Below are 109,313 nucleotides of genomic sequence, written 5' to 3' on the forward strand. Positions count from 1 at the left end.
GGGAAGTAAGTGCCTCAGAAACGAAGAACCAGAGGGACCAACTGCCACAGACTGCCATAGGAAAAAGGAAAAGAGAAAGCTCAGCAGGTTGAAGGGAGGGCATTACCCTACTTCCTTTTATTTCTGGTGTTAGAAAAAGGGAGGTGGATATTTTTGGCGTGCAGTACTTGCGTAGAGAAAATCTAGGGCATCTCCAGATTGAAGACCCCACTCAAGAATCTGAAGAGAAGTGGCTCATGGCCAGTCACATTGTACACACAGGCCCAACGGGCCACTGTGGAAACAAGGTAGTGGGTCTGACCACAGCGACCTCAAATGCGAGCAAGTAGGGAACGCACGGCGGAGGTGGGGCGGGGTGACGCCGACGGTCTGAGCTCTGATTGGCTGGTGGCTCTCGTCGCCTGGTGCCATTTGTTGTTGAAGCTGCGCACCTGACGCAGTCGACGGCGTCCTGCACGTGCAGCCGTTTAAGCGGCGTCAGCGCCTGCGAGGACCCTGGGAGAGCAAGCCGCGGAGAGGTGAGTGCTCTGGCGCCTCCCTTCTCTGTGTGGGCCTCTGCCTGTCGCCTTGGACTTCCCGGTAGTGGGAGTTTGGGGTAGACAAAGAATAGATGGGACAGGTGGGGCTTGGGGCGGTCCTATGGGGCTTTTCCTTTTCCTGCCGGAAAGGGAACGCCGGAAGGGCTCAAGGCCTACAGAGGAGGCACAGGTTTTTGTGGGGCTTTTTTGTTTGTTTGTTTGTTTTGTTTTGTTTTGTTTTGTTTTTGCCCAGTGCCTGTGTGGCTTTTCTCTTAACGAGAATGTCAGCGGTAACTTCTGTGTACACACGCTCCTCAGAGTACTGGTTGACCACTGTTGGAAGGATAACCCATGTCTCCTACCCCGCCAGACTTAAAGGCGTTGGCCCCAGCTCTTCTCTCTTCCATTAAACTATCAAAGATTTCAAACTTTACAAAGATGTGTGAAGAGGGAATCTTTGAGGAGTAGTTGAAATTTTCCCCTTGCCCTTAATACCAATAAGCTGTTGGGGGGGAAGGCAACGGTGAACAGGTTTGGGGGAAAACCCTAAGCTAGATTGCTAGAATGATTAAGTTCAACTCATTTTTAAAGGTAAAAAAATGGGTATAAGGTAAGAAACAAAACTTCCCTCGTTTTGGAAACACTTTTGAGGAAGGTCAGCAGCTAGTTAAGTAGTTTCAGGAGGTGTATGTGAAATTATGGTAGTTTATGGTTTTAGATATATGATTCTGATCTAACAGGCCAAATATGCATGTGGTGTTGGTTTGTTTTTTGTTTTTGTTTTTATTTTTAAAGATAAAAATAGAACTGGAGGCCACCATGGGAGATGAAGATTGGGAAGCAGAAATAATCAAACCTCATATGTCTTCCTATGTTCCTGTTTTCGAGAAGGTAGTAACATTGAAAGTTTGTGATGATTAAATGCTATAGATTTTATCGAAGTTGAAAAATCACTGTGGTGGGAAAGTTATAAATCACAGTCTGTTTCAGTATGCTGTGCTTATCTCCATCTGATAGTTATTAACTGTCTTAGGGACAGCGAGGAAGAGGCACTCTAACCCTCAAATGAAGTAAAATATGTAATTTGATAATTAAAATAAATGTAATATTATTTACAATTTAAATGTCAATGATTTAGGATGTACTGTGGGTGGAAGCAGGCTGGTACAACTGTGGTTGAGTATGTCTGAGAGACACTTGAATTGAAAATTGAAAAATAGAATTTGGTGTTGGGTGATACTTTGAATTTTTAAAACTGGTTCCATACGTTATCTCTCAAGATAAGAATGTTAGGCTGATTGAGATGACATCAGCCCCTTGCTCTTCAAATGTGCTAATCTTCAGATCTTTTTCCTTAGTGGCATTTGGAGAGTTACATTGTAATTCACAAGAAGAGGCCTTGGAGTAGGTTTTTGGGTTTCAGTTCTGACTTGAAAATTGACTTAAAAAATTCTATTTTAGAAGTTAATGTATATGTATGTATTATATATTATGTATATATTTAGAAGTTAAAATATATTTTTTTAAAGATTTTATTTATTTATTTGACAGACAGAGAGATCACAAGTAGGCAGAGAGGCAGGCAGAGAGAGAGAGAGGAGGAAGCAGGCTCTCTGCTCAGCAGAGAGCCCGATGTGGGGCTCGATCCCAGGACCCCAGGATCATGACCTGAGCAGAAGGCAGAGGCCTTAACCCACTGAGCCACCCAGGCGCCCCAAGAAGTTAAAATATTTTAAGGGATTGTTTTTGCGTAAGTGTAATCTACTTGAAATGTCTCCAAAAACTGATTTTCTTTTCTTTCTTTTAGAGTTTCTAGTTTATGTTTATGCATTATGTTGATCAATTTTGATAAACACTGTATTTCAAGTGATGTCTTAGTGGAAGTTCTTATATCACACAAAAATATAAAATACATACTTTATTTGTTTTACCTGGATTTGATCTGTGTGTAAAATTTATTTCAAAATACTCAAGATAATAATATGATTTTTAACATTTTTCATTTTTTGGAACTTATTTAGAAATGACATATTTTATGTGTGTGTGTTTTTTTTAATGGTCCACTGCCTATCATAAAAATTCTATTACAGTATTGGGAAAAGAAGAGAAAAAAATCACTTAACAGTCTTAGCACAGACACTCTTATAAATTTTTAGTAAAGTTAATTCTTTTTTCCCCCAGTGATAGTACATAGTAGTATTTTTTTTAGATTATATTCCTTTTTTCTTTTAAAGATTTTATTTATTTGACAGAGATCACAAGTAGGCAGAGAGGCAGACAGAGAGAGAGGAAAGGAATCAGGCTCCCCACTGAACAGGGTGCAGATGTGGGGCTTAATCCCAGGACCCTGGGGTCATGACCTGAGCCGAAGGCAGAGGCTTTAACCCACTGAGCCACGCAGGCGCCCACATAGTAGTAGTTTTGATTCCAGCTTTTTCACTCTTTGGCACTAACTATTCCATATTACTACTAATTTCCTAGAAATAATTTCTTATGGTTGCATAATATTATTTCATGGAATGGCTCTACCATAATATAATTGATTTTCTGTTGGTGGGAGTTTAAGATGTTAGCTTTCCACTGTAATGTTGTCATGAATATCTACATTTTAATTTAGGAGTATTATTTTTTGTTTTAATTCAGGAGTACTTTTTTTCAGAAACAGAATTACTCGGTCAAAATGTATTTTATGGTTCTTTTTACCCCTGGTTCTCAATAGGTTTGTTATATTACAAAGTTTGATTCACAGATACAGACTTTTTCATTTGAACTTTAATAATCACCTAGTATTTATTTCTTCTTAGTCTGAGATTTTTGTCTTCATTATGTATTCTTCAAATAGTACACTAGACTGTAATATGTTGTGCATGTTTATTGCGTGGGATGTCTGAAATTGGGGATGGTTGGCTGTCAGAGCTGTCAGTTTACCTTTTTGAAGTAGTTTTGCTATTTAGTAACCGACCTTGTTTCTTAATGTTAAGAATACTAAATAGAGTGTTAATGCTAATTTTACCTTATGGTTCTTAATACATTTGTGTGGGGCCAATTTGTAAATTTTTTGCATTGTCTGCAAACTTAAATCCTGGTGCTGGTTGAACAGTTAGTTATCTGGCCTAGTTGACTTGAAGGAACATGATGCAGTCAGTGGCTTTGTCTGTCTGCCTTGGTTGAAAAAAAAAAAGTGCAGAAAGTGAGGATGAATACGTGATATGTATGTGTGGGAGAGATCTGAGGTCTTCTATTCAACCCGGTTTCATTTAAAGGTACCATTTTGATTGGCTGTTCTGAATATCTATTTTAAGAGACAGCTGAGATTTTGTTTTTTTTAAAAATTTGTCTTGGCTCCTCAACTGTCTTGGATTGATATTTTAGAGAATATCTGATCAGCCTTGGATTGATATTTTAGAGAATATCTGATCAGCCTTTCCTGACTACTTTTCAGTTTTTTTTTTTTGAGACTTAATAGTTACCCATGCTTATGTAATTTTGAACTAATAGGCCACTGTTCTGATAGCTGTTGGAACTTCCTAAATACAGATTTTGAAGATGGTATACCACCTGGGTGTGGAACAGTGCAAAATGTGAGATTAAAAAATATTTGCTAATCTAGTAATGATGTAGTCCATACATCTCAGTTGTTAGGCAGTTGCACACTGCAAGCAAGTTTGTTGGGATGAGTGTTGGAATGGATGAATATGGTGAATAATAGTATACTGTATTTGCTTACTAGCTGTGTAATGAATTCTTCTTAATAGATGACCATGAGAGAAAGTCTCTACAGTGATTTCTTCTGTCTCATTATCTGCCTTTTTGGTGGCACACTTCAGAAGGCAAATACTCTTGTGATTAAAGCAAACATAGCTTGAGATAACTGGTCCACCCACAATTAAAAAATTTTTTTTTTAAGTAGGCTCCATGCCCAGCGTGGAGCTCAGTGCAGAGCTTGAACTCACAACCCTGAGATCAAGACCTCAGCCGATATCAAGAATCAGACACTTAACTGACTGAGACACTCAGGTGCCCCCACAATTATAATTTTATTAAGCAGTACTAGCAACGTTTATAATAATTGTCTAGATAAGAAAATAAAATTCAAGGCTTCTTTGTTCCCATTCACACTATGGTTCTGAAGTAGCAGGAAAAAATGTGGCTCTTGGACATCACTGAATTGGCAGAACTGAGGAAGCTGAAATGCTAGAGCCTGAGAGACTGTAAACAGTTTCTGCTTATAATCATCACTGAGATATGGGAGGATATTGTGTGTCCTATTAGAAAACAGGGAAATTCTTGTTTGTTGCTAAATACATGTAACTTGTGGACACCAGTCAAAATGGTCATCCAAATAAAAGTCCAGGTGTCAAGCTTGAAGGAAAGATCTCTAACTCATCTTTAAAATCTAAATAATGGAGGGCGCTTGGGTGGCTCAGTCATCAAGCATCTGCCTTTGGCTCAGGTCATGATCCTAGGGACCTGGAATTGAGACCCACACTGGGCTCCCTGCTCAGCAGGAAGCCTGCGTCTCCCTCTCCCACTTCTGCTGTTTGTGTCCCCCCTCTCGGTGTTTCTCTTTCTGTCAAATAAATCTTTAAAAAAATTAAATAGTGGACCTGTGGACCTGAGAATATAGTGATAGAAAGGTATGAGAAGGCTGAGGAGAATGGCAGAGATGTTGGTAAAGTAGGTCTGGAAGATAGAGGAAACTGAATCCTTTTGAAGAAGTTCAGCAGCTTACAGCCATTAGTTTCTAGTCAGCTTATCAAGATTGCCTGATTCCAGAGAGAAGGTGAAACTAGAGAGCCTTTTGTTTTCTGTGTTTCTCTGACTATACTCTGTCCTCATTTGGTCTAGGTTTCTCTCATAGTATGGGGTAGATGATTTCACTCTGCGTTTTGATTGTTAAAAGTTTTTGTTTGGGGAAATAACTTTTATTTGGAAAATGTTATCACATACAGAAATTAGGGCCTAGATTGTGAGCTCTTAGAGTAGTCACATTTGTTCCTAGCTTTGGTAGTTACCTCTAAATTTTGAGGTTTTTTGCTCTTTCTTGTGTGACGTGCTAGTTCTCTTGAACTTTGGGTATGTGTGTGATATCTGAGACTCGGGAGTTGGAGTTCTTCAGCCCTGGAAGTGCTGAAGTAGCTGCTGTAATTTTAGAAGTTGTCATATACCAATTGCTGAAGAAAGGGAAAAAAGACCAGACTTCAGCTTGGGTTGGGAACGGGGCTGACCTAGCTAGGACTGATCAGTCAGAAGAAGGGATATAGAATAATATTTTCTGTATTTTGGGACTTTAATTTATGTGTCAAACCAAAGAAGGAGACATGCTTTGTCTGAAATTAAAATTTTTTTCCCCAAGATTTCATTCACCTATTTGACAGAGAGATCACAAGTTGGCAGAGAAGCAGGCAGAATGAGAGGGAGAAGCAGGCTCCCCACCAAGCAGAGAGCCCGATGTGGGGCTTGAGCCCAGGGCCCTGAGATCATGACCTGAGCCGAAGGCAGAGTATTAGCCCACTGAGCCATCCAGATGCCCCTGAAATTTAAATTTTAAAATTTTTATGAAGCACACTATTTGGCACAACCCTGTCTGATCTGTTTATTTGGACAACCTATGTCAGCTTTATTTGACATGGAACCTAGAATAGGAAATGAAATCTTGGTATTCTATATAAATTGATACAGTACTCTGTTGCATTTGAGGGGATTCTGGCTATAAAATGAAAGAAATATTTGCTAAGGACTTTAGGGGTCTGGGGGAAGAAAACATGGAGCTATCTGCATTGGACCCCATATTGGAAAGGGAAGAGGCATCTTCAGGGTTCACAAACTGTCCAGCTGTGAACTTATTGATTTGGGTATTTGAACTTATTCATTTGGGTATCAGAACTGACAAGTTTTTGAGATCAAAACCTTATTGCATTAAAAAAACAAAATAAAAGCTTACCATGTTGATGGAAGTATTCACTGGCTTAAAAACATAAAAAGACCTAAAAAATGTGATATTTTAGAAGTGAAAATACTGAATACATACAAAGTTAAAAGAAATGTGTTCACCAAAATGCAAATGGATTATTTGCAGCTGCATATGAGAACCCTATGTGTAAAACATTTTGAAAATTCTAAATTGGCTTATTTGAATCATCCAGTGAAATTTTATTGAGCCCTATTAGGTGTTGGGGATAGTGGCGCACCTGATAGATAAATTGCATAACAAGGTATTAGTTTCCCAAGGTCAGAAGTTAGAAATCTAGGTATCATCAGGGCTGTCTTCCTTCTGCAGGTTCTAGGAGAGAATCCATAGCCTCCTCCAGCATTCTGGTAGTAATAGGCATTTTCTGGTTTGTGGCTACATCTCTTTCTGCTCCATCTTCATGGCTGCCTGTGTGTGTGTGTCTCTTAACTGTTTTTGTCTCTCATAAGGACATTTGTGGTGACATTTAGAGCCTATACAGACGATCCAGAGCAATCTCATTTCAAAGTCTAATGTTTAATTACCTTTACAACAGCTCTTTTTCCAAATAAAGTAACATTTACAAGTTTCAGGGTTTATTACTTAATGTCTTTAGGTAGCCATTTTTCAGCCCACTACAGATAGTATGGCTAAGTACAGTGAGATAAGACAAGAGTGGTAGAAAATGAACTCACAGAGGGAAAGGAGACCTAAGGTAATTGTGGACTTAAGAGTTAATAAGATTTGCTTGACTGGGTATGGGGAGTGAAAGAGCGTAATCAAGGATGATGGCTAGGTTTTAAAATTTTATTTATTTATTTTATGGAAGTATAGTTGAAACAATGTTTCATTAGCTTCAGGTATACAATAATGATTTGACAAGTCTGTATGTTAGGATGTGCTCATACTAGAGTAGCTACCATCTGTAACCATATAATAGCATTACAAGACCATTGAGTATATTCCCCGTGCTGTACCATAGATTTTAAAATTTAAGCAACTAGATGGATGATGGTGCCATTAGCCGAAATGGAGAATCTATGAAAGATGCACAGCTTTTCTTTTTTTTTTTTGTGCCCCAGCATCTTATTTTCATTTATTTATTTATTTATTTTTATTATGTTCATTTATCCAACTGATGTACAAGCTTTGGAGGGGTCAAAACAAAGAATGTTGTGATTGTTGTGTTGACTATGAAAGTGTAAGTAAAGATACCAGTCAGTAGGTTATATGAATTTGTTGCCTAGAAGAGGGATCAGAGCTATATATATAAATTTGGTAATTATCTGCATAATAATGGGATTTAAAGCTGTGAGATTGGGTAGAGTTGCATAGTGTAAAACAGACTTAAAGGGATTTACCCTGGGTACTCCCAACTTGAGTGGCTCCAAGGAAAAATGGGATATAAGAAAGTGGACAGAGCAGCTGTAGACATTTTACTTTAAGAGAGGCAGAGAAATGGTACAGTAGCTAAAGGGAATATGAAATTTATTTTTAAAAATATCCTCAAGGTTATGAGAAAGGTTAGGAATTTTTTTATGATGTTTTATTTCAAAATTTGCCTTGGGGGTGCCTGGGTGGCTCAGTGGGTTAAAGCCTCTGTCTTCGGCTCAGGTCATGATCCCAGGGTCCTGGGATCGAGCTCCGTATCAGGCTCTCTGTTCCTCAGAGAGCCTGCTTTCTCCTCTCTCTCTGCCTGCCTCTGCCTACTTGTGATCTCTGTCTGTTGAATAAATAAATAAAAAACCTTTTAAGAAAAAAAAAATTTTGCCTCGGAATTTCTGAATTCTGTGTATGTGGAATACTAAATTCCACAGCTTGAAGATCACCTAATCCTAATAGTTTTTAAGTTCTTGAATGCAGAAGTGTCTCATTACCCTTATTAGCTTTATCACACTTAAACCAGCCCTTGTTTGGATTTTCTTCATCCAATAATACTTTGACCACTAAAAATTTTTTTAAAAGTCTTCAGAATATCACTTTAAAGAGGGAAAAGTGGATCACTCTTCTTAATGTTTTATTTATTTAAAAACATTTTTTTTAAAACATGCTGTGTCTTGTGTTCTGACTTTCCAGTTCATCACAGTCAGGTTCTTAAAAGCCTAATTATCTCATGGGATATTTGTTTTAATGTCTATGGTAATTATAAATTGCAACTTTTTGCTGTAGTAATTACCAAAAGCCCAAGGCATTTTAACTATGATGTATTGCCTTTCTGTTCTTAATAACTCAGAAAATAATTGGATGACTCTTGAGCTTTATAATAGTAGTTTTTAAAGTTATTCAGTGTCTTCTGTAGAGGAAATTTTAGAAAATAAGTATGACTAGTGCACTACCTCTAGCTTTTGGTTTATTTAAAGGAATTCATTTGAAGAAATGTGACTATTCTAATATAATCAGTTATTAATTAAGATATCACCTGTAAGTTTTAGGTCAACTTTCATTTTTAAATTATTGAGTTCTGCATTTCATTTGCAAGAATTTGAGAATTGCGTTCTGTAAGTTTTGTTGTAAGTAGAGAAAGCTTATGTGAGGTTAACGTAAGGAGTCAGTTAATGACGATAAGGACAGCCTAGGCATTACAAGTGAGAAGAAAGTTACACAAGGTGTTGTTAACACAAAGATACACTGAAAATGTTGGAATATTCCCACATTAATTTGACATTTAGGCATTGAATTAATAACAGAAGTTGAATTTTCTGAGCCCAACAGAAATGCAAATATACCACTACAAATGTAATATATATGCATTAATAGCGAATACATTTTTTGGAGACTAAAGTAGGGAAAATATTTGAGAGCATCAACAAAAGTCTTCAACTGTTGCTGTGACAAGTTTGATTGAAATTAACTTGAATATTCTGAAGCTGACATGAACCACTTCTTTGTATTTACACTGTACTTGCAATGTATATATATAGGTGTATTGTCTTTAGTGCCTCAGTGATGTGTTGTTTTCTTTATTTTAGAGTGAACTCCTTTTTAAAAACCATGAACACATAAATTTATTTCCCTTTATATAAACACAATGGAAGTTTAAAAAAAAAAGATTTTATTGATTTATGTGAGATGGCGTGTGCACTCAAGGACAAGTGCAGGGAATTGTCAGAAGGAGAGGGAGCAGCAGACTCTGCCAAGTGGGGAGCCCAGTGTGGGACTCAGTCGCAGGACCTTGAGACTTTGAGATGATCTGAGCTGAAGGCAGACATTTAACTGAGCCACCTAGGTGCCCCAACACAATTGAAATATTTTCTGTTTTTGTTTTTAAATATTTTATTTTTACTTATTTATTTGAGAGAGAGAGACACATAGTGACAGAGATAATGAGAGAGAGCACAAGCTGAGAGGAGAGGGAGAAGCAGGTTTCTGCTGAGCGCAATATGGGGCTTGATACCAGGACCCTAGGATCATGACCTGAGCCGAAGGTAGACACTTAACTGACTGAGCCACCCAAGTTTTAGCAATAAAACAGCTGAGGTTTTAGCAATAAAATCCTGTAGTACTGTGCTGTTACCTATTGCTCTCCTTCTCCACTATACTTTATTCTGTGAGGTGTTGTTGAGTAAAATGTAAAATACTGAAGCTTAAAAAATATATTGGCAGGCATTAATTTATTCATGTGTTACTTTGGTCAGATTTTATTTATATAATAATAATGATTATTATACTTTCCAAGTATATGGGTGGATAAACTTTTTTTTTAATTTTTTTATTTTTTATAAACATATATTTTTATCCCCAGGTCTGTGAATCAGCAGGTTTACACACTTCACAGCATTCACCAAAGCACATACCCTCCCCAATGTCCATAATCCCACCCCCTTCTCCCAAACCCCCTCCCCCCAGCAACCCTCAGTTTGTTTTGTGAGATTAAGAGTCACTTATGGTTTGTCTCCCTCCCAATCCCATCTTGTTTCATTTATTCTTCTCCTACCCACTTAAGCTCCCATGTTGCATCACCACTTTAAGTCAGATGTTGGCAGACTCTTCCCATAAAGGGCTAGATGGTAAATATTTTAAACTTTGCAGGCTTAATGATCTCTGTTGTAACTTGGTTATTGTGGTGGGAAAGCAGCCATAGAGATATCTAGATGAACAAGGGTGACTATGTTCCAATAAAATTACATGAAAACTGGTGGGTCACCAGATTTGCCTCATGAATGTAGTTTGCTAATCACTGTTTTAAGTGATAATATGCTATGCATTCAGGGCACCTGGGTGACTCAGTCATTAATCATCTGCCTTCTGCTCAGGTCAAGATCCCAGGGTCCTGGGATGGGGCAGCATTGGGCTCCCTGCTCAGCGGAAAGAATGTTTCTCCATTTGCTACTCCCTCTGCCACTCCCCCTGCTTGTGTTCCTTTTCTCCGTGTCTTTCTCTGTCAAATAAATAAATAAGTTATTCAAAAAAACATGCTATAAATTCAGTGTTAAAGTGAAGTCTTGGAATAATTAATAAAGTAACAAGTGACCCGGAAATCTGATACTCTGCTTTGTTTTGTTTGGAACAATGCCTGGTTATTAAAGTTTTCTAGTATTTATGGTGGTGCATTTTTATTTTCAAAATAGAAAATGAGTTTTTTCTTCCTTGTTACAGGATAGGTATTCTTCTGGAGCAAATGGAGACACTTTTAACAGGACTCCAGCTTCATCATCAGGTATGTGTTAAGGCAAAAAGATGGGACCCTTTTGAAGTTAAGGGCTTCATCTAGTGAATAAAGAGCAGATTAGTAGACATCTTGTAAAGAGTGTTAAATTTCTGTGAGAATTTATTGTTTGGATGTTTTAGGATGAGGGCCACTTTTAACTGGAGGAAGAGAGAAAAGAGACAGTGTAGTGCTATGGATCATTATTTGATTTTGTGGGTGTCCTATAGAACATTACCCAAACTGGAAGTTGCATATTTGGCTTTCAGACTGCTAGAGAATCGTCAGGATTCCTGAAATAAGGGAGTAGGAGGTGGAACTACTAGGGTTTGTTTGTTTGTTCGTTCTTTCTTTCTCCAGTGTAAATATTAAACAACACACTACTGTACAAGCAATGGGCTGAATAAGAAATCCACCAGCAAATCAAAGAGTGGCTCAAAACAAAATAAAATGAAAATACAGCATTCCAAAACCCACGGGATGCAGCAAAAGCTGATGTTAGAGTGAAATTTTCACTATAAATGCTGTATTAAGAAAAAAGTTTGGGACACCTGGATGGCTCAGTCATTTAAGTGTCTGAGGCTTGGTTTTGGCTCAGGTCATGATCTCAGGGTCATGAGACTGAGCCCTGCTGAGCATGAAGCCTGGTTGAGACCACCTCCTGTCCCCTGCCCCCAGCTCTCATGAATGTGTTCTTTAGCTGAAAAAACTACATCAAAAACTAATGATGTACTATATGTTGGCTAGTTGAATTTAAATTAAAAATAAATAAAAGGGATAATATTCATAATCATGATAAACCCTCAAAAAATAAGTAAATGAATAAAATCTAAAAATAAAAAATTCAAATAAACAACATTACACTACAAAGAACTAGAAAAAGAAGAAAGAAAAAACTAAACTGAAATTTAGTAGAAGAGGGAAATAACAAAGAAAAATTATAAATAAATAAAAAAGAGACCAGAATAAACAATAACATAACACTGAAAGTAATGACCGATTAAAAAGAAAAAAGCCCCGAAATTGGCAACGTTTTAACTACATTAATTAAGAAAACAAAGAAGACTCAAAACCAAAATGAGGAATGAAAGAGAATACAATATAACAGATAACCACAGAAATACATAGTATGATAACAGATTACTATAAACAGTTAACTACTAACAAATCAGATAACTTAGGAAAACAAAACAGATAATTCCTAAAAAACACATAAGTTACCAGGATTGAATCATGAATCTTAAATCCAAGAAATAGGATATTTTCTTACACCAATAAGAAGAATGAAAGTTCACCGGCCCAGAAAAGCCCAAGACCAAATGGTTTCATTGGTGAATTCTAGCAAACATTGAAAAAAAATGAAGGACACTCTTTATTGAAATTTTACAAATAATATAAAGACAGTACTGCTTTACATGAAGCCAGTACTGCTCTGATGCCAAAGCAGGATGAAAATAAGAACAAAAAAGTCTAGTTTGTCTGATAGAAGTTTTGCTACTCTTTCTTTTGACATCCATTTGTGTGATAAATATTCTCTATCCCTTCACTTTCAATCTGTAGGTATCTTTAGGTCTGAAATCGGTCTCATGTAGGCTCTAAGGTTGTTGAAGCAAATTGCAATAGAGGGAGGTTGTTAGGATTATACCTATTTCTGCTAGTCCTGTGATAACGTCAGGATATCATGCATTTCTTTGGGATCTGAAAACTAATTTTAAAAAGGTTGGAAAAGAATAAGAGGAACAAGTTGAGATAATGGAGCCACTGTTTTTTCCCCCACCACTTATTTCTAGCTGGGTTGCCTAAATGTTTTATAGATTTGTTGGGGATGGGAAGGGCACAAGTGGTAGGACTTGGGTTAAGAAGTTAAACTCACAGCAGTAGTCTTCATTTTGTTGAAATCCAAAGTTGGCTGAAGTGCTATTTCTTTCTTTCTTTATTTTTTTTTTAAAGATTTTATTTATTTACTTAACAGACAAAAATCACAAGTAGGCCGAGAGACAGGCAGAGAGAGAGGGGAGACAGGTTCCCTGCTGAGCAGAGAGCCTGATGCTCTCAATCCCAGGACCCTGAGATCATGACCTGAGCCGAAGGCAGAGGCTTAACCCACTGAGCCACCCAGGCGCCCCTGAAGTGTTATTTCTACTGTATCTTTTCCGGTTTTACTGTGGTAAAATATATGTAACATAAGGTTTACCACTTTCACCATTTTTAAGTGTACATTTCAGTGGCATTGCTGTGCAACCATCACCATCATCCACTTCTAGAACTTTTTCATCTTCCTAAACTGAAACTTCATTCCCATTAAACAGTAACTCCCCAGTCCCTCCTCTCCTCAGTTCCTGGCAACCACTATTCTACTTTCTGTTGCATCTCAATTACTATGAATTTACTGAGTCTCTGGATTTGTGTAACTACCACTTTTAATTTTACTGTAGTGCAAGAGAGAGAGCCCAGTGGCACCAGGTAGTTATATCGTTTCTTTTATCAAAACTTAGTGGAAGAGGTAAAACGTTTTAGAGTCAAGGTAGCTACCAGGTCACTGAAGCCTGTCTTAAAGTGAAAAACCCTGTGGAAAGATAGATTATAAAATGTGAAAGAGAATTTGAGAGCAAGAGTTCATCAGGTTAAAGCAAATTTTATTCCCCTGTTCACCTTCAGTTCAAAATAATTATCTTGATAGCAGTTAAGTTTAGAAGAGATGATTTTGCTATTGTCAAGAAGCTTTTATCTTTCATAAACATTTAAAAGTACTGGTTTAATATAGAATTCAGATTGTGGAAAGTTGATGAAATTGCTGCCTGCTGAAACCCCAGCAAAAGTCTAACTTTGCATGTAGTGAAAAGAATTGCCATGAGTACCCCAATGTTCATAACAGAAGTGGCCACAATCGTCAAAATGTGGCAAGAGCCAAGATGCCCTTCAACAGGTGAATGGATAAAGAAGATATGGTCCATATATACAATGGAATATTACACCTCCTTCAGAAAGGATGAATACCCAACATCGTGTCCACATGGATGGGAGTGGGGGAGATTATGCAGAGTGAAATAAGTCAAGCAGAGAAAATCAGTTATCATATGGTTTCACTTACTTGTGGAGCATAAGGTATAACATGGAGGACATTAGGAGAAAGAAAGGAAAAATGAATTGGGGGAAATCGGAGGTGGAGTTGAAGCATGAGAGGCTGTGGCCTCTGAGAAGCAAACTGAGGGACTTGGAAGGGAAGTGGGTGAGATGATGGGTAAGCTTAGTGGTGCATATTAAGGAGGGCTCATATTGTATGGAGCACTGTGTGTGGTATATAAACAATGAATCTTGGAACACTGAAAAATAAAATTTTTTAAAAAGGCTAACTTTGTTTCAGTTCTCTGAACCACATGCATGTATGTGTACTTGGAATAGCCAAAAAAGACAAATAGGTAAAAGTAATTGTCTATTTGCATAGATTATTGTGTAATCAGGAGAAACCTTGTTCTTTGAGGTATTGAAAGCCAGTTTTTGTAAAGGAAATAAAGTTTAGGTCTGTAGTATATCCAAAGCACACAACATTGTTTTGTGGTGAAATCTTCAAGCAACTAGATTGAAATAGCCACCAACCGAAAGCCAGGACTTGTTTTAGCATTAGATCTCTGAATGTTTAGGCAAATGAAATTAAATTAGGTAATGAAAAATGTCCAGAAGGAGCTAATCAGGCAATTTGCAGGTACTTTTGTAGCTCTTTTTAAATTAAAAATTTTTTTTTCATAGAAAATCCTTTGTTTTTTAAATTAGAGAAATGCATATCAGGCTAATGAATGTATCTAAGCCAATCCCTAAGTATGCATTTGGAAGAAAAAAACAACTTAAATTGCAGACTTGTTCAAAAGAGAGAAAATGATGTGAGGTTTTGGCCCCCAGATTAAGGCGTTATTGGGAGTTTGTTGATTCTGATGTTTTAGATTTTTGCATATGTTCCTACATTAATAATTGTATTCCAGTGGCTATCATATACATGTTCTTAAAAGTTTTTTATTGAAATATAGTTGACATTTAGTGTTACATTAGTTTCATGGGTACAATATAGTGATGCCACAAGTTTATACATGATGCTGTGTTCACAAGTATAGCTACCATCTGTCACCATACAATGCTATTGCAGTACCATTGACTATATTCTCTAAGCTTTTTTTCCTGTGATTTATTCATTCTATAACTGGAAGCCTGTACACATTCCTTTGTATCGGAAGTACCTGTCTTGCTTTTCCTTTGCTTACCTACCCTTCAACACCCTTTTCATAATCTTAAATGGAATCTTGTTATACTGCGTCTTGCTTTTACTTAATGATAGTCGTAAAACCCCTCCTAAGTCAACTGGGTACAATCTCATTCTTGCAAAATTCAGTGGAAAAAATTCATGTTACCTGGTTTTAAAATGTCACATCATAAGTTCACAGCTTACAGTTGAAAATGTTTAGTTCCCTTTCTCATTCATCATTTGACTTAGTACAGGAGTATTTAGCCTCTTCCCTTCCCCCAGCAACCTCCCTCATACTTCTTCCCTTCCTATTCTCATAGCTACACTTTTTGCTTAAAGATCCGAATTCGTATTCTATATCAGCATGACTGTATATGTATCATTCACATTTGAGCCATGCAATATATTATGATTACATTTCTTTTATTATTCACTCTTCTGTTTTGGTTTTATTACACTTACTACCTCATTTTGTTTACTTGTTACTTGGTTTTGTGTATTGCTAATTCACTCACAGAACTCCCTGCCAGAAGCACAGATACCCAGTCATCTAGTTTCTAAAAAATATATTGATCTTTCAGCTTTATTTTTTTAAAAGCCTCATCTTTAATTCCTCTATCCATCCTTCCAGTATAGACTTGCTGCTCTTTAGGCTGTCATCCTAAAAATTAATAACTTTACCTCTTTTCTGTATCATGTTCCATTTTGCATGGATCCCGTTTTGTTTATTTATTTATTTTTTCATCTCCTCACTTGAGTTGAGTCTGTTTTCCTTCATCTTCAGAAAGGCCAGTTAGGTAATAAATATGAGATATTACAAATGTCTTTACCTTCATGCTTAATTAATTAAGAGTAAAGTTTTAAGTTGGAAATAATTTCCCCTAAAAACTTTATACTGCTTTATTATACATGAAATTCTAATGAAGCTTGAGAAGTTTGATAATCTGAGTTCTGGTCACTAGTATATGATTCTTTTTCTAAACTCTTCCAAAGTTCTAGGATCTTCATTTTCTGAATATTGAAAATTTAATGATTATGAACTGGATGTGGACTTTCTAATTATCGAGCAAGATGCTTAGTGGGCCTGTTAGGTCTGAAATTCATGTTCTCTACTCCTAAGAAATTTCCTTGTTTTATTTTATTCTCTGAGGATTATTAAAATTTCATTTGAAGGTGTTCTTCTGTTGCTTTTATTGTTCCTTAGGGATTTTTCTTTCCTGTGTTTGTCTTAGCCTCTTTGATTTTTTTCATTGTTTATTGCTTTAATTTTCGGAAGTTGAAGGTAGAGAAAAATTGGAGAACATGATAGCAAGTATCCTAGTATTTGCCACCATAACATTTTCTTCAGATTTCCTTTTAATGAAATATGACAGATGAAACTCAAGTGCTATTTGGTTTCTCTTCAATATTGTTCTTATACTCAGTCCTATTCTCTCTTCCAAGAAGCAAACATTATGACACACATAGTAACTTTTTAGTTCATGCTTTTAATTCTTAAATACACATAAGTATCTATAAGTAAGTATTATTTTGTCTTTTATGCACAATGCTTTATTATACTATAGCTTGCATTTTTCATTTAACACTATGAGATCTTTCCATGTTGAAATACACAGAAATGATTTATTTTAATTTTGTGTCATATCCCATTTTCTAAATATGTCATTTAGTCATTCTCTTATCCATTAACCATTTGTTTTCAGTACTCTGAACTGTCCAGATTCTTTGCTTGTATTTTTACTGGATCACTTGTCTTTCATCTCTGGGATTTCTTTACAGAAAAAATTGATTAATTGATTGATCAATTGATTAATTGAAAATTGATTAATTGTTGACTATATTAGGTTACAAATACCTCCTTCTTGTGTATGTTTTGTCTATTTATGCTCATATTTTACATAAATTTTCAGTTTCAATGCAAATATATCAGTATGTCTTTTTTCCATTTTCTAATGTTTATTGCTTTTTTAAAGGTATCATATACAAAATGCATTTGGAGAAAAACTGCAAGTTCAAAAGAGTATAAAGAGGGCGCCTGGGTGGCTCAGTGGGTTAAGCTGCTGCCTTCGGCTCAGGTCATGATCTCAGGGTCCTGGGATCGAGTCCCACATCGGGCTCTCTGCTCAGCAGGGAGCCTGCTTCCTCCTCTCTCTCTCTGCCTGCCTCTCTGCCTACTTGTAATCTCTCTCTGTCAAATAAATAAATAAAATCTTTAAAAAAAAAAAGTATAAAGAAAAAAATAAAACTTCCCTACAATCTTCCCTACAATCTTCCATACAATCTCAGCCCCAAATAGTGGCTGAGAGCCACTATTTTTTAAAATTAACATATAATGTATTATTTGCTTAAGGGCTACAGGTCTGTGAATCATCAGTCTTACACAATTCACAGCACTCACCATAGCATATACCTTCCCCAATGCCCGTATTCCTTGTCATTTTGCTTACTGTGTTTCAAGAAAGTTTTCTAAATCTAGGTTGCAAAAATACTCTAAATTTTCTTCAAAAGGCTTATGTTTTACTTGTCATGTTTAGATTTTAAATTTATCTGGAATGTAGTTTTGTGGTATATAGTGGTGATCTTCCTTAATGTTTTCTTCCAAATCAAAAAGTCAGTTGTCCCAACACTGCTTTTGAAGGTCTCTATATTAGTTTATTAATGCCGCTATAACAGAGTACCACAACTGGGTGATACTTATTTATTTTATTTATTTAAAGATTTTATTTATTTGTTTGACAGAGAGCAGGAGCAGGAACACACAAGCAGGGGGAGTGGGAGAGGGAAAAGTAGTCTTTTCAGAGAGCAGGGAGCCTGACGTGAGGCTGGATCCCAGGACCCTGGGACCATGACCTGAGAGGAAAGCAGATGGTTAACAACTGAGACACCCAGGCACCCCCACAACTGGGTGATTTAAAACAATAAAAATTTATTCCCTTAAGTCTGAATTCAAGGTGTCAGCAGAGCCATGCTATCTCTGAAGCCTCTAGGAGAGAATCTGTTCCATGCCTTTCTCTTAGCTTCTGGCAATGGCTGTTGATCCCTGGCATTTCTTGACTTAAAACTGCATGACTCCAGCATTTGTCTTCACTGTAAAAGGTGTTCACCCTTTTGTATGTCTGGGTCTCAGTGTCTCTTCTTAAAAGATACCAGTCATATTAAGATTACCCTATTCCAGTGATGTCATCTTAACCAATTACATCTGCATTAACCTTTGTCTAAATAAAGTCTCATTCTGAAGTTGCAGAAAGGACATGAATTTTGAGGAGACACTATTCAACCCAGTACACTTGGCATCTGGGTTCTCGTTCAGTTTCCAGTGCTCTTTGTGTCTAACCGTGCACAAAATAGTACTGCATTAATTCTGTGGGCTTCTAATAAGTTTTATTATCTGCTAGTACAAGTCTCCTTTCTTTTCTTTTTTTTTTTTTTTTTAAAGATTTATTTATTTGACAGAGAGAAATCACAAGTAGAGAGGCAGCCAGAGAGAGAGAGAGAGGGAAGCAGGCTCCCTGCTGAGCAGAGAGCCCGATGCGGGACTCGATCCCAGGATCCTGAGATCATGACCTGAGCCGAAGGCAGCGGCTTAATCCACTGAGCCACCCAGGCGCCCCGTACAAGTCTCCTTTCATTCTTTTTGAAGAATTGTATTTTTGACCTTTATTTTTCCATATGGAATTGAGAATCTGTTTACTTAAATTCACAAAAATCTTACTCCCATTTTCATAAAACTGCAGTAGATTTGTACATTAACGTGGATGTCTTTATAGTATCCTTACTACATTTTGTCTTTACATCTATAAGCCCAGTTATCTCCTGGGCCTATATCTCATTTATTTATAGTTTCTTCATAAAGCTGTTGAATATCTTTAGACTTTTTAATACTAGGAATTACGTTTTCTTGGTTGAGGCTATTAATGCTATTTCAAAATTACCAACCTCATCATTTTGTTTAGTAATGAGGAAAAATGCTCAATATGAAAGTTTATAACATATGAAAAAACATAATAAATGGCCATTCCCTCTAAACCTCGATCACAACAAAACATTGGATAATTAAAGAATGTGTACTCTGCTTAGGTTTTCATATCCTATTCTATTCTTTCCAACGTGTCTTCCATCCTTCTTAAACTCAACTCAAACTATAATACTTTAGTGGCTCAATTGTCGTACTTAAGCCTCTGCCATACGTTATTTACTCAGCATCTTAAATCTTTTAAAATGCTTTTTCTGGACTCAGTAACTGTGATGTAAAATTGGCTGAGCTATAACACCCATCGTAGGCACCAGACCAGTTTCTTGCCTTTCCCTTCTCCATCCTTGCCATGTTTGGGCACCCCGGTCCAGGCTGGGCCCCCAGTGAATCAACATGGTTCACATTTGGTTTGTTCAAGAGTGCTGTCTGTGGCTCCATCCAGGGTCCATATCTTACACTTGGGGACTAGCGTGACCTGTAGACATAGCTCCACCCATTCTCTGCCCCCAACAAGGGCCCTGGATGGGTGTCTGCCAGAGTGGAGTCCCAAAGATCCTGAATCTGGGCTTCTGCATGGGAAGCCTTACTTACTGGAGCCAGTTCAAGCATGGCCCTTTGCTGTCCCACCTGGCCTTGGCCTAGTCTGTGTCTTTTATATGGGTGGTTTTTTCCAAAAGTCTGGTGATACTTGTGTGTCTTTTTGTATTTAGAGTGGAACATTAAAAATGCCAATGAGAAATCAACTTTATGTGCATGGACACATCTTGTTGGCTGATTGACTCTATTATGGATTGTTTGGTCCAGGAAGTTTTCTTGGGCACAGAAGTTTCCGTAGAGAGGAATCAGCTAGTGTTTGTTTAGAGGATTTAAGTTTTTAAAACTGTTTTCTGTGTCATTGTGCTGTTATGTTCTTCCCTCTTACTTAATTCATTGTATTGCACAGACCTTATGCTACCTTTGCTGATTTTTTCATTATACATTTTTGAATGATTTGAATTATTCCTAGACCCAGATATTAATGTGAGGGAGTGTCAGGGATTTCTTACTCTGTTTTTTTCCCCAGAGGAACTATTCTTTTTTATGTGTGTGTTTTAAAATGTTTTGTGTGCCTGTTTTTTCTATGCATCTATTTTTGACTTAGAAAAATGTAATAGAGCTAAGGATCTTATTCTTTTCCACCCCCTGCTGCATTTAAAATCTCTTTGTAATTGATAATTGATGTCATTATTTCTTAATACTGCAAGGTATTTCATACACGTTATCATCAAGTTTTATTTACCTCCCTATTCCCATGATGGACACTGAGAAGACCTCCTATTACCCTCCGCCACCACAAGGATGAACATTTCTACACTATTCACTTATTAGGCTATAGTGAGAATGTCTTTAGGTAATGGACTCAGGAAAGGAATTACAAGGTCATGGGTGTATGTGTACTTAATTTGACTAAGTATTTAATACTTGCTTTCTGGAATAACTATACCAGTCTATACTCCCATCAGTTGGACATGAAGGTTTTTATGTCTCCATTGATATTTGGTATTTTAATTTTAGCCATTCTGTTGGCTATAAAGTAAAATCTCATTTTTTTTTTAAGATTTTGTCTATTTATTTATTTGACAGACAGAGATCACAAGTAGGCAGAGAGGCAGGCAGAGAGAGAAGAGGAAGCAGGCTCTCTGCCGAGCAGAGAGCCCGATGTGGGGCTCCATCCCAGGACTCTGGGACCATTACCTGAGCCGAAGGTAGAGGCCACAACCCACTGAGCCACCCAGGCACCCCTAAAATCTCATTTTAAACATATATTTATCTTATTATTATTTATTATTAAGAGCTTAACTCTCCTTTATATGCTTGTTACTGTTTTAGGTTTCCATTTCTGTAAGTTGCCTCTTCATATTTTTAGTCTATTTTTGTATTTTGCATGTTCTGTTTCTCTTGTTGATTGACAGGCAGTCCTCCTATACTTTAGATATTATGCTTCTGATAGTGAATATCTCCTTCCATTCTGTATCTGTCTTTCTCCATGATGTCCCTTACTGATCAAAAATTTTATTATGAAGTACTTGAAAGAATATTTTTTTCTTTGCTTTCTGATTTGCTTTTGTAGTTTTATTTAAACTCTTCCTTACCCCTATGTCAGAAGTAACCATCTATGTTATAGAGTTTTACCTTTCACATTTAGCTTTTAATCATCTAAATCTGTTTGTTTAAAAAAAAAAAAAAACATGGTATCCATAATTATTTGAGTGCCAAATCAGAACGTAGTGCATGCAATATGAGTGTACATCCAGGGCTCACAAAAAAGAATCTTTGACATTTGGGTTTTTCTGGTCACCGCAGGTCATGAGTCTTTAGCAGTAACAGTGAAGTTTTCTTTTTTTTTTTTTTAATTGTGGTAAAATAATATAAAATTTACCAATTTAACCATTTTTTTAATTAAAAAAATTTTTTTAATGATTTTATTTATTTATTTGACAGACAGAGGTCATAGGTAGGCCGAGAGGCAGGCAGAGAGAGAAGAGGAAGCAGGCCCCCCACTGAGCAGAGAACCTGATGCGGGGCTCAATCCCAGGACCCTGGAGTCATGACCTGAGCTGAAGGCAGAGGCTTTAACCCACTGAGCCACCCAGGTGCCCCTAAATCAAAAATTTTTTTAATAAGACTTCATTTTTTTTTAGAGCAGTTTTAGGCTCATAGCAAAATTGAGAAGACATAGAGATTTCCCATATGTCCTTATTCCATGCCTGCATAGACTCCCCCATTATCAACATTCCCAGCCAGAGTGGTACATTTGTTGGAATTGATGAATCTACAGTGACACATTATAATCACCCAAAGTCCATTGTTAGGGCTCACTCTAACAGGTTTGGATGAGTGTATCCATCATTATGGTACCAAAAATGAATTTTCACTGCCCTAAAAATCCCCTGTGTTCTGCCTGTTCATCTCTCCTCTTCTTTCCCCTAGCAACCAATAATGTTTTTACTGTCTACATTGTTTTACCTTTTCTAGAATGTCATATAGTTGGAATCTTGTTGTATGCAGGCTTTTCAAATTGGGTTCTTTCACTTAGTAATGTGCATTTAAGTTTCCTTTGTGTCTTTCCATGGCTTGATAGCTCAGTTTTGTTTTGTTTTGTTTTTTTAAGATGTTATTTATCCATTTGAGAGAGAGAGAGTGAGAGAAAGTATGAGAGGGGAGAAGGTCAGGGGGAGAAGCAGACTGTCCATGGAGCTGGAAGCCGAATGCAGAACTCGATCCCAGGACTCCGGGATCGTGACCTGAGCTGGAGGCAGTTGTTTAACCAACTGAGCCATAGGTGCCCAGTTTTTCTTTTTTTTTTTTTTTAAGCAGTGAATAATGTGCTGTTGTCTGGATATAACACAGTTTTTAATTCATTTACCTATTGAAAGACATCTTGGCTGCCTCCAAGTTCTGGTGATTAGAAATAAAACTGCTAGAAACACATCTGTGTGCAGGTTTTTGTGTGAATATAAGTTTTCATCTCCTTTGGGTCAATACCAAGGAACATGCTTGCTGGATGATATGATAGGAGTAGGTTTACTTTTGTAAATGTACATGTAAATGTACATTCCCATCAGAAATAAGTAAGGATTTCTGTTATACATTCTTGCTAGTATTCTGTATTGTCAAGTGTTATGAATTTTGGCCATTCAGAAAGTTGTCTAGTGGTACCTTATTGTTTTAATTTGCATTTCTCTGTTGTGTCTTTTTTTTTTTTTAAAGATTTTATTTATTTGACAGAGATCACAAGTAGGCAGAGAGGCAGGCAGAGAGAGAGAGAGAGAGGAGGAAGCAGGCTCCCCGCCGAGCGGAGAGCCCGACGCAGGACTCGATCCCAGGACCCTGAGATCATGACCTGAGCCGAAGGCAGCGGCTTAACCCACTGAGCCACCCAGGCGCCCCTCTCTGTTGTGTCTTTTAAAGCTTTGGACCCATTTTTAAATTAGGTTTGTTTTCTTATTGTTGAGTTTTAAGAGTTCCTTGTATGTTCAGGTTAATAGTCCTTTATAGGATGTGTTTTATGCAAATATTTTCTCCTGGGGTGTGGCTTGTTTTCTCATTCTTTTGACATTGCCTTTTGCAGAGCAGAAGCTTTTTGTTTTGTTTTGTTTTGTTTTTTTAAGATTCTATTTATTTACTTATTTGAGAGAGAGAGCATGCAAGAGCAATGGGAGGAGCAGAGGAAGGACAGGCAGACTCCATGCTGAAAGTGGAGCTTGATACTGGGCTGGATAAAACTGCCCTGAAATAATGACCTGGGCTGAAATAAAAAATCAGTTGCCTAACTGACTGAGCCACCAGGTGCTCCCCCCAACCCTGGTTTTTTTTATTATTATTTTTTAAGATTTTAGCAGAGCAGAAGTTTTTAACTTCAGTGAAGTTTAGCTAATCAATTATTTATTTAATAGATCATGCATTTGGTGTTCATCTAAAAAGTTATCTCCATAAGCAAAGTCACCTAGGTTTTCTACTTTGTTATCTTCCAGGAGTTTTGTAGTTTTGCATGTACATTTAGATTTGTGATCCATTTTGAGCTAATTTTTGTGAAGGGTGTAAGGTTGGTTCTAGGCTCTTTAATCCCCCCTCGTGTGGATGTTTAGTTCTAGCACCATTTTTTGAAAAGACTGTGTTTGCTCTGTTGTATTGCCTTTGCTACTTTGTCGAAGATCAGTTGACCATATTTATATGGGTATTTCTTGGTTCTTCAGTCTGTTTTATTGATTATTCTTTTGTTAATACTACACTGCCTTGATCACTATAGCTTTGTAATAGTATTGAAGTTGCATAGTGTCAGTCATCCAACTTTGTTCTTCTCCTTCAATATTGGCTATTCTAGGTATAGAATGTAAACTCTCCACATAAACTTTAGAATCTGTTGTTCACTATCTACAGAATAACTTGCTAGGATTTTGATTGGGTTAGCATTGAATCTAGACATCAATTGGGAAAGAATTGACATCTTGACAATAAAGAGTTTTCCTGTCTATGAATGTGAAATATCTTTCCATTTATTTAATTCTTGGATTTGTACCTGAGAGTTTTATAGTATCCTCATATAGATCGTCTATATATTTTATATATTTATATCCACCTGTTTCATTTTTTTGAGTGTTAATATAAATGGTAATATGTTTTTATTTTCAAAGTCAATTTATGTTACTGATATACAAGAAAACAGCTGATTTTATATATTAATTTGGTATCCTGGATCTTTGTTATAACTGCGTATTAGTTCCAGGAGTTTTTTGTCATTATTTTGGATTTTCTACATAGACGATCAAGTCATTTGTGAAACAAGACAGTTTTATTTCTTCTCTCCCAATATGTGTTCCCTTCATTTTCTTTTCTGGCCTTATTACTTTAGCTACACTTGTAGTATGATATTGAAAAGGGTGATGAAAGGGCACATCTTTGACTTGTACTTGATTTTAGTTGAAAAACTTTGAGTTTCTCACTATTAAATATGATATTAGCTGTGGGTTTTTTGTAGATTGTCTTTATCAAGTTGAATACATTTTCCCTGTTTAACCATTTAAAAAAAAGATTTATTTATTTTTAGAGCAGACTTGCATGCAAGCAGTGGGGAGGGGCAGAGGGAGAGGGAGAAAAAGAATCTGAAGCAGACTCCCAGTGGAGCTGGATACAGGGCTTGATTTTATGATCCTGAGATCAAGACCTGAGCAGAAATCAAGAGTCAGCTACTCAATTGAGCCACTGAACCATTCTTTGAATCCATTCTTTTGAATCTGATGTAAAATACAGGTCCCATTTTTCCCTGCATAAAGTAACCCAGTTTTCCCAGCACCATCTGTTAAATATTTTCTTTTCTTTATTGATATGTGATGAAAATTTCATCTCACAAAATTTTGTTCTCTCTCTTTTTTTTTTTTTTTGTCTTAAAGCAATGGATAAAACCTACCATTCACTAAATAGGAAGTTTCTTTCCATTTCTGCTCAAATACTAGTTTTGTTTAGAAAAGGCACTTGAGGGGTGCCTGGGTGGCTCAATTGGTTAAGTGTCCCACTCTTGGTTTGGGCTAAGGTCATGATCTCAGGGTTATGAGACTGAGCCCCATGTCAGGCTTTGTGCTCAGTGGAGAGCCTGCTTGAGAGTCTCTCTCTCTCTCTCTCCCTGACTTCTCCTTTTGCCGCTCCTCTTCTTTGTCTCAATTAAAAAAGAAAAAAAAGGACAGTTGAATGTTAACAAATGCCTTTTTTTTTTTTTTTGAAATACTGACTTTTCTTGTCTCCTTTAAATCTTTTAGTGTAGTGATATAAGTAGAATTCTTTAAACTTGAACTAACTTTGTGTTCCTAGGATAAACCCTGAATAGCTGTTTTATTGCAGTATTCAGTGAAATGAAATGCTTTGTTTAGCCCCCCTTTTTTAAAGGAGACAGATCTTTTTTTCTCCCTGTCTCTTTTTGTTTTTTAGAAAGGACGTGTACAAGCAGGGGTGGGATGATGAGACGCAGAGGGAGAGGGTGAGACAAAATCTCAAGCAGGCTTCTCACTCAGTGCTGAGCCCAGTCTCACGACCCTGAGATCATGATCTGAGCTGAAATCAAGAGTGAGATGCTTAATTGGCAGAGCCAACCAGACTCCCCTATTTAGCACTTTTATTTACTTTTTTATTTAAAAAAATTTTTTTTTTTTAAATTTGAGTATAGTTGACACACAGTGTGACAGTGTACAATGTAGTGATTCAACAACTCTACACTATGCTGTGCCCAGCATGGGTGTTATTTAGCACTTTTAAACTAAGAAAGATTGCCCTCTTTTTTTTTTTTTCCTTGTGTTGTCCTAATTCAATTTTGGTTTTATGCCTTTCATCTTTTTTAAAAAATAAGCTCTAGAACATGGAAATTACCTATTACAAGTTTAGTTGCCTTTGTCCGTATATGAGTCTAGGCCAGATTCTTCTTTTTTTAGAAAGAAAAAAACTTTTTTTGCACCATAGTGTACACACACACATTCAGTATTTTTAAGTAAGATATAAATCATAAATGTATAGCTCACTGAATTTGAACAATCGGAATACACCAAATCAGGAAACAAAACATTAGTGGAACTCTAAAAACCCCTGTATGTCTTCCTTTAAGGCACTATCACTCTGACTAGGAGTAACTGCTCTTCTAATTTCTAGAAATCTAGATTAATTTTTCCTATAAATAGGAATCATACAAAATGAAACTATACATTATATTCCCTTGTATTCAAGCTTCTCTCCATGTTATTAGAAGTAGTTATAGGTTATTTATGGGTATATAGTATTCCAGCTGTACCATAAGTTGTATTAATGGGCATGTGGGTAGTTTTCCTATTTTGAACATTTCTGTTATGCATATTTTTCTGGTATGTCTTTTGGTGGATGTAAGAATCCACTTGAAATGTGGTTGACAGACAAGTAGCATCAATGTCACCTGTGAATTTCTTAGAAATGCAGAGTCTAGGGGTGCCTGGGTGGCTCATTTGGTTGAGCATGAGTTTGGCTCAGGTCATGATCTTAGATTCATGGGATAGAGCCCTTTGCCCGCCTTCCTTGATCAGTGGGGAGTCTGCTTCTCCCTCTCCCTCTGCCCCGCCCCCCCCACTTGTGTGGGCTTTCCCACTCTCAAATGAGGAAAAAAAAAAAAAAAAAAAAAAAAGAACTGCAGACTCTAATGGTCTACCCAGAACTCTGCTGGATTACAGTCTACATTTTAATAAGATTCCCAGGCAATTTTTTTGCACATTACTTTCATAATTACATTATCTGTTTGGAAGACTGAACACTGATGATTTATAAATGTTTAGTCTTTGAGTTACTTGGGATAATGAAGGGGATTAGACATTAGGAAACGGGGAGCCCTAAATACTGAGAAGTAGTTTCAGAACTTTTTGCCAACAAGTCTTTATCATTCCTTACCCTTTTTACCTTGGGTTAAGCAGATTACTTTGGAGGCAAGTTGTAAGATTACAGGAGGACTAGAGCTCATAGTGAAGTCCCATAGTCCTTTGTTCTTTTGCTTGGTGGTTAAATATGTGGGTTTCTTTTAAGTTATTCAAGATTTGCTCCTCCTTCCTGGATCTGGTCCAAATGTGATTATATGTGGAATGTATTCTTTGGTCATTTAGTGGGAATTGCTTTCATTAATTTCATTTTAAATGGAGTTTCATTTTATTTCTTTTGATAGGCTTCAGAGCACTAAAGAACAATATCTGTATTTTATTATTTATTAGTATCATGGACTTCTTTACCAATATTTTTCTTACTGTGTATTTATTATAATGGGGATTGAACTGATAAAACTCAGTGATGGCATATCTTTAAATTCATGAAAGTGAGAGCAGCAAGCCCTATAATGAATTAAAAAAATTAAAGAAAGTAATTGCCTATTTCCTCTTAACTATATGCTAATAGCAAAGAAGAAAGGATGGGTTAATTCTTTATTAGACCCTTCTATTTTTGGACCATCATATTTAGATTCTACCTTGTGCTTTTTAAAATTTTTACATGCTATTTTCTGTAAGCCCTAAAAATATTTGTATCTGTCCTCTGTTTTTACTTTTCAAATTTGAATGACTAATAGGGTGTTTTCCAAAATTATTTTCAACTTGTCCTCTACCATCTGGAGATGGCAAGGTGCCTCTCACAGTTTTACTGTACAGAATGTGTACACGTCTTCAATAAGTAGGTCTTTAAGTCTGATAATTGAGTTCAAATTGAAGTCCAGTCTTCATGCTGGCTGGGTGACCTTGGTGAAGTTGGCTAGGTTCTCTAAACTATTTGTTTTCTCATTTTTAAAATGAGGATAATACCTTTTATGTTTAAGTGTTAAATAAGCTAGTTAATACATATAAAGGTCTAACATAGCATAGTGCCTGGTATTTATGGTCCTCAAGGGATAATTTTCTTGTGCACATCTGATAACAATTACCTATCTTGAATTTGACTACTTGTTTCAGTTGTCAATTAATTTTACTTTGACAGTAATAAACTACGTGAATCTTAAGTTTTTCTTTTTGGGTGTTAGCATACTCTCTCTGTTTTTCTTTTTTTCTGTCTGCTTTTAGTTCCAGTAATTTAAATTATTTTTGGAATGGCTATAGTTGAGGATAGTTTTGAGATGGAAATCCTGCCTTCTAGACGTAGCACCTGCAGATTGTGTTATTTTGTGATTTTTACTTCATTTCATTTTTTTCTAAAAGCAATTGGCAACACCTATCCTGATTCCCAACAGGGTTGTTATAAGGATAAAGATCAAATGAGGTGATGCATATAAAGTTATTTTGTAAAGAATTTGTAAAGAATGCTTTTGCAGGGTGCCTGGGTGGCTCAGTGGGTTAAGCCGCTGCCTTCGGCTCAGGTCATGATCTCAGGGTCCTGGGATCGAGTCCCGCATCAGGCTCTCTGCTCGGCAGTGAGCCTGCTTCCTCCTCTCTCTCTCTCTCTCTGCCTGCCTCTCTGCCTACTTGTGATCTCTCTGTGTCAAATAAATAAATAAAATCTTTAAAAAAAAGTATATGTAAGAATGCTTTTGCAGAAGGAGACAGTACTTTGTATTGTTTGATTAGATCTGTTGCACTTTATTTTATTTTGTCAAACAAGTCCTGTAACTGTTGGGGAAAGAAAATATATATAATGAGAATTTGCTTTTCTTTCCAGACATGGTTGGAAATTTATTAAAATGGCGAAGCCATATAGGAATATAACCATATCAGGTTTTCATTCGCAATACCAAGTGTGGTTAAGGCTTGTGTGATACAGCATCATAGGCATTTTAGTTAAGCAGTTACAGTGCTTACAAAGCTTTCATACTTTGTGACCCTTTCTTTACCAATAGGCATAATACAGTATAGCTTGTACATATTTAATTATGTTTGCTTGACTTGAGTGAGGTTTCAGAACACAAGATTCCATGTTCTTACTAGGAAATCATTTTTTTTAAGATTTAAAAAAAAATTTATTTGACAGAAAGAGATCACAAGTAGGCATAGAGGCAGGCAGAGGGAGAGGGAGAAGCAGGCTCTTCACTGAGCAGAGAGCCCAATGCAGGCTCAATCCCAGGACCCTGAGATATTGACTCGAGCTGAAGGCAGAGGCCCAACACACTGAGCCACCCAGGCTCCCCATTATTAGGAAATCATCTATCCTTTTGCCTCCCCCACACTTATTTCTATGGTAATTTTAATTTTTGGCCTTCCATCTTAGTAATTGGGTTTTTGTCAAAGAATTTGGGAGAAGTATGAATCTAGATACTATAGTAACCAAATGGACATGTATCATGTGGATCTTAAGTGCAACATGGGTTAGATGAAGAGTTACTTGAAATTAGAGCAGTTGAAGAGAGAGAGAAAAAAATCAGTAGTGGTGAAATAATATAAATGTTAAAAGAGAAGAAATCCTGGGAAGCATATATAGGGATTTCAATTAATTGAGTAAAGGGTATTTTAGTTTGTTACTTGAAGGTAAAACAATTCCTGTTGACTCTTAAGAGCTTGCAATGTCTTAAATATGTTACTTTCTTATGTATTTGAGTATCCATGTTGCCAGCCAGTTGTTTTGGTCTATTTATAATTGTACTCTCTCGTATGAATATACTACACATATGCAATATATATAATATTACATAATAAAATATAGAGCACAATATATGTGATACTGTCTTGTGCAACTATGCCACATATTTTTATTCACTTTTTGATATATGTTTGAGTTGTTTCCCTTTTGCTAGTATTAGCAGAGCTGCATGAATGTCACTTTGTTTGCTAAGTATATGTTTTTTTCTTTTTTTTTTTTTAAATGATTTTATTTATTTATTTGACAGAGGGAGAGCACAAATGGGCAAGTGGCAGGCAGAGGGAGAGGGAGAAGCAGGCTTCCTGCTGAGCACGGAGCCTCATGCTAAGTCCTAGAACCCTGGAATCATAACCTGAGCTAAAGGCAGACACTTAACCTACTGAGCCATCCAGGCACCCCTAAGTGTATGTTTTTAAGTCATAAATCGTGTTGGGTTATTTCATGTATTTTTTATCTATGGAGATAGTTTTTTTTTCTTTTTGATATGTTAATGTTATAAATTACCTTTTTAAGATGTTGTGATGTTAAAATACCTTTGCATTCCGGACTTAACCTCATTGGTCATAATGTTTTATCTATTTAATTTTTGATTGGGTTTGTTTTGCTAATAACTGTTATGGAGACTTTACATCCACTTTTGATTAAGAGATATTTTCTTCAATCCTTGACATGTTGAAGTCAGGTTGACTTGGTGGAATGAATTGGGGAATAATTCCTCTTTCTGTTTCCTGGGAGGGTTATATGTCATTGAAATGATTCGTTCTTTGAGAGTTTGATAGAATCCATGTGTAAAACTATATCTAGGCTTGATGCAGAGATATAAGTACTGATTTAGTTTCTTTATGACAATTAATGTACTTTCAAATATATTCTTTCAGAGCTAGGATCAAGATCTAGTTTGTAGCTTCATTATAGTATATGATTTGGGCTTGTTTCCTTATGTTCTTAGCTGTTTTTGGTATTAGCAAACTTAAAACTGTTTTGCAGCTAGTCATATGTTGAAAAAACTATCTCCTTCCTTTGATTCACATTTTGTTTTATTGAGTGAGGTTTAGTCACCCTTTATTTTTCTCTTGGAGAACTTCCTTAGGTAGGCTACTAGACTAGGCTATTTGTCTTTCTTACCAATTTATAGAATTCTTCCTTTGTCATGGGAGGTGGTACATTGAAAAGGTTAAAAGTTTGTGTACCAGCAAGGTACTTATTTTGACTTGTTTCAAATTGTTACTTGATTTAGAAATGGATGATGGACCTTCTCGAAGAGATCATTTCATGAGAAGCGGATTTGCCTCTGGGAGGAGTATGGGAAACAGAGGTAAATATCTTTGTCTTTCCTTAATCTTATCAATTTGAATGATGGAAAGAATAGAGACTGTTATGACTGTTTAGTGCAAAGCTATATTTGTTATATTGCACTGCACAGTAGACTTTGAAATAATGAGTATCATTTTTTCAATTAGCAATTCTCTTTTTGCTTTTTCCTTTCCTGGGATAGTAGTTTCAAATAGTTAAATTGATAAAATAGATGGGTTAAATAGATTGGTTAAAAATAGTTGCTTTACAGACCTACTTCTTAATATTGATTATTGATATTCAGTAACTGGCATAAAAGGAATGTTTGTAAAGGCTTCAGAGATCTGGGTGAGAAGGATCTCTTTTTGAAGTTTTTACTTCTCAAGAAAAGGCAGTATGGAAGCATTTCTTTTAGTTTATTAGTATTACCAGGTTTTTTCCCCAAACTTGGAACTTCTTATTTTTAGAACAACCAGTACTTGATTTGACAGATAATGATATAGCGAAATACCTTCCTATAGTCCATTTTTTAATTTAATAATAAAATACTGAAAGTATTTTGCTTTATGTTTTACTATAGTGCCATAAAATATTAGAACCACCAGTTCATTTAAAAATACATATAGTCATTTATTTCTTTAATAGGAAGTATAATTTAAGGCTAATTGGTAGTTTTAAGTACATGTAACACTTAATCTTGAATTCATTAGATGTTAATTGGAAGATTTTACTTCTAGGTATTTTTATTCATTGGAGACAATAAAGGTTGATGTGTAGTATTTCCTTTGATACTTGGAAAACTTAATTTCTTGTTTAGACTCAGTTAACACAGATGTGGATCTATAGATGCATGTGTTTTTTAAGATTTTATTTATTTGAGAGAGAAGGAGCAAGAGCAAGTGGGTTCACAGGAGCAGGGCCAGTGGCAGAGAGGGGGAGAAACAGACTCCCTGCTGAGCAAGGAATCTCACATGGGGCTCCATCTCAAAACCCTGAGATCATGACCTGAGCTGAAGTCAAGAGTGGGATATTTAACCTAGTGAGCCACCCAGGCCCTGAGAAATGTTTTAAATTAATTAGCAATATTTTAATTTTCAAATTCAGAGCGTATATTCATAGATCTTGTTAAAGTTTTACATGAATTGAAGATGCTTTTTTCTTCTTTTTTTTTTTTAAATGAAGTGTAGTTGACACACAATGTTACATTAGTTTCAGCTATATGGCATAGCTTTTGCACAACTCTATAGATTATGTTGTGCTCACCACAAATGTAGCTACCATCTGTCACCATACAACATTATTAACAACACTAATGACTATATTTTCTTTACTGTATCTTTTATCTGTGTGATTTATTCATTCTGTAACTGGAAGCCTGTATCTCCGAATAAAGGGTTTTTAAAATGAAAAAATCATCACTGAAACAGATTTTACGACACATTGTTAATCCCATATGTGTTATGTTGAAAAACACATTAAATTTCTGATCAAAACTCTTGGTTGAATGTTGATACTTTAAAAAGTTATCATTGTACTATATATAATCTTGGAAATTCATAGACCCATGAATGTAACTCCCTTCCATTATTGTTAATGTAATTTTTAGTTTCAATCTGATATTTTTTCTCAGAGCTTTCATAGCTAGTAGTTTATTTTTGAAATTAACTCTTAATTCTTAAAATGTAATATTAATCACTTTTCATGTTCTGTGAACTGTGATCTAAATAGTTTAAACTTCTTGAATCTCACACACCTTTAGAACTTGATGAAAATATGAGATAATTGCTGATACACAGTTTTGCACATGGTTTTAGGAGCTTTGCATATCATTTTACTGCCTTGTACTAGGATATTATTCCGTTAGATAAGACACAATTTATGAAGACCACAAGATAATGCTTTAATTTTTTCTAGTGATAGTTTAAAGTGGTAGTTTATGTCATTTTGACTGTCTTTTGTTCCATTTTTTTGTTTTAAATAGCCATGCTTCTTGCCATACCAACTCTGCTCTCAAAATTCTTAACTCTAGTGGTAGAGAAACACATGGAAAGAAATAGAGTGTGCTGTGGGAATGTGGAAGAAGGATTGATTGTGATTGGAGGTCTGAAAGACTTCATAGAGGAGATAGCCTTTCTGGGGTTTTGAAGAGTGAAAAGAATTTTGATAGGAAAGTAGGGAATGCTATGCTTAAGGAACAGTGTAGGAATGTAGAAAATATTAGAAGTTCACAGTGTGGAATATGGGAAGTTGTTTGGTGTGAATTAAAGTGTTAGGTGCTCAGTGTTGTGTAGTTGGAGGTAAAGCTCACAAGGATAACATGAGGAAAGTCCCTGGAGGGGTGGAGATGTGACTAAGGGAGTGGTAATTGCAGCTTTTATTTTTTTATTATATAGTTCCATCCTAAACTGAGTTTTAAAAGTGGAAAGATTAAGAGAACTTTAAATGCTAACAAAATGAGTAAGTAATAAGTAATTAAAAAACAGGACAAGAGTATGAAATTTTCAATAGCAGGACTTTGATACTGGTGCATTAATAGCTGGCTCTATTCAGGGTGAGGTTTCAATATACAGAACATCACAGAGTTGAATTTCCTGATAACAGGTCACTAGTAAAATAAAAACGAGTAGAAAGCTGTATTTCACCAATAGTATGTTTATGTTTTTATGTTGGTATTATAATTCAAGAATTTTTATTTTTAAAATTCAAGAATGTTTAAATAGAAGTTGCAGGAGATTTTATCTTTTTAAGTTCCTGTCCTTCTTTATCCCCCATCCTTGGATGTCTCTTTATGTCAGAGATTCATTCTTTCATTTAAAATTTTTATTTTTGGGCGCCTGGGTGGCTCAGTGGGTTAAGCCGCTGCCTTCAGTTCAGGTCATGATCTCAGGGTCCTGGGATCGAGTCCCGCATCGGGCTCTCTGCTCAGCAGGGAGCCTGCTTCCTCCTCTCTCTCTCTCTCTCTCTCTCTGCCTGCCTCTCTGCCTGCTTGTGATCTCTCTCTGTCAAATAAATAAAATCATTAAAAAATAAATAAATAAATAAAATTTTTGTTTTTAAGTAATCTCTACACTGAGCACAGGGCTTGAATTTACCACCCTGAGATCAAGAATTGCATGCTCTGGGGCACTTGGGTGGCTCAGTGGGTTAAGCCTCTGCCTTCGGCTCAGGTCATGGTCTCAGGGTCCTGGGATAGAGCCCTGCATCAAGCTCTCTGCTCAGCAGGGAGCTTGCTTCCTCCTCTCTCTCTGTCTGCCTCTCTGCCTACTTGTGATCTCTCTCTGTCAAATAAATAAATAAATCTTTAAAAAAAAAAAAAAAAGAATTGTGTGCTCTACCAGCTGAGCCAGTCAGGTGCCCTCCCCCCGACTTTTTATTTATTTATTTATTTTTAAGTATTTTATTTATTTATTTGTCAGCGAGAGATCACAAGTAGGCAGAGAGGCAGACAGAGAGAGAGAGGAGGAGCCAGGCTCCCCGCCAGGCAGGGAGCCCAGTGCGGGGCTCAATCCCAGGATGCTGGGATCACGACCTGAGCTGAAGGCAGATGCTTAACCCACTGAGCCACCAGGTGCCCCATCTCCCCCGACTTTTTAAAAGATTTTATTTTTAAGTAATCCCAAAGATTTGTTTAATACCTAGATATTGATGACACAATCAATTTTATGTTTTAAAGAGTTTTAACTCTATCTGAACATTTTCAGATGCTGGCGAATCTAATAAAAGAGAGAATACATCCACAATGGGTGGTTTTGGAGTTGGAAAGAGTTTTGGAAACAGAGGTAAACTGCTTATGGTATCTTAGAATTATAGTTTGAGTGAACCCTAGTTTATTTCTGTACTCAAGGCTCCCTTGCCCTGGGCTCTCCAACAAGAGATCCATCTTCTATACTTCCAAAGGTAAATTTGAATCTCCACCTTGTTGACCAAAGAACCAGTAGAAGCTTTGAAGTTCTTTTTTTCTTTAAAAACTGTGTATCAGAACTGGAACAGAATTTAAGATCAAGACCAGTATTGTGTAGGTTGAAGACTTCCGAAGCATTTTGGAAACCCAGCAGTCAAGAAGGTTAGAATGGAGGGAAGGTGCAGTCGTGGTGGACAGTGGAGAGAATATAATCCTTTTCTGAACCAACTTGAAAGATTGCAAATTCTGAAATGAACTAAATAACTCAAAACTTAAGTTTCATGGTATAAAACTCTTTCTGTACAGATTGTGTTTATTTTGAAATGATGTATCTTTTCAAGGAAAATCCTTTTTTTCATCTAATCATATATTGAGGCTACTGGGCACTTACTTTTGTTTCATAATTGTGTATTAAATTTCTCTGCTAAAAAGGGATGTTATATTTTTTGAACCTGAGATACTAAGTGACTTTATGTATATATTCTGCATATAAATTTAACATTTCAGATACTAATTGATTAGTCTGTATTGCCAGGATTTAATATATTTAATATTTTATAATTTAGCTTAAATACTGATCAACAGCCATATTACAGTGACCTTTAATTTTAATGGATATTAATCCCTGAATATCTTTGCACTAAAGACAATTTTATTAAGATTCACTATTTTAAAATTTTGTGAATTATTATTGATGAATGCTTTTAAAATTAATTTTAGTGATGTATCTGTATGCTCTACACACAAATCTAGATATAGGTTTTTATTATATGAGAAATTTCAAAGCAAAGCTATATGAAAGATAAAAAATTTTATAAACAAAAAATGTTGGAATAATTTCCTTATTACTGAAATGGGAAAAATTATTGGATATTGGATTATAATTTAGTTACATTGTCCTCTGGCAGTTGAAGAGTTTGAGTTAATATATAAGGTTTTAAAAACTTGGATCTTGGGACACCTGGGTGGCTAAGTTGGTTGGACGACTGCCTTCGGCTCAGGTCATGATCCTGGAGTTCCTGGATCGAGTCCTGCATTGGGCTCCCAGCTCCAAGGGGAGTCTGCTTTTCCCTCTGACCCTCTCCTTGCTCATGCTCTCTCTCACTGTCTCTTTCTCAAATAAATAAATAAAAACTTGGATCTTTTGAATAGGAAGTATATAGTGCTTATGTTGATATATACTGCTTTTCTGACCATCTATATATATGTGATATCTGAGGTAGTATAACACTGATTGGACCTTTTACCTTAGTTAATTGACACAGGCAGAAGTCAGAATGCAACTTGTGTGAGTTTTCATTCAGTATATGTATATATAGCCCTGTGTGGTTTATTTTATTTTAAGGGGGTATCAGAGCTGGTAATCCCTTTGGTTTTTGTTTGATTTACCACAGAGGTGCAGGTAATTGTTTTCATGAATTTGCAAGTTTAATTTTCTATTTCGTATAGGTTTTTCAAATAACAAGTTTGAAGAAGGTGATAGCTCTGATTTCTGGAGAGGTAAGTTCAGTGTTTTGTAGAGGCCTTTTAAAATTTAATGTTCGGTGTACATGCTAAAGAGAAACTAAGATTAAGTGTCATAGTCTTTTTCAGTTCTAATTTATTTGAACCCAGTTTGATAAAGCACCTGTTTCCAGAGTTGTAACCAAGAGCTCAGACATCCTAGTTTGACCTTGATCTATGAGGTACAACTTTTGAATGTTTGCTACCTTGAGAAAAAATGGATAAAGGAAAGAACATACCAAGAATCAAAACTCCCATGTCCATATATACATGCAGTTTGAGACATGCAGGTCCCTATTCAGACAAATATAATTCTTGACAGTGGAAAAAGATTCATGAGAATGTGGATGAGTGCCAAAATCAAGATATTTCTGTCCGGGTACTGACAAACTGGTTTGGAGGAATTCAGAGGATGATGAGAATAGAGTAATGTTACCAGAATATAGATTACAATAATTAATAATGCTTTCCTAGAAGAAACTGATGAAGCAGATTTGGGTGAGGCCTTGGAACCTGTATTTAAAAAGCATTCCTGGTGACTCTGATGGTTTTTGTTTGATAATCACTTATCTGTGGAGTCTTTTTTATGAGAGTTAGAGGGTAGGGGCAGAGGGAAAGAGAGAGAGAGAATCTTAGGCAGGCTCCATGCCCAGTGCAGAGCCCACTCAGGGCTACGTCTCAGAACCCTGAGATCATGACCTAAGCTGAAATCAAGAATTGGATGCTTAACAAACAAAGCCACCGAGGTGCCCTTATCTGTGGAATCTTTGGAGTTGCAGACTTTGTTTCCTGTCCTTGCTCTGTGACCCCCTAGTTGAATGACTTAGAGCTAGTTGCTTAGTTTCTCATAGCCACAGTTTGCTATTCTGCAGAATGGAGGACATCCCTGTTATAGGTGGTTAGGCAGACTTAATGAAAATATGCATGAAATTAAGAAATTTAATATCGGACACATTCATGGTAAACAGTAAATGCCATCTATCTTCATTAAATATTTGAGTCTTAGTTTCATTGCACTCTTAACAGTGATTCTAAAAATCAAAACCAAGCCTAGACTGATCACCTTAAAACCCTTTGGAATTGTGGGTACAGGTCTCTGAATTAGATGGAGTTTTAATATATCTAATAAAACTGTTCCCTAAGTTATTTTCAGTCTCATTCTCCCTGATTTTCTATGCTTTTTTTCATTTAATTCAAATGAAAATATATGTAACATAGGACAAATACTTAACAGAAGAAAAAAAGACCATTTTTATTATTTTCCATTTCTATTTTACCTAATCTCCCTTTTTAAAACCAGTTAAGGGATGCCTGTGTGGCTTAGTCAGTTGGGCCACTGCCCTTGGCTCAGGTCATGATCCCAGCGTCCTGGGATCGAGTCCGGCATCGGGCTTCTTGCTCAGCAGGGAGCCTGCTTCTCTCTCTGCCTCTACCTGACACTCTACCTGCTTGTGTGTGCTCTCTCTGACAAATAAACAAATAAAATCTTAAAAAAAAAAAAAAGAATATTCAAGATCGTTTTCGCTTTGCCAAGACCTGCTTTCCCAGTTGACTCTTATCAGTGGTAGATGAGAGCACTTTTGAGCACAAATTCTAGTTTCCATGGCACCTGAGAGAACTTCCCTCCAAAATGGTTTGCTTTATTGGCAAGCCCAGGAACAGATTTTGATACCATGATAGAAGATTTTATTCTGTACACAAATTGCATCTTTTGTGGTTGTTATTTTCCCTGCAGTCTAGTTTCCTCCATCTGGTATAGTTAGTGATAAGGACCATTCATTTTGGATTTGGACACCCTAGATTTGAGACCCAGAGTCTCCTCTTCTCAGTTGTATTACCTTGAAAAGGCATATTTAACATCTGTATTTCATTTTCTCTATTTATAAAAGAGGATAATGCCCTCATCACAAGGTTTTTGTGAAAATTTAAAAAGTCAGTACATATTATATTACTCCTTTAGAACAGTGCTAGACCATGCTGAATTCTATGTGTGTTATCACTATTCATTATTAATAATTTCATGTAATATATTTATATGAATATATATTATATATCTAATATATTTATTACTATATGTTTAACATATCAATTAATATATCATATTTATGTTTTTAAATATTTATACTTCATACATGTTATATATATTTTACATACTTTCTGTAATTAATTTTTATGTAATAATATAATATGGTTGTAGCTGATCTTTGGATAATATCTCTTTTTTGTTGGTGCTTGGCTTTATTTCCTAACTCTACAGATTTTTTTCAATAACTATATTTTGAAATAAGACTCATTACAAGTTAAAAAATAGAAAAATAGTACAGAGGGTTTCCATTGCCCCTCTCCAAATGTAGCTGTACTTATCACCCAACTTCTCCCAATATCATTAGGCCATTTTAATTCCCAGTGTGGTCAAAATATAGGTTTGTTTTAGGGAAATAACTGGACAAAGTTAATGGGAGACCTCTTTGTCCTTATCAGGTCTCAATTAATTTATAGCTTTTTCTTACATAAGGCAGTAAATGTTAGTTGTCCTCATTATTCCAGGGCTGGCCAAGTTTCTTTTCAAAATTCTTTCCTTCCTATTAAGCTCACTTGTAGTATTAAATCCTGCTTCCTGAAAAGTTGTCTTGATATTAAATGAATTGGAATATTTGGTAGTTATTGACTTCATTTCAGTAGGAGCCTGCAATAAGAGCTCTGGGTTAGTTGCTGAATAGATTAGTACTTTTGTACAGGAACTTAACTCAAAGCTTTTAAGCAGTCTAGCCCTTGATGTCATTACTATGACTTAAAGTTCTCAAATTTTAAACATTTAATGACATGTACAAAGGTCTCTTGAAATCATTTCTGTATTTCCCAAATGTGGCTTTGTTGGAATCTTCTAGAAAGCTTGAAGTTATTACTTCAAGTCATATTAGTAACATTTTTAAATTTTGAAAAATTATTCATTTGTTGCTCTCTATACTTTCAAGATAAACATCTCTGGGAGTAGATTCTAGGGCTGGATTGATTGATTGATTGATTGGTTGATGTAATTTTTTTCTAGGAATTTATTTATTTTTATTTTTTTTTTTTAAGTATAGATTTTTTTTTTTTAAGATTTTATTAATTTATTTGACAGAGAGAAAGATCACAAGTAGGCAGAGAGTCAGGCAGAGAGAGAGGAGGAAGCAGGCTCCCTCTGAGCAAAGAGCCCGATGCGGGGCTCGATCCCAGGACACTGAGATCATGACCTGAGCCGAAGGCAGCGGCTTAATCCACTGAGCCACCCAGGCGCCCCTCTAGGAATTTATTTTTAACAAACCTTCCAGCTAATTCTTAGGCAGCCTTCAGTGTAGTGATTTGCATTCCACTGTTGAGAAACTGATGATGTTACTTGATAACATCCTTAAAAACAGAAAAGCCAAGATATCCCCCAATTGTTTCATTAGGATGATTGGGGGGAAATTTGCATATGTTTAAAAAACCCACTAATGTTTGAGATAGAGTAAGAAAGGCAAATTACAGGAATATTGACAGTATTATAAAAAGAATAGTCATGTATTTTTTTTTTTTTTTTTTTTTTTTTTTAAAGATTTTATTTATTTATTTGACAGAGAGAAATCACAAGTAGATGGAGAGGCAGGCAGAGAGAGAGAGAGGGAAGCAGGCTCTCCGCTGAGCAGAGAGCCTGATGCGGGACTCGATCCCAGGACTCTGAGATCATGACCTGAGCCGAAGGCAGCGGCTTAACCCACTGAGCCACCCAGGCGCCCTAGTCATGTATTTCTAGTGGCTGATAGCCTACATTTATTTCTACTTGACTACTTTAATAGTTTAGATATTTCTGAGACCATTTTTATTCATACCAATATTGATGAAATTCTAATTGTTTGGCCTGTATGTAGCACTTGAGAAATAAGTGAATTCTCAATTATACACTTAACATTGGACATTTAGGTATGTTAAATGATTTGTATAGGGATTTGACTAAATAATGTCTTTATATTTCTGTTGCTAAAATTATTTGAAGACTTAAAATGTCCATATTTTAACTTAAAAATACTCATTTTTCTCACTACTTTATCCTGCGATAGTGCTATTCTTTAGATATTAAAACTTTAAAGTTAATTATTTAGATGCTATTCACATGTTAAATTTTTATTCAAGAATCTAATAATGACTGTGAAGATAATCAAACACGGAGCAGAGGGTTTTCCAAGAGAGGCGGTAAGACCACATTTTAGAATGATTTGTACTTAGGCTTTCTAATGTCACTGGAATTTTTTTCCCCTGAAGATCTCCAGAATGTGTTATAAAGTACAGAATAGGGACTGTGAGTTCTGGTCAGTCACAATATCTATGAACTGGGATGTCTTTGTCTCTGAATAGAATATTTGGATATGTCAGAGAGTGAAAAAATTGTGGATGACTTTTTGTTAAGGTCTGGCAGTGCTCTAACCATACTGTGCTAATCCCGCCTCTAATAAAGTTGAGATTAGGTGGTATAAATATTACCTTACTTAATTCTTGGTAACCTATGGGTAGACATGTTAAAATAGCAACAGTAAAACCCACGAAAAACATAATGAACTTATAAAATTGTTAACAATGTGCAAATCTGTTTATAAGAGTTTATTCTTAGGAACCATATGATAATCAGATACATCAGTGTTTTTACTGTGATTTGGGAACATAATTTTCTTTTAGCATTAGAAAGTTAGCCCATTGAATGCCAGGCCCTTCCTAGTGCAATTAGGACTTGTGGGGACTTCACTATAGCAATGTTAAGGCTGCGAGGTGGGGAGGAATTTGGTGGTGAAGGAGGTTTTGCTATTTGTCTCATAAATTGAAGTTTTTGGTTTTTTTAATGATAATTGCAGGGGGACATGTAATGATGGGGAGGAAATTTAGCTATAAGAAAAAGCCAGACTCATCCTCTAGAATTGCTCCCCCCACTTAATAAGCAAATTTTAACACTAATGTTCTTAAAACATTGCTCTTAGTTTTAAATTTTTGGTTGTTTTCTGCAGAACAGTGAATATCTTCCTCAGTATTTTCTTTAAATTAATCTAATTCATACTTAATTGAGGCAGTCAAAAGCCAGTTGCTGCTCTATGTGCTTGATCCTGTCTTATTTGCTAATACAGGGTGACTAGCAGGGAAACAGTCATTTTTGCATATCCCTGATTGCTATTCTCTTTAGTTGTATACATTTGAAGATAGGAAATTTGCACATGGTGGTCAATAACAGACATGCATGCATAAATATAAGCATATTTAAGTTTATATTAAAATGTAACTTGATACAGCACCAGACATGTGCATATGTTGTACCTGTATAGCTCAGTGATTTTTCACTAACGGAACACACCTGGGTTTACTGTGTTCACAAGCATCCAGATCAAGAAATAGAAATTATTGGCACCTCTAGAAGTCCCTTTTATGCTCATTTTCTTTTGCTGACAGCCCTCCCATCCCATGGTTAACTTCTAATTTGATTTTTAGCAGCATGGGTTAATTTTCTTTTTGTACTTGGAAGCATGCAATATACTCTTTTGTGTCCATCTTCTGCTTAATATGTTTGTGAGATGCATTCATAATGTTGGTTGCAGTTGTAGATTATTACCTTTGCTTGTATAGACTCTTTGGTTCTACTCTTATGCTAATGATGTTCTTTGGATGTCTTCCAGCTTTAGGCTATTTTGAAGCTGTTGCTGTGGACATTCTTTGGTGTTATCGATATATATTCTGAAGTAGAATTGATGCCTCATAGATTTTGTATATTTTTTGCTTTAATAGCTCTTGTGAAATGTTTTCAAGATAGATATACTAAGGTATAACTCCTACATCCTCACCAACATCTTGTACTTTCTTTTTATTTGAGTTTAAACATTCTGCTGAGTGTGTGGTGGTCTATCTTACTGTGGTTTTAATATGTCTTTCCTTGATGGACTAATGACATGTCCAGTGCTTCATAAGTTTACTGGATATTTGTACATCATCTTTTGTATAGTGCTGATTCCATTCTTTTGCCATCTTTTCTATTGGGTGTCTATTTTTACCTTTTCATTGGTGAATGATTTAAAACTTATAGAAAATTTGCAAAAACTTATAGAAAATTTGCAAAAATTTGTAAAAGTAACTCCTGGATAACATTTATATTGGGAGTCTCTTTGCTTACTTTAAAGTCATGAAGATAAACTTTTGTGTTTTTCCTTTAAAATTTTATCTTTTCAGTGTGCACTTTCATACTGTAATTCATCTGGGCTTTTTTTTTTTTTTTTTTTGTATATGATGTAAGATAGGGATCATGGTACATTTTTTCCCCATAAGGGTATCCAGTTGATCCCTTATCAATTACTAAAAGACTTTTCCAGTCCTACCAGGCCTTCTTTGTCCTAAACAGATGACAATGTGTGTATGGAACTGTCCCTGGACATGGTTCCTTTCCATTGGTCAGTTTCTATATTTTTGCACCTTTGCTATATAGCCTAATTACTGCAATTTCATAATAGATCCTAATATCTGGTAGTGTAAGTCTTCCATGTTTATTGTTCTTTAGTATTACCTCAGTTATTTTTAGTTCTTTGCATTTGCATGTGATTTTTAGAATTGGTTGATCAATTTTTTGGAAAAAACCTAATGGCATATTTTGGGGATTCCATTTATTTTGAGGAGAATGACCATTTTTACAATATTGAGCCTTTCAGTCCATGAAGATCCCTGTTTAAGTAGGTCTTTAGTTTTTCCTAGCTATGTTTTGCAGTTTTCACTGGAGAATCATTACACATCTTTATTTATATTAACATTTGATACTTTGGGTTTTTTGTATTTGATATTTTGTGATGCATTTTTTAAAATTTTTTATTTTTTATAAACATGTATTTTTATCCACAGGTTTACACACTTCACAGCACTCACCAAAGCACATACCCTCCCCAATGTCCATAACCCCACCCCCCTTCTCCCTACCCCCTCCCCCCAGCAACCCTCAGTTTGTTTTGTGAGATTAAGAGTCACCTATGGTTTGTCTCCCTCCCAATCCCATCTTGTTTCATTGATTCTTCTCCTACCCACTTAAGCCCCCATGTTACACCACTTCCTCATATCAGGGAGATCATACGATAGTTGTCTTTCTCTGCTTGACTTATTTCGCTAAGCATGATACGCTCTAGTTCCATCCATGTTGTCGCAAATGGCAAGATTTCCTTTCTTTTGATGGCTGCATAGTATTCCATTGTGTATATATACCACATCTTCTTGATCCATTCATCTGTTGATGGACATCTAGGTTCTTTCCATAGTTTGGCTATTGTGGACATTGCTGCTATAAACATTCGGGTGCACTTGCCCCTTTGGATCACTACGTTTGTATCTTTAGGGTAAATACCCAGTAGTGCAATTGCTGGGACATAGGGCAGTTCTATTTTCAACATTTTGAGGAACCTCCATGCTGTTTTCCAGAGTGGTTGCACCAGCTTGCATTCCCACCAACAGTGTAGGAGGGTTCTCCTTTCTCCGCATCCTCGCCAGCATCTGTCATTTCCTGACTTGTTGATTTTAGCCATTCTGACTGGTGTGAGGTGATATCTCATTGTGGTTTTGATTTCTATTTCCCTGATGCCGAGTGATATGGAGCACTTTTTCATGTGTCTGTTGGCCATCTGGATGTCTTCTTTGCGGAAATGTCTGTTCATGTCCTCTGCCCATTTCTTGATTGGATTATTTGTTCTTTGGGTGTTGAGTTTGCTAAGTTCTTTATAGATTTTGGATACTAGTCCTTTATCTGATATGTCTTTTGCAAATATCTTCTCCCATTCTGTCAGTTGTCTTTTGATTTTGTTAACTGTTTCCTTTGCTGTGCAAAAGCTTTTGATCTTGATGAAATCCCAATAGTTGATTTTTGTCCTTGCTTCCCTTGCCTTTGGCGATGTTCCTAGGAAGATGTTGCTGCGGCTGAGGTGGAAGAGGTTGCTGCCTGTGTTCTCCTCAAGGATTTTGATGGATTCCTTTCTCACATTGAGGTCCTTCATCCATTTTGAGTCTATTTTTGTGTGTGGTGTAAGGAAATGGTCCAATTTCATTTTTCTGCATGTGGCTGTCCAATTTTCCCAACACCATTTATTGAAGAGGCTCTCTTTTTTCCATTGGACATTCTTTCCTGCTTTGTCGAGATTAGTTGACCATAGAGTTGAGGGTCTATTTCTGGGCTCTCTATTCTGTTCCATTGATCTACGTGTCTGTTTTTGTGCCAGTACCATGCTGTCTTGATGATGACAGCTTTGTAATAGAGCTTGAAGTCCGGAATTGTGATGCCACCAACTTTGGCTTTCTTTTTCAATATCCCTTTGGCTATTCGAGGTCTTTTCTGGTTCCATATAAATTTTAACTACTTGTTCCATTTCTGTGATGCATTTTTAAAAGATTTTATTTACTTATTTGACACAGAGATCACAAATAGGCAGAGATGCAGGAAGAGGGAATGGGAGAAGCAGGCTTCCCACTGAGCAGAGAGAGCCCAATGTGGGTCTCGATCCCAGGACCCTGGGATCATGACCTGAGCTGAAGGCAGACACTTAACGACTGAGCCACCCAGGCACCCTTGCATATGTTTTTTATTTATCTAATGCTCCATACAACATAGATTTCACCATTTTTGAGAATGTACTTGAGTAGTTTTAAATATATTCACTGTATTGTATGCCCGTCATCACTATTTAATTCCTGAATATTTTCTTTGTCTCTTCCCTGCCAAACCCATTTCTTTCTTATCTCCATCCTTTGGCAACCATTAATCGACCTTCTGTAGCTATGGATTTGCTGATTCTGGACACTTCATATAAGTGGAATTATGTAATATGTGGTATTTTGTGTGTTCTTTCACAGTTTGAGCATGTTGTAGTATGTGATGGTACTTAATTATTTGTAATGGCTGAGTAATATTTCCCTGTGTAACTATATCACATTCTGTTTGTTCATCAGTTGATTGATTATTGGGTTGTTTCTACTTTGGGGATATTATGACTAATACTGCTATCAACCTTTGCGTATAAGTTTTATGTGAACATATGTTTTAATTTTTCTGGTGCATATACCTATGAGTAAAACTGCCAAATTGTTTTCCACAGCAATTGCACGAATTTATCTTCCTTCTAGCAATGAATGAGTGTCCTGGTTTCTCTGTATCTTTACCAATCTTTGTTATTGTGTGTCTTCTTGGTGGTTGTGATCCTTGAGGGTGTAAAATGGTATCTCATTGTTGCTTTGGGTTTCCTGATGGCTGTTATGTTGAACAGCTTTTCCTATGTGTGTTGGCTATTTGTGTATCTTTTTTTGGAGAAAGATCTATATAAATCATTGGCTTATTTAAAAAACTGCAGGTTTTTTTTAATTGTTTAAAGAATTCTTCATGTCTTGGTACATGGGCCATTGGATAGACAATTTGCAGATATATTATCTTTTCTTTGTATTGCCTTTTAATTTTCTTGATGGAGTCCTCTGAAGCACAGAATTTTAAAAATTTTGTTGCTGTCTGGTTTATCTGTTTTTTAATTTCTTGTTTGTGCTTTTGGTGTCATATCTAGAAAACTTTTGCCTATTAAAAGCCATTCAGATGTTCACCTGTTTCCTTCTAATAATTTTATTCTGCTTTTTGATCCATTCTGAGTTCATTTTTATATATGGTGTGAGGGAAGGCCCCAATATAATTCTTTTGCATGTGAATATCTAGTCTTTGCACCATTTGTTCTTGTTTTATTATTGATAGGGTAGAGGTGTAAATCTCTTTAAATTTGTCCTGCTGGGAGTTAGTTAAGATTCTTGGATGTGCAAATTTATATTTTTCATCAAATTTGAGAAATTTTCTACTCTTTTTTTGTGACAAAATAACTATGTCATAAAATTTGCCATTTTAATTACATTTAACTGTAAAATTAAGTGACATTAAGTACATTTACTGTATTATGCAATTGTCACCACTTTCCATTTCCAAAATTGAAAGCAGAAATCTATATCCATTATATAGTACTTCTCCTTATCTTCTCCCCCTGAATTCCTGGTAAACCCTATTCTATATTCTCTTTGAATTTGCCTCTATTGTAGATATTTCAATCAAGTGGAATCATACAACATTGACCCTTTTGTGTCTGCCTTAGTTCACTTACCATAATGGTTTCAGTGTTCATGTTGTAATGTGATCTGAACAAAGTACATTTCTTTTATAGCTGAATCCATTGTATGTATAATACCACATTTTATCCATTCATCTGTTGATGAACATTTGGGTTTTTACTTACTTTGGTTATTGTGAATAATGCTTCTATGAACATTCATATGTATTTATCTGTTTGAGTCCTTACATCTTTTGAATATATGTCTAGAAGTGGAATTGCCAGGAGATGGGACTGAAGTAAGTTGAAATATGCCACAGAGTTCACTGTTCTCTGGGTTAAAAAAAAAATTCTCTGGGTTTCCACAAGTTTGATTAATTTTCATTTTAGAAAATGTTAATTCTGACAATTTTTGTGCATTTTTTTTGGAGGAGCAGAATTTGGAGTTTCTTGCTTTGCCATTTTCGCTGATGTCAGTGATCCATATCATTTAAAAATTTTCATTTTGTTTGCTAGTATATAGAAATACAATTGAATTTTATATATTGAAGGTTGAGTTACCTCGCTAAATTTATGGTAAGTACTTTTTTAAATGAAGAAAAGATGTTCATGTTTCTTTTACACAAAGATAAAAATGATTTATAAACTTACTCCTTTCTGAAGATCGTTAGCAGACATCTTTAAAAGGCTGCAAGAGATTGTCAGCTGTCCCTTATGAAATGCAAAATTCATGGAAGGACAAATGTCACCTTTAAAAATATATTAATGTTATTTTATGAAAAGTGACATTTAAAGTGGTAAATTCTGAAATATTTCAAGAACACAGAAAAGCACAGAATATTCTATTACAAACACTTGTATACCACTACCTGAATTTAACAGGAGCATTTTTTCATGTATACTTCAAATATTAAAAAAAAATTACATAGTTGTTAAGAGGACCCATCTTTCCTTTGTGTTTTATATATCCTTTTTCCCCAGAGGTAAGTTTTTTAAACATTGGTGTGTAGCGTATACTTCTTATTCATACTTTTATAAAAGTTTATTATACCTATCTTTTTGTGATTTTTAAAAAAAATTTATTTTTAAGTAATCTCTACACCCATTGGGGGGCTTAGACTTAAAACTCTGAGGTCAAGAGTTGCATGCTCTACTGACTCAACCAGCCAGGCACACCCATCTCCCTCCCCTTTTTTGTGACTTTTTTTTCTCCCATGTTTTTAAGATTTAGATATTGAAAGTACAGTTCTAGTTCATTCATTTTAACTTTCATAGTGTTTTACTTAACCTTTTAACCTATTTATTTAAAAACAAATTATTTTTAACACCATGTAGGATATGTAGAGTTTCTGAGTTTCTGTAGAAAATCATTCAGACTTTTATTTCTGTATAACTTCCATGATCTTTTTACCTCCAGTTATTCTCCTTATATAACTAGAAATTGGCATGAGCTATGGGGAAAAAAAGAGCATGTTCATTTAAATGTTTGTGTTTCTCCTCTGTATGGAATTATTAAGCTGTAGATACTGGAGGTACTGAGTCATTTTGTAGTCATTTGCTCACTAGAGAAGCTAGTTTTGAAAAGGAACCAAACAATTTACAGAAAGCAGTAGTGATTAAAAGCATAATGAATCGATTAAACAGATTAAACAAAGATGAGTGGAATTAGTGAATCCAAAGATAGTTCTGAGGAAATTCTCTAAATTTGGGAATGGAAAACATGAAACAGTTTGATAGTTATGGAAGATAGAATTAGAAGCTCTGTTATTCCAATATTCTCCTGAGTTGAGAACAGAGAAAATGGGAGGAGGAGAGGAAGGGAAAACTATTCAGAGAATAGTTGAGAAACTCTTCCAGAGTTAAGAGAGCACAAGAATCTTGAGCAGATTAAAAAAATTCAGTCTTATATGTGTACTGAGATTTGCAGAATTATGAAGATTAAAAATATTTAGAGCTAAAAGAGGAAAATCTTTAAAAGAACAAAAGATTGACTGCAGAACTTTTTTATTTTTCAATAAAGGTAGAGAACATAATAGAGTAGAATGTAGAATCCTGATGGAGAATAATTCTGAATCAAAACTACTATAGGATAATTTAAGTGTCATAGAGAAATAACACCATTCAGATAAAGATGGTGTTGAGTACTGTCAGGCCACTGAGGAAAGAACTACTGAATTATGTATATTAAGAAGAAGGAAACTGAATGTAGCAAGAAAGATGTAGGAAGCAATGATGAGCATAACTAAATAAATACACATTTTAAAATTGGTAAACATATTGGTAAACCTAAATAAGTATTTTAGAATATAGTAATAATATCATTAATTTAGGGGTTTTAGAAATAAGAAAGAGCTAAAATACTAGCAAATGAAAAGACTTAAGTTCTTTGTCAGCTCAGTGGGAAAGAGAACAGATTGAACCTAATTTCAGAATTTCTTAAAAATGGTAAAATTGAAGCATAATAAGAAAAAAGCTATAGTGTATAACTTAACCAATGGAGGAAATCCAATAGGATAGAAGGCTGGGACTTGGAGGAAGGAGACAAGGTTGAAGATAAATATTTATTTTATTTATTTATTTTTTAATAAATAAAATTTTAAATTTATTTTCAGCATAACAGTATTCGAAGATAAATATTTCCTAAATATTCATGCTGAAATTGAAGAATATCAGTAAAAGTACAAAACACAGTGTTTAGGAAATCAATAGAAGGACAGAAAGGAAAACAAAAAAACACTGAAAAAAATTCAGGGAAGGTAAAACACAAAATAGGATGACAGAAGTAGGAATTGATAAATTAGTAATCATAATATATATTGACAGTAAACTTGTGTCAATGTGTAGTTGAAAACAAAGAGAAAAAATGTCAGTCCAATACTAACCTCAGTAGAAGTTTAAGAGACAATACAGACCCTAAAGCAGATATATTATGAATAAAAAAATAATTAATGATAAAAGTCATGTTCACTGAGAAGATATTACAGTTTGGAACATGGTTTGAAAATCTAACAATATTCTTAACTATGTAAAACAAGAGTAGATACAATTATATGGAAAAATTTACAAGTTCTATTTAAACCATTAATCATAAGATTTTTTTTTCAAGATTTTATTTGAGACAGAGAATGAGCAGGGGGTGGTGCAGAGGGAGAGAGAGAAGCAGGCTCTATGCTGAGCAGGGAGCCCCACATGGGGTGCTATCTATCTCGGGACCCTGAGGTCCTGACCTGAGCTGAAGGCAGAAGCTTAACCACTAAGCCACTTAGATGCGCCCCCCACACAATTTCCCCTTAGAACTGATAGAATGAACAGACCAGGGGAGCCCGGGTGGCTCAGTGGGTTAGGCCTCTGCCTTTGGCTCAGGTCATGATCTCAGAGTCCTGGGATCGAGCCCCGCATTGGGCTCTCTGCTCAGCAGGGAGCCTGCTCCCCCCCCCCCCCCACACCTCCCTCCCTCTGCCTACTTGTGATCTTTCTCTCTGTTAAAAAAATAAATAAAATCTTAAAAAAAAAAAATGATCAGACCAGAAATGATTAAGAATATGGTAACTATAGAAGTTTTGAATACCAAATTACTAAGCTTGATTTGAAATTTTTTGGGAATAATATGGCCCATATTATAAATTACACATTCTTTTACAACATATAAAAAATACAATTTTACCATCTATTAAGGCCAAAAGGAAGTCCCAAAATATACCATAGAATTTATTACAAACTCTGTCCTCTTGTTAAAGTTTCATGAAAGTAGAAATCTGTAATGAAAAGCCTAACCCTTGTGATTTGGGAACTGTGAATTTATCAATTTATGAACTAAAATTTATATGGCAATAATAAAGTATTTAGAATTGAATGGACAATAAAAACATGAAAACTTAAGGGATACAGCTAAAGCAGCCAACTTTTTGAGGAAAGTTTACAGTCTTAGATGTATAGAGTAGAAAAGAAATTAGTGAGCTCAGTGTTCAACTTAATTAAAAACTCAGTAGAAGGGAGTTAAATAATAGACATAAATGAAACATACAATGGAATATTACTCATCAGTAAAAGTGAAGTACATTTTCACACATCAACAGAAACAAAGGTGGATTAAAGAAGCAAGACAAAGAATATATTCTGTATGATTGTTACATAAAGCTCAAGGACAAAACTAAATACATTGCAGAAAGTTATGTACATAGTTGGTAAAATTAAAATAAGAGCAAGGAAATGAAAAACAATCAGGATATTGGTTGGGAAAGGTGGGGGTGGAATTTACATGGCAAAAGACTATCTAGGGGCTGGGGCTCCAGAGGTTTTGGGAACATTCCTAGTTTTAAGTTGGATATTGTGGGTCCATATGTTTTCATTTTATTGTATTTTAAACTTGTATATATGTTTTATATATTTTATTTATTCATGTGCATACATCAAAGTAACATACCTTAAAAAGAAACATACCAAAAAGATAAACCGTTTCTTGAAAAGTGAGAAACCCCAACAAGGCTTATTCCAAGATAAAGGGGAACAAATAAATAATTTGTAATTGAAATATAAGTGTGGCTATTGGTAGATTATTGCCAGATTGAGGATCTGTAAGTTTTAGATAGTAGATGTATAACTCTGAATCTACCTTGAATTAAGTCTGTCCTATTTTATAAATAGGTTTTGAAAACACATATATTTAATATCAAGAAACATACGGAGAATTTTTACCTTTATTGGTCAGTTTCTTTTGTTGTAAATAGTGGCACGTTCATAAAGTAAATATCACTTTATTTTCTGCCCAGTTGACATTTTGGTTTTGAACTGATCTCATTCTGCTCTAGGGGGGGGGGGGTCAAATTTTACTAGTACTGTTAATACCAATTTTTGGTATTTAGTTGAATTAATATGTTATTTATAGCAGGAAATCAGACTTTATATATGCCTGTATGTCTGTGCTTTGAGTAAGATGTTCTTCTGCTTTCTGTAAGGAACAAATATAACCCTAGATTTATCTAATCCTTCTCTGCATTGTAGAAATCTTGCCATTGATGCAGTTGTGGCAACTTTCATTGTTTTACAAGTGACACTTTTTTTTTTTTTTTAAATTTTATTTATTTGACAGAGATTACAAGTAGGCAGAGAGGCAGGCAGAGAGGCAGGAGGAAGCAGGCTCCCTGCTGAGCAGAGAGCCTGATGTGGGGCTCGATCCCAGAACCCTGGGATCATGACCTGAGCTGAAGGCAGAGGCTTAACCCACTGAGCCACCCAGGTGCCCCGACACTTTTTTCTTTTAGTCATTTTAGTTTTGTTTTTTTTTTTAAATAAACTGTGTTGCCAACATGGTCTTGAGCTCAAGACCCTGAAACCAAGAGTCATGTATTCTACAAGCTAAGCCAGCCAGCACCTGAAGAGTTTTGATTCTCAAAGCAAGCAATGTTTGTTTTTTTTTTTAAATTATAGCTGTGTTTGTTTATGTTAGTAAAGTTGAACATTTATAGGTCAAATATGGAATTTCTTTTTACTGTTAATGCCTTAAAATATTTAAAGTTATTGAATTATGCAAGGCTTAAATTAAATTTGGCCACCATTTCTCCAAGATTTTTTTGTTGTTGTTTTGTATTGTTCTTGTGTGTCTGTTTTAATATTATAGGCTATCAAGATGGAAATGATTCAGAAGCTTCAGGGTCATCCAGAAGAGGTGGAAGAGGTAGTTTCCGAGGTTGCCGTGGAGGATTTGGTCTAGGAAGTCCAAGTTAGTAGTGAATTGCAAATGCTGTGCTTTATCTGTTTTATTTTTCATCATTTCCTTCATATATAACATATAAGGTTGTTGAGAGGATTATATGAGAATAGCTTAGCAGAGTGACTGGTACATAATCATCTACATTGTATATAACATTATTTTTGAGACACGTATCTAATTGCATACTTGTTAGTTAGAATATATGATCTTTCCAGAAATTTGTGTGACTTAGCTCTTTAATCTTATTTACTATTTCTAAGTGTTTTAGGGCCTGGCCTTGATAATGACAGCCAGCCTTAAAAAGAGGTGGCCTTCTCTAAGGTTCTACCACCCCACCCCACCCCCACCCAATATACCTTCTTTCACTAATGTGGCTTTCTACTTTAAATTACTCCAGCCATCATTTCTAGAGCTAGGGGTATTGACTTCAGAAGTCACTGTTGGATTGCATTTGCCTCTTAATGGAGGAGGATAGGCTAGTGGTTTTGGAAGTTAAAATTAAATTCGTAATAATGATTTAATAAATGTGTAGGAGATCAGTGAATTGTCACTTTTTAAAAAGTGTAGGGGCCTAGAGGTTGTTGTTCAGGACTTAGATGATTTGATCTGGTAAAAGTGGGAGCAAGGGGGTGTCCTATTCTGGAGAATAATTAATGAGATTATGCGATGTGCATTTTCTGGAGCAGCAACAGTTTAGTTTTTGGAGGTTATTTAAAATACTTTTGCTTATATGATATTTTAACATAGCATTGGCCCTAATTGCTTTAATGAAATAATTTTAATAAAATAAAAACTTTGAGGAAGTAATTATAATTGAAGGAAATAATTTGTGGAGAAATCTTGTGATTCCTTTAAACTTTAAACTATTTTGCCTCATATCTTTAACTTCTGGCACTGTGACTTTATTTTCTTCTCTATACTGTATGGTTTTAAAACTTCTTCAAAGTAACAGAATCTCATTTTATTATGTATAAATATAGATAGTGAATATGAACAAGATGAAGGAACACAGCGCACTGGTGGCCTTTTTGGTTCTAGAAGACCAGCATTAAGTGGCGCAGGTGAGAAATAGAACTAATTTCTTTTTTTTTTTTTAAAGATTTTATTTATTTATTTGACAGAGACCACAAGTAGACAGAGAGAGAGGAAGGGAAATAGGCTCCCCGCTGAGCAGAGAGCCCAGTGTGGGGCTCCATCCCAGAACCCTGGGATCATGACCTGAGCTGAAGGCAGAGGCTTTAACCCACTGAGCCACCCAGATGCCCCTAGAATTAATTTAATTCCTTCCTTCCTTTCTCTTTTTTTCTTTTCCTCTTCCCCCCTCCGTTTCTCTTTCTTTCCCTCCCTCCCTTCCCTCCCTCTTTCCTTCCAAAGATTTATTTATGTCAGAGAGCAAGAGAGACAGTGTGAGCATGAGCTGTGGGGGTGGGGGAGGTAGGGGCCACAGGGAGAAGCATACTCCCTACTGAGCCAAGAGCCTGTTGTGGGGCTGGATCCCAGAACCCTAGGATCATGACCTAAGAGGAAGGCAGACACTTAACCAACTAAGCCATCCAGGTGCCCCAGAAATAGAATTCCTTATTGAATGTTAACAATTCATATATGCTTTTAGCTCTACAGTTAGTAACCTAATAGATACATTTGAGTATAGTAGGTTAGCTCATGATTTTGTCTGCTTTGTAGATCTGCAGACAAAAATACATGTGCAGCTTTGCCTTCCTTAGAAAATTTGTACACTGTGAATTAATTTTTCTCTCATGTACCAGTTAATTTGAGGTGTAAATTATACCTTTAATTGGAGGAAGGAAAATGAAGTTTTAGTGGTTTCAAAGGGAACCTGAGTTAGGAGATTTGAAGAGAGAATTTTTTTTAAAGTCCAATTGTTGCTAAAAATGTGCAAGTGTGGATAAACTGGTACATCCAGACAATAGAATATTATTGAATAACAAAAAGAAATGAGCTATCCATCTATGAAAAGATGAGGAACCCTAAATGCATATTACTAAATGAAAGAAGCCAACCTGAAAAGGCTACACACTGTATAATTTCCAACTGTATGACATTCTGGAAAAGGGTAAAAAGATCAGTGGTTGCCTGTGGTTGGGGGAGGAGGGATGAATAGCATGGAGCATTTTTTTTTTTTTTAGGACAGTGAAAAGATTTTGTGTGATACATTAATGGTGGATACATGTCATTTTATATCTGTTCAAACACATAGAATGTACAGCACCAAGGGCATAGAATGTACATAGAATACTAGGCTGTACATAGAATGTACAGCCCTCATGTAAACTTCGATTATGCCATATCAGCTTAGGTTCATCAGTTGTAAGAAGTGTACTACACTGGTGGGGGGTATTGATAATGGGGGAGGCTGTTCAAATGTGGGGCAGGAGGCGGTATATGGGAAATTTCTGTTCCTTCAATTTTTCTGTAAATCTAAAATTCTCTTATAGAAAGGAAAACTCTTTAAACAAAATGTTCAAATAAGGAAAAGATTTAAATTAAATGTAGAATTAAGAGATGGATGGATGCAGGGACCAGAAATCTGTAACACTCAATATTTGAATAGAAATAGCTATTTGGTTTATGTGTTCAAAGAGGAGAGCTGTGTTTAAAAAAAAGGTGAACTATGTTTTCTCTAAATAATCTGTTAAAAAAAAATGCATTACAGGTAATGGTGACACTTACCAAAGCAGAAGTGGCAGTGGAAGTGGACGAGGTGAGTTCTTACTTGGTTTACCTATAAATGGTTAACATTATAGTAATCCTAATTTTATTTTTGATGTTAAAGGTTTGGTGACTGTTACTGCTTTAACAGATTTGGAGGAGTAGACATATGCTTAGCCTGTTTTGGAGTATTATTTAATACTCCTCTGTGTAACAGTTCCATTATAGGGATTATATACCATAGATGTATTTGCTCAATGTATGCACAAGAGTGTTCACTGAAGCTTCATTTATAATAAATAAAAACTGAAAAGCAACCAAAATTCATCAATAAATAATGGTTTAATAAATCATATCACCCTAAAAGAGGATCCTGTGCAGATGTTGAAGATTGAAGTATGTTTGTATGTATGTGTTCTTATATTAAAACAATGTTTTTTTCTTATGAGATAGTTAATTTGATTTGGTATAAGGCATAAAGAAAGTTTGGTATACATGATTTTATACTATGAAAATTTTTTTCAGAGTTATAATATTTAAATATTGTAATATAAAAGTTAAAATTCTTTCTGGACTAGGAAAATAATAAAATTTATTTGATGTCTCTGAAAAATCCAAAGTGATCATTAGTAGTCTGAGAGCATTCAAAGAGACAACTCCCTTGAACTACCTCTGTTTCCCACATTGATTCTTAGATTCTTCATAAAGAAGTTATTAATGGTTAGTTAAACCATATCTACAAATGCTCAAATCTTGTTGGGTAAAGGATTTAAAGATCTGTGGGTGTTCAGGACAAGAAAGAGAGTTTACATGTGATAATGTATCTAGTTAGATTTTCAAATCTAATGCAGTCCTTATTCTTTTTTGTGATAATACTGGAAAGTGGCACGATAGAGGACTAGTTATTTAAAACCATGAAGGTAGTATATGGGAAATAGTTAACATGACAGGCCTGACTTCTACTCTTTGAATGTCCTTACAAGATTGTTTTTTTCCTGGCATCTGGAAAATTGGATTTGAGGAGGGTTCTCACAACCCTAACTAGTTTAAGAATGGCTTAGTGTGCCTGGAGTATTTTTTGTTCTTTTATTTATTTTCAGCATAACAGTATTCATTATTTTTGCACCACACCCAGTGCTCCATACAATCCGTGCCCTCTCCAATACCCACCACCTGGTTCTCCCAACCTCACACCGCTTCAATCCCCTTAGATTGTTTTTCAGAGTCCATAGTCTCTCATGGCTCACCTCCCCTTCCAATTTCTCCCAACTCCCTTCTCCTCTGCCTGGAGTATTTTTACAACAATGTAGTTTTAATACCAGCTTTTCTTTCTGGAGTCTGGAATATTGGTATGTGCCAGACAGAAAGTGGTGGCTCCATTTTCAGCCTCTAATAAAAACCATGGGTACTGAGTCCCTAAAGAACTTCTCTGGTAGGCAACATTTCCAACATGTTTTCACAACTTGTTGCTAGGTAATTAAGTGTATTCTTTGTGACACCAGTGGGAGAGGACTCTTGAAAGCTCTTATCTGGTTATCTTTGGACTTTGCCCCATGCACCTTTTCCCTTTGCTGATGCTTCCTGTCCTTTCACTATAATAAATCCTAGCTGTGAGTATGACTATATTCTGAGTCCTGCTCAATCATTCAACCTGGGAATTGTAGTAGGGATTCCCCCATACGGATGGAGTTTTAGTTCATTTTAGAAACTACATTCCTAAAAAAAAAAAAAAAAAGAAAAGAAAATACATTCCTTTGCTCAGAAATATAGGAACTATGAAAGGGATTGATACAAAAACTGATAACATAAATCAGTATCATCTGCATAAAATGAGCCTTTTTAATATTAAACCTAAAGTTGTTAAGGATTCTATTTATCTTAATTGTCTTATTTGTATGAAGGACTTTAAAGATGTCTGTCCATTTTTAGACCTTGTTCTCTTTGAAGACAAGCAGTGAAAATAAACATGTGCATAACCTTGTATCCTGACTAATTATCAGTATGAATTTCTTTAATTAGGTGGTTACAAAGGTTTAAATGAAGAAGTAGTAACAGGCTCTGGAAAAAGTAAGTTTTACTTTAGATAAGGTGTTTGATTTTTACAGTGAAAGCTCTTTCACCTCTAAATTTAAAAAAAAAAATTATCTCTTTTTTGGGTTTGATTCCCTTTAAGATTCTTGGAAGTCAGAAGCTGAAGGAGGAGAAAGTGGTGATACTCAAGGTATAATAATTTTTATGTGAGCCATATGAACATCTGTTGCATTTTAATAAAAATGAAAAGTAAGAGCAGAGTTACCTTTTTTTTTAATTTGAAGTGAATTTTAATGGTAAACAGTGGGAAGTTCTTGAGTATTTAAAATTTGATTTTCAGTTTTTGTTTTCCCTCTTACTTTTCTTTTGGTCCTTGTAATGTAAGCTTTATGTTTTATTTGAATTCTAAGGACCAAAGGTGACCTACATACCACCTCCTCCACCTGAGGATGAGGACTCCATCTTTGCACATTATCAGACAGGCATAAACTTTGACAAATATGATACTATTCTTGTAGAAGTATCTGGACATGATGCACCACCAGCAATTCTGGTTAGTGTAATAATTATTTCTGTATTGACTATATAACATACTTTGTTTGTAACATATATGGTACATTTCTGCAGAATACAGAAGTTTCATTTTTAGCATATAATGTTTTAGGTCAGAAATTGAGAACCTTATCTACTTTATACTCCTTGTAGAATTAATGGCTATGTTGAAAAGTATTAAATTTCATCCCCACATTCCCAAACTAGGATGAGAACTTCATTTAAACTTACTAAAAAGGATATTTTTCCTAGGGATTGAAGTTTTCTGCTGCTTAAGTATATGAGAAATCTGTCTTAGGAGAATGATATTCTAAGTAGTAGGGAGGTGCCTGTAATCCCCCATGGTTAATGAGCCATTGTTACTGATCAAGATATTTATATTTTACAGGTTTTAAGGGGCCAGAAAAAAATGTCCTTAGAACCAGTGTCTATAGAGAGTAACTCTTTAATTCCATCAAGTAATAATGTACAGGCTGTAGATAGTATTCTTGAGTTGGGGGCATATTGGTAAAGTAACTTTAGTATATAAAGTGGAGTTAAAAGCTTGAGACTACTCAAATGAAATATGTTTATGGAATGATCTGCATATGATATATGGAATTTAATCATACCCTTTCCCCTTTCTTTTAGAATTTTGAGGAAGCTAATCTCTGTCAGACACTGAATAACAACATTGCTAAAGCTGGTTATACTAAACTTACTCCTGTGCAAAAATACAGTATTCCTATTATATTAGCAGGACGAGATTTGATGGCTTGTGCTCAGACAGGGTCTGGAAAGACTGTAAGTCCTTTTCCCCACATATAGTCTGCCCCATAATCAAATTATTAATAGTTTTTGAACTTTAGTTTTTTTCAAGTAGTTTGCCTTTTTTTGTTGGATGGAAGGTTGATGATTTCAGTGAACTGTTAAAAGTACTCATTGTTTTGCTTCTGAATTCTGGTTTTATTGAGGTTCGTATACTTCTTTTGGGGGGGGCAAGATTTTATTTATTTATTTGACAGAGAGTGAGAGTGAGAGAACACAAGGAGGGGGAAGAGCAGAAGAGAGGGAGAGAGAGAAGGAGGCTCCCCACTGAGCAGGGGGCCAAATGCCAGGCTTGGACCTGAGCCAAAAGCACAGAGGCTCAACTATCTGAGCCCCAAGGGGGGTCTGTATACTTCTGAAGAAAGAATTTAGAACTATTTCTAGAGTAGTGTTGTAGTTCATAGATGTTTAATCCATTTTAAGACTGTTCAATTCCTGGAAGATGGTGGTGTCTAAAACAAAATGATTGAGGGGTGCTTGTGTAGCTCAGTTGGTTAAATGTCCAGCTCAGGTCATAATCTCATGGTTGTGAGGTGGAGCCCCTCATCGAGCTCTATGCTGGGCATGAGGCCTGCTTGGGTTTCTCTCTCCCTCTGTCTTTGCCCTACCCTCTTAAAAAATATATAACAAAATGATTGATGGTCAAAGCACCAGAGGTTATAAAACGCAGAGAAAGAAAATAAGTTGTGTAATAAATAAACAAGTTGTATAATAAATGTAATAAAAATAAGTTGTAGAATAAAGTTTTATAATAAAGACCGTCAAAATGATTGATGGTTAAAGCACCAGAGGTTATAAAATGCAGAGAAAGGGAGAAAATAAGTTGTATAAATAAAGTTTTGGAGTCAAAAGAATAAGAAATAGCAATATTCATTGCACCTGGTCTTTAATATGGAGTAACTTCAGGTTACACTATTTAAAAGAACTCTGATGAGATCAGGTTGGTCTTAGAACTTACCTTTGGGATCTGTCTGTTAAATGGAGTTCCTTGAGATTAGTCTAAAAGCCTATCCTTTCTGAATCAAAGAATTATGGTTCATGCTATTTCAACTTTTATTAGCCTCTGTAGTAGAATTGAAAGGATAATAAAGGAGTTGTATACTATAGCAGCTGATGGATGACCCACACATAGTTTTGGAAGTAGATTTTACTGTCTGATTTGCTTAATGAGAAAACTGTAGCACAAAATTTCACTTACCACATCAATTTTACTAAGGGTGAGTAATCCAAATGAATGATTTCCCAATTTTTGTTGTTTGTGTACCACTTTTGTCATGTATTCAGTGGTAATTTTAGCTCTACTCCAAAAGGAATTCATTTAGAGTAATTGCTAAATGCACTGATTTACATCAGGTTATGTGTACATTACCCTCAGTAAGCTTATGTTAATTATTTAGAATTCATGGGTATACTTTTTAAATAACTGAAATATATCTATCAAAAACTCACTGAAATCATTGTTTTCCTCTCTCATATTAAATTTACCAGCAAGGTGGAAGAAGAATCTAGAAGCTGTAAGGAATTAAGGAATAGATTTCTTTCTACAGGGAGAAGGATGGTGTATTATAAATTTGTAAATTATGTAATTCAACTTCTAGGCAGCTTTTCTCTTGCCCATTTTGGCACATATGATGCGTGATGGAATAACAGCCAGTCGTTTTAAAGAGCTGCAGGAACCAGAGTGCATCATTGTAGCACCAACTCGAGAACTGATCAATCAGATCTATCTGGAAGCCAGAAAGTTTTCTTTTGGGTATGTACATCTGGAATGCCACTCAAAACAAGTTTTTCTTCAGAGATTTTTCTCAATTACTTTGGGAATAAGTTAGTGCAGTCACATAATTAATATTACTTGGTTGAAGTGTACTTTTTCATCATCTTCTTTATGGAATCCTTGTTAAATTTCTATTTTTAAAAGAAACACATTTATTTTTAAAAAAGAAACATGCATATTAAAATCAGATGATAATAGAAGTAGAAAAATAAAATAGTGAACACAAGGGTGGTATATTTTCTGGTAGTTTTAAATGAATGCTTAATGCACTTAGGGTGTTCCTAATAATAATATGTTCACATGTAACTTTATAATGTAGAAAATGCTTATATCATAATCACCCCAATTTTTAATCATTTTTAAATTGTTTATGTGTATGGATTTTATGTCTATTTTGCGGCATTTAGGTTGTTTCTAGTTTGAGGCTAACATAAATTATAGTGAACAGCTTGCTTAAATAAAGATTTTCTATTTTTATGTTTTAAGCATTTCCTCAAAGTAGGTTTTTATAAGTTTAATGTTAAAGGGTATATACTTAAAGCTTTCACCAATATACACTTCTATCAGCAGTATATGAGAATGCCAGTTTCACTATACGTTTTGCTGACATTTAGTACGGATTGCTGCCTAACAAATTACCTAAAACGTAGTTACTCAAAATGTAACTATTACCTAATAGTTACTGGGGATAAGGAATTGGTGAACAGTTTAGGTGAGTGCTTCTGGCTTGAGGTCTGTTATAAGACTGCAGGCAAGATACCAGCTAACAATTGTAGTCATCTGAAGACTTGACTGTACTGTTTCCATAAGGATACTTGGTTGTCCTTAGGAAGTGACATCTGGCTTGCTTAGAGTGATGAACAAGAAAGAGAAGGAGGCTCTTTTAAAACCTTCTCAGTCACTTCTGCCATATTGTGTTTATCACTTAGCGCTCAGTATGCCGTATACTCAGGACTAGCTATGTCATTTGCTGGAACCAGTGCAAAATGAAGATGCAGGGACCTTTGTTCAAAAATTATTGTGAATTTTAAGACTGTATATAGCATAGCATTAAATCAAGCTAAGGGCTCTTTTTACCTTAGGACCCTGTGTGACTGCACAGGTTGTACACATATGAAGGCAGCCTTATACACATTTAAGGGGAAAGAGATTTAGGATCTATATTTCAAAAAAGGGAAGGAAAATGGGAAAATTTTTATATATTGTAAAACCACTACAGGTATCTTCATTTTTAAAAAATTTATTAAGATGTTGAGCTACTTTTGGAACACTTAATAATTTTTCCTTTGTTAAACATTGTTATTTACCACTTTATCTGATAGGATCTTAGTGTTCTTTTTTGCAGGTTTTTTTAAAGAGCTTTCTATGTAGAAATTATTAACATTTTATTTTCTGTGAATTATTTTATTTTATTTTTTTGAAGTAGGCTCCATGCTGGGCATAGAGCCCAGAGTGGAGCTGAACTCATGACCTTGAGATCAAGACCTGAGCTGAGATCAAGAGTTACATGTTCAACCAACTGAGTCACCCAGGCCCCACTGAATCAGTTTATTTTAAAATGAGAAGAAAAAAACCAAAGTTATTAAAAAAATCTAATGTCAAGCTTAACAGATTTTTTAAAAAGTGGGTATATATATTGATGAGGCCAGAGTTTTTTTTTTTTAATAGTATCCATGTACTATGTTGCTTTTAGACTTTTAAGTCAAGTAAAAAATAACACATTTTCTTTGTTAAAAACAAAAACATGTGCATGGTAAATTCAGATAATGTGTGTGCACAAAATGAATATTTGTACATGGAAATTTGTTGTAACATTGTGACAGAAAACTAAATATCTAAATGTCATTCAAGGACTGGTTAAATTATGGTACACTTAGAAGAATAATGGTAATAACTAAGTTACTGAATCCTTAGCATTTGGTAAGTTATAAACAATTTTTTAATGTATTAGCTTATTTAGGTCTAGCAATGGGAGAAAACAAAGAATCTGTTTAAAGTAATGAGTTTAATTAACAAGTTTTTGGGGTACCTGCCTAGCTCATTCAGTAGAACATGCAACTCCCCCCTTTTTAAAAAAGATTTATTTATTTACTTTAGAAAGAGAGAGAATCTCAAGGAGGTGTCATGCTCAGTATGAGCCTAATGCAGAGCTTGATTCCAAGACCCATGAGATCATGACCTGAGCCAAAGTTATGAGTCGGACACCAACCGACTGAGCCACCCAGGAGACCTGAGCATGTGACTTTTTTTTTTTTTTTTAAAGATTTTATTTGTTTATTTGACAGACAGAGATCACAGTAGACAGAGAGGCAGGCAGAGAGAGAGAGGGAAGCAGGCTCCCTGCTGAGCAGAAAGCCCGATGCGGGACTGGATCCCAGGACCCTGAGATCATGACCTGAGCCAAAGGCAGCGGCTTAACCCACTGAGCCACCCAGGCGCCCCAGCATGTGACTTTTGATCTCAGAGTCATGAATTTGAGCCCCATGTTAGGGGTAGAGATTAGGTAAATAAATAAACTTTAAAAAGAAAACACATAAAATTGTCCTGTTGTCTTAACCCCCCCCCCCAGTTATTTAATTCTCTTTAGAGTTACCCACTCTTAACGGTTTTGTATGAATTAGAGGAGAAATAGCTGGTGCACTTTAATCCTCTTCTCAGCAAATGGTAGCACACTAATCTGTTGTCACCCTATTTTTTTAATGGCAAGGTTTGGAGATAATGCCTAATCTGAAACTGTACCCCTTTTCTTTTTAAGAATGTACAGTATCCCTTTGGATGACTAGACTATAAGTTTTCAGCCTTTTCATACTAAAAATAAAGCTGGCAGTGAATATTACTATAAAGTCTTCTTTCCCCATTTGTGGGGACATATCTGAAGGGTAAATTAATACATGTGAATTTATTGGGACAAGAGAGAAGTTTTTAAATTTTAAGAGAGTTAAAATTGTGAAAGAGATTAAAATTGTGAAATGGTTAACATGGTATTATTAAACTTCAGGAAAAATGTGTTTGTCTTCATTTGTCTTCATTTTTACAGTAAAGTTGGTCTTAAAAAATGTTTAAAAGCCATTTGTATTTTTTATGAACCACTTATTCATGTTTTTAGCCATTTTTAAAAAAAGATTTTATTTAACAGATCACAAGTAGGCAGAGAGGCAGGCGGGTTGTGTGTGGCGGGAAGTAGGTGCACCACTGAGCAGACAGCCCAATGTGGGCTTGATCCCAGGACTCTCAGATCGTGACCTGAGACGAAGGCAGAGGCTTAACCCCACTGAGCCACCCAGGCACCCAGTTTTGGGCTAATTTTTATGAGGTGGTATTGGTATTTACTAATGTTTTTGAAGAGCCCTTTTTTTTTTTTTCCAAAGATTTCATTTATTTATTTGACAAAGAGATCACAAGTAGGCAGGCAGAGAGAGATGGGGGAAGCAGGCTCCCTACTGAGCAGAGAGACTGATATGGAGCTTGATCCCAGGACCCTGAGATCATGACCTGAGCTGAAGGTAGGGGCTTAACGCATTTTGCCACCCAGGCACCCCGAAGAGCCCTTTATTGGATATATTCCAGGGTTGTTTTTTTTTCCCCATCATTCGTCATTTGCTTTTCAATTCTTCCTAGAAAGAGTTTAATATTTTTCAGGTAGTTGAATGTATTAGGTTTTCTCTTTATGGGTTTTTAAAAATATCTTATTAGAAACAAGTATATAATTTTTACATAACTAGAAAATAACATCCATTTTTCTTGTTAATAGGACCTGTGTAAGAGCTGTTGTTATATATGGGGGAACCCAGTTGGGGCATTCAATTCGACAAATAGTACAAGGTTGTAATATATTATGTGCTACTCCTGGGAGACTGATGGATATCATAGGTAAAGAAAAGGTAGGCCCTAGACGGGTAATAAAATTGTGGATTGATATAATTTCTTTTGAATGGGAAAAGGAAAGATGATGCAAAGAGATAAGGGTTTATTAGAGTACTGTTTATGTTAGGCGCCCACCAGATTCTCTGAAGGCATTCTTTTTTTTTTTTTTTTTAAGATGTATATTATTTACTTTAGAGAGACAGTGAGCATGGGGTGGGAGGGTTAGAGGGAGAGGGAAAGACAGTCTTTTTTTTTTTTTTTTAAAGATTTTATTTATTTATTTGATAGAGATTACAAGTAGGCAGAGAGGCAGGCAGAGAGAGAGGAGGAAGCAGGCTCCCTGCTGAGCAGAGAACCCGATGCAGGGCTCTATCCCAGGACCCTGGGATCATGACCTGAGCTGAAGGCAGAGGCTTAACCCACTGAGCCACCCAGGTGCCCCCTGAGGGAAAGACAGTCTTAAGCAGAATCTGTGCTGAGCCCGGGGCTCCATCATGACCTGAGCCAAAACCAAGAGTTGGACACTTAACTATGCCACCCAGGAGCCACTCTTTGAATGCATTCTTACACAATTATTAAAATAACTCCAACAGTAGATAAGTAGTACTTCCTATTTTGTATTTGAGAAGACAGTGAATGAGATTATGTAATTTGTTTAAAATTCCTCACTTAGCTCTAGTGATAGGCTAGGGCTAGAAGCTGGATCTGAATCAAGTCTATATCCCATATTCTGCTACACTGGGAGGAATGGAGTAAATTCTTTTATCTAGTTTCATGTAAGTCATGATGACATCTTTTCTTCATAAAAGAAAGCCTGGTTATTAGCATTTGTCTCTTTTTAAGCATAGGATGATGTTAGCCATGATTGTTACAATTTCTGAGCCTTTAAAAACATATTTAGGTTTATGTACTTACTTTAGGTACTCATGTAACACTTTATCACATCTGTAAATCAGTGCTTTAAGCTCACTTTGATGAAACTCCTTTGCTTTTTTTAAGGCTCTTCTCTAAAGGGATTACTCAAAACATGGTCTTTCCTTATAAAGGTAGTTTTCTTTGGATACTTATTTAGACTATCCAGAGAAATCCGCCTTGATTTCTCACTAAACAACCTACGTGGTTATGCCAAATTCATTTGTTTTCCTTGAAAATGTCTCCTTCTCCTTATAGTATAAGTATTCATGTGAAGGTGACAGAAGTTTCTCAGTTGTTCCCAAGTGATTAGAGAATGGAGAATTTATTAAGAGTTTAAAGTATTAGAGCTAAATTTACCCCTTATAAGACATTTGAATACATCATGCTGTTAGGAAATTTTTCCTTACGTTAAAGACTGATTTTATCAGTAGTCCAGTCCAGTAGTCAGCAGCCACATTTAAAAATGATATAAAATAAAAAATTCTGTTCTTTACACACAGTAGCCATGGTTTAAGTACTTAATAGCTGTAGGTTAAAGTACTTAATAGCTAGTGGCTAACATGTTAGTGAAGATCAGGAATTGTTCATCAGTATTTAAACAATACTAGTGTTATCTAAGCATAACAATTCTCATTATTTTATGCATTGATTTCTGATCTTCATGCTTAACAATAAATTAGTAGTCAGAATTGTGAGGAACGTTTTAGTTTAATATGTTGATTTGTATGCATTTTCTGCTCTCTTAAAAATATTCTTAAAGATTGGTCTCAGACAAGTCAAATATTTAGTTCTGGATGAAGCTGATCGCATGCTGGATATGGGTTTTGGACCAGAAATGAAGAAGTTAATTTCTTGCCCTGGAATGCCATCAAAAGAACAGCGGCAAACCCTTATGTTTAGTGCAACTTTTCCGGAAGAAATTCAAAGGTAACATTTTTTTTCTTCTTAAAAATAGTTGTTTTGTGCATAAATGCTTTTATGAAAGGAAAAGCAATGCAAATATATTATTTTTGAGGGTTTTTTTAAAATGTTAAGATTTTAACATAGAAATGGATGTGTTCCTAAAAAGTTTACTGTATTTTTCATTGTTTCTTGCCTTTATTACCTGGCTTTGGATTAGTGTCACATTTTGTTAAAATGTGTATATGTGTGTGATTATACAGCAGCTAGCTAGGATTTAATAAATGTTTACTGAATGAAGTTACTTTTATGTTTGTGTCTTCTTTTCAAATCAAAATTATATAGCTTGGGAAAATTGGGCCTTTCTTTTTTTTTTTAATTTTTTTTAAAAGATTTTATTTATTTATTTGACAGAGAGAGATCACAGTAGGAGAGAGGAAGGGAAGAGATCACAGAGAGAGGGGAAGGGAAGCAGGCCCCCTGCTGAGCAGAGAGCCCGATGTGGGACTTGATCTCAGGACCCTGAGATCATGACCTGAGCCAAAGCCAGCGGCTTAATCCACTGAGCCACCCAGGCGCCCCAAATTGGGCCTTTCTTAGAAAATTCATGTACCAATTATTGACACATATTGAATATCTTACTCTATACACTATATGGCTTGGTGAATTCTGAGATTAGGATGACACATCCTTTCTAGAATTGTGACTCTTCTTTTTGCTTGCTGCTCCCTTGGCCACAAGGGACCTGAAATGACCAGAAAGCAACTTTAGCTTGTAATTCATTAAAGACTCCTCCTGTTGATTCTGACAGAACCTCTTGGTTTTTGGGAACCAAGACCACCTTATCTGCAGAATCTATAGCTTGAGTGGGAAGCACAGATTTCCTATGTGGGTCACTGGGAGTGATGGTAAGGGGGCCACTCTTGCTTGTACCCTTTGGCTCTCAGACTGAATGCACTATATAAAGATTTCTGATTGAAAGTTACTGGGCCGTGTTGAATGATGTGCGGTCTTTGTAAGGAAACACTTCCAAGCTGGCCCGTGAGCTATTCTTTAAGAGGATGTTCCACTTTCTGTCAGGGTGACAGATTCTGAGTGTTGTAGTGAAGCGAGAGAGTCAGGTTCTTGTCTGACAGAGTTGAAGAATGACTCTCCTGGACAAAGGAGAGTGAGTAAAACAGAGTTTTATTAAGTAAGGATACAGAGAAAGCTCTCTAGAGTGGGAGGAGTCCCAAACAGGTTGCCACTGATGGCTTTTAATGGCAGTCTTTCTTTGAGAACTGACTGGGAAACTTGTGTCCTTCAGATTCTTTGGTCATCTTGGTTTGAGCAAGGACCATAGTTAATGCCCTTAATGACTTAATTCTTTGAGGCTTGGCCATTTTCTGTGATACTTGGTAGCCACCAAAGGAAAATACTCCCTAACATCCAGGGCCAGGTGGTCTGTTTCCTTATACCTTGTTCGCTCTGTCTTAGTGCTTCTGCCTACCTGGAATAGTCTCAGAGCCTAGCCAGGGGCCCCCTTTCTTTCCCTGCCTATATCTTAACCCTTTCCTTACTCAGGGGTATGATATGACCTGTAGACCTAATCATAACCTTATGGTTATGGGCCTGCTCCATTACTTCTTTTGCTGTAAAGTAGGTCTCCTTGTCTGATAGAGTGTTACATGGGATCAAACACTTCAAAGTCATCAGATAGTAGGACTGGCTATTGATTTGGTTTACTTAAGAGATGATTTTAGGGATGCCTGGGTGGCTCAGTTGGTTGGACGACTGCCTTTGGCTCAGGTCATGATCCCGGAGTCCTGGGATCGAGTCCCGCATCGGGCTCCCAGCTCTATGGGGAGTCTGCTGCTCCCTCTGACCTTCTCCTCACTCATGCAATCTCTCTCACTGTCTCTCTCTCAAATAAATAAATAAAATCTTAAAAAAAAAAGGAGATGATTTTAAAAGTCTCTGTGTAAGGTTAAAAAGAGCTCTTTACGGGAGAAAATGTCTAAATAAAGCATTTGATCAGGATTTTTTTTCTTAGTAGTATATAAAATAATAGTTTCTTATATTAAATGGTGTCTTAAGTTTGAAAAGTGATATCTGCATTTCCATCTTCATTTTTGGCAATTAATAGTGGATAGGTAACTATCTACTTAAATATTTAAATATTCTGTTGCTTTTATTTTTTTAATATTTTATTTATTAATTTGAGAGAGGAAGTAAGAGAGACAGCATGAGAGGGGAGAAGGTCAGAGGGAGAAGCAGACTCCCTGTGGAGCTGGAAGCACAAGGTAGGACTCAGTCCCAGGACTCCAGGATCATGACCCGAGCCAAAGGCAGTCGCTTAACGGTCTGAGCCACCCAGCTACCCTGTTGCCCATTTTTTGATTCACCCTGAAATAGGAAAGTATTTGGATATTGGTCAGTCAAAATGACTAATGCGTACTCTCATAACTAACAGTTGTTGAGTGCTTGTTATGAGACACATTTGATTATAAGTCCTGGGGATATATGGTAAACAAAATAGAGGCCCTGACCTTGAGTTGCTTACAGTCTTAAGTTACTGAAGTCTCCTCACTTGCTTCACTCTCTGCTTTCAAATGTTATAAGCTGCTCATTACTGTCTTGAAAATACACGTTTATCACTGCGCATGTCACTAAACCATTGCAGCATCCATTTCTGTGGCTTACATTTTCTTCTGTAACTGTCCCAAATTTATTACCTGTATCCCTAATCTCTTTCCTGAGTGCCAGACTTGAGGTTTTAACTTTTTAGAATATCTTCTTTAGGGCACCTGGGTGGCTCAGTCAGTTAAGTGTCTGCCTTCAGACTAGGTCATGATCTCAGGGTCCTGGGATCCAGTCCCACATCGGGCTCCCTGCTCAGCAAGGTATCTGCTTCTCCCTCTCATGCTTCACTCTCTCACCTCCTGCTCATGCTCTCTCAAATAAATAAATAAAATCTTTGAAAAAAAAAAAAAGAGTACTTCTTTTTAAAATATTTACTAGTAACCAATGTTCATTATGTCCAAAATGGAAGCTATTCTTCAGTACCCTCCTTCCTATCCAGTTTTCCTTATTGGCAGCATAGTATTTCTAAACCAAAATCCTTTGAATCCTATTGATTCTTCCCTCATACAATTTTAACTTTCTCCCTTCAAAAATACTCATTTTGGTAGTTATCTCTAGAATATTTCAAATCTGTTAGTTTCTTCTCTGTTTCCCACTTTAAGTCCTTTTCAGTTTCCTTCTCGTTGGTAGTGGCTTTCTAACATTTCTCCCGACTCTAATCTCAATTTTATGTTAGTAATTATTTCAAAATAAAGTCTGGGCTTTTTTAGACATTTATTCAAAATAAACCCTCCCAATCAGAGAGGGAGATGAACCTTGAAAGACTATGGACTTCAAGAAACAAACTGAGGGTTTTAGAGTGGAGGGGAGTGGGGGGATATGTTAACCAAGTGATGAGTATCAAGGAGGGCACATATTGCATAGAGCACTGGGTGTTATATATAAACAGTGAATCATGGAACACTGCATCAAAAACTAATGATGTGTACTGTATTGTGACTAACATAACATAATAAAAGAAAAAAAAGAAAACAAAACAAAAAAATGTATAAATAAACCCTCTCATGTCTTCCCATCTCCACAGTCTGACTAATCTTCTTCCAGACTCTGCACATGATGTAATCTTTGCTTCACCTGCTACTTATTGCTTGAAATCATGTATTTCTTGTCTACTAAAACTATTTCCTATTGGCTTCAACTTGAAAGCTCTTCCAAAACACATCATTTCATCTGTTTCCTGCCATTGTACTTGTGAAACTGTTTTAGATACTTTAGACACTTTAATGCAAATATTAAAATGTTAACTACCTAAAAATATAGTAATTATTTTTTATATGTTTATCTTACTGATGTGAACATCTCAGTGGCAGAGAACATTATATCCATCTTTGTACTCCCAGTACCTTGCACCATGTGTGCCTAACACTCACTAAATGTTTTAGCAAATGAAAAGGATGATGGATAATAAAGAATTTGAGGTGGTTTTGAAATTTGTGGTTGAGAGGGGCTTGATTCTGGCAGGATTTTGAATCAAGCTTCAAAATGAAGCTTTTCTTTTTCTTTTATTGTAAGGGCAGGTGAGGAGAAAGAAACAGCAATGATTTATTAAAATTCTGGAAATGCTAAGTTTGAACTATTTTCATGGTATTTTAGGAGGCAGGTAGAAAGTAAGGGACTGCTAAATGGGAGAGAGGAGGACTGATGATAGATTTGGACCTCTTCCTTAATCCCCAAAAACTCAGCTCTTTGATTGGCAGTTCCCTTTCCCTGCTCCCTATGTTTCTGGATGATCTAAAGCAGACCTTAATTGTGCCCTGTCAGTGAGTTATGTGTGTGTCAACATGCTGATACCCTCAACCTTTGGGGTGAGCATCAGCCCCTAGACCCTTCACCTCTTGTCTGATTTTTTTTTACTCAGTTGTGCTCTATAAGTGTTAACCATTTTTGGTATGTGTTTTGACATGAAAAACACTGACCTAAGATCTGGTTTGCTCATAATTTGATGAAAATATAGTAATTTAACAAATAATATTATCAGAAAATAACTTCTAGCAATAATATACATAAAAGTATTTGTGAAGAACAGAGTTTTTGCCCTAGGCATGTATTTCAGCTTTTAACAAAAATTCCTGCTTATTGTAGTCTGATATTTAAGCATAATTTTTATTATATAACATACACATTTTACATAATTTTACATGACCTCCACATCACTTGAACTCCCTGTATCCATAATTTGACACAAACTTTTTCACTAACAGTTGCTAATAAAATCTTAACATTTTATACTGATCTTTGGAATTAGTACTTGGATGACATAGTTACTTACCTTATTAGAGTTGTTACAGTCTAATATTTGAAGTAACACTTGCAGAAATTCAGTGCATATAATGAGTATTAATGAAAGAGGATAATCTTATGTCTTTGAAGGTTGGCTGGGGAGTTTTTAAAGTCGAATTATTTGTTTGTTGCTGTTGGACAAGTGGGTGGAGCATGTAGAGATGTTCAGCAGACCATTCTCCAAGTTGGCCAGTACTCCAAAAGAGAAAAACTTGTTGAAATTCTACGAAACATAGGTACCTTAAATTGATATAATTTTTTTTCATGATTTTGATTTTTTTAAATGACTAATTTTTAAAAATTACTTTAAAAATTGGTGTTAAGTTTTTAAAATCTGTGTTTTTACTGCTTTGTATTTAAAGCTTTCTTTTATAAAACGTTTTATGATTCAATTTCCTGTGTAAATTATGTAGCAGTATAGTCCTTTTTTCATAAAGATTAAAAATAGGAAGGATTTGAGATTTAAACAGTATTTGACAAAAAACTATTCTGGGTGAAATATATATTTTTTGTTTTAAGAAGTATAAAGTCCTAATAACATATCTTTACATCAAACTGTGTTTACTCCACCAAAAATGAATTCTTTGTTTTTAGTTTTAAAACTGACTAAGGTTTAACTGACTTATTACTGTGGGAATCAGTTGCCATTTTGATTTTCTGCTTGGTTAGTAGACCTGAGACTTAATGAAATACTTCCTCTGAGCCTTTTTTCTTGCAGGTCTCTTAGTTAATGTTCCATTTTTCCAGTTGTTCAGATACAAAGTCTTGGAGTCATTCTTCATTTCTTTCTCTAACTGCATATTTCTTGTCTGTTGCAAAATAATTTTGCTTCTACCATCAAAATATATTCTGCATCTATTAGCTCCTCAGATAAAAAACAAAGATTAGATCTTGTTACTTCTTTGTTCAAAACCAGGGGCTTCCCTTCTCAGAAGAATTTCTTTCAGTGTCTTTCCATGACTTGACCACCATTACCTCTCTGTCTTCATGTTCTGCTGCTCTCATGCTCACCCTACTCCACCCAGACGTTCATTACTGTTCCTTACATGCACCAGGCACACTTCTGCTTCAAGGCGTTTGTACCTCTTTTCTGATTTTTTTTTTTTCTTTTTAGCACACCAGGAACACTCATAACTCAGGAGTGTTTGTATTTGTCCTTCCCTTTGCCTTGTACTATGCTTTCCCAGTTATCTGAGAAGTTCACTATATTGTTTTATTCTGAAGTTCACTATATTGTTTTATTCTTATTTCTACTCAGATGTCATCTAATTAGGGTACATCTGAAGTAACCTTCTTGAGACTATCCTTGTGTTTTTCTTTTTTCCCTTTTAGGACTTATTGCATAATATTTGCTTATTATTTGCCTCTCCACAGTGAAAACAGGGACTTCATTTTATTGCAGTATTTCCAGCACCTAGAATAGTGACTGGCATCTCTTAGGCACTAAATATTTGTTGAATAAATGAAGCCAACTAATAGGGAAATGGAGGAGAGGAATTATGGACAGTCATACAATCTTCTTTCCATTACTATAAATTATCCCCTTTATAATAGGTAAAAAAATCTCTGGGTTATGATTGAGTTTCTACCACTTAAGTACTTTCAGCTAACCAATAAATATTTTTGATTCATAAGACCCTAGGATAAAGTTTATTAATTTTCTTGATATATGAAATTTTGGGAATAAAGGGGTTTGAATTAAGAGAGAATGTTGGAACATGGAATATTGTAGTATTTGTCAATATTGTGTTGGATGCCTTATAAATACTTAGGGCAATCAAAGCAGAATGAATGATTGAATTACCTTGGGAGGTAGGGAACAAAGGCATTTATTTAACTAGAGAGGGAAATAAAGATCCTGAAATGAATTGCTAAGAGTTGGCAGGTAGATATCATTTATCTTGCTCTAAGTGTCTACCTTGGTGTTGGCCTGGGAGGACAGTGGGTAAGCTTTTTTTTTTTTTTGGTCTCTAAAATAGAAAAAATAGTCCTTAATTCTTTAACTTTGATATTAATTCATTTAGGAAATATTTGAGTTTCTATTACCTGCCAGGCCTGGTCTTGGTCTTGGGGATACAGTGGTGGATGAGACTATTTCCTACTAATAACTCTGCCTTTTTTTCCTTGCCCTAATTTTGTAGTTTGAATGTTAATCACTGTTTCATTGTCTTATAGGTGATGAAAGAACTATGGTTTTTGTTGAGACTAAGAAAAAAGCAGATTTTATTGCTACTTTTCTTTGTCAAGAAAAAATATCAACAACAAGTATTCATGGGTGAGTAGATTAATATGATTTCATAGTAGGGAGGTGACACTTGTATTTGTCCTTTGTTAAGAAACATTAATGTATATAACTAACATCATATAATCCTAAGATTAGGATTCAGAATTCTCAAGATCTAAACTGTTATCTTCGGGTGCCTGGGTGGCTCAGTGGGTTAAGGCCTCTGCCTTCGGCTTGGGTCATGGTCTCGGGGTCCTGGGATTGAGGCCCTAGTTGGGCTCTCGGCTCAGCAGGGAGCCTGCTTCCTCTTCTCTCTCTCTCTGCCTGCCTCTCTGCCTACTTATGATCTCTGTCTGTCAAATAAATAAATAAAAATCTTTTTAAAAATAATTAAAAAATACAATAAACAGTTATTTTCATTTTAAGTTTTTATAACAACTGGGTGATGGGGTGGACATTAAAGGTCTTAGACTCCTCATCATGAGGAATGCTAACTCTTCAAGAGAGCTTCCTTCAGGCTCTCTGATCCTTAGATCTAAGTTTTTCTTCAGAATCCACTCTTTATCATGTTAGATGTCTTTTTATTGACTTGCATAAAAATGTCATATTAATACAACTTTATTGGTGCTTTACTAGTGTATCTTTAGATACTAATCAGTGAATATACAGAAATCTGAGATTATAATTAAAAAACTTCTTTGATATTCTGAAATAGTTATATATTATTTGTCAAGACTAGAAGGAGATTGTTAATAGCTGAGATTCGATGTTCGTCATACTTAAGTTTGTGTTTTAACTCCATGTACATATTACCCATTACCTTCCGTGTGCAAATGAAGATAACTGTTCCACTTCAGAGTATTACTGTGAGAATTAAATGAAATGATGGCTTGAACAGAATTAGTGTAATACCTGGTATGTAAGAAGTAGAGAGTAATATTAAATGCTGCTATTTTTACTAGTATTAAAAATAAATATATATGTTGAACTTTAATCATTCACTGTAATAATTTTCTTAAAAACTGTCCTAACACATGTTTGCTTTTATTTTTAGTGACCGAGAACAGAGAGAGAGAGAGCAAGCTCTTGGAGATTTTCGCTGTGGAAAGTGTCCAGTTCTTGTTGCTACTTCAGTAGCTGCCAGGGGGCTGGATATTGAAAATGTTCAACATGTTATCAATTTTGATCTTCCTTCTACCATTGATGAATATGTACACCGAATTGGACGTACTGGTCGTTGTGGAAATACTGGCCAAGCTATTTCCTTTTTTGATCCTGATTCAGATAACCATTTGGCACAGCCTTTAGTGAAAGTACTGTCAGATGTAAGTTTTGAATGTGTAAACTGAATGGATAGTAATCATACCTTATCACTGAAAGTAGACATTAGATATATATGTATATTCAGGATAAGTAAACTGTTCCAATCTTTAAGACTTGATGCATGTTGTATATGAAACTAATGTCTTTTTTAAAGGCCCAACAGGATGTTCCTGCATGGTTGGAAGAAATTGCCTTTAGTACATATGTTCCTGGCTTCAGTGGTAGTAGTGCAAGAGGAAATGTGTTTGCATCAGTTGACACTAGAAAGGTTGGTTGAGGGGAAAAATTCCAAACCTGGGTTCCAGTTACTCTTTGTGAATGTTGTGGTTAATGATGTGAAGTAACTATATAACATTCAATAATTATCTAAACCATTTTTTTCATATCTAGATTAATATTTCTTGAAATTTTATGTATGTATGTATTTTTGATCCTAAAAGTGTGGAATTAACAATATTTATGCTCAAACATCCTCCTTTCCCAAATTTGCTAGCATTTAAAATTCTAATTTGGATTCTTCTAAACCTTCTATAAGAATTCTTTGTTTTTAGAATTCTGATGGTATTATTAAGTCAGACAAAATACTAGAGATAATGAATTCATGTCCTTTTTTGACGTGTCATTTTAAAGGCAGCACCACTTTTAGTCAGACGCATTGAGCATAGTAATCATTAAATATTTATGCTTTTTAAGCTTTCAGTTTTTCTACTTGCCAAATACTGGTTTAAGAAAGCTTTTTCTTGAAATATTTTGTGCAATTTAGACTTCCTAAGTTGATATGGGCCTTTTTTCCCCAAATGGGTTAAATTTAGTTAAAATCAAGTCTTTTATTATATATTTGGGGAATAGATGGTGGGAGGCTTGAGTCCCCTTTCGCAGTCTGGGCAATGTAACTTTAGAAATGATATAAAATTAAATGTTTTTTTCTTTCTTTCTTTTTAAAGAATTACCAGGGCAAGAGCACTTTGAACACAGCAGGGTTTTCTTCTTCACAAGCTCCCAACCCAGTAGACGATGAGTCATGGGATTAAAACTAAAACATCCGTCAAGTTTGTGGTATAGTTTTGATGCAGAGAAGAAAATAGTTTTCATTTTTGAGTTTTTAACAGAAGTGTGAAACCTGACACTCTCGTATCTTCTGTCCTTCTGTTCTTACTCCCACCCTTAAAAAAAAATTCTTACTGACTAGTTATGTGAAATGCTAAAAATTACAACATTGCAGTTACTGATACAAATGGTGTTAACTGGAAAGATTAAAGCATTCTAAATGTCTTGCTTATTTCTAGTGTATTCTTCAGGGGTTTTAGACATGTTTCATGTCTAAATGCTTAATCTGAGTGTGGTGTTTGTTGATCCCATAATAGGCAGTAGGATTTATGATAAGCTTTTGTTTAGAAATTATTGAGTCTTATTTTTTACTTAAAAGGAGACTTTAAAGCAATAGTATGTCACTGAAACATGGTAACATGATTTTCATGTAGCAGACAGTGAAAGACATAAGCCTTTTAAGGTGATTTTGATTTCAGATCATAGGGTAGGTGATGAAAATGGTTAAATGCAATGTGAGCTCTGTACTCAATGACATAACAAATGTTTGTTTTTATTCTATACAGACTTTCCTTGAAAATAAAGGATGAAACACATTTCCCCCTTAGTTTTCCAAGAGAACTTTTAATTTTTCTTTGTTGGCATATCATAGTTCTCCCATATTTTGAAATTTTGAGTCTTGTAAAACCAATGAAGTGAACAAGGTCTTACATAATTTAAATATTTATATAAAATAGACATTAATACACAGATGTAATGGTGAAAATCACTCTTCAGCTCAAACTGTCAACAAAACACAATACTGTTCACTCTTGCCATAATTAATATATATATTTTTAAATATTTTATTTATTTACTTGACAAAGATCACAAGTAGGCAGAGAGGCAGAGAGAGAAAGAGACAGAGAGGGAAGCAGGCTCGCCGCTGAGCAGAGAGCCTGATGCGGGGCTCAATCCCAGGACCCTCAGATCATGACCTGAGCCCAAGGCAGAGGTTTAATCCACTGAGCCACCCAGGTGCCCCCATAATTAATATTTTGATATTTTAAGACTAATGAGAGAATCCTTTTTTCATTTACCAGTATATATCTTAACATTCTAGACATACTAAGTTTAAGTAATCCTTAATAAATCATTAAATAAATGAAACAAGTGAGTTGTAAATATTAGATAAAAAATGATCAATTATGAATGTTTGTTATTGTTAACCTAAGAAATGCAAAGCAGCGTCTCCCCAACATAAATCTTGTTATGTGAATTTGGTTAATAAATGAGACATCACTTAGGAAAAGAGAAGGTCTGTTCAACATATGTTGTTAGGACTAGATGTGTGCCCCATGCCATATTCACAATCTATTCCACATATATTAAAAGCTACAAAAAATACAGTTAAATATGAAACCTTTGAATTGGGGATCATAGTTGACTTATAACTCAGAGGTCAGAAATCCTGAAACAATAGATTCGAGCACAAAAGGATTAGTTGCTTATATAAAGAGTGAACAACAGACAAGGAAAAATATTACTGTGACTACAATGGATTATCAATGTATAGTTCTTTATATGTGATTATGTAGGAATTCCAGTAGAAGAATGGACAAAGAACAGACAGCTGAAAAAAGGGAAGTTCAAGTAATGAAAATAGGGAAATATTTAACTTCTATTCTGTAATGTCATTTCTGGGGAAGGGTAAATGAAGGAAAGTGTTTGGGTCATTACTTGCAAAATACCTGCGTGTCTTAATTTTCTCCTTCATTTTGTTTTGTTTACAAAGAGCATTTACAGACCATTTGTTCCCTCGGCTCCCCCCCCCATTCCCATTTCTTTAAAGAGTTTTTCGGTCATAGCTGGCCTAATTGCCTTTAAAAGTTTTTTGAATTTGCATGATTTGTAAAATTACCATAACAGTATTACTGACTCAAATATAAAAAGGGAAAGAATATTGTACCTAATTCCACTATCATTACAAATCAAACTGTTCCTATGTTCACTTACTTTCTGCATTTCTAGGTATACATTTGAATGATTTCTTTAAAAAATATCAAAGTAACAGGTACACGTATGATTAGAAAATGCCACAGAAGAGTTTATAATAGGAAGCAGTATTCTACTGTGTCTCCCTTTCTTAATTGCTATTTCACATCCCATATTGAACAGCCTTTCACCATTTCTAGTAATTGGTATTGTGTATTTCATTTTTGTCTCACCAAATTTAGATTTCTCTTGGTTTTCCCTATAATAGGTAAAGATTTAACTTACGTCACTCTCACTTTCTTGGTAACTTTGAGAGACTAAGCACATACTTTATGAAGTAATGATAAAGGCTCTCTTTCTCTTCTCTTTTACAGCTTTTTACATTGTATTATCTGTAAACTATACATTTACATTTCCGGAGTTAAAACATCCACTCTATTCTATATCCATAAAGTCTATCTTCTTTTATTTATGGGTTGATTCTGAAATTGGACATCAGGCAGGGTTTACATTACATAAATATTGTTTCCTGAATGGACCAATTAACACAGTCTGATTTCCTTTTTTTAAACTTATTTTTCCAATTATCTGTTTTTCCAGGGAAGATTATTAATGTTCCAGTGAAATGAAAATTGATCAAAATCATTCCACATGGGGCACCTGGGTGGTTCAGTGGGTTAAGCCACTGCCTTCAGCTCAGGTCCTGAGATCGAGTCCCGAATCGGGTTCTCTGCTCAGCAGAGAGCCTGCTTCCCTCTCTCTCTCTCTGCCTGCCTCTCTGCCTACTTGTGATCTCTCTGCCAAGTAAATAAATAAAATCTTTAAAAAAAGAAAAAACCATTCCACATACCTGTTTGTTTTAAACTTGCATCATACTTTTTTTGAGCAATTTGTTTACCCTGTAGTTTGTATTTTTTGGCCCCAGGAGAGGAAGCATGCTCTTGCCACCTTATTATTACCTTTCTAGGTTCAGTATTATTGTATCAATCCCAAAAGATGTTGGTGCTTTTAAATTTTGAGTGGGCTTTTAAATTCTGACTGGTACTTGGTATTTTAGCAGACAGTTCTTTTCTGGTCCTGGAAGTGTTTCTTTGATTAATTTTCCTAAGTTTTCTTCATTCTTTCTACATCTCATAGCTTTTTTTTTCTTTTTCATCTGTTATGTTCTGGTAGAATTTTTGCTTTTTTCTTAATTCTTTGATTTTTTTTTTTTTTTAGCAATTATTTCCAAGGGTTATCTTTATTTCTTCGGTTATTCAAAATGTTGCTTAATAGTGAATTTTTTTGCTTCACTTAGGAATTTAACCTAAAAATAATTTTTCTTACATTGAGCATTTGTTTTTCTGTTACTTGGCATCAGAAATCTTGGGTCCTTATCAATTTATAAGTTGCATTTTTTAAAGATTTTATTTGACAGAGATCACAAGTAGGCAGAGAGGCAGGCAGAGAGAGAGAGAGGGAAGTAGGCCCCCCACTGAGCAGAGAACCTGATGCGAGGCTCGATCTCAGGACCCTGGGATCATGACTTGAGCTGAAGGCAGAGGCTTAACCACCTTAACTGAGCCACCCAGGTGCTCCAGTTGCATGTCTTTTGAATGCTAGCTTTACTCACTTAGCATTCTGTGCCTGCACCCTGGAGCCTGGAGTCTAAGTGCTCTTTAACTCTTAACTATATCGAGGTCTGCTCTCAAGAGAAGGCACAGGTTGAAATGTGAGTAATAAAGCTTAGCTTTCCTTTCCTAGAGGCTTATGCATTTTTAATGAGCCAGAGTTTCTGGCCTAAGCCAAAGTAGGAAGCTCAAAATGTGGAATATACAGGATCGTGTGAAGGTTTGGGAATAATGACGATGTAGTAGCAAATAAGGGTGAGGAGAGGTCCTGATTTCACTTAGGAATTCCACTAGGTACTCCATCTGTCCCTAGGTTCTTGGAGTAGAGGAGGTATGATTTTTCTGATTTTTTTTTTTTTTTTTTTTTAAAGCATGGATAACATTTCTGTGTAGAGCAGCAGCACTGGTCAGAAGTTTTCCCTTACCGCCCTTCCCATGACACTACACTTACCCACTTTGCACAGTTGTGTTTTTGTCATTTTGTTTGGTTTCTAAGTGTGTTGAAATAGAGTACCTCTCTAGTTTTTAATTTCTGAGAGCCCTTTCTTAGTCACTTGCCAGCGTGCAGCTGCTATCTATGGTTGGCAGACGCTACTTATGCTCAGGGTCAGCTTGATTCCCGGTCGCGCACCCCATGCCGAACTGCATGCTTACTACCTCTTTGGTAAAAATTAGTCCAGCATGGAATCGTTTTGTGTCCCGAGGCCCTGGCGGTGAGGAAAGGCTCTCTTAACGAAGATCCAGCCAGGAGAAAGCCTCAGCAGTCAGGCGGCTCTGGGATGGCTGTGGCCGCTGTGAAGCCGTCAGCGCTGAAAAGCAGCTTCCGCCTGCGTGCCCCCTTGCTGAGGCTGCTCCCAGAGGCAGCTCCAATCGGTGGTCCTTCCACTCTCCTGCTTACTCCGAGGAGAAGCCGGGAAATGAAAGCGAGCAAGGGCGTGGGACCGCTGGAGCCTGCGGGGTGGAGCAGGAGTTTGGGCTGAGGCGACCCAGGGGGCTGAACAGTCGTGGAGGGGTGGGTGCCTGGGCGACGGGTGTGCTGGTGGGGCGGTGGGCTGGCCCTGCGAGGTTTCCTTGGACTCTTCATTAGCGTTCTGAAACCTTTTTGATCACATAAATTACAAACCCCACTTATATATTAGATCTCAGCGATTTTACCAACCTCTCTCAAATCCATAACAGACCCAGGCAAAGGGTCCGGAACCGCAGATTAACACTCCCACGATATGGTAGTGCCATGAGGATTTCATGTCAGGAGAGGACGGGGACGACAGGGTGGTGTGCTAGGACACTACAGACGCTGGAAATTGAAGTGAGTAAATTATTTGTCCCCAAGTTTGGGGGCTGGTGATTCAATTAAATCTGTTAATCCTTTAAATGATTCATTAATTGTTTTCCTGTAATTTAGGGGATGATTGTCAAATTGTCAAAGTAGAGTATTGGGATTTGCTTTTTCTGTGGGGGAATTTTTGGTAAAAATCCCCAAAGGATTTTTTTTTTCCTTTTTTTTTTTTTTTTTTTTTTTTTTTTGTCTCCAGTAGTTAGTATTTTCTGGATTTGGAGTCTAATGTGTTTATGGGATTCTTTTTCACTATTCAGGAACAAAAAACAATTTTCTTGTTCTGAATGTATGAACTTATTAATTATCCCAAAGTATTGGGTATGTCTATTTTAATTTGATTTTTGTTTTAGGAGGGGGGTTAATAATTTACTTTTAGGAGGGGGTTAGCATCAAAGAGATAAAAATATTCTCAACAGAAATCCAAACACTTTATTAAAAATTTTTTATGTATAGGAGAGGCTCCTATATAAGAAGGTCAGCATGATGCTTTATAATAAATAACTAGTTGGAGTAAACATTGGCTTTATTTGTTGACTTGTCTAGCATAGATCTACTTTAGGCCTTGGTTGGCTTATATATAAAAAGAAGACAGTAACTGCATTTTTCTCTGTGTTCATCTCCAGTCAATGAAGAAGTCACCTTTATGTGACTTTATGTGAAGAAGTCACATAATGCATGCAATTACAAAAAAAAAATATTTTTTAAGAGAGGCAGCCTTGTATAAGAATGCAGAGTATCATAGGTAAATGTTGGTGTACTTGTATTTTAATGTTCAAGTTTTATTCTAGTATTGCATTAGTTGCCTTATCAATGTTAAATGGATAGTTGAGAAACAAGTCAAATCACATCTACAACTATATAGTTTTTCAATCTCTATTACAAATACTGCATGGGCATGAGTGATGCTTGTTAATTGACCATTTTGGCATCTTACTCTGTACCTCATCTGTTAATTTTTTCAATCATTCTTAAGATGTTCACCACTAGAGATTTATTCATGGTCATTTGCACATGGTAATCAGCCAGTGTGTTCTTGCCAGGTAAATGCAATGCAGGTTCTGACAGTTTGTTTCATCTTAATATGTTTGTTCTGAATTATCTTACTGTGTTACCAGTCATCCGGGGTTGTAGAAAACATAGCAGAAATAATTTATTTCAATTCTGTAAACAGGAATGTTGATACAGTGCCGCAAAGGTAATACCAGCATTTGACCTAGAATACAGTGCCAAAATAAGTATAGTTTATCATAGTGTGGATGTTAAGAGATATTATCGAGAGTGATGCTAATCACTTACTGAAACTAAGTGGTAACAGAGGCTTATAGTTTTCTCTATGTATAATGTGGTAGGAAAATGAACACTACTGTAGTCAAAGACTCAAGTTGACCTAAGTTTGAATCCCAGCTCAACTTCTTACTAATAATTGTGTGCTCTGGGACAAGCTCTTTCTTTCTTTCTTTCTTTTTTAAACAACATTTCCCTCAAAGTTACATTTTTCTAAGCTCTTCATATATTCCCCACAATTTTTTTTAAAGACTTTATTTATTTACTTGACACAGAGAGAGATCACAAGTAGGCAGAGCAGCAGGCAGAGAGAGAAGGGGAAGCAGGCTCCCCGCTGAGCAGAGAGCCCAATGTGGGGCTCAATCCTAGGACCCCGAGATCATGACCCAAGCCAAAGGCAGAGGCTCAACCTACTGAGCCACCCAGGAGCCCCAAGCTGTTTCTTTATTTGAAATAAAATGTAATAATGAAATGCACAAATCTTAAGTGTATGGCTTAAATTTTTACCTGCGTATACTTCTATCACCCAAATCAAGATATGTAACACTTGTATTACCTTCTTGCCCCTTTCCAGTCAAATGCCTACCTAAAGGTAATTACTATTCTGATTTTAATTACCACAGTTAGATTTACCTGTTCTTGAACTCTATATAAATGGAATCATAGAATATGTCCTCTTTTGTGTCTGGCTTTTGGCCTACATAAAATCTGTGAAATTTATCCATGTTGTGTTTTGTGTATCAGTAGTTTATCTTTTTATTGTGTAGTATTCTGTCATACAAATATATTACAAATAATTTTTCCAATTTCTTGTTGATGGGCACTTAGGTTTCTAGTTTTTTATGACTAAAGCTCCTTTATTCTTGTACAAGTCTTTTGGTGATTCAATTCTCCTAGGGGTGGAATTGCTGGGTCAAAAGTTAGGTTTAGCATAAGTGACTCTTAATCTCACAAAACAAACTGAGGGTTGCTGGGGGGAGGGGGGACGGAGAGAGGGGTAGGGTTATGGACATTGGGGGGGTATGTGCTATGGTGAGTGCTGTGAAGTGTGTAAACCTGGCGATTCACATATATAAAAATACATTATATGTTTATAAAAAATTTTAATAAATTATTTAGAAAAAATTAGGTTAGGTTTAACTTTATTAGAAACAGCCAAAGAGTTTTCCAAAGTGGTTGTACCATTTAACTTAGCCACCAGTGTTTTGTGACATCCGACCTGTTACTTGGTACTTCCAGTATTATTAATTCTAGTCATTTCCTGTGGTTGTAATTTTTATTTACTTGATGATTAGTGATGTTGAATGCCTTTATATATGCCTCTTGGGCATTTTTGTCTTTCTACACCTGTTTATGTACTTACCTAGTCAGGTTGTGCAAACTGTACACCTTTAGTGGTAAAAAAAGAGTGAGAAAAAATGCAGCCAAGAGATGTGGTGCTATCTTGCTGCTCACTGATGACACCAAGAGCTGTGAAAATGGTTTGTCTTAAGCTAAATTACAGTCCTTCGGGTTACTGATTATGTCTGTTAGGGTAACGCTAGGTGCTGTTAAATCCCTAAGACTTCAGTGACTTAAGGTAGAATTACTTTTTTTATTTTCCCCACCTTGACTGTCCAAGGAGGGAATTCAAATTCCTGGTAGGTAGGTGGTCTTTCAAATATCTATTTAGGACTCTAGGCTTCTTCCATCATTTAGCTTTGTAATCTTTGATACATGGCTTCCAAGGTCCTTATGCTTCTCTTCATCAAGCCAAAGAAAGGAAGAGTTGGGGCAGGGGAGAGAGGACATATGCCCATATATAGAAGATTTTGATGGGTTGGCAAGGAAATGGCATATACATCTCTTTTCTTCATATTCCAGTGTTGAGAACTCAGATGAATCTAACTGTAAGGGAGGCTGCAAAAAGTAGCTTGTGTCTTGTGTGCCCAAGAATTGCCCAATTGGGAACTGGCCAGCAGTCTCTGCCAATAATGATGAAATCATATGTTCTCAGGAATAGTCAATGGATTTCTGTATTAAACTGAATCAGGACAAAGACTAACTTCTTTGTTAGCTTTAAATATCAATGAATCTATATGAACTGTTAAGCAAGACACTTCCCATTCTCTTTGTGTAGCCTGACAATGTTGTTGGAGTTGGAGAGTGACTATTAGAAGTACAGATAATGGTAACCTAATGAGTCCATTCTGTGATGGCTAAAATGCTTTGCTGAAAGCTCTTCTCCATTATAATTTTATTTATTTAATGTCTGATATTTATAAAATTAAAATAAGGTAACTACTTTGTCTTTTATTAATTTTTCAGGACTTTGTGACTTTAAAACTTAAAGTGCATAATAAGTTTTTAGTGGCTTATTAGAAAATTACTTCTGATACTGTCCATGGGGAAATGCAAAGCTGTTTCTTTGACACCTTTCCCTAAAGTTTCTAAGATACTCCTAATATGTTAGGCTTGCTAAGTCCTTCAAATTTTTTTTAATTGTTATATTCTGAACCAGTAAGAGATGGATTGCCTTGAATTTTCTAAAACATGGATCAGCAATTAAGAGTCCAGTGCACATCATTGTTAGAGGAAGGATGGAGAAGAAAACAAGGGAAGAAAGAAGAAAGGGGACAGAAAGAAAATGAACATGAGCTGAGGTACCTGCAGTAGAGCTTTCTAAGTAGCCATGTGTTTAAGCTTTCTATGGGCAAAGCACTGCTCTAGAATAGTGCTCTACTTTAGAAATGCAATGTGAGCCATATATGAAGTCAATAATCCCAAATATTACAGCATATAATCAATATAAAAATTAAAGAGGTATTTTACTTTTTTGGGTACTAGATCTTTGAGATTGTACATTTTGTAATTACCTCACATCTCATTTTGGATGTGGTTTTCATTGGAAATACTTCAACAGTATTTAGTCTTTATAAAATATGCATAATACATATTGATTCACATATTCAATATAGATTCACATACCCAAGTTGTTCCAAACCTACTTAAAAGTTTTCCAATAGCTGAAGCAACTCTCAGTTTTAAAATTTAAATTTAGGTTAATAAAATTAAAAAATTATATTCTTAGTTGCACTAGCCGTGTTTAAAGTGTTCCACAGCCACTGGCTTCTGTATCCACAGTGCAGCTCTAGAGTCTAGACTGAGTTTGAACTCTTAAGCTCTAGGAAAGCATGTGCTTCTCTCTGGCATTGAGAAAGTACTCAATATTTGTGGTTTGAAAAATATTATCAGCATATTGTCAAGAAAGTAGAGTTGAAAGTGAAGCATAATAAATAAGTTAATTTAATTGAACAGCTGGAGGGAAGCCAGGCTTCTTTTCCAAAACTTAATTATTCGGAATTAGCTTTCAGAGTGCCGCTATTTAGACCAGAGTGGTTACACCTTATTGGAGGATGCTGCTTTCCAACCTAATGGCTGGTAACTGGCCAAATTGCCTATTAATTGGCACATAGTGGATTAGCTAAACAATTGTGGAGGAATATATTCAAGATGCCCTCTGTTTAATCCACTAGTTTGGATTTGGGGTATACAAATACAATAATAATGAATGTAGTTAAAACAAGTTTGAAAATATGAAAAATGATCATATATCCCATTCCATGTCACTCTGCAGTGGAAAATACTTTGTGGTTAGAGGGGTATACACCTTTAATTTACCAAAAAAAAAAAAAAATAATAATAATAAATGAAAAAGAAAAAGATAATCTAACCAGGAAAATGTTCCACAGTGTTAGAACTCTTTATATTCTTTAAAAATGGGGTATTATACTCTAATATGGATTTGCTTTGTCCACTAATTACCCAAATTGTACTAGTTCGGTGTTAGCAAAGAGGAATTTCTTCCATAAAGCCTTCCTTGACTACCATAAGTTTAGGTGCTACCTTCTTTCCTTGAATTCCCTTCTCATGAGAATCAAATATTTTTTCATCCAAATACATAACTACAGTGTTGTGAATTGTTTCCAGTTGATTAATAAATTTTGTCATGTATTTTAGTAGCAGTTGCTCAACATTTGCTTGAGTCCCCAGAAAAAGAAAAACCTGGAAATTCTAGCTAACAAACTTCTTAGGAACCTCTGACTGTTCCCATGCTTTGTGTTACTACTTTACTGCATTCTACTCAACTTGACTAATGGCACAAACTCAGCTGAGCCACTATGTGCTGGAGTATTGGATTAAATAAGCCAAAATGAAAGTGGCAGTCAAGTTTCTAATCACTTATTGTAATTGTATAAACAGGCGTCTAAACCAGAGAAAGACTCCCCTGTTCCACTTCTTCCTGTGAAATCGCCCATTGGGTGAAGGTCAGTTGCATTAACATGAATATGGGGTGTTGTCTCACTGTAGAGTGAGCAGCAAACAAAAGCCTTCTGCAGATTTATGGACTAAGGGGGAGGGAAGAGGACAAAGGGAGGGCTAGGAGTGAAAAAGCATTAAGTCCAAATGAAGGAAATGGTCTTCCAGTTTTCCTCCATAAGGAGACCTCCATATGGAGTCACCAAGGCCTGAGTCCTTCACTGCAGCAACCTTCAGAGATTGCAATGTTCTGGCTTTACACCAAATCTGATATGGGGAGGGCAGCTTTCTCCTATAAGGCCTGCCATGTAAAGCCTTTGTAATTGCTTGTGTCCAGTCCTGGAATTTCATAGAGGGTTTTATTTTTTTGGTGAGAAGCTAGACTCCCGAAGTATGAAATCACTTCTTTTCTAAAGACTTAAAACTAATTTCATCTGTTGCAGGGTGTACATTTTTCCTGTGTGTGAGTATATTTGATATCAGGTTATCTTGTCCAGTTGATGTCAGCCAAGTAACAGTTGTGATCTAATTGTGTGAAACCTTCCACTGACACCTTTGGGTAGAATCAAAAGCACCCGATCAAAAAGTCTTCGGTTTCAGTGTCTTTTCCCCAGTGTATATTCTTGCCTCCTATACTGGAGAGTAATTAATTATGTAATCCTGGATTTATTTCCATTCCATTGATCTATATGTCTGTGTGTGTGTGTTTGTGCGTGCGCATGCATGCGCTAGTACCATCCTGTTATGATTACCACACTCTTGCAGTATATATTGAAATGTGGGATTGTGATACCTTCAGCTTAGTTCTTCCTTCTCGTGTTTCCTTGGGCTATTCAGGGCCTTTTGTGCTTCCTTATGAGTTTTAGTATTATTTGTTGTAGTTCCATGAAAAATGCTGTTGGTGTTTTGATAGGGATTGCATTGAATCTGTAGATTGCTTTGGGTAATGTGGGCATTTTAACAATAGTAATCCTTCTAATCTATGAGTATGAAGTATCTTTCCATTTGTTCATGTCATCTTCAATTTCTTTGATCAGTGTTTTTTATGTCTCAGAATACAGGTCTTTCACCCCCTTGGTTAAGTTTATTCCTAGGCATTTTACTCTTTTTGGTATAGTTATAAATGGAATTTTTTGATGAGATGTAGTATCCTTTTGTATTATCTTCATAAACTGCCTATATCACATCTTGAACATGGCATTTTATGTCTTTGGCATCTCTGTTTTAGACCTTCTTAACATATTATGATGAGCTAGATTGAAATAATAGGGTATAGAAGAAGAAGGGAATATCATAGGACATTCTTAAGCAGAGAGGTTAATGTCTAATTGATCATTCTCTAATGGTTGTTACCACATTTAATTATGAGCACTTTCCATAATTAAATTATTTTAAGCCACCTGAGAAGAGTTTTCTGTTATTTTTTTCTGATGATAAACCCTTAACCTATAAAGGTCACTATAGTTTAAAAACACCTATCAAATCTTTGTTGGTTTTTCCCCTCCTCACTGATATTTATTTTCCTATGTAGGGATTGTTTTGAACCTCTAACTATGCCAACCTTTTCTGGAAATGACATGAAATCTTGGTTAGTAACATGGTTAGTGACATGGTTGGTGACATGGCTGGAAATGAAACTTGCCCCATTTGGCTAGCCAGTGATCCTGAGGGAGTTGTAACGACACTATACACATGAAAGGATGTTTTACTGTACTCTGTGTCAGGAATGCCATGAGCTGTTGCATAAGCTTTGCCAGAGCAGAACAAATGAATTAAACCATGGAATGTTTTATGAGCTTTTGTAGGATCACCTGGAGCCATTTCCTAAAATTTGACTGCTGAAACTGTCCTGGAATAAATTCTGGGGATAAGTTTTTTTTGTTTGTTTGTTTTTGTTTTTGTTTTTTGGCAGAGTTCAGGAGGTGGATAAGATTCTGATGATACCACATTACTGTTCCCCTTCAGTCTCATTTGTCTTCTGTGCAGTTTGGAAACCAAATCCAAATGGTAGATAAGAGCAGGAAACCAAATAATTCTGAGAGACCACATAAGAATTCTGAGTGGTGAGCCAGGGCTCTTCTGTAACAAGGAGATCAAATCCTGGGACAGTGGCCCTGACAGCCTCACCTGCTATGGACTGAACCAGAGCTCAGGCATTGGAATCCAATTGGAACAAAATAGACTTTGCCTTCTGTCATTTTTATTACCCCCACTTTACTTTTCCTGTATATTTCTCTGTTCTAATACTTCCCTTAGCCCTGGCTTATTCTGATATACACCCTTTATTAAGAACTACTGGCTAGACTTACATAGAAAGAAATATTACATATAGATAGGTGTACATTAAGAACTTTCTCTTCTCTCTCTTGAAATCTGTTTTAGTTACAGCTGCATAATCATTCTCAAACTGAATGGCATAAAGCCGCATTATTTCACCATTTCTGTGGGTTAGGAGTCTGTGTGTGGTTTAACAAAACTGTAGTCAAGGTCTTGGCTGGGATATAGTCATATTAGGGTTTGACTGGGGGCAAAAATCTGCTACAAAGTTTGCTCAAATTATTGTTCATAGGATTTAGTTCCTCTCAGGCTGTTGGACTGAAGGCCTGTTTCTCACAACCTATTGATCAAAGACTTCCCTGTGAGTTCTTTGCCATGTGTGCATCTCTGTAGCACAGTCCACAGCATGGCTGCTGGCTTCATCAGGGCAAGTGAGAGGAAAGAGAGTGTAAGAAGTTAGAATTTAAAAACCTGATCTCAAAAGTGATATCACATCACTTGTGCTGTATTCTGTTCATTAGAAGGAGTTACCAGTTCAAATCGAACTCAAGAGAGAATTCATTACAGAGAGTGTGAATAACAAAAGGCAAGATCAGTGGGAGATCTTTTAGAAGCTGTGTACCACAGAATATACATTATTATATAATGATATAAAGTTGAAAACAAGGGTATGGATGTGAACCCTGTATTCTTGAATATAATATCACAAATGAAAAATTCATCTTGAATCTTCCATCTGTCCAATTGGAATAGTAGGAACTTTATCTCAAATCATTATTGGGGATCACTCTCACCCAACACATAAACTTAGAGTTGGCTGAGATTCTAGGTCATGAGCACCATCAAAGTCCTGGGCAGGCCCTTAGCATCAAACTCACGGAGCCTACAAATTCTTAATCTCTCCCCACTCTGAGGTTGGGTGGGAGCTTTCTTACTCTTACTTTCTGCTGCCCTTCTAGGCACTCCCTCACCCTACCCTGAGGTAAGTTTTCCATTAATCTGGGCTCTCCTTAAAGACTAGAAGAGTCATGGACTTCATGTGGACATTTCTAGTTCATTCAGATTTCTAATAACTGTTGTCCTGGTTTCTTGCTTATAATGAAGAAGAAAGGAAAAATAGGAGTGGAATATTAACATCCCAAACTATCCTGTTGGACAACATATAAAGAGAAAAACTACTTAGACACCATTTAAATATTTTTCACCAAGTGGTTCATACAGTTATTATCTTAAAATTTCTGTTTGATAGCTCTAATATCTGAGTCGTGTCTTAGTTTGGTTCTGCTGACTATATCATGACAAATATTGCTCAAATTCTGGTCATGTGTAGAGACTCAGGTAAATAGTTTTTATACCTGGAAATAGATGTACTTGTTCTGGCAGGCCATCAGTGTGTGTGGAAGTGATCCAACTTAGCCAAATTTTGAGCTAGGTTTGGGCTTCAGTGTACCATAGGCTGAAAACTCCTTTAATTGTGTGCTACTATTACCTTGTGCTTCAAGTGAGGTCTGGGTTGCTCTGCACAGGCCCTCCACAGAGGGTTTTTTTCTCTCTCTCTCTCCATGCTCTCCTCTCTCTCCTAGCAGAAGACCATGGTTGCTGGTTACTTGGTGCTAGGCTTGTGGCCATCTTAGCATGACCTGAGTTGTCCTATGCAAGGCTTGTACTCCTAGGCCTTGGATGTAAAGCTTTCTCAGCATTTCTGCCTTTTCTACCCTTTGTAGACACACTCGGCCTTGGATCTGCAGTTGGTCTTGGGCAAGAGATGATTTCCTACTTATTCCAGTGGTAGCAGATTTCTGGAACTTGGTGCCAGGTCCTAAGCCTGAGCTTCTTTCTTGCTCTTCCCCGATAAGTAGAGAGGTTTTGCTTTTACCTCTTTCCCCTTCTATTAGAAGGCTAATAGATCTTCTCCCGTGTCCTGGGTGAGAGGATTTCCTGCCCTCTTCCAGAGGGAATGGGTTTGTTTTTATTCCTTCTCCAGAGGCAGTGGAGTTTTGTTTGTGCCCCAGTAGTGAGAGAATTCTTTGTCCTATGACACAGGTGATTATATCTTGCCTTTTGCTTCACTGAGGAGAGGGTGAGGGTGGGTGAGATCAGTCTCCTGACCCATCTCCAGTCTTTCTTGTGAACACTCAGTGGCACCCTCTCTGATAGAGAGCTTATTTGTGACTGGCTTCTCCTAACTATTTGGAAAAGACATGCTAGCCCATACTTGGCATTAAGGACTTGTTAAAAAAAAGTCTTGCTCACCCCTTACCTGTTGTAGGGCAACCACTTCTTTCTCCTGTTCTTGTTTATGGTGAAACAATTTGTGTATTCTATCTCTCCTTGCAGGAACTTGTCCCTCTTTAGAATTCCTTTTGTAGGTTGCCTTAGGACCTCATTTCTTTGATGGGCTCAAGAAACATTTTTGTGTAATAAGAGCTGGTTTTGTTGTTGTTAAGGTGGAAGTTACATTTTCTTGCAGTTTTCTACATTTTAAGCAGAAGGCTAAATTCAGTTTTCTGTACATTGAATCGGCAATGATACTTTCCACAAACACAAATATAAGTAATCTCAGAGGCAAAGGTTAAATTACAAAAACAGAATACTAAAGTCCCCACTTTAATGTAGAATCTCATAGAGTGCTTGTTGCAAAAAACAAAAGAAGCAGCAGCAACACACAACCTGTAATAAGATGAGGAGAATACACAAATCTGCCAGGAAAGGAACTTTTATAACATGGTTAATATTTGTTTTTAGTGTCTTCAAGATACCTATTATTTGCAAAAATATTTTTCTGTTTTTTAGTTTATCCATCATACAAAATGCTATCTGTGTCAACTATTTTTCCATTTTTTAAATAATTCTGTAGTAAATTGTAGTTTGAATCCTGTGCTCTCTGGCTTCAGCTCTAACTTGCAAACTGATTTGCTGACATCATCAAATAAAATAGGCACACCAGTAATAATACAGGCTGTTTGGATCCTATGCTTCTCTAGTACCTAGACCTTTGTTTATTTTTATCTGCTTCTCTGGGCCCTTAAAATAAATGCATAGTGTGTGCGTATTGAAAATCAGTTTTCATTCCACATTATAACAGGCTCTTTGGGCAAAAAATTTATTCTTTTTTCCCTTTCCCCTCACATATACTACAGACTTTCAGAACATACATTCCTAGAATTGGAAGAAAAAAAATTCAGAAATTAATCTAACTTATGATAAGAATGATACTTTGATTCAGGAAATGACAGGTGTTGGCGAGGATGCAGAGAAAGGAGAACCATCCTACATTGTTGGTGGGAATGCAAGCCACTCTGGAGAACAGTATGGAAGTTCCTCAGAGAGTTCAAAATAGAGCTATCCTATGACCCAGCAATCACACTACTGGTAATTTACCCTAAAAATACAAATACATGATACAAATACTAGTGATCCAAAGGGGCACGTGCACCTGAATGTTTATAGCAGCAGTGTCCACAATAGCCAAACTATGGAAAGAGCCTGGATGTCCATCAACAGATGAATGGATAAAGGTGTAGTTATATATATCCAAAGGAATACTATGCAGTCATAAAGCTCCTGAAATATTGCCATTTGCAATGACATAGATAGAACTAGAGGGTATCATGCTAAGCAAAATAAGTCAATCAGAGAAAGACAATGATCATATGATCTCTCTGATATGAGGAATTTGAGAGTCAGGGTAGGGGGTTGTGGGGGGGAAGAGAGATAAAAATGAAACATGGTGGGACCAGGGAGGGAGACAAATCATAAAATTTTTAATCTCAAGAAACAGGGTTGCTGGAGGGCAGGGGGGTAGGATTAAGGTGGCGGGGTGATGGACACTGGGGAGGGTATGTGCTACAGTGAGCACTGTGAATGGTGCAAGACTGATGATTCACAGACCTATACCCTTGAAACAGATAATACATTATATGTTAATTTAAAAAAAGCATGGGTGAATGCAAAGCAAATTCCATACAGAGTAGATATATAAATATATAAAGATTTAAGTGTGTAGGGCGCCTGGGTGGCTCAGTGGGTTAAGCCGCTGCCTTTGGCTCAGGTCATGATCTCAGGGTCTTGGGATCGAGTCCCGCATCGGGCTCTCTGCTCAGCAGGGAGCCTGCTTCCTTCTCTCTCTCTCTGCCTGCCTCTCAGTGTACTTGTAATTTTTCTCTGTCAAATAAATAAATAAAAACTTAAAAAAAAAAGATTTAAGTGTGTAATGAATATAACCTCAAAACTGCTCAATCGATACTGTAAATAAAAAGCTATAAAAGAAAATTTGAATAGTGAAGGAAATTAAGAGTACACTTATGATATAAACTTAGTAATGTATAGAATTGGTGAATCATTATTTTGTATACCTGAAACAAATATAACACTATGTTAATTATACTGTAATTTAAAAAAAAAGAAAAATTGAAATATTTAGTAAAGGTTTCAAGTAGAAAAATCAAAATGACTTATATGATAAATATATTGTTATAAATAGCTAATATCCATAGATGGTGATTGAGGCCTCTAAGGAATAGGATTAGAGAGAGAAGAGAAGACCCAAGGTAAAACTCCCAAATGAGTCAATATTTAATGGATGGGCGGAAGGGAGGTCTCCCAAGACTGGGAAACAATTAGAGCTTGGAGTGTTCAATTCCAAATACTATTAGAGACCAAGTAATGCCTCTCACACTTAAAAGCCATTAAGGGGTTTCTTTTATTATTCAAGTAGAACTTATTTAAGGCAATGTGAGTAGTTACGAGGTAGAATTCTTAATTCTACCTGTTTTCTAATTCTACCTTAATTCTTTTCTGTTTCTTAAATATGTGTGTTTTAAAAAATTATACATGTACAAACCCTATCCCATACCTCTTGAATCAGAATTTCAGAAGGTGGGGCCCTGGCACATGTATTTGGGGAAGAATATCTTTTACTAATGATTTTTGATTACCATCCCTCATTAAGAATCAGATTTGCAGATGGGATTGGCTACATAATTTGCAGGGCTTTGTGCAAAATGAAAATGTGGGGCCCCTTGTTGAAAAATAAACCAGAATTTGAAGACAGCAGTAGTAAGCTAATAACCCAAATGAAGGGACTTTTAAGTACAGGGCCCTCTGTGATGCAATTATGTAAGTGGCATGCCTTGTCTATAGAAAATGAACAAGAGATGGAAGTTTGCAAAGTGAGTGACTGAAGAAAAAGATTCATTTATTTAAAACTAAAATCAGGGCACCTGGGTGGCTCAGTGGGTTAAGCCTCTGTCTTCGGCTCAGGTCATGATCTCAGGGTCCTGGGATCGAGTCCCACGTCAGGCTCTCTGCTTGGCAAGGAGCCTGCTTCCTCATCTCTCTCTGCCTGCCCATCTTCCTAGTTGTTATCTCTCTCTATCAAATAAATAAAAGCCTTAAAAAATAAAATATAAATAAAATCAAAAGAAGTCTATTACTTTTTGATACTGATTACAGAAAATAAATTTAGACCAAAGCTTCTTGGCCTTCTGGGATATACAGAGGACGGACGCTCTTCAATACGTGACATTTTTCAACTAGAGGGGTCACTGTGTGCTGTCTCTGAGAGTGAGAGTGAATAGAATTTTTGTGTTAAAAAGTGAGGGTGGATTTGTAAAGTTGGGAAACATCACTATAGAAAGTACATAAGTGGGATATGGAAGATAGCTGTGAGATTTCCAAGATGGCTGTATGCATTTGTTGAACTAATATCTATGCCGTACCTAATATACTGCCAAGTGCCAGTACTCCCAATATACTTTCCAAGTAAACATGGAAAACTTCATCTTTATTAGAGGAATTTATGTGGTTGCTTTACTTTGGGGCATAGCACGTTTATTGATGTCTCTGAAAGGGAGGGGTAGGAAGCAGGATTAGGCAGGGGGATAACGAACTGAGATGATGTAGGCTCAACAAATTCCAAGAATTTGCATTTCTTTTTGTTTTTTTTTAAGATTTTATTTATTTGACAGACAGAGATCACAAGTAGGCAGAGAGGCATGCAGAGAGAGTGGAGGAAGCAGGCTTCCACTGAGCAGAGAGCCCGATGCAGGGCTGGATCCCAGGACCCTGAGATCATGACCTGAGCTGAAGGCAGAGGCTTAACCCACTGAGCCACCCAGGCGCCCCAAGAATTTGCATTTTTAAACAAGCTCCTAGTTAGTGCTCACATGGCTAATTCCTAGACTCTACTTTGAAAAGCCAAATTCTGGCACACATTGATTAGTTCTCAGCTGGTAGTAGCACAATGAGAGAAGAAAGCATGACTGTTACCTGTATACATCTTTTTTAATATTTATAATGGTTTAGATGTAATGATGTGGAAAAAACCATTTGGTATTTGTGAGACATGCTTAGTTATATGAAAATGCAAAACATGCTTTGGTCTTAAACATTTTTGAAGATTAATTAATGAAGTAAATTCTTGAAAGGCTTGTAGTATTTCCCAGAAAGTACAATACTGCATTAGCTCTTGGCATGATAATGTAATGGATCCATTTGTAAGAGTTTCCTTGGAAAGTTATGTGATTCTATTATAGATCAGAAAAATTTTAAAAAAAACACTTTATTTTTAATTTTATTTTTATTAAGTTTGCTGTTTTAATTTCTGCATAGTTAACATACAGTGTTATATTAGTTTCAGGTGTACAATGTAGTGATTTAACAATTCTGTACATTACTCAGTGCTCATATAATATGTGTTCTTAATCCCATTCACCTGTTTTACCTATGCCCCCCTCCCCTTTGGTATCTTGTTGGTTTATTTTCTAAAGTAAGAGTCTGTTTCTTGGTTTGTCTCTGTCTCTTTCCCCCACGCCCCCCTCCTTTGCTCATTTGTTTTGTTTCTTAAATTCCACATTTGAGTGAGATCATATGGTATTTGTCTTTCTCTGACTGGCTTATTTCACTTAGCATAATACTCTCTAGCTCCATCCATGTTGTTGCAAATGGCCAGATTTCATTCTTTTGTGGCTGAATAGTGTTCCTGTGTGTGTTTGTGTGTGTGTGTGTATACCATATCTTCTTTATCCATTCATCTGTCAGTGGTTACTTAGGCTGCTTCCATAGTTTGGCTATTGTAAATAATGCTGCAATACTTATAGAAGTGTATGTATCCTTTTGAATTCATGTTTTTGTATTTTTTTTGGGTAAATACCCAGTAGTATGATTACTGGATCATAGGGTAGTTCTGTTTTTAACTTTCTGAGGAACCTCCATACTCTTTTCCACAGTGGCTGCACAAGTTGCATTCCCACCAATAATATATGAGGCTTCCTATTTCTCCACATCCACTCCAAAACTTGTTGTTTCTTGAGTTTTTTATTTTAGCTATTCTGACAGATGTGATATAATATCTAACAGTAGTTTTGATTTACATTTCCTGATGATTGATAATGTGCATCCTTTCATGTGTCTGCTGCCGTGTGGATGTATTTTTTGGAGAAGTATCTTTCATTTCTTCCTTTTTTTTTTTTTAAGATTTTATTTGAGAGGGAGAGAAGGAGAGAAAGCATGAATAGGGGGAGGGGTAGAGGGCAGGGGGAGAAGCAGACTTTCCACTGAGCAAGGAGCCCCACATGGGTCTCGATCCCACGACCCTGGGATCAGGACCTGAGCTGAAAGCAGATGCTTACTAGACTGAGCCACCATTGCTGTCCATTTTTTAATTGGATTATATTATTTTAAGGTATTGAGTTTTATAAGTTCTTTATATATTTTGGATGATAACCTTTTATCGAGTTGTCATTTGCAAGTATCTTCTCCCATTCAGTGGGTTGTCTGAGTTTTGTTGATTGTTCCTTTTGCTGTGCAGAAGCATTTTATTTTGATTAATTCCCAATAATTTATTTTTCCTTTGTTTTCCTTGCCTTAGGAGACACATGTAGTGGTAAGTTGATACAACCAATGTCAGAGAAATTACTGCCTGTGTTCTCTTCTAGGATTTTTATGGTTTCACATTTAGGTCCTTAATCCATTTTAATTTCTTTTTGTATATGGTTTAAGAATGTGGTCCAGTTTCATTGTTTTGCATGTAGTTGTCCAGTTCTCCCAACACCATTTTTTAAAGAGGTTTTTTCCTGTTGCATATTCTTGCCTCCTTTGTCGAAGATTAATTGACCATGTGAACATGGGTTTATTTCTGAGCTCTCTATTCTATTCCATTGATCTGTACACATACTTCTGTGCCAGTACCCAAATATTTTGATAACTATAGCTTTGTAGTATAACTTGAAACCTGGAATTGCAATGCCTCCAGCTTTGTTTTTCTTTTCAAGGTTGTTTTGACTATTTAGGATCTTTTGTGGTTCTACACAAATTTTATGATTGTTTGTTCTAATTCTATGAGCAATGTGGTTGGTATTTTGATGGGGATTACATTAAGTGTGAAGATTGTTCTAGATACTATAGACTTTTTTTTAAAAAGATTTTATGTATTTATTTGAGAGAGAGAAAAAGCATTAGTGGGTGCTGGGGGGAGAGAGAAGCAGGCTTCCCATTGAGCAGGGAGCCCCATGTGGGGCTCAATCCCAGGACCCCAAGATCACAGCCTGAGTTGAAGGCAGGTGCTTAACTGACTGAGCCACCCAGGCACCTCTAGTATGGACATTTTAACAATATTTTTTCTTCCATCATGATCATGGAATATCTTTGCACCTATTTGTGTTGTCTTCAATATCTTTTACTAATGTTTTATAGTTCTCCCAAGTACAGGTCTTTCACCTCCTTGGTTAAGCCTATTCCTAGATATTTTTTAAAAATACTAGGTAATTAAAAAAAATTTTTTTTTTAAATCTTTGGTGCACGTATAAGTGGGATTTCTTTCTTAGTTTGTTTTTTCATTATTAGTATATATATTAGTATATATCATTAGTATACATATTAGTATATAAAAATGTTGTGGATTTCCATGCATTGATTTGTATCCCACAATCTTACTAAATTCACTTATCAGACCTAGTAGCTTTTTGGAGGAGTCTTTAGGGTTTTCTGTATATAGTAACGTATCTGCAAATGGCGAATGTTTTACTTACTTCTTTCCAATTTGGATGCCTCTTATTTCTTTTTATTGTCTGATTGCTCTGGCTAGGACTTCCAGTACTAAGTTAAATAATGTGAAAGTGGACATCCTGGGATTGTTCTTAACCTTAGGGGAAAAGCTGTCAATTTTCCCCCATTGAATATGATACCACCTGTGGGTTTTTCATGTATGGCTTTTATTATGTTTAAGAATGTTCATTATCTATCTATCTATCCCTATTTTGTTGAGGGTTTAATCATGAATGGATGTTGTACTTTGTCAAAGACTTTTTCTGCATCTATTGAAATGATCATATGGTTTTTATCATTTCTCTTATAGGTGTCATGGATCACATTGATTTGCAGATATTGAACCACCCTTTAACCTTGGAATACATTGTTGTAAAATATTTCATTTATTTATCTGAGAGAGAACAAGAGAGAGCACAAGCAGTGGGGAGGGGCAGAGGGAGAGAGAGAAGCAGATTACCTGCTGAGTCAGGAGCCCAGTGTGAGGCTGGATCCCAGAACTCTGGGATCACAACCTGAGCCAAAGGCAGACACTTAACTGAGCCACCCTGGCATAAGAATTTGTCTATTTCTATTTATTTATCAATTATTGCTAATAGTTTTTCATAATATTCTCTTATAATTTTTTGCACTTTCTGTTATTTTTGCATTTCTGTTATTTCTTCTCTTTCATTTCTGATTTTATTTATTTGATTCCTCTTTTTTTCTTTTTTTATAAGTCTGGCTAAAGGTTTATTGGTTTTGTTGATCTTTTCAAAGAACTAGTTCCTGGTTTCATTGATAAATTCTACTGTAATTTTAGTTTTTATTTGGTTTCTTTCTGCTCTAATCTTTATTATTTCTTTCTTTCTACTGACTGAGTTTTGTTGTTCTTTTTCTAATTCCTTTAGATGTAAGTGAAGTTGTTAACTTGGGATTTTTCTTGATTCTTGAAGTAAGCTTCTATTGCTGTAAACTTCCCTCTTAGATCTCCTTCACCATGTCCCAGAGATTTTGGACCATTGTGTTTTCATTTTCATTTGTCTCCATGGAATTTTTTATTTCTTGGTTGACCCATGCATGTGTGCTCTGTGGATTTTTTCCTTGGGGTGGTTTTGTTTCATAGTATTGTGATCCAAAAAGATGTATAGTATGACTTGAGCCTTTTTGAATTTGTTGAGACTTGGCTTGTGGCCTAATATGGAATCTCATCTAGAGAGTGTTTCATGAGCCCTTGAAAAGAAGGTGTATACTGCTGTTTTAGGATGGAATGTTCTGAATATATCTCTTAGATTCATCAGGTACAGTATATCATTCAAAACCACAGTTTCCTTGTCAGTTTTCTGTTTGGATGATCTGTCCATTGATGTAAGTGGGGTGTGAAAGTCCCCTTCTATTATTGTGTTACTATTATTTCCTTTATGTTTGTTATTGTTTTATGTATTTGGGTGCTCCCATGTTTGGTGCATAAATATTTATGGTGGTTATATCCTGTTGGATTGTACTGTTTATGATTACATAGTGTCCTTTTTGGCCCCTTGTTACAGCCTTTGCTTTAAAGTCTGCTTTGTCCAATATAAGAATTGCTGCTAAGGGCTTTCCTTTAACATCCATTTGCATGATAAATCTTTCTCCATCCTTTCACTTTCAGTGTGCATGTTTCCTTAGGTGAAAGAGTCTCTTGTTGGCAGTATATAGTTGGGTCTTTTTTTTTTTTCCCCTATTATTCATTCTGTCACCCTTTGTCTTTTGATTGGAGCTTTTAGTCCATCTACATTCAAAGTAATTATTGATATATATGTATTTATACTTGTATCATGGTATTTTTTTTTGTACTTTCTGTTTTTTTTTTTTTTTTCCCTGCTGTCTTCTCATGAATAGTTGATGTCCTTTTGTGAAATACTTGGATTCTTTATTCCCTACTTTTTGCATATCTATTACTTTTGTGGTTACCATTTGGTTTATATATAACATCTTCTGCATAAAGCAGTCTATATTAAGCAGTTGGTCGCTTAATCTTTAACTTAATCTTTAATCTAAACTTAATCTTTAATCTTTATTTTTCTCCTCTCCACATTTCATATATTTGATATCATATTTTATAACCTTTTGTTTTGTGTTTCTCTCGACTGGTTTTTACAGATAGACTTAATCTTTGCTTTTGTGTTTCCTATATTTATTACTTTTATGTGGTTTTTGTTTTCAGCTCACAGACTCTCCCTTAACATATGTTGTAGGGCTGGTTTAGTGTCAAAAACCCCCTTGAAAATGTCTCAGTCACATCATTGTTCCTATAGAGGTGTGATTATATGCAATGGTTCTAGAGTTTTACTGTAGCTTTCCTTTGTTAAGTCAGTGAAGTTACATCCCATTCCTTCATTAACCTATTTAAATCCCAGGCTTTGGAAGTGGGAACATTGTTTTTGCAGGTATAGAGTTAAGAGTTAATAACTATAGAGTAGGGGCACCTGGGTATACAGTGTTTAAGCACCCATCTCTTGGTTTCAGCTCACATTATGATCTCAGGGTTGAAAGATCGAGTCCCATTTCAGGCTCTGTGCTCAGTGTGGCAATTACTTGATGTTTTCTCTTCCTCTCCCTCTACCTCTCCCAATTATGCTCTCTCTCTCTCTAAAACAAAGAAGTAAACCTTGTTAAAAAACAACTCTAAGGGACGTAATTATGCAGTTTAGAAATTTATGTTTTTGGAAATCAGAATTTATTAGTCTAAAGGGGTGTTAATTCCTCAAGAGTGTCAGTTTACAAGATCACCAATATATTTTGATAATATTGTAATTGCTCAAAATTCTGTAGTAATTCTGGCTACTTTTTTGGATATCCACCTCAGATGGCCTTTCTCAGCTGGAGTTCTGTGAGAAAATTAAGCTTAATGCCCTAAGGCGTCTACTGTATGTAATACTATATTGTGCATCTTGTAAATGAACTTCTCTTCTGTGCATCTGGATTGGTACTAATTACGTTCCATTCTTTGTGAAATAGAATAGTCATTTAAATTCTGATTTGTAGTTCAGATGAGGAGCTTAGATGAGAAAGGCTGCCAGAGATCTTACAGTTTTAATAGAGTTAATTTGCAGATTGCTGTGTAATTATCTCCTGTTATAATTATTAAAACAGGAAAAAGGAGGGAGTCAAGAGTTTAGTTAAGGAAATAATAATGAAAATAGAAATCTCCCTTTGATCTGTGCCAGGAACATATTCCTTGACTTTTATAGTATAGTCATTTTCTCTTGAAATAGTAAAGAACAGAAGTCTTCAGATGAATGTCACAGAAATCTGAGGATGTTTTTCACCAGTGCTTTCTTCAACTGTCTAAGATCCTGGGTGTCACTCAGTTATCCTTATCCTCAGGATCTGGTCCCTATTGTGCTCCTATCATGAGAGAAATGAGTCCTTAGATCCTTTTCTTAGCAGATGGTTGTTTCTCCTATTTTAGATGGTGAGATTGAGGCTGTCAGGTGGAGAGGACTCCAGTCTTCAAGCCCATTCTTAACTCTGGGATCACACATAGACACACTCTCTTCTACCTAGCATCCTTCCAGTGTGTCCCTTTGTCACCGTGTTCATTTCAGAATTAAGCTTCTTTCAGGAGACTTGCTGCTTCCTCCTTCCTATGCACCCCTCCTGTTGCATCTACCTCCTGCTGCCAAAACCTCATTGTAGCTGGCTCAAAGAAGATGCTTCGGAAAGAAAATGGATTTATTTTAACAAAATGTATGATGAAGAATTTGGATGATTTTAGTATTAGATGAAAGTCTAGGCTCTTCATATCAACAAGAAAATAGAAGACAAAAACTTCAGGAAAAATGAAAAGCTCTAGTAGAAAGTCATTGTCCAAGTAGGAGGAATAAATATGGCATAATTTTGAGGGGTCGCTGGGTGGCACAGTTGGTTGGGCAACTGCCTTCAGCTCAGGTCATGATCCTGGAGTCCTGGGATGAAGTCCCGCGTTGGGGTCCCTGCTCCATGGGGAATCTGCTTCTCTCTCTGACCTTTGCCCCTCTCATGCTTTTTCACTCTCTCTCTCTCTTAAATAAATAAAATCTTTTTAAAAATGGCATAATTTTGAGGATGAGAGTTTAGGAAAGATAATCCAGTTGACTTGGATTCTTGAAGTATTCTCAATCTAACAGACAATTTGAGGGGTATAGGATTACATTTCTCTTTCTGTCTGTGCAAAACACTACTTGATGCTGCTGTAATTATCAATTATATAATCATAATATTGGAAATGCTCTTTTTAGTAATGTTTAAGTTTTAGAATCAAAGTATAGGAAAAGCATGCATGACCTAAGGATAATTTACAAACTTTAAGAGTATAAAAGTATAGCTGAAGATTTTCAGAAGAGGAATAAGGGTGGAGAGAGCTAGTAGAGGCAAGGGAGGTCTTGATCTCAGTGTTTTGAGTTCAAGCCCTGCGCTGGGCTCCATGCTGCGGATGGAACCTACTGAAAAAAAAAAAAAAAAAAGTAAAATCGTTATATATTTAACCCAATGTATTTTAAAAGTTATTTCAACATGTAATCAATAGAAAAATTATTAATAAGAATATTTTTTTTATTAATCCTTCAAATCTGGTGTAGATATTACACTTTTAGTATATTACTCCCCACTTCTCATTTTTCAAAAACTTATTATGTCTTTCATTTTATGTGTTACTGTCTCTGCTCCCATTTGTTTTGTTTTGTGGCTCTATACCTTTCCTGTAATTTTTGTGGAGTTTGCTGAGAGAATATAGATAAATGTCTATGTTTCATCAACAAATAACCAGAATTTTATTTCATACCCAACAACTTCAGTCAGGTGTGACGCATATAGTAGGTGTTTACTAAGAACTGGTTGAAGAGATTAAAGAGGTGCTATCTTTATACATAAGTTTAGCTCTGCTAGATGATAACTTACAATGGGGTTTTTAATATCTTGTAATCTACTATTTAAGAGATACCTCTCTTTCTCCTTATTTCTGCTAAACTTTTTACTTAGTGGAACATTGCCTGAGGAAGTTGGGGAGATGGTTTAAAATGAAACATGAGTTTGGAAAACATATCTTGTTTTAAAACTTAGGTTTCCGAGGTGCTTGGGTGGCTGAGTTGGCTGGGCATCCAACTCATGGTTTCATGGTCTCAGGGTCTGGGATTCAAGTCCTGGGTTGAGCTCAGAGCTCAGAACTGACTCTCGTCCCTCTTCCTGCCCTTCTACCACTTTCCCCCACTCGCACACATTCTCTCTCAAATAAAATCTTTTAAAAAGCCAAAAACCCCTTATGTTTCTTTCCCTTTGCATCATAATCTTTTCCTTTGTCTTTATGTCCTTTATGATTTTGTTCATTGCAAAAGAATGTAGAATGATAGTGCTCACAGGAATCCTAGAAATTATGTAATTTAAACTTTTGATTTTTAGGAAACTGAGGGTCAGGCTGCCTTGGCTTCTTTCTTGGTTCCACCACTAACTTGGGACAAGTTTATCAATCGTTTTGGCCTGAGTTTCCTCCTCTGTAAAATGGGAATAAAAATACTGTCAGTGGGAGGGTATGTGCTATGGTAAGTGCTATGAATTGTGTAAGACTGATGAATCACAGACCTGTACCCCTAAAACAAATTATTATATATTAATTAAAAAATACTATTAGTGTTTTAGGATTGTTGTGAAGATCCAAGGAGGTAATTAAAGTTCTTAGTACTGTGCCTGACATACCATAAGAGCTCCACATGTTATTAATCATCATTATCATAATAAACTGCTAAATAAGAAGCTTAGGGAAATAAATGGCTTAGTTTGGGCTTTACACATAATTATTATAAACGTCTTTTCTGAGTTAGCTACTATTATTTTCTTCCCTTCCTCCCTTCTTCATTTAAAGCTAATCACATGATTACATATTTCTCTTTTCCAGTTAAAGATATTCTCAGCATTTCACCCATTACCACATTTGTAAGGACTTCCTGAATATAAAATTTAAAATTTAGTTTTTCCTTTAATTGTTTATGACACTTTCAGATGGCATTTTTCCTGTAAAGTTGAATAGTCTCACAGAAGCAGATTTTTTTTCCAGTTACTGTAATGCACCTCACTTCCCAGTATAAATGGGTTAAGTGCCACTCTGGCTTGGGTTTTGCTTAAAAGCAAAGAGAAAGCTCCAAGACAACCAGAGAGGAAATATTCACACATCTCTATGTAGATGAACTCCAAATTCCCCTTTCTGAGCTGACTTGTGCTGTAGGGGACAGAGCAATTTTGATGGGGAGCTTTTGAACCAGCAGGACATTTGGACACCACAGGAAGGTGAGTGCCTCATTCCTTTAGAGGATTTGGATAAAACTCAAACCCTTGCAAATAGGCTTCTTTTTCTATTATGTGAAGTTCTTTTTCTGCTTTCTTTAGTGAAATTATGGGTCGGAGCCCACCACATGAATTATTCCTTAGTAGACTGGTCTTCGCTAATTTGGGGCAAATCTAATCTTTTGGCAGTTGATACTTTAAATTGCTGTGGTAGGGGTAGGAAATGATAGGGATCAAAGTTCAGGGGCTGGTGAAAATATGTGAATATATATATAATGGATATCTTTCTGTGAATCTTCTAGGGCCCAGAGTCTTGCTACACCCCAGAATTGCTCAGGTTTAGGGAGGCTGAGTTACCTCATTTGGACCTCAAGAGACTGATGGTTTTCTGTTTTGTTTTGTTTTAACAAGGCTTTTCAAAAGATTATTATTGTGCCTAAATTCAGATAATTGTTGAAAAGGTAGTCTTAAAAAAAAAAAAAAGAAATACATGAATATGTCTTCACTTAAATACATGCTCTTTAAAAGAAAAGTGGAATTAGTCTCGAGAGCTTTAGGGGTCCATCCTCACTATCTTTCTGGCTGGAGAAAATTACACCTAGGAGCTTCAAAAGAAGATCCTTTTTGTGTACTGGTATTTTGTGGCAGAAGGGCTGAGGGACAGTAAATCACTGTCAAACTACTGCAAACTACTGTTTGATTTTGGTGGAAAGAGTCTGGGCTTTGAATAAGATAGTCACGAGTTTGAATCCCAGCTATGCCAAAAATGATTTTTGGACTGGTTACATAATATCACTAAGCCTCAACTTCCATATCTGTAAGGTGGAGATGATAATATCAAGTCCACAGTGTTTTTTAATTTTTTATTTATTTTTTAAAAATATTTTATTTATTTATTTGACAGAGATCCCAAGTAGGCAGAGAGGCAAGAAGAGAGAGAGGAGGAAGCAGGCTCCCCACCGGGCAGAGAGCCCGATGCGGGGCCCAATCCCAGGACCCCAGGACCATGACCCAAGCCGAAGGCAGAGGCTTTAACCCACTGAGCCACCCAGGTGCCCCCACAGTGATTTTTTAAAAGGGTAAGATTTGGGGCGTCTGGGTGGCTCAGATGGTTAAACACCTGCCTGCAGCTCAGATCAGGATCCCAAGGTCCTGGGTTTGAGCCTGGGGCCCCATATTGGGCTCTCTGCTCAGTGGAGAGCCTGTTTCTCCCTCTCCCTCTGTACCCCCCCTTACTTGGGCATGTATGCATGTGCTCGCTCTCTCTCTCTCAAATAAATAAAAATCTATTTTAAAAAGAGGGCAAGATACACTTTTTGTAATGTAATCAGCATTTGGTAGACTCTCACTATCACATCACGGTTATGTTTTTGTCAGTCTTGCTCCTGACATCTCAGAAAGTTCTTTGTGTGAGGGCATCCTGCACCTCAAGTGGGTTTATAGCTTTAAAGCTCATTGTGGTTCTTTGCCAGTTTTTAAAATTTATATATAATTACATGTAACATTATGTTAGTTTTAGGTGTACCACTTAACGGTTTGATATTTGTATATATTGTGAAATAATCACAGTAAGTCTAGTTAACTTTCATTACCCTACATACTTAAGGAATATAGAAGGAATATAGAAGGAATGAGGCTGAGCAACTTGCTGCTTGCTTCCTTCCTCCCATCCGTGGAGTTTACAGGTTCTTAATTAAATTCATGGCCAGAATGCTATACCTATAATTTATTCCTTTTTTGTCCATCCTTTAAAAACCAGATTCCATGCTGTGCACGGTTCCTGGCACAGAATGAGTACCAACATATATTTGTTAGGTGAATGTATGAATAAGTGAATGACTGACTGAAAGTAGGACCAGCCCTGGGAAAAATCACATAGGGATACATTTTCATACAAGTATAGTCAGATGAAACTTTGCATCCAGGATGCAGCCTTGAGTGGGAATTGTTGTACTGCCAGAGGACAACTTGTGTGTGTTGGGGGTGGGTGGGGGTATAATGGGGGACTGCTACAGAGTAGAACACCCACACTATTATTTTTGCTTTGGTCATATGAGACAGGATGCAGGAAGGCAGGGATAATTTATCATGCTAACATTTTTTTCTTTTTTTTAATATAATTTTTTATTTTTTAATTAACATATAATGTATTATTAGTCCCAGGGGTACAGATCTGTGAATCACTAGGTTTACACACGTCATAGCACTCACCACAACACATACCTTCCCCACTGTCCCATAACCCCACCTCCCTCTCCCTACACCCCTCCCCCCAGCAACCCTGTTTATTTTGTGAGATTGAGTCTCTTACTGTTTGTCTTCCTCCCGATCCCATCTTGTTATCTCTTTATTCTTTTCCTACCCACCAAGCCCCCAAGTTGCCTCTCAACTTCCTCAAATCAGGGAGATCATATGATAGTTTTCTTTCTCCGATTGGCTTATTTCGCTAAGCATAATACTCTCTAGTTCCACCCACGTCATGGCAAATGGCAAGATATCATTTCTTTTGATGGCTGCATGGTATTCCATTGTATATATATACCACCTCTTCTTGATCCATTCATCTGCTGATGGACATCTAGGTGCTTTCCATAGTTTGGCTATTGTGGACATTGCTGCTATAAACTTTCAGGTGTATGTGCCCTTTTGGATCACTGAATTTGTATCTTTAGGGTAAATATCCAGTAGTGCAATTGCTGGGTCATAGGGTAGCTCTATTTTCAACTTTTTGAGAAACCTCCATGCTGTTTTCCAGAGTGGTTGCACCAGCTTGCATTTCCATAAACAGTGTAGGAGGGTTCCCCTTTCTCCGCATCCTCACCAGCATCTGTCATTTCCTGACTTGTTAATTTTAGCCATTCTGACTGGTGTGAGGTGGTATCTCATTGTGGTTTTGATTTGTATTTCCCTGATGCTGAGTGATGTGGAGCATTTTTTCATGTGTCTGTGAGCCATCTGGATGTCTTCTTTGCAGAAATGTCTGTTCATGTCCACTGCCCATTTCTTGATTGGATTATTCGTTCTTTGGGTATTAAGCTTGATAAGTTCTTTATGGATTTTGGACACTAGCCCTTTATCTGACATGTTGTTTGCAAATATCTTCTCCCATTCCCTGGATTGTCTTTTGGTTTTGTTGACTGTTTCCTTTGTTGTGCAAAAGCTTTTGATCTTGATGAAGTCCCAATAGTTCATTTTGGCCTTGCTTCCCTTGCCTTTGGCGATGTTCCTAGGAAGAAGTTGCTGCAGCTGAGGTGGAAGAGGTTGCTGCCTGTGTTCTCCTCAAGGATTTTGATGGGTTCCTTTCTCACATTGAGGTCCTTTATCCATTTTGAGTCTATTTTCATGTGTGGTGAAGGAAATGGTCCTGTTTCATTTTTCTGCATGTGGCTGTCCAATTTTCCAAACACCATTTGTTGAAGAGACTGTTTTTTTTTTCCATTGGACATTCTTTCCTGCTTTGTCAAAGATTAGTTGACCATAGAGTTGAGGGTCTATTTCTGGGCTCTCTGTTCTGTTCCATTGATCTATGTGTCTGTTTTTTGCCATTGATCTATGTGTCTGTTTTTTGATGATGACAGCTTTGTAATAGAACTTGAAGTCTGGAATTATGATGCCACCAACTTTGGCTTTCTTTTTCAACATTCCTCTGGCTATTCGAGGTCTTCTCTGGTTCCATATAAATTTTAGGATTATTTGTACCGTTTCTTTGAAAAAAATGGATGGGGTTTTGATAGGGATTGCATTAAATGTGTAGATTGCTTTAGGTAGCATATACATTTTCACAAGATTTGTTCTTCCAATCCCTGAGCATGGAACATTTTTCCATGTCTTTGTGTCTTCCTCAATTTCTTTTATGAGTACTTTATAGTTTACTGAGTATAGATTCTTTGCCTCTTTGGTTAGGTTTATTCCTAGGTATCTTATGGTTTTGGGTGCAATTGTTAATGGAATTGAGTCCTTAATTTCTCTTTCTTCTGTCTTGTTGTTGGTGTAAAGAAATGCAACTGATTTCTGTGCATTGATTTTTATATCTTGACACTTTACTGAATTCCTGTACACGTTCTAGCAGATTTGGATTGAAGTCTTTTGGGTTTTCCTCATAAAGTATCGTATCATCTGCAAAAAGTGATAGTTTGATGACTTGTCAACTTGGATGCCTTTAATTTCTTATTGTTGTCTTATTGCTGAGGCTGGGACTTCTAGTACTATGTTGAATGGCAGTGGTGATAATGGATATCCCTGCCATGTTTCTGCCCTCAGTGGAAAAGCTTTCAGTTTTTCTCCACTGAGAATGATATTCACAGTGGGTTTTTCATAGATGGCTTTGATGATATTGAGGCATGTACCCTCTATCCCTACACTTTGAAGAGTTTTGATCAGGAAAGGATGCTGTACTTTGCCAAATGTTTTTTCAGCATCTATTGAGAGTATCATATAGTTCTTGTTCTTTCTTTTATTAATGTATTATATCACACTGATTTACAGATGTTGAACCAACCTTGCAGCTCTGGAATAAATCCCACTTGGTCGTGGTGAATAATCCTTTTAATGTACTGTTGGATCCTATTGGCTGGCATTTTGGTGAGAATTTTCACATCTGTGTTCATCAAGAATATTGGTCTGTAATTCTCTTTTTTATGAGATCCTTGTCTTGTTTTGGGATCAAGGTAATGCTGGCCTCATAAAATGAGTTTGGAAGTTTTCCTTCCATTTCTCTTTTTTGGAACAGTTTCAGGAGAATAGGAATTAGTTCTTCTTTAAATATTTGGTAGAACTCCCCTGGGAAAACATCTGGCCCTGGGCTCTTGTTTGTTTGGAGATTTCTTTCTTTCTTTCTCTTTCTTTCTTTCTTTCTCTCTCTCTCTCTCTCTCTTTCTTTCTTTCTTCCTTTCCTTTCCTTTTTAATGATTATCTGTTTTGTGTGTGTTGAATTTGAGGAGTTCATAAAGATTTTATTTATTTATTTGACAGAGAGACAGAGATCACAGGGAGGCAGAGTAGCAGGCAGAGAGAGAGAGAAGGGGAAGCAGGCTTCCTGGTGAGCAGGGAGCCCGATGCGGGCCTCAATCCCAGGACCCTGAGATCATGACCTGAGCCAAAGGCAGAGGTTTAACCCACTGAGCCACCCAGTGCCCCTGTTTGGAGATTTCTGATGACTGCTTCAATCTCCTTACTGGTTATGGGTTTGTTCAGGTTTTCTCTTTTTTCCTGGTTCAGTTGTGGTAGTTTATATGTCTCTAGGAATGCACCCATTTCTTCAAGATTGTCAAATTTGCTGGCGTATAGCTGCTCATAATATGTTCTTATAATTGTTTGTATTTCTTTGGTTTTGGTTGTGATCTCTCCTCTTTCATTGATGATTTTATTTATTTGGGTCCTTTCTCTTTTGGATAAGTCTGGCCAGGGGTTTATCAATCTTATTAATTCTTTCAAAGAACCAGCTCCTACTTTCATTGATTTGTTCTACTGTTTTTGTTTGTTTGTTTGTTTTTTGGTTTCTATTTCATTGATTTCTGCTCTGATCTTTATGATTTCTCTTCTCCTTCTGGGTTTAGGCTTCCTTTGTTCTTTCTCCAGCTCCTTTAGGTGTAGGGTTAGGTTATGTATTTGAGACCTTTCTTATTTCTTGAGAAAGGCTTGTATCACTATATATTTTCCTCTCAGGACTGCCTTTGCTGTGTCCCACAGATTTTGAACTGTTATGTTTTCATTATCATTTGTTTCCATGATTTTTTTCAATTCTTCTTTAATTTCTTCATTGACCCATTCATTCTTTAGAAGGATGTTCT

The 109,313-nt window shown here is 36.1% G+C and overlaps 1 protein-coding gene across 2 annotated transcripts; it reads left to right on the forward strand.

Moving 5' to 3' along the window:
* Positions 1–415: 415 nt before the first annotated feature.
* Positions 416–76,016, forward strand: DDX4 (DEAD-box helicase 4). Of its 2 annotated transcripts, XM_059175008.1 has the most exons (22): positions 416–518; positions 1,314–1,409; positions 11,065–11,125; positions 31,148–31,225; positions 34,905–34,982; positions 36,554–36,604; positions 40,760–40,819; positions 52,319–52,420; positions 53,392–53,472; positions 55,086–55,133; positions 57,101–57,148; positions 57,255–57,302; positions 57,523–57,665; positions 58,295–58,447; positions 60,070–60,224; positions 63,997–64,126; positions 65,785–65,951; positions 70,917–71,062; positions 73,002–73,101; positions 74,105–74,375; positions 74,528–74,641; positions 75,318–76,016. In XM_059175008.1, the coding sequence occupies exons 2-22, from the start codon at positions 1,338–1,340 to the stop codon at positions 75,402–75,404; spliced, it is 2,193 nt and encodes a 730-aa protein (XP_059030991.1). In that variant the 5' UTR covers positions 416–518; positions 1,314–1,337; the 3' UTR covers positions 75,405–76,016. The 2 variants fall into 2 exon arrangements, with proteins under 2 accessions (XP_059030991.1, XP_059030992.1); XM_059175009.1 differs by lacking the exon at positions 34,905–34,982.
* The last annotated feature ends 33,297 nt before the right edge of the window (positions 76,017–109,313 follow it).

This window comes from Mustela lutreola, chromosome 5 (genome assembly GCF_030435805.1).
Source record: "Mustela lutreola isolate mMusLut2 chromosome 5, mMusLut2.pri, whole genome shotgun sequence".
NCBI classification, from domain to species: domain Eukaryota; kingdom Metazoa; phylum Chordata; class Mammalia; order Carnivora; family Mustelidae; genus Mustela; species Mustela lutreola.

Coding starts and splice junctions, on each gene's coding strand:
- DDX4 (XM_059175008.1), top strand. CDS start 1,338: ATGGGAGATGAAGATTGGGAAGCAGAAATAATCAAACCTCATATGTCT. Junction 60,225..63,996: donor GCCAGAAAGTTTTCTTTTGG/GTATGTACATCT, acceptor TCTTGTTAATAG/GACCTGTGTAAGAGCTGTTG. Junction 65,952..70,916: donor TTTCCGGAAGAAATTCAAAG/GTAACATTTTTT, acceptor ATGTCTTTGAAG/GTTGGCTGGGGAGTTTTTAA.